Source organism: Perissodus microlepis, chromosome 4 (assembly GCF_051167445.1).
Source record: "Perissodus microlepis isolate ML-2025 ecotype Zambia chromosome 4, ASM5116744v1, whole genome shotgun sequence".
Taxonomy (NCBI): domain Eukaryota; kingdom Metazoa; phylum Chordata; class Actinopteri; order Cichliformes; family Cichlidae; genus Perissodus; species Perissodus microlepis.
In genome coordinates, this window is record NC_140464.1 from 18197545 (window position 1) to 18319532 (window position 121988).

A 121988-nucleotide genomic window follows, 5' to 3' on the forward strand; every position below is an offset into this window, starting at 1 on the left:
CCAGTGGGTCCTCTAAACAAAGGACTCCACTTTTAATGGAGAGTACAAGAGGCTACTGGTGTGTATTGGTAGGGGAAATGATTTGTATTTAAAGAAAAAAATATGAATAAAAAAATATAATAATAAAGCTACAGAAGAATGTTACGCAATCAGTGTAGCCATGGGGTAATTCAGTGAATTAAAGAGATCTCTCACAAGTATTTCTTTTTAAATTACAAATTTATTGCAAATATAGAAATAGATCTTTTGTACAGAAATCGCATAGGGAAATGTTAATATCAGCAACAAATATTTAAAGAAAGCGGAAAGCCAAGATTTGCTGCCATCAGTCAAAAAAATTCCAACGACAGGAAGTGGATCCTGCTGTGGCCATTTTCAACTCTTCATTTTAGACAAAGACCTCCTGATGCTGTCAGCTAGGCAAGACTCACATTTCGACATAAATTTTACACACATTTCCAAACAGGAACTAAAACCATATGATAATTGTGAGAATTTGCCTTAGACCTTGGCCTTACAGAAATCACACAGATGGTGGTCGCGCCTCAGCTCAGTAATTAAACTATATATTACATAGTTGTGACCACAAATACTGATACTTTTAGGGGGCTTTTCATGCTGCTTTACACTTATTTTCAGCTGGTACAACCTGCAAGAAAGCCAAATGCTTCTAATTTTTCTTTTGAGAGTTTAAAAAAATGAATGAAAAATGCTTCTGTAAAAAACAAAAAATATTTTATATACAGTAAATGAAATTAAAACATCTCCATAACAAATGAAAAGCAATGATTTAAGGACTGAAAAATTACTGTACATCAGAAACCTGCACTGTACTTTTCTAAAACATGGCTTTATTGGTCACAGTGTGCATGTGGAATGTGGTATTGGTGCTCAGCAGAATTTCAATAATTGATCAGCAATTTTGATATTGCTAGTCGTCTTTTTCAATAGTAATTTCTATATATGGGCTCTTTCTCATTTCTCTCTTACACTAGATGTTTCGAAATTGTTTTTACTTGACGGCAAATATGAACAATTAATGCTTTTGTTGCTGTAAGGCAAGAATGGCACTATTAGCATTTGAACAGTCCACATTTATTTCTTTTCCTCAGTGATTTGAGGAAGGCCCTTGATTCTGTGGACAACGGGCCATTTTTGCTGTAGAGTTTTCAATCTCTGGCACTGACAAGGCCAATCATTCTGGATTGGGGATTATTATAGCACTGGGCTGTGTGACCCAGCCTCTGCTGTTTGTGAGTACAGAAAACATTTCCACTGATCCTAATGATTGGCTCCAAGTACTGAACAGCATTTGGTCTCACCACATTGCAACCTTTTTTGCAATTTTCACAGCTTTTGGATCAGGGGTTAGAGAAATGGGAGCTCTGAGTTACAGATTACCCTCCAGTACCAATATAGAACTGATCTGATTACAGTGTCATTTCACCCAATTAAAACCAATCTCTATAAATTGGCTGCCCAACATAGCCTGGGCCCTTTTGAAAGGCAGAGGACCCAACTTAGCCCTGGGTTAATGCATTTAATGTTCTCTGTGTAATTGACACAAGCAGCCCTCTTAAAGTTTTGGCAAAGACTGGGCCACAAAATGGGCAATGAATATCTCTGCGTTATCGCTGCAGAAAGTAAACATGGCTATGATTTATGGCTTGCTGCCATGCACAAACCCTATAGCAATAACTAACATAGCAGGAGAGCCACAGTGAGTGTTACTAACATGTTACAGGATGGGTAAGAAAATAAAATGCACCAGAGTCTTTGTGGTTTTCTTTTCTAAGCGTGTGCTCTGTTTTTTAAGTGCTGCAGAAGAACAAGTACAAGAACCTCAGTTTCAGTTTCAGCTCCTATAATGGCACAGCTATGTCTTTTCTTTGATTCAACTTCAGACCACCTGTTTTGCACATTCAAGAAGTTTTCCAGCAGAAGAACTACTTAATTAAATAGTCTATTATTCAAGGATGATGATAAACGGCTGATTTACAACTGGCCGGATACAGGGTGAATTTAATAAACTAGTTGGATAGAAAGCCAGCAGGCTCTCAGACCAGAGCAGGAGGAATGAAAATCATTCATTTGCCTAACAGCAAGGGGGCTGAGGCTGAGGGAGAAGCTGCTGAGGCTGCATTAATTTGCCAGTGAATGCTAACTGAATGATTGAGATTAGGTTAAGAATATCCACAGTGTGCTTGCGTCACTACAAAAAGAAAAAAGAAAAAAAGGAAAACATTTTTTTTTTTTTTGCCATGGCTGACAGACAGAGTATGATCGGGTAACTCTCAAGCTTGAAAGATAGCTTTGCATGGAGAATAAAGAAGAAGAACAGAGAGCAGATGGATGTAAACAACCAGCAGCTTATTATATATTTACCCTCTTTTTATACACCTGTTGCTAAAGATTAGCATATCTGCAGAGGTAACTGTCAGTACACTTTATAATACAACCACCCAAATGAAAACCAGTAGGCAAGAATCAAAAATGTAAGTATAACATCACCATTGTTTTAGAAAAAAAACTAAGGCTAAAACCTAGATGTTCAAATCAAAGGTACTTGACAATATTTGAGCCCCTACAGTTTTTGTTTTCGATGTACGTCCACTCATTGTACACAACAATATATTTTGTCTCTCAAAAAATACAGGGAATCATGCAAATATAACAACTTTTTCTTTTATGTAGTACACTATGTTAAGTTTCCTCTGTTCTTAAACCTTTATAACATAAATCATCGCAAGTACTAAAAGTCAGTCTCTTTGTCCCCAATAATTTCCCAATAACCCCCCTACACCAAGAAAAAACAAACAAACAAACAAAAAAGAAACTAAAAAAGAAAAAGAGACAACTAAACTGAAAAATAGATACACATAGACATATCAATAGATCAGGCTGAGTTATAAAAAACATCCATAGAAGCATTTTTAACCTTACTATATATGTTTTCTTTTATCTAGTGTACAAAATTCACAGATATTTCACAGATTCTATTAGTCCTTTGTCCCTCTTTGGAAACTGGGTCCGATCAGCCCATTTGGGCTTACTGATATAGGATAGAAATAGGATTTTCAAATGCTCTTCTGCTCAGAAACCACATTAGGGGTAACTTGTACATTCAGGTGAAGGATAGTAGTTGTCACTGAATGCTTTCAGCTTACAGATTTTTACAGTTAGATTTTCCAGAGAGCTTGGCAGATGGAAAGGAAGGGCTGGCGGTTCTCAGCCTGTCAGTGCTGTGTGAAGAGTGAGCAAGAAATTAGTCACACAAAGCCAGGTTTCGTTTGTTTTTGCCGAATTCCTTTCACCGTTTTACGAAAATACAATTTCACATTAGGCTAACACACACACACACAATGGCATGCATTCAGAAGCCCTTCTGCGGCTATCATGAGAAGACACACAGGGCAGTTTTTCATTTATCAACTGACTAACTGACTTAGTAGACTATTGGACAGAAGGTCTGAGGATACCAAAAGAAAGGATTTGTCAATGCAGATGCCTGCCTTCCTTGATGCTTTTGAAAGCTGAGAGCTGGTCTTAGCTGCCATCAATTTGGAATATTTAGTAATAACTGTTCCCACAAGAATCCCTGTTATAGATGTGCTATTGTTTGTTCCTGTAGCCATGTTTCCACACATGCCTTCAGCTCTCATCCAGCCTAGTGCCTTATTCTTTCAGGACCGTGTCTATTACCTGCCTTTCAAGAAAATACTCATTTAAGTTTCATCACACTGTGACCCATCCTGACTCATGTGTTTCCTGGTGAGGGAAGGTAAAAGGAGAAGAAAGGGGAGGGATAAAATGCTTAATAAACACACATAATAAACAAGTTGAAAAATTCAGTTTGATGATGGTCTTATGACACCATGTATTATTAAACATATACCTGTATTGCTAAACTTACTCAATATTTATCATTCAGTGTTGTGATTAGGTAATGATTGTTATATCTTGTACATATAGATATCCTCTATATTATTTTACAGTAGGAATGTATAAATGATGATGATTGCCAATTATGACAACCAATAGAGTGCATCAAGGATTAATTGTCTGGGTATAAAATTCATTATTATTATTACCATTGATCATTGAATAGACATGAGACTAAGACATAAAGCATCAGAACTGAACCTAATTCAAGCCTGACTTGGAGAAAGTGTAAATCATAAAAGCCAGACTCTAAGAAAAGGTTCAAACATTAATAGTACACTGCATGGTTTTCTCACGTCTGACTTGCCGGTTGCTTTGAGACAAACAACATCGATGGAACTACAAAAACAACCATCCATCTCCAAGTGAGTCACCCTCCAGGGTTTCAATGAGGACATGGGCAGGGAAGGAAGATATTTTTGCTTCATGTTTTTTTTTCCTTACTCTGTGAGACAAACAAAAAAAGTAAAATCTCATTGCTAATGTTCTGAAAAATATTTAAAGTTTTGTCTCAATTTTGAATGAATAACCTAAAGGACTCTTTGACCAAATGGTTAGTCTCTATTGCATTGAATTAAAATCCTTATATGGATTGAATTTGCTAGACTACCATTCAATGTAGAGATCATGCCACAGTTGCCCCTAAATTAACAGTACTGCCAATCACTAAAATCATTTTTTTATGTTTCTGCAATGGTTAATCCACTAGTATGCAGAAGCTCTTTAAGTGAAATTATATTTTAATGCTTGTATTTTAGCATTTCGTAATTACAATATTGTTGTTATCCATGAATTTTCAAATGTACTGTTTTACAAAAAAGTAGAAAAAACACTAACAAACATTTTCTCTTTTGTTATTGAGACATCAAATTGCTTTACTTTCCTGAAAATGAAAAAATAGTTTTAGTGGTTGATGGTGCACCTGATCAATTTGTAACTTCCTAGAGAAGTCCAGCATGTTGCCTCAAATTTGGACATTTATGATTTGCAAAATAAAGACCAATATATATTTTTAGTTTGAAACAAATTTTGACAGATTTCTAAAATATTTGTTTTCTTGTTTTTATGACAGGTGGTCTAATCAATTTGTTAAGTATCTAATAAGTTTAAAACACCATCTGGTGCGTTTCAAACAAAAATAGACAGCAGACATTTATTTCAGAGGGCAAAAATGGTTGCTCACCTTCTTCTGTTCACAATCATGCTCAATATTATCTGTGGCTGCGTTTTTTTGTGTTTTCTGAAATCTGCTTCCAAGTTTTACTGTCTCACGATTCAAATTTAAATGTTAATTTTAATTATGTGTTTTAACTACATTTTTGGTCAAATGTAGTTTGTATTTTGGCAACAACTTAAAATTAACTGTAATGGGAAAACTCTGCTCAACTATAATAATAACAGTCATTTGAGGTTTACTGAAGCTACTCAGAAATCATTAGAAATGTTCGCACTTCTCTCAAATGCAGTGAAAACTGGGATCTAAGCAAATGTTTCAAAATTGAGCAGAAGAGCACTTGACAACAGAAAGTTTATCTCCTGAAAATCACTGATGTATTATAAGTGTTAAATAAAACAGAAAATGTATAGGGGAAAAGTCAGTGACAACATTAATAAAATCAAATTACTTATATAGTTTTCAGTGCCAAGCCACATAAGTTGAATGCTCAGCTGAGGCCTTTTTATACATCCAAATGCAAATCGGATTGGGTTTTGCCATATTGGGAAAGCTATTCAGCTTGCTTGCAAGCCGCTTTGCAACCTCACAGACTTTCTATCATTGATGTCTGTACTGTTCTGCCATGTTCTCTGGTCTCGCTGCCACCAGCTTTTCATTAATTCATGTGGAAAGGCACGGAAAACCCAGCACATAGCCCTATCACCAAATACAACTTCCTGCACACAATACTAAGAGCTACAGTGGTCCTTTTCACTGAACAGTAATGTCAAATGTTATTTTGTCAGGTAGATTAACACAAATGGCAACTGAAATGAAAACCGTCCTGATATTCCTTAACATATGTTGCTTATGCTTAACCTTGCTGTCTATTTCTGTAAACTTGTTATGGCAGATGAAGAATGCACCAAGTTCTTTCTGTAGGATTAGATACTCTTAGTACATACAAGTAAACAAACTGGTAAAACTAAGTCAGTCACAGTAACATGTTACTTAGAAAAAAGCAGAAAAGACTTCCAGGACTGTATTATATGTTCATCACACGGTGCTTCATTGTAAAAACAAGGCAGATGAGGTGGTGCATCCCCGATACACTGTTGCTAAAAGATTACAGTGGACCCAGACACACACAGCTATGCACTGATCCAACGATTATGACCTCTGAATCTGACTCTATCCAAACATCTTGATAAACAAGAAGAAAAGAGAGGAAGAAGGAAATACAAAGATCAGTGTGGAAATACATTATAGTTTGCATATCATTCCTGTTCAACCTGCAGTTTTTTTAATAGAATCAATCCACTACTAAAAAGCAACATCACAAAGAAAAAAGAACAGAAAAGAAGCAGTGTTGGTACACGGTGCACCCCTCCTCCAAGTTCTGTCTGCAACAAACCTCATTTAATGAAACGGAGCAGGTCGTGTTCGGTACCCTGCTCACATCACACCTACTGTGTACATCATTGAACCTGTGGGAGTAGGGAAGGTGGTGGGAGGCGGACCAAGCGAACACTACTTGCAATATACAAGTGAGCGTAAGAAGAAACAAAATATATACCTGACAGTAAACTTGTCATTAAAACTTACTGAAGGTAGCCGTGAACAAAGATATGGAGCGGTAACCGCTGATTTAGTTTTCACATTTTTAGGGTATTATGTCTCTGATTGTGTATGTTAGCTGATGATATGAAAATTTAACTGTTACACAGCACTTAAGGTAAGCAGGATGCCTTTTTGAGTCCCACGAAACAAAGGTGTCATTATTACAAGCAAGTCATTTCAGTAGAAAATTCAAGAAAAGGCCCGATAATCCTGTTTATGATTAGAGATTATGGGATGGCTGAGTTAGCAAGGGGAGAAAGATACACTGGACATGTTTGACATCTCTACACTTACACATGCCGTTAATAATCTAGTTCAGACTCAGACAACCAGCCACGGGGCGAAATATTGACGAATATTAATTTTAATTAGTTGGGGAATATACAATATAATCGAACAAGGCATGCCAACACCTGCTTACAATGACCACTGTGTACCACACAGCCACACACACACAATCATGAGGCATAGAGTGCAAGCAGACATGCCTGTAACAAGATTTTTTTGTTTGTTTTTGTGGTTTTTTTTGTTTTTTTAATTATCAGTTATATACAACAGTAACATTAATTCCCAGAAAAGAACAGATACATTGGCAGTAATTAGAAGTGTCCTTTCCCTCTCTGCCTCAATGAGTTTTAATGTAAGAGAAAGGATTTGGAATGTACGGTCGTGCTAACACTAAATGATGAAAATAGATTTCCCCATAACCTGCCTGCTTGTAATCTACTTACATTCACTGTGGCTGCGGAAAATGATTTGTAACCTGGGTTGAACCCTTCATTTCTTTTTTTGGCTTCTGCCATATATGGATCACACGTCTTGTGACCCATATAATTAAAGTGATATCTATCGCTTTAATCAACCTATGTGTTACATAGTAAGGTTCCCTCATTGTACACCACATCCTGTAAGTAGTATTTAAGGGAATGTTAATGTGTCCTCTGTATTGCTTCAGACAAAGACCATAATTCAGATCATTGCTCAGCGAAGTACGATTTAGGTCAGTGAGGATATTTTAGGGAACGCGTTCTTTACTCATTAAACTATGCAAGATTGTTACTTGAAAGGATGCGGGTTTTAGATATAACCCTGGGTCAACACACCTGAATCAAATGATTAGTTCATCACCAGGCCTCTGAAGAACTTCAAGACATGTTAAAGCGGTCATTTAGCCATTTAAATCAGCTGTGTTGGATCATCTAAAACCTGCAGGACACCGGCCCTTGAGTGTTCCCGCACCCCTGCTTTAAACGCATCCATGGCACTGTTTCCGGCCAATGTCCCAGTCGATCTTTTTCCTATGAACCCACTTCACTATATTTTATCTTCATATGTTCATTTCTTTACAATGATTCCTTTTTTTTAGTGTGCCAGATGCTTTTTGAAATGCAAATATCTGGGCCTCAAGAAGGATCTAAGAGAATAAAGTCAGAGCCTGAATTTGACATCTCTGTTCACTAATCTGCATGTTGTCAGTTGTGCCACAGCACAGATCACACCCTATCAGATTCACCATTACTTAGAACGTCTAAATAATCCCAGGTGGAATGCTAAAAACGTATGCAGCACCCAATAAAAAAAAAAACTCAAAACATCTTGGATCACACTAAGCAGAAAATGAAGGGTATCAACATTTACTCTGTGACAACCCACAGATGAAAACATGGCACTGTTAAAGATGGTCCTTTGCATCACAAAATGTGATCAGTCAAATAGAGTACTAAATTACACAGTTGGCATTTGCTCCCTGTACTATAAATGAAACCCACAAACACCGAATAAGAACGAACCATAGAAGTTGCTACAATGATGTGTAAAAAAAAAAGACTCAGATCCCAGGCACAGTTTTGCAGTCCTTGCTCTTAAGCGCAATATTTATACACCTAGCATGCCAAAAGGAGAAAAAAAAACCTAAAGGCAAAATTTTGTCCTACATTTTTCTCCCTATGAAGTAAAACTGATTTCTCTGGCCCAGGGGTGCATCAGTAAAAGCAGTATCTGAACTCTATATCCTCCAGTGCTTAACTCTGGCCCCCAGTCACAGCTTTTGCTGTGCTGACACACCCTTCCAGTAATCAAGAATGTCATGCAGGTCCTCGCCTTTAGCAAACTGCACCTTTTTCCGAAGGGCATTTCCAGCGGTCACATAACAGGACTCATCACGTGGGCCTTTCCTGTAGGGACGAAAACGCTCCCAGATCCGCAGTGAGCTCTCTGAGCAGTACTCGGGGCTGGAGGAGTAGCCTGAGTAACTGGAATGATGGCGGGCAGGCGAAAGCTGGGAGTAAGAAGCTGCGTCCCTGCGGGACCGTGTCAGGGGCTTTAAGAATGAAACTCTTTGGGCTGGGGAACCCTGGTGGGAGCCTTCATAGTAGAGAGCGGGGACAGAGTGGCGGTGCTCCGAGCAGTGGTAGTCCTGCTGCACCTCCAACTGCTGCTGCTGCTGCTTCTGCTGCTGTTGATGATGTATCTGTTGCTGCTGATGGTAATGGTGGGATTTTTGGTTGTCCTGATGTTGGGCACCAACACCACCACTGTCGCAACCACCACCACTCCCTCCACCACAGCTCCCACTTCCCACTAAAGGGAGTCTCTCCAGGGGCTCCCCACAGCCCACAGGACTGGCCCGGTCTGGGTACTGCTGCTGCTGTTGATTACAGGCATCTGGGCTCCTTGGCTCAGGGACGTCCAGGCTGTATACCCTGGCTCCTCCGCGCTCCCTGTCTCGACCCATGGAGCCACAAGATGTGGTACTGCACTGTTTCTTGACAGAATTTACAATAACGACAGCTGCATCTGCACTCATTTGCCGCTGAATGGGACGTACAGCGTTGGCCGGAGGAGGGGGCCTGTAGGGGGGAGTGACGACAAATCCCCCACCACTGATTCCAGGGCGCTCAGAGAGAGGGGCATTCAAGGCAGGGAGTGGAGGTGGAGGGGGTACTTTGTTGGGAGCGATGACCTGGCATGTCTCTGTCACCCCTTGAGAGAGTGGGATTAGGCCACGTGTTAGGGAGGACGTACTGGTGGGAGGTGGGGAGGTGGGATTGGAGGAAGAAGGGTTTGTAGAGGCCCCTGAAGCAGCAACTGCAGCTGCATCCAGTTTCAGGGCATCAATGCAATTGTTAATGATCTGATTAACCTTGTCCACCTCCATGGCAATAGTTGAGATCTCAGATGCAGAACCATGCCCATCATCATCCGAGTCATCGCCAATATCAGTTCCATCATCGTCCCTCAAGTCTTCTCCCCTCATCACTCCATGCATACCATCTCCCATCCGCTCCACCCCTGCCCCTCCAGTTCTGATATCCATATAGTTCCCTTTGTTTGTAGCCATGGCCTCCGAAAAGGCAGTGGCCATCTTTTCCACTTGTGGAATAGAAGAAAGTCTTGAGGAAGTGGTGTTGGCTGAGTGGAGCATTCCTGAGCTTGAGGATGTCGACATGGGAAGTTTCCCTCCATGGTGATGCTGATACTGGTGATGTTCTCTGGACTGTTCCTGGAGTTTGTGGACTGCTGATGGATCATTTGCTACTGCTGCTGCCACCTCTGGTCCATAGCGCATTTCTAGTATAGTTTTCTTGACACAGATAGATTTCCTCTTCTCATCATGCATCCGTTTTTTACGAAGACAATAGTAGACAAGGCCTAAAATGATTAGCATGCCAAAAAGGCAGCCCACAATAGTCATTATATAGTGAGTAGTGGTGGAAGGTGTGGGGAGCATATCATCTTGACTTTGCCCCCGAGTGGAAAACTGGAGGCAGGTGTGGTTGTAACGTTGAGAGTTGCGGATGGATACCACACAGAAGGTGTAATTACTGCGTGGTTTTAGTTTGTTAAGGGTGATCATCTCCTTCTTGTTCTTCAAATTCATGACATCAGACACAAATGTGTTGTTGTATTGTGTTAGAATATACATTTTACTGAAGGGCTTTGGAATCTTCACAAGGAGAGATGCTGATGACAAAGAGACATGATGGAGCTTTATGCTGGGACTGAAGCTGTCTTCAGTAGACGAGGAAGAGGTTGTAGGCTGGTGGTATGGTCCTATACCACCAAACATCTCTGGTCCGATCCCAGAAGGACCATCTAAATCTGGCGGTAGAGAGGTCATTCCTGGAATCATTACACCGTCTCGGCAGTGATGGTACAAAATGTTTTTAGCATTCCGACCAGAATGTCCAGCTGCAATAGGACTCAGTAAAGGATAGCCAAACATCTCCCGTGGCGTCTCGCATAGGAGGCGGTCATAAGTATGTGAGACATTGTTGAAGAACTCCAACCAGGTTAGAAAACTATAAAGATCGCAGCCACAATGGAATGGATTTGCTGCCAGTTCACAAACCATAAGCCGACTAAGAACTGTGAAAGTAGATGGGTCAATGCGGGCAAGTTTGTTGGATGACAGGTCAATGCTGCTCAGGCTCGGGCACTCCCAGAATGCATTGCTGGCAACAACCTCAATCAGGTTGTGCTGCAGGAACAGGCACTGCATACGGCCGAGCCCTCTCAGCATACCCTCAGTCAAGTTTGTCAGTTTGTTGTAACCCAACTGAAGAACCTGAGAAAAACAAGAGCATTTTTAAAATGATATATTTTTACATTGGGGTCCCAAACAAATTACCAAATAACTCTGATGCTGTAGCATATTCTACAATTTGCATAACAATTCTAAAATATTTCTGTAATAACTAAGCCACCAGAATATATGCTTTAATAAAAATGATATTTTAAATGGGTTTTTTTTGTGTTTTTTTTTTTTGCTAAAATACAATCATAGCTGTTTACTTGGAATTTTCAAATTTATTTTACAAACTTACAAAAATGCAGAAGAAAGAATAAAACACATTATTATCTTTTTTTGACCAAGATATGAAATTACAGTTATTTACTTGCTTTCCTAAATAGAAAAATTAGTTTCAGCAGTTGAATATTGTTCTTGAATAAGAACAAAGACCAGAGCTCAATTTTGGGCATCAAAACATGAGGTAAGAGTAAGAGTATAATTTGTAAAAAAAATTCCTTAAAATCATTAAAAAAAATGAGTACTAAATATAGTCTGCTTGAATAAGGTACAACAAACAATTAATACAACCTAAATCCTATGCATGCACTGGTCAATTTGAAAATGTTAAGGTCAAATTAAGATCTAATGCACAGGTGTCAAACCTCGAAGGCCAGTGTTCTGAAACTTTTACATGTGTCCCTGCAACACACCTGATAGAATTTAGTAGGTCATTAGCAAGACTATACAGAACTTGCCTGCATGCTGAGGTAACAATTTAGCCATTTGATTCATGTTACAGAAGCTCAAGAGTGTTGCAATAAAAGTAGATTTTAGAAGTACATTTTTTTTTAAACTTACACTTTTATTTAAATGTACTTAAATAGGGTTACGGTTAGGGGTTGATACCTCAGCATGCAGTCAAGTCTTTTAGCAAGACAGTCAAGTCAAGTCTTTTAGCAAGACTTGACTGCATGCTGAGGACCTACAAATTTTATTCAGGTGTGTTGTAGCAGGGACACATGTAAAACTTTCAGAATACAGGATCTCGCGGACTGGAGTTCGACACCCGTGATCTAATGCATCGTGTGCATTTTAACACCCATCTTCTTGTTACCTGTAAATTGGCCTGTCCTGCAAAGGCTCCATCCTCAATGTAGTTGATTTCATTCTTGGTGAGGTTGAGGTCAGTCAAGTTGGTAAATCGATACATGGAACTGAAGAGCACGGCTTTCAGCTTGTTCTCATTCAATCTCAAGTCATGCACTGTGTTGTTGATGTGCTGGGGGATAGTCTCATATGGAGGCTGATTCTGGCTACATATAGCTAGCCACACATAGCCTTTGTCCCCCTCAATGAGCCAGCAGTCCCCATTAGCCGTGTTAGGGAAATAAGAGAAAAATAGGAGGGAGGGAAGAATAAGAAGGAAAGCGGAGGTGGTAGAAGCACCCTGCATTATTCCAATATAAATCAAAGGGAAAAAAATGAAACTATAATCAGGGAAATAGAGGGAAATGGGAAAGAAAGGTGTGTTTACAGGTAAAGGAAAGCAACAAAAGCTGCTGGTAGGGTTTCCAAAGAGGAGATGGGTCTGGGTTGGGAGCGGTAAAAGGGGTGAAGCCTTCACGATACCAGTCTCTGCTTCATGGGGATTAGCAGGGGACCCATGTTATGTCATATTTTGTTGGATAAAAGTTTGAGGTAACACAGTTTGTCTTCAGTTTTAGTTGTGACAGACCCAAATTGATAAACCTTTGGAATGATCAGTGGGATCTGTAAATGAGAAGAGAAAAAGGAGAAACATTAGAAAAGGAACATTTCTGAATGATAGACATGATGAAAACAAAACTATTTGGTTTTGGTTTATTTTGGATTTTTTTTAAAACAAATGTTGTTTGGAAGGGTTGTCAAAGAATACATGCTTAACAAAGAATGAAGGCTTTATTTGTGGACTTTAAAAGATTGAACTGAATTCAAACTTCACTAAATTCCTAATGTGGGCATCACAAAATCAGTCGGCTTTCAACTGGGCTTGTTCCAAGTTTTTTTTCTTGTGCTGGCTTTTCTTTCTTATATATATATATATATTATATATTCATGCTGCACTCAAATGATGTTCTCTTAGCCAACTGCCTCTGCACTTAGTCATTACCTGCTTCTCCCCTCCCCAATTCATGAGGCTATGAGGTCATCAAGCTATGGCTGATACCTACACTATGTGAACCTGCCAGTCTTTGTTGAGTCCTGAGAGGCCCTGTTTCAAACATGAAGTACAGCATTAATCATCCAAATGCTGACAGCACATTGTCTTCACAGACATTACTTGTTATGACACTATCCTGCCAAAACCTAAGCTCTCTAACCCATCTGCATGTCATTTGAATAGCAGTCAAGCGTTTACATAAGGAGAGGATTAGCCGCCTGTTGCATCATGACAGACATTGTCCTCTTGCCGGCTCAGCAGCTGGGAAAAACATACTTACAATTACACATACGTTGCATATGCACACTAAAATGGACACATGTTCTCAGAGAAAAGTGTGGATGAGTACATGTGCACCCTGAAGCACATAGACGCCCTCATATAACAGCTCGCATGTATGCACACAGGATATCTAAAGGCAAACAAGTCAGGACAGATTCTGTACAGCGTTGAACGGTACAGTTTGTCTTTGTACATGCCATTCTCTCTAAAAATCCTCTCACATTCCTTTAGTTTCATATTCTCTTGATTCCCATCATCGTTTCATGAAAACAACAAGGAAAATCTCTCCCTGCTCCTCTGAGAAACCGACCAAATTTATTTCTTGTGCTCTAAATTCTGCTTCTTTCTAAATCTGGCAAAGAATTGAACTCATTACAATTTATTCTGGTCCATGCTCCCCAGAGGTGTGAGCAGAATCAGGTCCATCTTCTCTTTTAATCTACTTATTACTGCAGAGAATGGTAACCCTGCAGTTCTTTGCATAATACTGCATGTATCTGATGACCTCGGGCACCTGTTAGGTATCTGGTCTTAAGATTTTAGGGAGACACGGCACAAAGAAGACATTAAACATGTACTGGATAATGGATAAGACAAATAGATATGAAGACTAAATGTATGTTGTCTGTTTACAATTAATGCATTAGTTCTGAATACTCAATTTATCAAATGTATACACAAGATTGTTGGTGAGGAGATTCAAATAAGTGCTTAACTTTCTGGCAAACTACAGAACAGTAAACATAACAAGAATATTACATTATTTTACTTGAACAGTGACTGAATGTGCAACATTTTTATGCCAGACTGGTCCAAAAGTCAGTTGTGAGAAACACCCAGGTATAAATAAATGCTCCTAAACGTAATTGATAATGTAAATTAATAATCTCTTTTTTTATGTTTGATGATATTATTCCCGATGGCGGTTCAGTGCTTAGCACTGTCACGTCACTGCTCGATGGTACTAGGTTTGAACTGGCTGGGTTCTTGCTGTGTGGATTTTCTCCGTGTAACTGCATGAAGTTCTCTCCAGGTAGTCTGGCTTCCTCTCACAATCCAAAGGCATGCATGTTAAGTTAAATGGTAATTCAAAATTGCATAGGTAACCTGTTCAGAGTGTACCCCACCTCTCACCCTATGACAGCTGGAATAGGCTCAGACCCCCTACGACCCTGAACTGGATAAAAGGAATAAAATGAATGGATGGATAGATGGAACCTTAAATCACTGAATGGGTCATTTACACTCACACCTACACATAACATTTGTATACCTTATAAGCAATATATTGCAGTCTTCTTTTCATCTCTTTACATTCTGTCTAGTGGCACAAATATATTCTCTGTTGAACTCCTCATGAGCGCGCACTGGGACACTCCCTTGCAACTGAGTGTCTTGCTCTTCGTCTGAGGTTTATCCCCTCCACAGGAGACGTGATCTCATTTGGTGCTCCACATACTGAAACCCAGAGGGTTCATACAAGAGAGGCAGGAAACACAGTATGTCTGCATGTGTGTGGTATGGGATATGATTACATAATTAGGAATACGGGACACGCAGAACACCTGTCTCAAAGGGAAAATGCATGACTCATATCATCGATCCATTTGTAACTATAAAAATGTAGGACACGGGATTCAACTTTTTTTTCTGCCAGTATTGCACACTGATGTTGTACATTGTAAACTTTGCTTCCGCGACAAATATAAGAGCATACTTTTTAGATTTTGGTCTATATTAAGCATGCATTTTATTACAGACCAAATTCAAATGAAGCTCAGCAGAGGGGTTTGTTACTTTGATAAGCTATACACATTACACCGCACAGTATTAATAGCACTGGAAACTGACAGAATCAGTTTCTTGCTTCTTTTCATGAAAGCTATCTTTGACCTGCATATGTGCTCTTAGTAGGTCATGGCATCAGAAAAGTTCAAAGCTAGAAACTAAAAAGTGAACAGGTAGCTGTAAGCTTTTACCTCAAATATGTCTGGAAGCACAAACACCTCAGCCATAAACTGCTTAAATAAAAAGGAATAAAACATTATTTAGGTTCTGCACAATTAAAGCAATCCAAGATTTTAAACAAAGCAAATCTGAGCAATGTGTGAGCTGAACTTAGACACTTTAGATTTAGACTAAAAATATGGATAAAGTGGCTACCTTAGCTTAAAGAATTCTAACACTATTAAACACAACTAAATGCTGTCTTTACTAAATATTGCATGCTGTGTAATCACATTTACTGGGAGGTATCCTCTTTAAGACAATGTAATTTTCTCTGAAAATTTGCTGAACTCTCAGAAGTATCAATCATGCATCGTTTCAAGTGAAAAACCTGGATTTAGAAAAGCTCATATTTAACCATACACTCTCAGAAATAGGGGTACGAGAGAAGAACATTTTTGTACCTATAGGTACATTTTTTTTAAATGTTCCCTTAAAAGTACAATACTGGTCTTTAAAAGTCCAGAAATGCCCCTTTAAAGGTTCAATTTGAAATAAAGTACAAATCTGTACCATTTTGACCTGTACTGCAGTGACAGTGGCAGAATGTGGTAATGGGTCAGCATGGGAAAATCTGGATGGGCCTGGTTAATTGTAAAATTCATATGAGATGTGAGTGTGCTCATAAAAGCTACATGTTATAATCAAATCTGTTGGTCCTCTCCTCTGTACGTAAATTATCCTATGATGCAAAGAATATCTGTAACCTACCTTTGTGTAAGTTATGTTAAATTATATTTAAAAAAAAACACACACAATGACATGCAGGCACAACCAAATGATGTTAAAAAAAACTGGTCCATTTCCATTTTATTAAGTTCCAGTTATAATTTTTAATGTTTTAAATCTTTCAAAAACGTGAAATCATTTTACTGTTATGTTTGGCCATTTACTTTTTTGCTTTTACTACATCCTAGAATTGTTCATTAATTGTGAGGTTTTTATGGAATTTGCAACATCAAGTTAAACCGAGGTTCTTTGGAAGTTAAAATGTCAAGCAGATTTTTATGTTACAGTGACTACATTTTGTAAGTTACAAATATAGTTCGCCAAGACAGCATAACGGTTTCTAAACAACTGCGCATTAATACCACAATGTTGTATTTTCATGTGTCAAGTTCGCAACGCGCATTAATCCCAAAGGCTGAAAAGCCAGCAGCGATGAGTGCTCCGCCTCCACGCTGACTAGCGTTGATGCAGAAAATGACTCTCAGAGGGTTATCGACGGAGGAGCTCCTTAAAAAGTTGATGGAAGAAGGCATTGATGTGTCAGACGACGAGGCGCAAAGATTTAGAGGTAAGTCGGGTGTGATTTTGTGTTTTTATAAAAATTACAACGTGTAATTTTACAGTAGAGTTAGCAAAAGTCCGAAGAGCTAGATTTAACATGGGTGAAAGCTAGCAGTCAGCTAAGTTTTAAACAAAGAAAGGTACAAATGTGGACTATTTAGACTGTTGGTGGAATGTTCAACGTCTGTCTGCCCGCCGTATTCGAGTGTTTTATCAATAGTGACTAACTGTGTACAAATATGTAAAAAAATCAATAATTTCTCAAAACATGCTAGTATGTAAATATAGCTATTAACAAAATCGTTTTCTAAGCAAAATTTATCGCATCTAACTTGTTTCCCGCTCAAAGGGATTTTAAACAATGGAAGGTACACATTTGTACCATTCCACCTACTTAGTGGGATTTTCGAATATGAGAGCTGTAAGCTCTGCGCAGGGACACTGTCTGCAACACAAGAATTGTTAAGATGATTGGGGAAACAGCTAATGATTTTTTTGTCTCTAAATCTGATTATTATTTTCTGTACTAACTGATTAATCAATCTGTTTATTATCTTTAGAATTTTTGTTCAAGGGTTAAAGCACTTTACATTTATCTCCAGTCTGTGTCTTTAACCCTTTAAGACCTACCATAGAACCAAGTCCGCCAGAGCTTATATTATATTTTTACATGTTGTAGTGCTATTTTTGGGAGCATTTCAAGTTGCTGTACATTAATATAACCATTACAGCCTAAATTTTAATAATATGTATGCATTAAGTGCATAGTAATTACATAAATTGCAAAAGAGTGCAATAAACTACAAAAAAATTGAAAATCGTTTTGGTTTTTTTAACATATATTTCTAGTTAGAGAAATTTAAGAGGCTTATCCCTCAAAACTGTAAATACAAAAAAGTTGCACAAACTAGTTTCCCACCACAGGAAATTTATTTTGAGTGTCTTCATAGTTTTATTTTTGAAATACGCCAATTTTTATATACTGCAGGAAAAACGAAAATAAATATTATAGTGCAAATTTACAAAAAAGCAGCATATGCGTCAAAATAAACTATTTCCAGCAGTGCAATATGAGTCCTAATCATCCCAGAAACGACACAGAAAGTCATAAAGTCAAACATAACTTTTAAAAACACCAGTATAGGCTCATGAGGCCCTGATGGTAAAAAAAACCTACATTTCCGCGAAAATGACGTCACTTCCGGTTTCGGGCAGGTCATGGCGGACATGTGATAGTTCGTGCTGACTCTATTCCAAGTAACAAGTGTTATGAACAGCTGATCGGATCGGCAAAGCGTGTTTCTGGAATATTATGTTTTTGTTCCTGCAAGCGCTTTTTATGCAGTTTTTGCAAAGCTTTATGTGGAAGGAAACTGTGACCAAGCACAAGCTGATGGCATAAGATGTAAGTACAACTTCTCCGGTTTCATATGCAAAAAAAATTATTGCGCTAGCTTACGTGGTTGCAGAGCTACCGGGATTTAAACGTAGTTGCGCAAAACGGAGCGTGCCCGCTCCGACCGGTTTTAAAGGGTTAAACATATCAAAAGTTTAAATCCTCAATGTAAAATGTCATTCTTTTGTCTATTCTGCTCTTTTCATTTCCAGTTGTGTGATGAGGTTGATTTAATGCATCCCTGCCAAGACAACATCTATCGCCGCTTTAGCGAAAACTTCACTGCTGTTCTTCAAAATGTTCTTCAAATGACCAAGGATTTGCCACTGAAGAAAGTCTACATGGAAGCAAGAGAGAATGCACTGGCTGAAGACATTACAGGTGCTAATTTGACCTCATACAAATAGTAAATTTTGTGACAATTCATTTGCTCTCTCTTCCAAAAATAATTGATGTACCATAGTGCCATGTCAAGAGCATGTTAATGGGAATTTGCATGCTATCAAAATCTAATGAAGTGCATTTGCATCTGTATGACCTAGGAATTGACGTCAAGGGGGCACTTCTCCTCTTGCCATCCATCTTCAAGGAGAAGATAGAAGATTTCATCATCCTTGGAGAGGTAAATGCATGATGCAATGCATAGCCTTTGGCCACAAGTTTCATTCTCGGTGTTTTGTTGGCATGGAGCTGAATTCAGCAGCGGTTCAGCATCACAGCTAAGCTAATGTAGGGCAAACACTGCTGTTAATCCACAGTGCTGCTGTGCTCTTGGGTTTTGTCTGGTGTTTATATAGATAGATAGACCTTTATTGTCCCCTTAGGGAAATTCTTCTTCACAGGCACTGTCACTGTCAGGGGTGATTGCTTTTGCCCTTGAATATTATGTCAAACTTTAGCAGCTTATCAAACACTACAACAGTCATTGGTCAAGAAGCTTTTTGTTTGGAGTAGGGGCCATGTTTACAGGTTATCAGAATAGACAGTTTTGTTTTGCAGCAAAAAAAGAAGGTAATTTGAGGAATCTGTTGAAAATCCACTTGGCACATATTGCTTAAATATACTGTATACTAATGTTTTTCTTCCTCTTCTGCAGAATACTCCCACGAGTCCATACCCAACCATTCGAATGAAGGATAAGAGTTGGACAACTGCCCTCTCAAGACAGTGTCGCTGTGTTGTGACAGTTGAAGGAGTGGATGTTTGCTCGTGCCGCTCGCTGGATGAGGCCTACATCTCAGCATTCTCCACCTTCTTCATGTTCAACATGACCTACACTGCATACTTTAAGAAAACACTTGTCTTTCTTCTGAACTGCATTGTCAACATAGGAGACCAGGGAGACAAACCCCTGCCAGTAAGTGTCACCAGGGTACTTAACCAACTCTATTAAATATGCCCCCACCCAAGTGTCACTACCTTATTCACTACCCAAGGCTGATTTTGATGTATAGTCCTCTTCGCCCTTTGTGGTGTATGAGATATGAAAGCAAGCATCAATATTTCAAAAATATAGCGAGTAAATGCAAAAACTTTGTAAACATCACTGCAACTCTTAGCAATCGTCATCAAATGAAACAGTGCTGGGAGTTTTCTTCAGATAGGTTGCTTGTTGACTTTGAACATTCACTCAGCACAAGTGTCAGTGTGCCATTTTCATCTCTGCCAGGTGACTTACAGAATGCTCTGGAAATGAACAAAAGTTTTACAAATGTGCATTTTCAGGATAAAGTGCTTCAGCGTGTGTCTGCTATATCTGTCAGCAGTGTCAAATATGAACTTGAGGATGTTTTTGTAGTTGGCCATGTACACACTGAAGCCATACCTATATTCTTTAAAATCAAGTATATTTTGAATGTTGATACTTGTTGGGTATTGTGTGGGAAACTGTTACTTCCTTGCACTTATGAATGTCATTGCCATGCTTACCAAGTGGCAGTTGACAATGACTGGATCCTGTTCAATCCAGGAAATGAATTAGACTTTCAAGCTCTAGACACCTATTTAGTTGATGATAGGCTGTTTGTGTCCTTGAGGTATTCTGTGTGACGTGATTGCAAGAATATTTTCCACTTTGTCTACATTTATGACATATATATATTCTGGCTTGTTGAAGTAGAGCAAAACATTTGTGTGGACAGTTTTTTAAATACATGCCATCTCTGTGATCCGTCAAAACATTGTGTTCAGGTTTTTAATGTCTTTATGTGACTGTTTACTTTTTTAAATGAATGTATTTTTCATGACATGTCCTATGGCAATATACGAATGTAATCAAGGATGTATTCCTGTGGTTGCTTAAATGCTTTGATGTGATTCTATTATCGAAAATAAATGGTTAAATAACTAAATATTTTGGACTATTGGGGGTACATTTTTGTCTCTTTAGGTACGAAATAGGTTGTCGCTGGGGGGGTACCCTCATAGGTACCCTATTGTACCCTTTTCAAGGGAACATTTCTGTACTATAGTTTGAAGGTACATTTATGTCTTAGGAAAGTACATGATTGTACTTCAGATGGTACAACTTCATAAGGTACAAAAATGTACCAAGCCTAAAGGGTACAAAAATCTCCCTCAAAAAGGAACACCACCAGCGACAAGCATTTGTACCCTTTTTGGTACACTTTGGTACCCCTATTTCTGAGAGTGTAGTCTGAAAACAAAAACAAAAGAAACATTTCAACTTCATAGAATTTCTAAAACATTAAGGTTATAATGAGCTCGAACCCTTATAATGTTATACACTAAAAGGATAGAGTTCATAGAAAAAAGTGCTTGTATGAATGGGTGAATGAGGCAAATTGTATAAAGTGCTTTGAGTGCTCAGACAGAGTAGAAAAGTGCTATATAGGAACCGTTCCATTTACTATTCCATTACCATTTATCTCAGTGGCAGGTGTCACCAGGACAAAATTTTGCCGTAATCAGACGCACACACATGCACACATGAACGACGTTAAGATGCTGTTGCCACACTGCTGCAGCCGGTGATAAATGGAAGGATTGGGTAAGCTTTTATTCTTTTATGCTTTCGTTTAAACCTTTGTGACAGACAAAGTGTCCATAACACAAAACCAGAATCCATCAAACAAACAAAATAAACTCCAACTCCAAACTCATTAATTGTTGTTGCTCTTTTGGGGAATTTCATATTTAGTTGTCTGTGAAGGTTCTCAGTCATCCAGGTCATCGTAGTCAAAGGAGCTTGCAAAGAAAAGCGTCTGGACTTCTTTAAGTTACTTGAAGACGTTTCACCTCTCATCCGAGAAGCTTCTTCAGTTCTAAGGTCAAATGGTGGAGAGTCCCAGATATAAACCTAGTGGGAGTATCCCCCCACAGAGGGACAAAAGGACCCCCTGATGATCCTCTAATCGCCTGAGCCAAGGTGTGAAACTGGGTGTGGGTCCCAATCAGCCAGAGTTTCGGGTGTGTTCATTGTGAAACCTGGCCCCACCTTATCATGCGAATTCCTGAGGTCAGATGGCCCAGGATGTGAGTGGGCGTTAAGGCGTCTGGGAAGGGATCTCAAAACTGGATTATAGATGGCAGAGAGTTGGTGTCGTAAACCCCCGCCTCTGTTCAAAGATGGTCGCTCACAGTGGACATAGATGGCTTCTTTCACTCCTCTTTCAAACCATCTGTCCTCTCTGTCCAAAATGTGAACATTGGCATCCTCGAAAGAGTGTCCTTTATCCTTAAGATGCAGATGGACAGCTGAGTCTTGTCCTGTGGAGGTGGCTCTTCTGTGTTGTGCCATGCGCTTGTGAAGTGGCTGTTTGGTCTCTCCAATGTAGAGGTCTGGGCATTCCTCGCTGCACTGTACAGCATACACCACATTGTTAAGTCTATGTTTTGGCGTTTTGTCTTTCGGGTGAACCAGTTTTTGTCTGAGCGTGTTGCTGGGTCTGAAATGCACCGGGATGTCATGCTTGGAGAAAACTCTCCTAAGTTTTTCTGAGAGACCAAACAGCCACTTCACAAGCGCATGAAGTGCTGCACATCATAATGATGTAACTCTCCTGCCTCAATTCTAATAACACCCAGTGAACATTGGCTTTGACAGGTGTTAGACTTGGAGAGGGTCCATGTCTATTCTGCGCTATCACCGACATTACTCGTGGACACAGGTCACCGTCATTCCAAACGTAAATATATTTGCTGGGACTCGTTGTGCTTCTGGCTGTATATGCTGCTGTCATTTTCAATTGTGTCACCTGTGAATTATACGCGCTCATTGAGTTGACGTGTTAAAACAAAGAGACATTTATTCGTAACAAAGTGCTGGGCAAATCTGAACTCCACATCGTGCTCACCGTCTATGTGTAATTAGCATTTGATTTATGCAGTCAGCTGCTCATTACACAATCAGCAAATGAACCTGTGACCTCTAGTTGCTTTCTGAGAGCTAAGAAGAGCGCTACAGATTTAACTGGGACCAAATATGAAATTGGGGCGATGGTGACTCAGCCTGAGCGGCTATCACTGCGATGTCTTGTCGGGAGGATGATTCAAATAAGGTCTGACACTCATTGGACAAAAATCTGTTGAAGTTGTAGCAGTTGCTAATCTGTGCCAATACACCATGCTCTATTATTTTGGCAGGTACTAAAAATTCAGGCTCCCAGCAGCTTATTTTCTAAGCCTTTCTGACTGACTGTCTTTGGTTTATACAAACTATGATTATCTACACCAAACACAGCTATTCTCACAGTGGTGTTTGATGAGATCACAGTGAAGACCATAAGCAGAATAGATCCTACTACACTGTAAAATGTAATTTTCCGTTACATGTTTGTTTGTTTTTTTTTATCCTCTATGATGAAAACCTTTTGTGAAGGCATGATGGGCTTGGTAGTTTTAACAAACACTGGTTTGAGTAATTCTGCCATGAGTCAGACAACATTAAATAACCATAAACTAAAGTGATGTGATCTGAACTATCAACTCAAGTGGTGCTTTTAAGCAAAGGAACCCAAAAAGATTTTTTAAAAATTAACTGCACTGAATAGTCATGCAAATTCTTTAGCATGGACAAAGTTATCTACACCGATCTATTCTTATTCCAGTGTTGTAACTGTTATGCAAAGATAGTCAATAGGTCATTTAGCAGATGACTCAATTCCTTTTTTATATATCAGAAGAAGAATACTGTCAATTAGCTTTATGTAAACCACACACACACATATCCACAAACTTTGACCTTCATTTTATTGAGTTAATCCCTGTTATTCAGAATCTCTTACAACAACATGATCACGCAAACTCCTTTTCAGCCCTTCGGGTGCAGATTTAGTGGCAAGTGCCAAAAACTACAGTACCTCAACTGCTCCCTTGAGTCTGGCTCCAAAAGTAAGTTAATTTCTGTTCATCCCCAATGTTAAAATTCCAAACTGTACAGGATTTCATAGCTTATTTTCTCTGCAAACTGCACAGTGGTGATCATTTGTATACATCTCTTTAAGGTTTAGAGTTTGCATGATAGGGACATTGCAATAAGATGCCTATACTGGCGGTAGTCGATCTGTTGTTGGTGCCTTTTGGCACATCTGCAATGCAATTTTCAAATTTGCTACCAATAATATGACTTGAGGAGTGGCATATGTGCTAATAGATGCTCAGGAAGTTTATGCTACAGTTTTGAGGAGTGAAATATTTAAGCAAGCATTGTCTGTGCAATACATGCAATCAGTGCAGCTTGGTAAACACGCTTCCTAATGTGGTCACACCTAGTTACAAAAAGTTAAGATGGCAATGGAAATTGCTGAAAGTGTGTGTGTGTGTGTGTGTGTGTGTGTGTTAGTCCCAAACGTCCTACATTTGCAAACTGTTTATCATAATCTACTCTCTAGATTCTTTGTAGTCCTCCTTGCGTTTGTCGTTCTCAGTTTAGTTTTATAGATCTTTTTTAGTTTTCTGTTGCTTCTCTTACTCAGCTTCCTTCTGTCTTTCAACTCCTCTAATCCCCTGCAAGCTTTTGTATTTGTTCTTGTCTCACAATTTCCTTCAATTTTTTTTTCTGTCCTCACTTCTCCCTGTATCAGTCTTCTTCTCTGATGCTACGATTCCCTCTCGTCCAGGCCTGCTCCCTGGAGTACAGTCAGTGCAGTGTAGAAAGGTTGAGGCTGTGAGCAAAACTCTTTCCTCTCCACTTCACACGGGGCTTATGGATGAGACAAACACAACTACAGACGGAGCAGGCTCCTCAGAGAGCTTCCGAGTGTGTATGCGGAACAGATGATTTCTCAGTGGTCATAACAGGAACCTACTAAAAGCAGTATTACTACTTCGTTAAATACAGCTGAAGCAAAATGTTGCCTGTTCATGGGTTTTAAAGCTGGATGGATTATTGTTTAGATAATCTCCCATGCTTTGAGAAGCTATTTGTTGCTCAAGCAGGACAGAAAAATGTAGAAAGATATAAATAAATTTGAAAGGCAGAAAAAAGAATAGAGAAAAGACAGCCAACACAGGACCTATGAGAAGGTGTGTTTGATCTGTGGTTCTTCCACAAACTTCCTATTCACCACCAAAAAGAACAATGACAATGTCGTGGATGTTGAAACACCCCTGATGATCATGATTCAGATACAAAAAACCCAACATTTGAGAGTAAGGCAGCAGCACGTGCACAAAGAAAGAAATGAAAGTAATAGCGGGAAGGAGTGTTTCGAACTACCTCTCTCAGGTTTGATCGATAATTCATATTTTATCATTGTGCACTCCTTGAGATCTGTCCAACTTCTCTCTCTTCTTTTTTTAAAGTGCCTCACTCTTCTTTGTCCTTTCTGACCTTCTCTATGTTTTTGTGTCTATATCTGTTTGCCAGTGTGTGATGTTTAGACCGTTGTCATCTGTGGCTTCTCATGCATGACATCATATCCATTTCTTGGATGCCTCAAAGGGAAGAAGAAGTGATGCAGTGGAGCGTGACAGACGGGCCCAAAGGTCTAGGGCTAAATGGAGCAGAGCACCTACGGCCTCCAACTGACCGCTACATCACTACTACTAACATGCTTTCTTTTCTGCGCCCCAAATGACCGGACTGAGGGCCAGGAGACACGGCTCTGTGGAGTAACATGGGCCTGTAAGGTAATGAAGTGATCAGGGATTTTCTAGTAGTATGATAAGGCTAGATTCCACACAAGGTCTGGGTTAAATTTAGAGATGAAATTGAAGCACGCTGATAGAAAACATGGAAAGAAGAGCGATTTCACCCTTACATACTATAAGGTCAAATTTGACCCATTTTGCAGTAGCAAATATATTCTAAATATCATTCATTTAGCCTGGAGTTTGATCAGTTTTAATACTAAAGTGAACCAAAATACTTATACTAGGAGGTACAGGTGCTAGAAATGTAAGGTGTTATGGATCAAATTAGATTGTTATCTGTTCAGATGAGTTTTAGCTCTGAAATATAAATTAATAATTATTCCTCCATTTCCTAATGTCAGACAAGCTATTCATACTGTTATTTTCACTTTATGTAAATGACTTGCCCAATGTGTGCACAAATGTGGACACGATTATGTATGCTGATGATACGGTAATTTTTACACAAGCCAAAACTGCTGTTGATGCAGCCCATCAGCTTTCATTGGCATTACATGATTTACAAAAATGGCTGAATGATTCATACCTGTGCCTTAATGTTAAAAAGACCGTATCAGTGTTTTTAGTAAACCTAAAACAACCGTGGCTGCAGTAAAAGTTTGCTTGGGTGCACAAGAACTAATTAATGTTGAGGAATTTAAGTATTTGGGAGTGCTACTAGACTCAAAATGATCCTTTAAAAAACACGTTAAAAAAGTAGTGAAAACTTTAAATGTTAATATACAGAACTTTAGACATATCCGCACATCATTAACAGACACAGCAGCCATTACATTCCTGCACTCTATGATGCTGGCTCATATTGAATACTGCATTACAAGTTGGTCCTATACGAGCTTTGCTGCTATTGGGCCAATTGAAGTATGCTACAAAAGAGCATTGAAAGTATTAGATAAAAAACCTTTTTCATATCACCATTGTCAAATTTTAGATAAATACAAGTTTCTAAATTTTACTAATTTTAAATTATTTAAATCTGCCTGTCTAATGGTCTGGCGCCTCCACCAGTGAGTGATTTTATTAAACAAAAGTCTAGCAGTGTTGCCGGGTCTCGACTGGCTCGAGCCACTGTTAGAGGTGATTATGATTTGGCATTTAGACGGACCACCTTTTCACAGAATGCTCTGCCATATCAAGGAGTGAGCTTCTGGAATAGTCTTCCACTGTCAGTGAGGGAAAGTACAAGTCTCCCCATCTTTAAGAGTCACTTAAAAGGGCGGCTGAGGGACACACAAACATGTGATCATGTTTAATAATCACGATTTATATTGGACGTGAAAAAGAGTTAGTGTATTACAAAAAGGGAAACAACTATTAGTGTAATGGGTCAGTGCAATATCTGGACATTCAGGGCATGTGCAATACTGGGGTTTGTGCAATATAATTGATGTGTTTCCGTTATTGTTATCTATATTGTCCTGTGTGTCCACTCTTCTTGTCATTGTTTGTTCTAGTATAATGTGATCACTATTTTTGTCCTTGTCACATGACCTGTAAATAGTGTCTCTGTATGTTTTTACTAACTTGTGTTTAACACCAACTTGCCAGAGGGTCTGCAGATGGAAATTAGCCCAAGGTTATAATCTGGCATATTTACATTTGTTAAAATGTTCATTAATATGTATAATATGCAACAGATAAGTGTAAAGACAATGGAGAAAATCAAATCGTGGAGATAATTCCGTTCACTGAAACTTCAGAGATTGCAACCTAAGCAACAACAGTGTACAGGAAACGATAAAAATGTTCTCTATAATATCTACGTATGTATGCGTCAGCAAAAGTGGATTATAGTACGTAAAGGTCTATTAAGGGTTCCTGCCAGCTCTCAAGCCTCTTAAATGTTAGGGGAAAATTGCAAATTGTACAAACAACATTGAAGTGTGTTATTGAGAAACACCCACATGTAGAAAATAAGCATTCCTTAATGGACTAGAGATCCACCGATAACAGAATACATATCATCAGCTACTCTTTCTAGTCCTCCATTGCCTCAGAGGCTCCATCTGCCTCATGTCTAAAATGTTCAGACACGAGCAGCCTGTGAGAAATGTTCTGATATAAGGTCACAGAAATAGTCACAGGATCAAAATAAAACATTCAGTATGTATCTACAGCAACCAAAGCAAAGACACTGTAACCAAAGACACGATTTATTTTAGATATCCAAAAATAGCTCATCTATACTATATGTACCAATCGTTGCAATTTATGCGGTTGAACTGAGTAAACACTCTTATAGATAATTTTAAAAGACAGCTCAAATGACTAATTAACTTATATAGACAATGACCTGACATATTTTTTTCGGAAATTTGGAGAAGGACCTTGAAAGAAATTAATGAGTAGGAGTCAAAATTTTCTAAAGCTCTGGATCAACACACACATACCAAAATCAGCTGCCTGGTAAAGAGGGTGGCACTCAAATTACAGCTCAAGATATCTGATTGTGGCTAATGAAAATGACTGTGCGGTGTATAAATAAAATAAAACTGCAATTAGAAAGGATTTATTTCACTCAGGAAGGATAGGTAATTTCAATCTTGTCTGTGGTGATGACTAATTTTATTCCGATACAAGTTCAAATTGTGTGTGACTTCCTCTTTCCTGGTATTAATGATGTAAAAAAAAAAATCCATCTGTTTTATATTAGTTTGTTGGCTCTCTCATGATTTAAACAAAACATCATCCACTGGTCTGTCACTACTGGTGACAAGAATGGCAATTACTGCATTACCTCCCATTGGGTCATCCACAGATGGGGTAGGCTAACATTTCATTATTCAGTTTAACCTCCTAAGACCCGAACTCTTCCATGGCATGTGTTTTTAATTTCTCTTTGATATTTGGGCTGATTGGGACCCGATAAATGTAAAAACAAAGAATTACCAGATTTCTTTTTTTTTTTTACCTGATTTTTGTTTCTAAGAAAAATGAGAGCCACATATGAGGATATTCGTTTAAAATTTCGGTAGAACAGTGGCAGTATAATGTCCTCGTAAGTGGATATCAGGCCCTTGTAGAGCAAAATTAAGTATTTTGGTCTAAATAACCCAAAATGTAATGTCCACATATGTGGACACCAGGTCCTAGGAGGTTAAATAAGAGGAGCATGTGTGATACAAGGCCGGGGTTATAGTGGTATATACAGGTGGGGAAACCCTAACATTAGGTGTCAGTGCTGCCTGGGAAAAATAATTACTTAGAAATACATCACATAATCATTTTATTCTGAGCTCTGGCAGATTTTTCCTCGTGTACAAACTGCAATGAGCTGTATTATATTTAATGGATTTAGTCAGCTAAATTCTTTAAGATAAAAGATGATGTTACATGAACTATATGGCTGATTTCCAATCACTCGACAAAATGAAACTAGAATAAAAGGTAGACTTCACTGAGTGCCACCCACTGTACTGGTATGCTGAAATGCAGTAGGATAGAAAAAAAACAAAAATTTGTCATCACTGGCATAGTTTTAACACATTGTTTAGCTAGTTGTAGCAGGATGGTAGTTTGAAATTAGCATAGATTAAACGACTCACAAATTTACCTAACGTGCAGCTCAAATATTCATATAATTCCAATTTCAGCAGTATCAGCACTGATCAAAAAATTGTTTCTAAGTCAGAAATCAGAAATCTTTGTGTAAATATATAAAAGATAGTTTTGCAATTTCACCTGCAAAGTCAGGCTGTCATACATGGAGCTAATTACGGTTTTATTCTTTCTTTTGCCACATCCAGGATGTAATGTAGAAAAAAAAAAAACAAAGTTGCAGTTTGAAAGCGAATGAATATCAAAATGACTGAGTTCTGTAATGTGTTCTGCAGCATCTCAGACATCGGGATCTAACCTGTGATTGATGCAGTGAATGAGGATCAGGTAATGTCTGTTCTTTTCACGTAGGACTGTGGCCCCTGTTTATCAGCCCATAACAGCAGCTGCACCATCACTTGCATAGTCAACAAACCACAAGCGCAATTTCTTCAAAGATAAACTTTCTAACTGTAGGATGTTGCCCACAGCTGCCCTGGTGCATAGATGCAATTTAACAAGTTGAAAGAAAGAGCTGGAGAACTCAGCTTTGTGGCAAATTCTGATGTCAATGATCAGTCAAGTGTTTGGCACACAGTAGGAATATTTCCAGGATTCTTTGTGAAACTCTCCCGATGCTCTGAATCCACTTCATTTCAGTTTTATTTAGTTAATGATGGTTTTTACTCTGAAACAGTGGTGCTTAGCAACTTAATGAAAAGTTAAAATGGAACGGGATCCAGTCACCGTCCCCCGAAGCAGTGTAATCTCTGTTGTCACGCATCGCAAGTGCTGAAATTAAAAGCCAGTTTCTAATTTTATTGTTGTTTGTGCTGTAAACCGTTTCAAGTTGCCGCACTAAAAAGTTGGGAAAACATTTTTATATCGCCATTGGGGATGAAAAATAATTAAGGAACATGGAGACCAGGAGAAGGGGGGAAGCTCCCCTCAAGATCTCCTGGGAAATCACATCCTGGTAACATCCATCTCTTTGTCTCCATATAGATCCAATATCTCATTAAAAAAACTGCAAAATGAAAGAGAACATAATGTACAAGATTTAAATTTAACCTGCTGATCAATGCTTACCTTTGAAAATAATCCTGCATCCTCCTCTTATGTCTCTTTCTTAAATCTTTTGCCATCTATCAAAACCACACATTAATGTTTTATTCTCGCTCCCTGGGAAATACAGCAGACACATTTTGTGACAAACTGTAGAGAAACACTTTGTATTTTTCGTAATATTTGTTTGTTCAGAAATTATGTCATAATTTAAAAAATGCTCCTCTTTTCATGCTTGCTCCTGTTCTGCAGCTTCCTCTGTGCTTAAGTACCCCAACCTCAACTTTACATCAGCACAATGAACGCTTCACAGGGAAGAGCAAGGAAACAGGAAATGTTGAAGATGTAAGTGGACCGTGGAACGTTATTATTTTCTTATTACTGAGGAAGTATTTCTATATTACTGGAAGCAACTCCAAGCTGTGGCACATGAAAAATTAACTCATTGAACAGTAATATGCATTTACTTGCCCATCAGAATGAATCACAGAGTTCAGGTACCTTCAATTGTTCATTAATTGAAGGTACCTGAACTCTGTTCCCAATTAATCTGATTTACTTTAACCCTGATACAAGGATACCATTCATACAGCAGATTTGACCAGATAATATCCATAACTTACCCTAATGCTGGCAATGATCAAAACTAACTTGAACGTCTTTCCACGGCCACATAATTTTAGGTCATTAATTATATGGTTTGCTAAACATGATTAAATGTATCCCTTCAGAAAGATAAAGTAGCTAAAATAGTTGTTTATGCTTCATTATTTTCCTTTTAATAACAACCAAAAAGAAACAGTGAACACAAATCAATCACAAAATGTACCAGCTGCCAAGAGCTTTCTCCTTTCACTTACAGATATCAGCCATCATATGCCAACATTTTAAAGCGTTTACCTCTGACATTAACACGCATGTGGACAGCTCTAAATATGGGTGTGAAAACACTTCTGAGAACGGATTTTTCATACGACATTCAGCAGTGGTCTGGTAATGTTAGCAATGGCTAAGTCACTGTGTCTTGGGCCAAAGCAAAGACGACTCTTGTTTGGTGTAAGCAGAAGTACATACTCAGCATCGTGCAGATGACATACCATTCAATTCCAGTGACAAAGACAATAGGCAAAATGGATTTGTGTGAATGGAGTAGGCATAGAGCATGCTGTGTGATTTCCATCTAGGCCAAAGAGCTTTGAATTTTTTATACCTCTTGCAATTTGTGGCAGAACAGGCATGAAAAGTGTATTTTTCTCACCAGCGGGTTGACAATAACATGTTTGGTGTTCGCATACAAAACGCATGGACATGAGGTATGGAGGTATGAAGTCAGCTCTTGTGACTGGATTACCCAAGACAGATCTCAATGCCGGTAAGATCATAGCCTTAGTCTGCTGATTTTGGAAGTCTTTCATTTACAGAGACTTTATAGATTCAGATTTATCAGCGTCATCTCAAAAGAAGAAACGCCTCAAATTTACTATAAGAAAAACACAAACACACGTGCATGCGTAAACAGCAGGGGATGTGTGAGTTAAATTACAGTTTCTAACTTACCACAGGTGAGAAACACATTACACCATCAACATATCTGATATTCTATAGCCATTGCCGCAAGTGCTGCCATGGCAACACTGTATGAACGCTCAAACTGCTAAAGTACATTGGCTTTTTGATCACAGAGGAGCACAAGAACTAGCAATACGCCAAGCATGTCAGAGTAGAGGCAGAGAGACAAAGACTCAGATATAGGAGCCAGACAGAAATATATGAAGTTCAAACTCAAAGCCTTTTATTAGAAGAAGATGAGTAATAGAAATGACGAGAATGAAATGGAGACCACAGGAAAGACTTATTTATGTATAGAAAAAAGGGGAATTGATAATAAGCGCTGGGCAACGAGTGGGTGGATAGCGATTTACAGGTTATGATGTAACAATCAATAAACTGAATGAATGAATTATGGTGCTACCAGTGAATCAGCAGTAACGTGCATGCTGTGCTAGGCCGGCTGGATGGATGGATGGAGTGAGGGAGACTAGTTTTCCATAAATCTAGGATTAAAATCTAGGACTCTAGGAAGTGTTATTAAGCCATAAAGTTACACTGCACTGTTTGTACATCAAATTGAGTCGATGGGTATACAGGAAAAATGTTTTACTGGAAATGTTTGACTAGAACACCCCATGAGGATACGCTTGTCATAGGTTTCAAAAGTCTTTTCCCCAACAGTCTACACTATTGGTATGGCTAATGGATCGCAACTCTAACTTGGAATGTTGAGATCTATGTGCATCCCTGTAGGTAAAACCATAATTCTGCAGATGGCAGATCTAAGTTTTATTTTTCATGAAAAATAAAGCTTGCTTTTTAACGACATCTCCTTTCCTAATGTGCCACTTTACGTTATGTGTTGATTTAATAAGGTCTGTCGGCTGAAAATGTTGCACTTACAAATAGAGTTTCGGAAAATTGGATGCCCTTAGCGAGCAATGAAACACGAAGTGACACACTCTGGTGTCTGTTAATGTGATATGTGAGATAAGAGGCACAAACAAATTTTATCCCCAGTGACTCTCTCCGATCACTCTGGCATAGTTTAGTCAGGGACAGGATTATGTGAAGGAACGAAACACAGCCTGCGAATGGTTAAAAGTTATAGATAGAGCGGAAAAGGCTTCGGTCTGAAATAATCCATGCAACATCAAGGATTCTGCTGGGAACACTAATCTCCAGGAATAATAAGCACATTAGCTGTGGTAAGCAGAAATCAGACATTGCTGCAAACAGATAACGAATCTTAACAAAATCAACAATATTAAAAAACCACAACACAATAAGGAAGAAGAGGTTGGGCTGATGCAGGTGTCGGTATGAGACAAATGAATGAGAAATGACCCAAAAACCTAACCCAAAATTACTCTAAATTCAATTACAGGTACACGGAAGCATCCTTTAACAGTCATACAGCTTATTATATCCAGTGCTGCTTGGGCAATTACTACTTTATAAATTGTCAAACCACATTTACTTGCTGCTATGTGAATATTACTGCAAAAACAAGGAAGTAAGCAACAGACTACCACAGTATACTCATTAATGTGTAAACATAAAAGGAGAAGCATGGCTGGTGGAGTTAAAACGCGAACGCGTTCACAATCCTGATCAAAATAGGAAAAGAAAGAAAAAGAGCAATGCAAATAAAATAAGAGCGAATAGCCATGTTTTACAGAATAACGGAGCTTGACAGTGCTCTACAAAAATATACATGTGTTACTTTTAAGAGCAATAACAGACTGGTGAGATGTTATGAAGCCTCTCCAATGAAGCCTTCATTTTTATGTTTAACTGTTGTTTTAAATAATTTATTTTTCAATACCACAGCAGTTAAATATCTAATGGCACAGTGGAGGGGCAAAATGGCTTTACCGTAAGTCACTGTATGAGTTTTAAGGCTGCCTGAGGGACACTGAGAACACAAAGCAGTTATTTTCATCAAATATTGTATTTGACATTGCTGTGAACAGCACTTTGTTCCATTTGTCTCCATTAATGGTAAACTTGACAGGCTCAGTAACAACAAAGTTTTAGCAGTTTTGGTTTTACAGAAAAAAAGAGAAAAAATAATGCCCCATTTTCTCACTTTAATCTCTTGAGGAGCTGGCTTCGTTACTGAGATAAAAGGAGACTAGAGGGATAGCAGTTTCACATCTCTATGGCAAATACAAGGATACTGATTGCAGTGGTTAGCCCATAAAATTCACTTATTAATTAATTACTAGTGAGCAAGAGCCGTCATTTGTCCTTCTGGCCCATATGGAAGAATAAAAGGAAGTTTAATATTTGCATCTACAATTTCTAGATACTTCAATAATCTCTTCCATACACTTCAGCACTTTAAGTTTTCCTACAGAAAATTAAAGCAGATAGAAAACATATATAAATAAATGTGTTAAAACATGTTACAATTGTCTTGTCAGAACCACGGACATGCAGATGAGCATCTCTGATTACCTAACACATATAACCTTGAAGCAGATGGGCTACAGCAGCAGAAGATTGCACTGGGTGCTGCTCCTGTCAGCTTAGAACATGAAACCGAGGCTACAATTCATCACTTTGGACAATAGAAAATTGGAAAAACATTGTCTGGTCTGATGAGTCTCAATTTCCGCTGTGACATTTGGAAGACAGGGTCAGATTTTGATGCAAACAGCACAAAAGCATGGTTCCATCCTGCTTTGTATCAGCGATTCAAGTTGGTGGTGGCATAATGGCACGGGGGATATTTTGGCACACACTGGGCCCCTTTGTACCACTCAGTATTTTTTGTAATGCCGTAGCCTACCTGAGTGCTGTTGCTGACTGTGCTCATCCCTTTATAACTTAGAATATCTGTCATCTATAAAACAAATCATTTAGGTGTCCCGTATAAACAATTATAAACCTCCTTGGTCATTTGTGTAACTTGAGGAAAATGTTGTTTTAGAGATTGTTTCAATGGTGTTACTATAAAATGGAGAGAAAAATGTTTTGTCAAGAATGGGAATATAATAAAATAATACTAGATGAGGAAACAAATAAGCACATTTCACAAGCTGTCACTGTGTTCCTTCCAGAAGTTCTGAATTTGGTAAATATTAAGAGCGTTACGGGACAGCCCAGTACTTCACTCACACTATTATACACTTCCACTACTCTGGATTCAAAACCAGGAAACAAAAAACATTCTCTCCAATATGAGCCAAATTTCATTGCTGGTGAGCAAACAAATATTTTGAAACATTTATTTTACTGCTTTAACTTGCCAACCGTTACTCTACCGAGTACTAGAGGTGAACAATATATTATTCCCTGTGTATATCGATTCATTTCATCAGCAGTGAGTCAGCAGTGAATCCAGGCAATGAGTCGTAGTTAATAATAACGGAGATGGCAATGACTGTCTCGGGGCCCCAGATGGATGGCTTCTCTTACAGCCTGAGGGACAGCATTGTATATACAGACTGCAGCATGGTCACTAAAATCCATGGTTATAACACTGGTTAGAAGAACTGAAGTGCACACACTAACACGTGACTTTATTTCAGATACTCACATTTTTACCAGCCTCAAAAGCATAGTTAGTATGATAGTAAGGTCTTTACCTGATAATATAAAGCGCCTGGAGGCAACTGTTGCTGTGATTTATCGCAATATAAATACAACTGAACTGAGCATCTGAGTCTGTGTATGCGTGTATACCACAAAGGCAGTTTTGAGGACTTTGATCAGCCAGATTGCCACAGACTCAAAACCACACAAGTTACAGCAGCAACAACTTTACAGTAGTGCAGTCGAGATCAAAATTAAGGTTCAGTTCACAAGATTTTTTAAAGCCAAACTGAAGAATACTGAGTAAACAATGCTGGAAGAAGACATTCATCCTGTTCATATTTCTCGGCAAATCTGGCCCCTAAACCCTGACGTCCTGTTCAGTAATAATGTGGTAATAGTGGGATAACAAAATGGAAACAGAAAGGTAATAATATGAAAATTTGCACATTATTACTACTTAGTTACCAAAGTAATACACAAGTAATATAAGTGTAGCAACAATGGTTACAGCTGAGTAATATTATACTGAAATTCATTTAATTGTACCAAAAACACAGGGTAATAATATGGAAACAAGGCTATGTTAATGAAGAAAACCAATTATTAATAGTAGTATAATCCCTTGACAACAATATGATAAACTGCTAGCAAGAAGAAGATAATGTCTGAATTTTCTTTTTTCTTAACTTGCAAATTTCCATATTAATATCTTTGTTTCCACCTTGTCACCCCATTATTACCACATTATTACCGAGCTGTAATAGAAAGTTGTACGTGTTTGTGCCTCTGCTAACATTCCTACTTCCCAGTTCAGACATTTTATTTTTGCAAGTGGCCTTCCTCCTACATATCATTACTGGAATGCGTGCTGAAGTGTATACATGGGTCACGTAGTATAGGAATAAGTGGCAGCGATGATGATTTAGTTGGAGGGCTTGATAAACCTAATGCGAGGGGCTATATTTTACAGAAATAGCGTAATTAATGTATGACAGTGTATAAATAATTAATATATTTAAATGTTCTGATCCTGTCGTTTCCTTCGTGACAGGGAGCAGGCGTGCTTTTCTCAAAGCAAACCGTTATATGCTTCAACAAGATTAAATTGGCAGCATTGCAACCAAAGCAGAGTGTGTATGTATGTGGGGGTGTGTTTACATTGCTTTTATTTTATTTTCCACGTGCAAACGCTTTTATTGTACGATTGGATAATTATAGCGCGTTTCCCTCGACTAGGGAGCCACGATTACAGTATATGTGTCCATGTATATATGTGCAATTTTACATGCACAGATTGTGAACGAGCCTGTATTCTCACATGAATCCAAATTGCAATTGTTGTGTTTGGGGGTGATACTAACAAACCTTCTGCACTGCTAAACTAGGCCACTGCCTTGCTGCTGGCAAAAGAGAGAGAGCGCGGCAGAGAACAAGCAGACAGAATCAGATGGAGGGAAGAAAAATGAGGTAATGAAGAAATTACATAATAGTGTTAAATACCACGGAGGTGCACTTCATGTCACTGCGAACCATAAATTGCTAGTATTATCACATCACGTCAGACAAAAAAAAAGCAGGTAGGCCAGAAACATTCACTGTATAACATTTGGCTTTGCCGAGAAGAAAACAATGACATATGAGTGGTACTATCTTTGTGCTTGTAAGCTGCTCAAAGTTAAGACCATCGGCTCAGTGTCTAAGAATCTGAAATGTAATGATCTTAATTCAAAGAGGCCTAAAAGACTATAATGCTCATCCACGGTATATTGTTTCATCTTAGTAGTGCAGATTGAACTTAAAGTCTTCTTCATCATGTGAACCCAAGTACCAATTAAAAGAATTGTGCTCTGAGACTGTGGACTTACAAGCCGAACAAAAAAAACTCTCACGACATATTCTCATACAAAACTTTTGGTTCCTGCTGCAATGTTAGAGTAGCACAGATGGTACGCAAAAAATGTCCATTATTGGCTTTGATGGGGCTTCAGTCCCTGACAGCGCTTCCTGTCAGCCTTGTTGATAACAAGGACAGCAGAGGGAGAACCTAATCCTTAATATTTTAGTATTTGCTTTGGTTGCACTCATGAAACACCAAATTTCCTAATGTAGTATTACTAGGTACCACTGTGAGATACCCGGTGGGATGCTAATGACTCATGTTTGTTGGATGGTAGCAGGTTGTTTTCTTTTTCACTGCTGAATGATAAATGGTGGTGGTAGACAAATATGAATCAGCAGTATATAAAAAAAAAAGTGACTTACTGTAAAGAAAGTAGGTTAGACATAGATAGAAGACACGCAGGCATAAGGAGCCAGTAGATTCAAACCCAGAACTTTCATGCTGGGAGGTAAGAGTCCTAGCTGCTGCTCCACCATGCTGTCAAGATGCAATAATAACTATTCTCAGAAGTATTTACTGATAGGAAAGGAGGCAGAGATGTGACAGATGTTGCAAGACATGCAGAAAGGAAAAAAAAGTGGAGGCATGGGAAAGAGAAGATGCATGAGAGCAGAGGAACAGGGTTGATAGAGAGAACAAAGAGCACCAGATTTAAAATGAACTGAGACAGATCACGTTATGAAACTCTCCCTGGCCAGTTAAATCTCAGCAACAAGGAATGTGTCACAGAGAAAGAGAGAGACGAAGAATTACAATGTGTTCAAAAACATGGACACTGAAAAAGAACCCCCTTTTCTGGGGTCAAGAACATCAAGCAAGAGACTGAGATAATAAAAGAGAAATAGAAAAAAGATCACATTAGAGGAAAAAAAGAAAGATATACAAGCAACAGACACCAGAGTAGAACGAGTGGTGAGGTTATTACACAATTACGTCAAAAGAAAGAGACATAAGAGGAACTTTTTATTTACTTACAAAAAACTGCTCTTTCATAAATTGAATCTTGGTTTACACAAACCGAGGGGGCAAAGGAGACAAGGAAAGAGCTACAGAAAGCCAAAGTAATGAAAAACAAATGGTTGAATGGGTCGACTCGGCTTGAAAAGATAAAGGCATGCCAAAGCACACACTTGATTCACCATGAAAGCTTCTTTTAACTGGCTTTTGTGTTCACCTAAAGGTGGGAGGATGCAATGTGTGAAATGAGACACAAACAACACTTAGATATAAGGCAGTAGGATAGTTCTAACTACAACGAGTACTGTGGTGTGTTAACACGAACACAAAAAGATTTGAAGACAGTACACACTTCAACACCCTCTGCCAGGTAATTAACTGGCACTTTGTGCTCCAGCAGAGTACAGAAGCACTGCATAACAACTGGTCTATTTGCACACAACATCACAATTATTTTAGAAAAACCTAAAATTGCCAGCGTTAATATTATTAGCCCCCTGAAAATCTGACCTTTATATTGAACCGCAGCACAAACCACTTCTCTGCAATGACGTGCTTTAATTTTGAAAGCTCAAAGCTTGTAAAATCAAGTTAGAATTGAGGGTTATCTTCTAATTTCAACACAGTGGAGATGGAAATATATAAAGTTATAACAGCACCGTCTCTACAGTGAAACACAGTAGTGGGAGTATCATACTCTGGGGATGCTTTAGAGCATCTGGAACTGGGAATCTTGTCAAGATGGAAGGAACCATGAAGAAAGAAGGATATGTGAAGATTTTGAAAGACAGCAACAGCTTTGTCTCCCAACACAACAACAATCCAAAACATGGTGAAGAACTACTTCCAATGTAGTTTTTGATTTTTTGTGAACTACTTTATTTTTTCTGTGCAAAGTAAAATAATGTAAGCATCCAAATGACCACTAGGATCTTTGGAAAAGCTGTGTTAAAAACTCCTTATTCTGTTTCACAGCACTTGGGAAATACATATTTTTTCAAGTGAAATTTTCATGAGGTTCAATAATGAGGGACAGTGATGACAGTAAAAGTCAACCCAGTGTTGATGGGGGTGGTCGAAGGTGCAGATGAAGCACCCTAATGGGATGCAAGTGCTGCAAGAAAAAAAATCCTACGCCATATGCTAAAACTGTTATTGAGAGGCAAGCTGTGAAGTTTAATAGTCACCCATTTCCTCCATTTCTTTTATATCTTCTTCCTTCTTTTTGTGCCATGGGAGCCTATGACAGCTCCTAGAAGTGTAAAGTAAGGAGTCGTGAAACTGACAGAAAGTAGCTGCCTTATTATCGAGTACCTGGGTGCCACTAATGTCTTAAGAGGTGCTTTTATGACACTGACTTTTGAATCATTTGCTTGATTTAAAAAATAACAAAGACATGATTTGGACTTCTTGGATACTCAATAACTTAATACTCATACTTAATAACCCTGCAATACAATATATATTATACAGTTGGTACAATGGGTACCCCTTTGACATGTTACCAATTTCATCTTTCAAGTGAGGAATCTTTTCCGAAACCAGATGCCCCACTTGCTATTTCTCCTGCTGTCTCTCCTTATGTCCCTGAATCACAACCCCCTACAGTGAAATGCATTATCTCACACTAGGGCTTTTAACTAACTGTGACTCCCTCCAATCAGCATTTTTTTTAACGCTACAAGATTTGTCAACTACAATTGCAGTGCTGAGAAGACTGGACAGGAAAGAGACTACGATTAAATGTACTTGAGCCTCTGCATGCATCAGTGCTCTTTAAGCACCTGTTGCCCCTCCCTCTCCCAACAAGTAGCACCGCTTCATTTGCTCTTCCATGTTACGAGCTGAACATTTTTATGCATTCAACGTGGACAGCCTTAGCTTCAACCAGACAGTACTTGACAGTTTTAATCATGTCTTTATTCAGCGCATGTCAAGAAAACGCCTGAATTCTTTCGTTCACGCTTAGATTGAGAACACAAAGTGCCTAGCCCTGAGGTGTTTGCCATTTTTCAAAATTCCCTAACACACATACATCATATGGTCACACCCAGAAACTCTCCCTAATCCCATATTTGGTGTCACTTTTTGCTGCTAAGTTAATTACAGGTAATTACAATGAACCAATTTTGTATCTTAAATATTAATGCAGAGGAAATTTGATCCCAGGGTAGGAAATGAGTTTAGGGAAGGGTGCTAGATAGATAGATAGATAGATAGATAGATAGATAGATAGATAGATAGATAGATAGATAGATAGATAGATAGATAGATAGATCATCAAATAGTCACCTACATTTACTATAATGTTTATTTCTAAATACACAGCCCTTACATGTCTTTCCATGTCTCACAGATATCTTTTACACTTAAATCAACTGCTATCGACTTCTGTACAACACAAACACCGCCGCAAGCAAAAAAGTAGCAATGGGTGTTAAATGAAAACTAAAAAAGATGAAGGGTTGTATTTAATTTATAGATGTAACAAGGGTTGATTTACTTAAATTAAGTTTTTTTTTTAATTATATAAGGCTATAATATTATATAGGTAAATATCCTATATAATATTATAGCCTACGTTTTGAGAGAGAATACAGTCAGATAATGCCTGCGATTAATATATTTACTACAAAATGTGCAGCAGGCAGAGACAGAGAGCTGAGCTTTCTTGTGGCACCTCCTGACAGGTTCATTGGCTGGGGCATCACCTGCTGCCAAGTTAAAAGGGCATGGTGGAAGCACATCCAAATAGTCAAGAAACATATTCTTTTTTCAAACTATTAGTCTCTGTGCTTCTGGTGTAAGGATCCCTTTGGTAATATAACATAGCCAATATATGTGCAAAATAGCAATGCTGAGAGTACAAGAAAATCTGGTTTCTGCCTTCCGTGTCATTCACCTCAAATAGCTGGTGACCTTCACTCAGTGTTTGCCTCTTAAGCATTAATATTTGTAAAAAGAAACATAAGTGTATAGATCTGAGTGTTGTCATCATGCTCTAAACAGGCTCCCACTTGTGCGGTGAAAAAAACTTAAAAAGAACATTTTCACACATTTTTTTTTAACATACTTGACTGCCTTGACTAGAGACAATATTGGGTCAAGTACAGCGGTTTTAAATATGTATGTAAAAAAAGGAGGTTTCTATAAGTAAAAGTATAACCCTTAAGGAATTTGGAGGGTAAAAAGCGATCAAATCAAATGCACTTGATCATCAACAAGTGTGACCCCTATAAAAGCAGACGTTTTTAGCAGTTTGCTGGTCTTGAGCATTAAGATGTGTGATCTGAGAGAAGCAACTGTTGCCTGCCATCAGTCCTGGAAGGGTTATAAGGCCATTTCCAAACAATTTAAGCTCCATCATTCAACAGTTAGAGAAATTAAGTTTCCATTACTGTGAGTGGAAAACATTCACAGTTACCATTCTTCCCAGGAGTGGATGTTCCAGCAAATTCACACCAACATCAGACCCTGCAGAGCTAAGAGAGACAGCAAAGAATAACCTGAGAGCTATATCTTAGAGTTCATGACAGTACAACAGAAAAGAATGGATTGTTTGTGAGGGTTGCCTCTTCTCTCTAAAAAAAGAACATGGCACCACGGCTAAGATTTCCAAAGCTGCATAAGAACAAACTACAAGACTTCTAGAAGAATTTCCTTGGGACAACACATTTGCAAAGAAGTGTGGATCAACAAAATGAAAAAGCTGATAAAATCATATAGAAAAAAAATTACTTGATGCTAAAGGTTGTACTACAAGTTATTAAGTCAGTGGTTGTACTTCGTTCTTCACAGGACTCTTTAACTCTAGAATAAAACAAAAAATATGCACACACATAAACTTAGGTCTAACATTTCAGAGTTCCCTGTTAGTGTTTGCCTTTCTTGCTCTAAACCCGTGTTTTACCACTAGTGTCGCAACCAAGCTTAATGGCTGAGACATCGCCAACATTTGTAAATCAACATATTATGAATTCTACTAAGCCAAAACATCCAGTAACCTAACTACCGATTTTTCAGCCTATTATTTATGCATTAAGTAGTAATTAATTTAGTGATTTACTTAATGAGAAATAAGACTTATTGAGAAACAGATGCAGAATTTTGTTTTTTGTGTTTTTTTCAAATGAAGTTGGCGTTTAGTTGCACTCCACACCATGAGTGTCTTGGTTTAACAACCATTAGAGGCTCTGCACCAGCCTTAACACTTAGCTGCAGAGGCAGTAGATATTCCAGCTTGTAATAAATCAAGCGTTATAGTCAGTAATGGGGGTGGTTCAGCTCTTCACTGCAGCAGTTTTTATTTTTATTTTTTTTTCTTTATAAATGTCTTTCTTGAAATGAACAATCGTCCCCATAAAGTAAATGACTTGCTGGATTTGTAGACAATGCTGCCCTGCTGACTGTTTCTTTCATACCCTGTGTTTAACTCAAATATGAACTATGACGTGCAGCTTTGCAGAGGAAGAAGAAGGTGGATGCTGTAGCATGTAAGCATGTAAAGCCTGGTTTTGTTTGTTTGCTGTAATTATTGTGATGTCTCTGTTTTCTTGTAGAGAATGTCACAAGACTTGGCTTTAATCAAGTCTAATGTGGTTCTGTAATTACAGCTCAAGCCTGACACATATTTGCGTTACATCAAAATAAATATTTTGTGCACAAAAAAATCCACCTCCTCACACGCCGTGCATGCAGAAATACGTGCACACAGATACAACTGGAATTTAAATAGAAGAGTATGCTTCGGGGATCAAACAGTAACACCAGATGTGAGTGGATGTGATAATGAACACACGGCTGCTTAGCTGGAAACATTCAGTTCACAAGATCAGATGAGATTCCAAGCTGTCAAAAGAATGTGAGCCAAATATGTTTAAAAAAAAAAAAGAAGCATATACATAGCATTAGAAGCAGATTTGATATGAGCGATATGAGCGATGGATGCTTAGCAGATCTGATACATCCAAATTTGACAAATCCATGAAAATGTGGCTGTGCATTCAAAAAAACTGAGGGATTTTCACAGAAACATGAAATGATAATCCATCTTCTCCTGTTTATCCAATTCAGGGTCACAGAGGTGGATGGAGGGGTGCAAGGTTCTTCCCGGAATGTTAGTCAGTCTGTCAGAGAAACACACAACGATTCACATCTACAGCCAATTTAGAATCACCAGTTAAGCTAACATGCATGTCTTTGGACTGTGGAAGAAAACCAGAGTACCCAGCATGAACCCACACTGACACAGGAAGAACATGCAAACTCCACATGGAAAAGTCTCAGCCTGGATTTGAACCAAGAATGTTTCTGCTGCAAAGCGACAATCACCACACCCCTGTGCTGCTTTTCCTCTCATATTCCAGTTTATTTCTTAACACTTGAATTTTTGTAACATCTGTAAAATAAGGCTAACCTAATTTTGGTCAACCAATTATAAGAAAACGTACAATAGCGTTTTTTTTTTTTTTGCTTTGCATGCACCCAGCTTGCAAGTATCAAGTTCTGAGTTAAGTGGTACAGATTCTTTTGATTCTTGATTTCTATCTCTCACTCCATCATGTTTTTACTCACTCCTCCCTTCTAGCTGTCACACGGCTTTGCACTATTTTGCATTCACTTGCTACTGAATTTCTCTTCCATTCCCACCATACTTACAATTTGCCTGTTACTTCCACACTTTCTTCTCACAATATCTCTGTCTTTAATCTTTACTAAAAGGGTGTTTGTAGAATCTTTTAATCACAAGAAAAAAAAACGCTATAGCAACAACATACATCTAATTATCTAATACCACACATTTGGAGCTTATAAGCTGTTAAATATTTTGAAAGGTACGTTTTTATGATACATACAGGCTTGGACTGCCCATTGGGAGCACTGGTTGTGGCTCTTGTTTTTAGCCTGCTGTGAATAGCCCTACTTGGCAAATAGGGACACTTATGGATCTCGCTGTAAAAAAAAACGCTAAGAAGAAAGGCAGGGAAAGCCAGAGGGAGAGACTGAAAAAAATAAAAGCTTTATTTGTATTTGTTATGCGTCATTATTTATGAGTCCTTACTAAGATAACATGACAATGCAGTTTAAAAATAATCTTTTTTTCCACAGCAGGTCTTGGATTACTCATTTACACCCTGCCTGAGTCAGGTGGTTGTTGTGTTTGTGTCGCTCCGCACATGTCTTTCAACAGAAAAGTTGCCTTCTGGTGAACAAAGTATGCAACACTGATAGACATAATGATTAACTTTTTTCCTGTTTGTCCTTTAGTTAAATTTTTTTTCATTTACTGGCTGTTATAAATGCTTATATAGATATATTAGAAAATATTTAACATCGGTGAGGCCGATGTATTGGCTGGGATCCAACAGAAATTAAGAAATATATATAAAACATTTATATTATATGCATAATAAATGTATAATATAATACAACATATAACTAAAGCCCATTAAGACAGCAAACAGATAAAAATTGTAATAAAAATATTATTATATAACAACATCGCCTTAAATTTAACTTTCCAAAACTGCCACTGAAAAGATTAAAGGGGTTTATATTTCTTTGCAATTGTCTTTTATCTTTCAGAAGACTTATCAGTCTCAGAAAAAAGGAGGAAGGTGAAAGAAAGCACGAGAAGAGATGTAACTGTACCGTATCCGAGTTGTGTACACCCACTCATTTAAAGTGGATGGAAGGCAGTTGAAAACCTGCCGTGTATCAGTAAGGTGATGAGGTCAAAAGTATACCGTAGGTGGGGGAGGAGGCAGAATTGAAGCTCTGAACGAAGTGTTGGATGAAGGGGAAAAAAACAACAAGAAGAAGGAAAAAGGAATTGAAAGCAAATAGGGCGATATAGCTTGTGATACAAAGGGGGGACAACTGCCAGAAGATAGAAAGAACGTGAGAAAGTGATAAAGCGAGGGAGAAACACAGAGGCAACAGGACTGACAGGGAGAGCAAGATGATACAGAAGAATGGTGAGGAAAGTAAATAGCTGTTTTGGGGTTCGTTTTTTTTTTTTAGATGACATTCTAAGACAGATAACAAAAACAAGCCTCATTATAACTTCTATTGTCCCTAGGCTGCTTTAGAAATGTTCGAAGCCATCATTATTGGTTTTCGTGCTTTTCCCTGTCTCTGCCAACCTCTCTCTCACCTTTCTGACAGCACGGTGAGGGTAAGACTATATTCCAATAATTATGCTGGCTTTTTCTTCTTTCTTTCTCTTTTCTAGCTGTCACCCTCCAGTAAGCCCCAGCAGGAGATCAGATTTTTAAAAAGCCCAAGTGGCTCTACCTATCTCTGAGTGTTAATCATGTCCAGCAATGGCTGATGGTGGACTGATTTACACAGTAACGGATGCAAGTAAACACACATCTATATATATTTATAGTTTGTTTTTTGTCCTCGTTCTGTCGTGGGCATCATTATTTCTTTATATGTGTACGTGGGCATATCCTCAACATATGGTGTGTGATCATACAGAAACAGAAGCTGGTTGGAAGAACAATGGCTTTGGTTGTTAGAACAATGGTTTCATAGACTGCTGGCTGCTACACTGCATTCTCACTTTTCTGTAAGCCAAGCATGTCTCACTTTCATACACATAAATAGAAGTGAATATCACAACTTTAGCAAAAGTGCACAGTAATGATAAGAAGCTCATTTGGACACATTCATCTTGGTGAATAATTTCATATTTCAGATATATGTGTGCCTATAGGTTTTTCTCAGCGTTCCCTAAACTAGAATTCATGTAAGTTATGGCATAGCGGGTAAATGAGGCCTAATATAGCATGAAGGTATAATTACCCTGAAGGTGGAGAACTTACTGGCTTGATTGCCACTTGGAAGGGCTGTAATTTGTGTTACAAATCACAACCAACTCCCATTCATTGCCATGCATAGCAGTGAAAACACTAAAAGTCAGTCAGTATGGTTTCAGAGAACAGGTGGTGTAACTCTGCCATGAATATGACAAACTGAATAATGACTCCAAAATAAACATTCCCAAGGAGGAAAATGAACATTTAGAGCAACACTCAGGTGTGTCAGTCAGTAGGGATGGGTATCGAAACCCGGTTCTCGTTGAGAACCGGTTCCCACTGTTTCAATTCCTTGGAATTGTTTGCCATTTTTGCAAACGATTCACTTATCGATTTCAGTCGCCCCGAATGACGTCACCACATTGCGGAGCGTCATTTACCTGGCAGGAAACACAGCGCCTAAGCAGCTCAAACGCTCAAAAGTTTGATTATACTTTACGAGAACGGATGACAACAGGGCAACTTGCAATACTTGCAAAGTGGATATTTCATTTAAGGGAGGAAACACTACGAATATGCAAAAGCATTTGCTCACAAAACACGCGATAACCTTAAATGAATGTTGTGTTTTTAATTCCGCTCCGGACTCGTGAATCTCAACCCAGCAGCAGCGGTAACGTTTGCACGTCCTCTCCCGTTAATGCGGCAGGTAAATAATCAACTAACAGTGCATATTATGTTAGCGCGATCTGCCTTATTACAAAACCTGCCATTACTGTGCGCTGCATTTAGGTGACCATGATGAGAGAGACAGACAGAGTCTGGCTGGCTCAGATGCTGGCAGTTCTCGCTGCAGTCTACCGGTAGCGTCTCCTTTCAGGCCAGGATAGACGAATGTCATCGAGCAGTGACTAAGTTTGTGGTCAAAGGCTTGCACCCATTTGCCACAGCAGATGCCCCCGATTTTCGGTAAGTGAATGTGTTTAATTGTAGGCAGGGACATTACTGGATATTCTTGTGTAATTGCTACAGAATAATTTATGTTATACTTTGTTATTGCTACAGAAGAATATTTATTTTATTATTTTACATTTACAATTTATTTTCCTGGGGACCCTGTGACACCCCATTGAAGAGCCGTAGGCTGTGGATCTCTTAAGATCTCACTGTTGGGTTTGTAAGGCCATGTTACTCCTAAATTTCTATCTTGTTCAAGGAGAAGATATAAAACAAAGTTCTAAGCTATTCGACCTTAGTGTTCTCCTTTTTTAAAAAGAATCAATAAGAGAATCGATAAAGAATCGAATCGTTAAACAGAATCGAAAATGGAATCGGAATCGTGAAAATCTTATCAATACCCATCCCTATCAGTCAGTGATTGCTCTCTCACGACCCACTGTGCATTTTAAAAATATATAATGCATCCTACTGGCCAACGTACAATCGCTGGAGAACAAGCTCGATGACCTAAGAACAAGAGTCACCTTCCAACGTGACATTGGGAACTGCAACATTCTGTGCTTCACGGAGACATGGCTGACCCCCACCGTGCCAGACCAGCCGTAACTCCGTCGGATTCATTCTTTGTGCTCTGCGTGGACAGAACGGCAGAGTCAAACAAAACCAAAGGTGGAGGAGTATATTTCATGGTAAACAGAAAGTGGTGTGATGCCAGGAGCATTTCTACTCTTTCCAGAGGCTGCTCGCCACATCTGGAATTCCTGAGCATTAAGTGCTGCCTTTTCTATCTGAGATCACCTCAGTCATCGCCACGGTGGTCTACATCCCACCCCAAGCGGACACAGGTATGGCTTTGTCCGAACTACATGATATGCTGAGTTCGTTTCAAAACAAGGACCCGGGCGCAGCCCTCATTGTAGCAGGAGACTTTAATAAAGCGAACCTCAGACAAGTCATGCCGAACTTCTACCAGCATGTCTTGTGTCCGACGAGGGGGGATCAAATTTTGGACCACTGCTACACGCCATACAAGCAGGGCTACAAAGCTGTCTCACGCCCGGCTTTTGGGAAGTCTGACCACAACGCCATCTTCCTCATTCCCCAGTATAAACAAAACATACGGAGGGAAGAAGTAACCACAAGGGAGGTGAAATGTTGGTCTGCCCAATCAGAAGCTACGCTTCAGGACGCACTCAACGACGTAGACTGGGACATGTTCAGAGCATGCGCAGTTGACATCAACGAGTTTACAGAAGTAGCAGTATGCTTCGTCAATATGCTAGTGGAGGAGATTATCCCCACTGCGAGAGTCACCAGATTCCCAAACCAGAAACCGTGGGTGGACAGATCGGCTCCAACACCATTGTGAAGTTTGCTGACGACACAGTGGTGTTGGGTGCCATTTCCAACAACGATGAGGAGGCCTACATGGATGAAGTGAAGAATCTGGCATCATGGTGCCAGGACAACCATTTCCAGCTGAACGTTGGCAAGACCAAGGAGCTGGTGGTGGACTTCAGAAGGAGTCAGCACAGAGACTACAAGCCCATTATCATCAATGGAGCTCCAGTGGAGAGGGTGCAGTCCTTCAAGTATCTCGGTGTCCACATCTCCTCAGACCTGACATGGTCTGCCCACATTCAGGTCCAGACCAAAAAGGCTAGGCAGCGCCTGTACCACCTACGACAACTGAGGAAGTTCAGGGTCTCTCCAGAGATCCTCAGGATTTTCTATACAGGTGCTGTGGAGAGCATCCTCACCCAGAACATCACATCCTGGTTTGAGAACAGCTGTGTTAAAGACCAAAAAGCTCTTCAGAGAGTGATCCGTACAGCAGAATGCTGCTGCAGGATTGCTCTCCCCCCACTTCAGGACACCTACACCAGGAGATGCTGGACTAGAGCAGCGCAGATACTGAAGGACGCGTCCCATCCTGGCAACAAACTGTTCCAACTTCTGCAATCCAGTAGAAGGTCCTGCATCATCCGGGCAAGGACAGAGAGACTCAAGAGGAGCTTCTATCCCCAAGCCACACACACACACACACACAAACACACACACACACACACCCGCCCTCTCAAATCATCCATAAGTGACTGAGACAGGACTCTCTTCTAGACACTCTAAACCCACCGGTACAATGTACATTTCAAATCCCTTTAATTTTACATATGTTCATATTGTCTATTTTGTAAAATGTTCATATTGTCTATTCTTATTTAATTCACTAAATATGCAGAATTCACCTGCTTGCTGCATACATGCCACTACTGCACATTCACCTGCTGGAAGCACCCATCGGAAGAGGATTCACTGTGATCATAAAGGGAAGGACATGGTCGGCAACTTAAGCAGGCTGTGGCATTTAAACAATCCACAGTTGGTACTATATTTATTATATATATATTGGGCCTTAAGTGACAGTGAGCCTATGTGTGAGCTGGATTGTCTTTGAAACAACCTTTACAGCTATTTACCAACTCATACAGTATCTGCTAGGTGGCTAACAGATCACTCCTATTCTGGGCTACCTAGATAGTATAACCCTGACATGCTTCCCAGGTTTAAAATAACGCGGGGCTAAGTCTCAGACGACATACTGTTCCTCATTTGCTGCTCTAGTTTCATCTTCTTAGCACTGTGTGTGTGCGCAGCGATAGGTGTATGTGTGTGTGCATCTTAATTGAGACTTCGCCACACACAAATGATGACCCAGTAAAAACTTCCTGTGACTAAAAATGACGGTATACCCAAATTTTTTTAGTGACACATTTGCTTACTGGAGGAGAAGGCTGCAGCACAGAGTGACATGAGAAACGGCACAGAAAAAAAAGGCTGAATAAAACACACCATTGCTTAGGAGATAAACTCCGACTCACTATGCTGTGTCTTAGTTCAGTTATTCCTGGAAGTTGCTACTTTTTGGGCAGTACTGAGCACATTAGTGCACCACTCCTTCATGAATTATTTGTTATAAAATTTTCATTCAGAGTATGTTAACAAGCTCATACAGTTCTCTTAGTGCAAGCAGGAGACTTGGTTGGTGTTTATTTCTTAAAAAATAACTGAATCAAAACAATAGAGGAAAACCCCAGAATCTACCGGGCCAGATAAAAATAGAATGTGTAGCAATACATCATTTAAGCTTCATATGCATGTCATTCACAGCAACAGTCATCACAAGACCCTATCATATAGGAGAGACTCTCTCAGCAATCAGACAATCCACTTGGCAACAGTGGGGAGGAAGAACCCCTGTTTAATAAGAAGAGATATCTTGCAGAGAATAAAAAAAGGGACATAAAAGGACCAAGAACAGCAAACGGAATAAAACCCTACAGAAAACTACAGGACTGGATGAGAAGTGATAACTTCATAACATAATGTTCCAGGTCAGCCTGAGACTAGAGCATGGTAACTAATGGCTAACTCATTACTAGCTTTATCACAAAACAAAGTTTTAAACCTCATCATAAAAGCAGAGATGACTTGTATATCTGGCTGTTCAGTGAGGGCTGATGCAGTACCCAGTACTCACTGTAAAACACATTCTTATTTTAAGATAGAAATAAAGGTTGTAGAGAGGCAACAGAACAAGCTCAATTAGCTTGCAAGAGCTATGGCTTGTTCACAGTCATCATTATGCAAATTTCAAAGCTACTACAACTGCTATTACTTATCCATGCAATCAGTATCCAGGGGCTCCTCTAATCAGCCACCTAGAAAAAACAGAATAATCCCGAGAAGGAGGAGAAGGCTATTAGAAGAAGATAGCAAAGGGCTTCCAGGTGGTCCCATTTAGTAGTGTAAGTAACAAATTGCAGTTACCAGTATAACCGGAGGTCAAGATGAGGTCTTAAAGTCCAAGAAATCTTTCAGAGCAAACTGCTTGCTCTCAAAAACCAATGGCGTAAAAAAAGGGAAATCTGTGGACAGCGCTGGGTTCAAGAACCTTGTAAAAGCTGGTCTGAACCATCCCGCAACTGCTCGTGAAAACCTTTTTATCAGTGTTCTGTATGAACGAGGAGTCATAGTGGACATAGTGTATATGGTGATTCACTTATCTCCAAGGGCACACCCACATCCATCCCACCACGTCCCTCTTACGCTGACAGGAGTGAACATTAAAGATCGCAAAGACCTTACAATATCAAAGCACCCATAAAACATACATGGTACACAGTAAAAACACACTCACACACACAGACACACAAATACAGTACTTTTTTAAGCTGTATCTACCCATGAAAAAAAATGTAGCCAAAGAAAACCCCAAGCTGGTTACGGATGTATGAAATCTCCATGGGATGGTTCTCTGAATGATGTGAGTGATATTTTCTTTGATGATATTTCTCTTTCTTCCTCTGCCTCAAACTCTCATTGTCATTTATCATACCCTTTTTGCTGAACGGCTGTTGTTGCTACTGGATAAAGTTTTTTCAAGCATACTGATCTGATTATAGTTGCTTCAAGATAGGTCAGCTTATGCAACATGTATGGCTCACTGCATATGGAGGATGTCTCTTCTACATTTTCTCCTACTGTGTCTTCCCACTCTCTAGGTTTGGTGGTCATACCTCTGGGAAATCATAAGCCTAAACTATGTTTGTTATTTTGCAGGCATTATTTTATAGAACAATACTTTATACATCCATCCATCCATTCTGAATTCTCTTTTCCCTCTTCCACCTATTTTGTAAATATTAATAATCATCTGTTTGGTGTCTGTGCTCAACTGTTAGACACTAAATTAATCTTGCTTGGTTATGAGAAACAGCAACCCCCTGCAGAGGTTACTGCAGGGGTTGCATAATTACTAGGAGTTCTTAGAAGAGCATCCATTATATTGTGCATGCAAAAAAAAAAAAAAGATTACACAATAATATACAATAGTATACAACCAAAAGCCATTTTTCTCGTATCCTGCAGAGATTAGGAACATTTCTCCTCGACTGGTGGAGTGCACCACCATAATGTGAATGTCAGCATAGATTAGCATAAATGAAATAAGGCTCATGTAAACTCATTCTCTCCTTCCAGATAAATACTCATAGCCTTGCCCTTGCTTTCTCAAATTTAAACGTTCTCCATTTCGATGCAACAGAAAAAAATATACTATAAGCCATAATGTCTATTTAAGGTTTGTCTTCTCCCATAATCTGTATGTCTCCTATTAGATCGTCTTCATTTAAAGATTGGCCCCTCTATCAAAATGTCTCATGTCTTCTCTTCTTCTAATGGAGCAATATGTGAGCATATGCAACTGATACATGAGCCATTTTTGCAATGGCAGAGTTTACCTCATATGTTGTCAGAGAACACAAAGTACAGTTTTATGCGTGCACGTGCCTGTGTTTTCAGTGATGGATGCGCTGTAACACTACAGATTGTTGGCATGGCTATTGCTAGCGCTAGAGCTAGTGCTAGGTTCAGACAACACATCTATCGACACAAAAGCTGAAGACAGTCAGTATGAACATTTGCAGGAGTTTTAGGAACCAATTAGTAAAGATTCTCAGAAGGTCACTCATGCCGGCAGCTAATTAAAAAGTATATTTATTTTGTCAGTCTAAGCACCTACATGTATCTATAAACTGATGATAACAAGGAATTATTACCAAAAGAGCAAGACAATGAACCAGCAAAAGTCCTTGCAAAGCTGTATTACATTAGTTTATAAAACACAACTCAATTTTCATAGGAAACGTATGGCTCAAAAAGAAATGTGCTGATCTATTGGTGCATTCCTACTGAAAATGATTACTAGAAACACTTCACTGATTTAACAGTTATTGCAAGTAAAAAGAAAATAGTGTGTAAATAAATACGTCTAAAAAGACTATCACTGTATAAAACTCTCACAACTCATTGAATGTCAGTTTATACTAGACAGACAGACAGACAGACAGACAGACAGATAGATAGATAGATAGATAGATAGATGACAAAAATAAAACATTTCTTCACAATCGACTGTCTCCTGCACAGATGCAAAAAATGTTCAAAACTAAAATTGCATTTACAGCAATAATTGCAATTTCTACTCAGTTCTTTTTCTGTCACTGGCACTCTTACAGGCACAAGGTACTGATAATTACTTCAAGGCTTCAGCTTCATTAGCCAGCAGACCTGGCACCCAGTTTAACACTTCAAAGAGCTGAGCTGAGAGAAAGAATGAAGGATGTTGGCAGCCATAAAAATATGAGGTACTGTTAAAAAGTTTATCCTTTGCAAGAGAGAGATAGGACGAGTGAGAGAAGAACTTACATCGGGACGAGTCATGACTTGATATGTGAATTTTCTTTCCTTTTTTCACTTTATCAGGTTTGATCCCTCTCTTTAATTTGTTGTGGACTAGATTCTGTGTTGCTAGGCACACCTGTGTTAACTGCCTGTTCTGTTTTTGAGTGCACTGATGCAGGCATAAATGAGTTACATGAGGGAATGAAATAACACAGAAATATCTATGCATGCACAGACAAAGCAAGGCAAACAGCTCATGAGCAATGCTGATCATCATTTAGCCTTTTTTCTGCGTGCCATATATATTAAAAATATACAGGAAGCAACCTAAAGAGAGTAGTATTATTGAATGGTAGATGCAGTACACTGAGAGTATACTGTCTACTACACTACTACACAAGAAAAGAGTAGAAGAGGCCAGGACACAGTGAAAGGACTATAACTCCTACCAACTTATACATTTCTTTGTTTTATGTTATATGTAAATTTGGCAGGTTATATTAAACACGGCCAGTGTTTCAAATAATTTGGAACTTGGAAACTAAACTATGTTCTGCTTTCTAAGTATATATCAAAGTTCTCACATTACAGTCTATTTAAGCTGTATTTTAATCATACAAATAACCAAAGGTGCAGAAAGGAGAGACACTATAACATAATTTGGTGGCAGCACAATAACATTTACATAATTACATTTCCTGACAGCAGATGTTTTCCACTTGTGTCACCTTATTAACACATTTTCCACACGTACCACTATACAATTTCCATGTAAATACAGCGAAAAGTCTGTGCACCGTTACATCACACAATAAACAGTTAAGAAGTGTGATATTTACTAAAAAGAGAGTCCTGTAATAATATTTATTGAGCCGTATGTTTGCTCTATCCATTCTCATGTACTGGATTAGAATCTGGATTGAGAATGTGCAGATGGATGGACAGAAGAAGAAGCTACTAATCAAAAAATATTAAATATGCTTCCTTGTCAGTTTAGAATGTGCTTTTCGAACACACAACACAAGCAAAGGCGTATCTCCTCACTGGTGCTACACATCTGCTAGTTGTTATATCAAGTAAAAACAACCAGGCCGGTCAATAAAAACAACATTCACATTTCTCAGTACGAAATGATATAATTAATATTTACGCTGTTTTATAATTCACATAGCCCACTGTTATACTGCATAGACTGATGCCTGCTTAACCCAAATTAGTCAGCATAGCAATTACTAATAACAATTACATGCTTCTGGTTATTGCATACACAAACTGTGCACCACTCCACTGTTAAAAGGTGATGCACAGACTATTGAGGCATATGCAGGCAGCTTTTCAGCTGCAGAGATTTTAATTTAATCCATCATTTCTGGAAATACTTTTGGCAAACGTAGCTAAATGTTAGTAACATTTTCTAGCTTCGCAAGCTGTCTTGAAAAACTGCTTGTGCCTTTATAAGAACAAGGTTGAGGTAAGTGTTGGATAAATACAATACTCGTATATGAGGACTTCTTGGAGCCATTTGTGTAAATTTTGTCTCAGTTCAATTCAATTCAATTCAATTTGATCAAGCACATAGCAACAGTGGGAAGGAAAAACTCCCTTTTAACAGGAAGAAACCTCAGGCAGAACCAGAAAAAAAAACAAAGAGTTACTTTCAGCTGGTCCCTTGTCACAAGTGGTTATGTCGCATGTTTAATTTGGCAGAGCTTTGCACAGGATGCCTTTCCAGACGCAAACCAGGCTAGAATCAAACCAGCAGCCTTTCACAGACCAAGCTAATGCATTTCTCACTACACTATGGAAGTAACACATCGAAATGTAAAAAATAAAAAGAGGCCAAAAATATTTCACTGTGCAGCATAGCCTTGCAGGTCAGTGTATGCAGATAAGCAAATGCATCACTTAACACCCTTGACCACATTCGGTGTGTTGCATGTATTCATAGCAAAGTGTTGGTGGGCAAAAGTTGAAAAAGCTCAGAACTCATCAGTAAAACCTGTCACACACTCGATGAGACTCAAACTGCGAGGTAATTTAATGCTTCATTCCTTCAGCCCTTCACTGACAGCACCCATATACATGGACAAGATTCCAGACAGCACTGACACACATACACACACACACACACACCCCAAATGTCTTTCAATTTATCAGTTTCAAACTGCTCTACACCCACAGATACACAATAACACATTCACACATGGCTTAGTTTTCTCACGCGCACATAGCCAGACACAAACATACACAAAGTCTCAGGCTGCCACCCGATCGATAATCCCATTATAGCTGAAAAGGCTCTTTTATTTGTTCTGATTGAGTTTAGGGGGAGGAAAAGGCATGGCTCATAATTAAAGCAGGATTTGCTAGATTGATGGTTAAATGGGGTGAAAGCGGAATTTAAACAGACAATTGCTGTCGCACATGTGAAAACGGTATGATAAAATATCCCTTCCCCAAAGACAAAGGCTCAAATTTGCCGTCCATCCGACTTCGCGAGCTGCATGTTTACTCCTTCTCAAAGTGGCAAAGGTGTCGGTGTGAGTACAACGGAGCGGGTGAGGGTCACACCTCTTTCAGTGAAAACGAGGACTTGAACAAGAGTCACTATGTTGTATTTGCCTCCAAATAGAGTTTATGCAAATGCTCTTGGCCACAGTCCATCATAAGAGCCGTGAAAAGCATGGAGAGCTTACACATTTGTTCACAAATATGTCTGCAGGTGTGAACATGCCAAATCCCTGTTTATTAGGATATTCTCACACTATGTAAACATGCAGAAAAATAAAGTAAATGCCCCAAACACATTATATAAGAACTAATTTGCTCATACAGGGCAACTCTTAGAAAAATATGGTATAGTGTGCCCTTGTGAATCTGCTCCCTTTGGCTTTAACAACACCTTCATTAGTGGCAATTACTGCCCATGTATTACTGTTTTACTGCCCATGGAGTAAACAATAAAAACAGTGAAAACAGACCAACAATATCAGTAAAAGTTAAAATACTTCAGGGACTTTAATTGCTTTCATAGTCAACTTACTTGGCAAAGAATTATTGCATTGCAAGCACAAAAATTTGCACTGTGCTGTAAGATAAACAGTAGAAGCCGCAAATGTTAAATCTTTTGAATATGAATCACTTCACCGATGTATTCCTAAGTGGCAGGTTCCTTGTAATCATTAGATTAGAGTTCAGACTGAACTCATTATTTTGGGCTAAAACTACTGCGAATAATCAAATGTCATATTAATGTGAAGCTGCGATATCCTGCAAAGCCCTTCACCCTTGACTATGTCTTTAAAACTTCAATCACTAGCACCTCCAACCGAGAAGACTTTACCATGAAGTTCCCAAGTTTCATACATTTTTTTTGTTTTACAGAAATTTGATGTTTCTCAATATTAACACAAAGTTGAAAGGCTTCGGAATGTAAGAAAGTCAGCTACCATGTGGCCAAATAAGTTAGTCATCAAAAGCAAGGAAACAAAAAGGAAAATCACTGGTTGCACAATGTATTTGAACCTCAAAACATTTGATCCTCTTTGATTTAAAGCCTACAGACAAAAATGATATACCTGAACACACAGAAATAATATTCTTCTGTTCCCGTCAAAGTGAGTATTCCCTAGTTTAGCAGAAACTAGAAACGTCTGTAGGCATTTTGCATGAATTTCAAACAGTCTGTGATGCTGGTTTGGTGATAGTTTTCATCTATAATCCCTGTGTTTCTTCCAGAGATTTCCCCATTTAAAACCCTCCCACAAGCTGGCTTTCAAATCTGGTCTTTGTCTATGTCAATCCTTGGTGGGTTTGATAGTGTTTTTAGAAGAACTTTTAGTGGTGAAGCTATAAACAAATTCTTTTTTTTGGAGTCATAGTTCAGATGAATTTCTATCAACATGAGGCTTCAAAAGCACAAAACACACATGTGTTCTATATTTTGTCAGCACATATAAACACATCTCTTTTAAAAATTGCCTTAAAAATCAAGCCAGTTCACTTTCTCCAATATTAATGTGCACATTATGAATTATAACCATGAGTGGCATTTCAGATGAGCACTGAGGATACAGGTCGTCAAACAAATCAGTGGGAAAACCAAAGAAGACAAAAGTCCTCTGTAACTGTAAAAAGCAACAATTTTAGGCATAATTTATTGGAGTACCTCACCTTTGTAGGTTTTCAAAAGGAATTAAATGTTGACTTATGCAAATATGACAATTAAATGGTATGACGCTATATGGAAAAACCTGAAATGTTAATGATTTAGATCTTTGACTTGCAGGCATAAATCTTCCACAGTTTCACGGCAAGTAGGTCAGGAACTGAATTTGGCCTTGATATTTATGATTAGCACTTCCCCTTTAAATAGAGATTTTTATGCAAAAAGGGCACATTTCATCCTGCAAGCCAATTAGGTCGTTAAATATTCAAGTAAGGCAGCAATGCTTGTCACTGTGTCCTGGGCAGCGCTATCAGTTATATTTTGCACCCACTGTGGTTGATTTTTTTAAATCGAACACAAACAAATGTTTATTTATTTATTAATTTTAGGTGTGGCTTTCTTAAGATAAATATCCTCTTTTTTTACATTAAAATCTTAAGGGTTGTTTCTGGGTTTTCCTTTTTGTTTTAATCAATGAGCTCTTTTGCAATTTTTAAAAACATAACGGAAAATCTGTATTAAGGTAACACTAGGAATGATGTCTTTCTCAGATTAAACATTTTCAACTTTATTTGACTGATTCTTGATTGATTTGCAGATTTTTTGCAGTCCCTGCATACATCATTATTTTTTATTTAAGCGAGAAGTACCTGCTGCTGTGAATAAAGGGTTTCCTTGTGATGAGACAGCACTTCTAGCTCCAGCAGAGAGGCTTGAGCTCATAGTGACTGGTAGCGCACATAAAGGCACATATAAATGCACTGCAGTCATGCTGAGAGCACGTGTATGCTGGAATCTATGTGGATGACACACAATCTTTGCTTGAAACCATGTCTGTCTTTGAGGAATAGGGGTCAACATTTGCAAATCCCACTGCACAAAAAAGGAATAAACTACCACTGTTTTTCTAGCAGCTATTGCTTTTCATTAATAATTCTTACAGGGTAGGTGACACTAGTATGCTGGTACTCAGAAAAAAGGGGTAACGTCTTTTGGGACACATTAGTACCATCCACCTCTTGAACAAATCTCTACTTCTGGGCCTCTAAGATATTAAACTTAGGGACAAATAGATATTTAATGAGTGAACTGAATGTACTAAATGAACAGTCTGTGGAAACCAAAACAAATATTGGTATGAAAAAGTCAAAATCATTATACTGCTAAAGGCCAGATTTACTAAGTTGCCCCAATTACAATAATGTGCCAACGGTAATGGCAAGTTCTGCGCGTATCTACTAACAATGTGTTAATTCCTAAACAATAGTGACCAGCAAGTTATTTCTGCCTAAGGACACCTTGTGGGTATCAATGTGACACCTGTCTAACAGAATTGCAGCATTTGACGCACTGAGAGGAGAACAGGTTGGGGCATTGTCACATTAATTTGATTATGCAATTCCTGCCAGAGCACAGGGATGCCAAAGAAGTCCAATGTTGTTTGAGCTTGTAAGCCATACAGTCAGAACATGTTATTTAAAGCAATCACTTAATGGGGGACAATGAATGCAACACTTCCCCCAGTTACTAACCCTTTCCATGAGACTATACTTATATCACTGGACTATTGCTAAAAGTGAACACCAAAATTCAGAACAATCTGTGGCCCTCGAATACGAATTCCCAGGCAGAAAGCTAAAGAAGAGTTATACATTGAACCCCTTCAAGAAACATTATCTTAAAATCCGCAGCTGCACTACGCCTTTTTACTGTGGAACTGGTGCTTATTTTAAATAGTTAGAAAATTAGGAAAAAACTAAACAGGCCTTTGTCTCCAAAGCCTTTTGGAAATACTTCAACATCAAGAAATGACGGTCTAACCATAAACAAACACAAAGGTCATGTTAAGAAAGTTAGAAGGAGAACAAAAGCCTCAAGGCATTCATTTTTATCAGTGATTATGCAACTGGTGACAAACACTGTTGGGCTGGTAAAAAAAGACCCAATAAAGACAGAGAACCTACTCTGTCTTATAATTTAATACTTACAGTATGTGGCCCACACACACATTATTATTATGATCTGATTTTATCTTCCGTTGTTTTATGGATCCAAAGTCTCATTTTTATGTTAAACCCACTACATACGATGAGGCTGTAGCTCAAAGGGGAACTGGCAGGTTCACAACTGTAACTACAAACCTCCCCTTCTCTATCACAGTCAGGACAAATCACACAGCACTTTTCGTTTCACATAAAAGTCGAGGTCTTAAATCACTGTTGTATAAGGTAAGCATATCGCAGCTAATAACAACAGTCAAAACTTCACATAGCACATAATTCTAAAAGAGAGAGCTACGTTTCAGGTGTATTTCCTGTCATCCTTGCTCCTGCATGGCCAATCAGTGTTTATGCAATAAGAGGAAGATAACATCCAATAACTACATCTCTGCTCGCCATGGTCAGTCTACATTATTCCAACACTTAGCTCTGATTAGTCGTAGGTCTATCCAAGGCACTTTAGTCTGTATTCATTGGTAATGCCCATTAGAAACTAAAACCTGATCTAAGAGGTTCAGACGCTCATCCATCTGCCATTGCCAAGCTATAAGGACTTTAAGCAGCAAAGAAAGGAAGAAAAAAGAAAGATCAATCCTAAACATCTGGCAGTCATTATGAGGAAAACTAAAGTCAAACTGAAGGACATTAATTGTGTTGAAATGCTCAGGTTTCAGTTCTTTATTTTACAGATGCTTTGTGGGATGCAGTCTGTTAGCATCAGACAGTCACAAATAAAACAGAACTGAACGGCCTGTATTTACATATATCTTGTTATAAGTAAACACATCCCTCCTCTAATCCCCCGTTGCTCATGAGAAATAACATTTTGGCAAAAAAAGCCCAGAAAGTGTGACCATACACTGAAGCTGTTCCAGAAATGGTTGAAAGAACAAACACTGCATTTCTGGCTGATTTCCAGGAGCATACACTCAGCTCACTTTTTAACTACTTGAAGCTTAGAAGAAGGTACGCGACATCTACGCGCACACTTTGAGCAGAAATTGTCGCCTCTCATAATTACACATGTGAAAACATTGTTTGATTTGATTTTCTTTGGTTTGCTTCCAAAAACAAAAACTCAATTCTTTTAACAATGATGTATAACTGCTGTTTTCTTTTGTCTTTTCTTTTCTTTTTTTTTTGCGGCACTGTTGTCAGAAGCGCCAAGTCTCTTCCTGACAATAGTAATTAACTTAATGACATATGAGCACCATAAAATGGCGCGGATATGTCACTTCATGAATAGAAAGGTGGTTGAACTGAGCGCCGTTACTCTGCATTACATCTGTCTCAAGAGTCTCAGGAATTTCACTAACATTAACACAGTCGGGAAGGGGTGATCGGAAAAGAAATAATTACAACAATTACTTCTTTGACTTTATCTGTGCCTGACATGTACATACACACAGTACACTCACGTATGCACATGCAGAATATAATAACTGTGGTAAGTGAAACACTGCCAACGTTAATTACAGTGTTGCCAGTAAAATAAGTGCAATAAAAGTGGAAAAAGATGGCATAATATATGCTTGTTAAGACACTAAAGAATGCTTTCGCTCTAATGCCAAGTTGTATGCCACACACAAACACACACACACGCACAGAAACACATAACTGGGCAGAAGCTTGTGACAGGTTGGTTTTATTTCTTAAGATTGTAGCATGTATGTAATTCACTATGTAGGCACGTTTTCATATACATGTGACAAATGGTTTGAAAAATGAAAAGCAACGTCATCTTTATGATGTCTTTCTCTGCCTGAACACACTATGCTTTAGATAGATTTTTATCACCTACCTGTTTCCAATATTTGTTGTCCACTCTTTAAGTGTTTATTTCAACACAAAGATGGAAAGCTCCTCTTCTTGATTTGCATTTATGAAGATCTTCTTACGCGCTTTGCTCTTCGTCCTGCGGATCCTCAGCGGTTCTGCCAGGATTATTCTAGAGAAGACTCTTGACCTGGAGCTGCATTCAAAAGAAATACAAATAAAAAAACTGGAGTTAAACACGACTATCATCTCTAAGAGCATTTTACAATAAAAAAAACCCTCTCATTGCAAAAATTCTTTACCTTTTTATAGCCATTTTTAAATCATGTTCCTTAACAGGTGAATTAAAAGCAGAGTGCATTGCTGTTACTTCATTAAATTCATTGTGCACTGTCACTACTTCATTAATTTACTAATGATGTTTATTACCATTTATTCATTATGCTAAGTAAAGATGAATGCTGATATGAATCACAATAAACTGCACAGGATTAAACAGATTGAAATGGCGTTATAAAGAAATATCTTCTGGTAAACTATATCCATCCTTAAAAAGGAAGATTGGAAAAATATACATAAACACTGGATCACTCAGCGCTGATGGATTTTAAAATACATTTTAAAAGAAAGGGGTTGGCAATGCTGATGATTAGACTTGTGAAACTCAAGTGAGACAGATAGAATAAGGTCATCTATCCATCCACCCATTTTCCACCATGTATCTGGGTGTGGTTTGTGATGTCAGCAGACCGCCCTCTCCCTGACCACACTAGACCAAGACAGTGTGTCCTGGGTTTGCCCCGGGCCTCCTCCCATCATGATATGCCGAAAGCACATCACCATTTATAGAAAGTTCATCCATGATTTCAGTCTTTTAGTCACTACCCAAAGCTGAGGTGGGTGTCGAAGGTGAGGGTAGGAATGCAGACTGACCAGTAAACAAACATCTTCACTTTTATGCTGCACTTTCTATTCACCACAACATATCAGTCTCTCAATTTCACTTCTCACTCTACCCTTACTTGTGAACAAGTTGCATAAACTCCTAAATTTGCAGCAGTAGGGCCCCCATTTTCCAGCTGAAAACCATTTCCTCAGACTTGGAGAGGGTAATTCTCATCCCAGTTGATTCACACTAAGTTGAAAAATGAAGCCAACAGAATCACATCTACACATAGCAGAGATGTGTACCTGCTACCCTTGTACATGTACTTGGGCAAACTCCCAAACTCCCTCAAATATCCTTGAGATGATAAAGAACTGGTCCAGTGTTCCACAACCCTCAGGTTTCACTGTTATTGTCCAAGTGCAGGCCTGGCAGGACAATGGCAAGAAGGTGTGGCTGTGTGGTGCTCATTTCGTTGCATAGACTCAAACAACATACAGGACCAGTTCCCAAATCCAAAGGCACATGGAAAAAAAAATGTCAAACTCTCATCGTCCAGGGAAATCCCCAACACACAGAAACAGAGCTAGGGGCAATCCCAGATTGCAGTAGAGTCCAGCTCCTTTCTAGGAGACTTGTTCCAGAACATAAGCCATGTGTTGAAGTGAGCCAGACTATATCTAGCCAGAGAGGTGGCATTCCATATAGCAGGAGCCAGTTTTTACATCCAGGGATTGGAACGCCAGACAACTGCTCATTTCACATTGCTCAAACCCCTATGACATATGGTGGGCCCATTGGAAGACTATGCACTGCTGAGCACGGCTAAGTCCTAGGCGTCAAGTGCCTGCTCTCAAGCCCCTACCCCAGGTATGAGTCAAGGGTGTGAGCCCTGTTAACCCTGTCCTTGGCAGGGTAACTTAGTCCCCTAGTCTTGCCGTCTTAGTCTGACAAGTTTGCCTTGGGAGATCTTCCCAGGGGCAAAATGTCATGAACAAAATAGTAGCTCCTGGGATCACTCAAGCACACAAACCCTTCCATCATGAGACTATGAAAAAAGAGACCAACAGAGGAGGAATCTATGTCACTGCTCTATATATTGCTTTTTCTCTCCTCACTCTCATTCTTTCACTATTTGTCTTCCTCTCCCTCTTTCTCTCCTATTGACCTTTGCTCGCTATTTCAGCTGCTGTGGTTTACTCTAATTAGCATCACCAGGGCAGACAACTAGAGTGACAATGATGATGGCAATAATAGCTGATGGCTACTAGGTGGCAGATGGCTCCATCTGTAAGTATTACTATATATATAATGAGATGCTACCTATCTTCTGTTTCAGTCACAGTGCAGGACACCTGTCACAACATACCTCCAGTCATCAATACACAACACCTATCTATGAACAATTTGTGCAAATAACTGTCAGAGAAACTGACATACTTCTTTTCCTCTCTCCGAGGCCTCTCTCTTTGCTTCTGTGCCTTTCTTTATCGCTCTCCTTCACTCTCGCTCTCTCTCCCTTCGGCGCTGTCACCCTTTCCCTGACAAACACAACCACAGACATCCACACAGACAGTCTAAATCAGTTAGGGAGAGTCTGTGCTAGCTGCCCCACAGTGAGCAGAGCAGGACATCTCATTTTTAGCAATAATACTCGACTGATCCTGTTTCTCCTTTTCAACTTGAATAGAGAAATATCACCAGATTAGACATGAACATTACTGGGCACAGTAAGTAGGGATGGGCATGAGATAAGGCAGGAGCTCATGCCTCATGAAAATGCATGCATGCTGAGGACAACACATCCTATTAGCTCTCACTCTGCACATGATATACTTGCAAGGGACATGAGTGCAGTCACAGAGCAACAAACACATAAACACACAGACAACATTTTGACTTTAACAACTGGTGCAAATTTCTGAAGAGCAAGTCAGGAGTGATTGAGGACAGAAATTATCATTATTTAAGGATAATTAACAAGGAATTCCTAAACTATGGTGTGTCAAAGACTTTACAGAAGATAATGAGCTGGACTGGAAAGAAAAAGCTATGTTAATTAAGCAGCTCAGTGATGCAAACCTTTAAACTTAGTTGTATTTTATTGTTAGTTACTCTGTTTGTGTGCAGAGTACGGAGTCAATTCAATTCCTTCATTACTTTTTCATTATCTTCATTTATCTAAACTAATGTAAGCACAAAAAGAGTGACAAATATTATGAAAGCAAGCGATCTCCTTCTGTTTCGCAGATTATGTTTTGAGATGCTGCAACAGTAGACTCACATTATCAGATTCTGATTTGTCTGTCACTAAGTAGCATTTCTATGAAAAGTGTTATTTATTTGATGTGCTAAAAAAAAATAAGGCCCAAAAAACACACTGGAAATGATGTCGTGTTGTGTTTGCAATACTAAAACACAGATTCCAACATTTTCCAAGTGGTACGCCAGATTTCTGCTTTCATGTCAAATATTATCCATATGTACTAAACCACTTCTGTTTTATAAACAACAACTTTTTCTAGTGAAACGCCCTCTAGTGACACTTTCAGGTTACTGTCCAAGTTGTCAGAGACTACTAGCCATAAATGCCTGAAACTCTGAGTTTGTCTCTATGTTTGTAGAGGCAGAAATTGGTAGATGTTTACAATGTTTCTTTTTTCCCCCCCAGAGAATAACACTTTTCAGTTGTGCTTTCATTGAACAGCCTTCCATGTTGCAGTCAGTAACAACTTTAACTGTTAACCACAAAGCAAAGCATGAAGTAAAGCAAAGACACTTACAGATAAAGAAAGTTTCCACAGGACTCAATGCAATACTGTAAACAAGTAAATCTACCCTTACTGCTTCCATAGCAATTAAGAGCGTGAGCGGCAACCAGGCGCTGCTAATCAAATGGATTGAATAATTGATCATGAGCAACTGTGAGCACCTCTATAAAAGCAGAAGGCTTAGCAGGACGCTCATCTGGAGCACTGAGCTGTGTTTTAGCACAATGCCAAGAAGGAAAGACATCAGGACTTAGACTTAGGGCATCAGCGGTCTTAGAGAAGCAAACGCTGCTTGTAATCTCGGAACCAATAAACAAATTTTCAAATAATTTTAAGTTTATCATTCTAGGGCAAGAAAGGAAAAGATTCAAGACGGTCTTTGAAACGTCCACGAAAATTTGCTCCAAAGTCAGGCCTTGCCATGCTCAAAGAAACAGCAAAAACTAAATTAAAATCCAAGAGCTACATCTTAGTTAGTTAGTTGGTTAGCATATTAAACGTCCACAGCAGTAAAATTATAAAAGGACTGAAGAAATATGGCTTGTTTGTCAGGGTTGCCGGGTGAAAGCCTGTTTTCTTTAAAAAGAACATGGCAGCACAAATTAAGTTTGCAAAGTTGCATCTGAGCAAACCAAAACTTCTTTGGAAAGCTGAGACCAAAGTGGATATGTTTGGCCTTAATGCAATGTTTTTCAGGTTTCACTATTTAGAACTTCACTGATTGCAATATCTCTCAAAATGTTTTCCAACATATCAGGTTTATTGCACACGTTTTGATGCATAAACTGCAAATAAACATAGCACTATCTTGCCCTTGGTTTTCATCCAGGAAACACCTCAGCTGTGAGCGGGGAACCACTGTTCACAGCGACACATCTCAGTGGTGCAACCTGCTCAGCCAGCCAGTGAAATGTGGCCTTGTGGTGATGCTGGTGACTTTTCCATCTTTGGCCTGTGGTGATAACTCTGTGTGTACTTTGATTGATCAACAGTGTAGTTTTTATTAGAAATGTAATTATCAGTAAATGTAGTAAAAGTGAGTTTACCTATTGGTAGTGTTACTAAACCATTATAACTGAATGGGCGAAGTCTGACGCCTTCAAGTTCAAAATTCTTATAAAATAAGCAAAGACATTTAACCCAAATCCATTATTTTCATGTGAACAACAAATGATGTAATAGAGTTAGTGTAAACTAAGCATGTACTTGTCTCTCAGCATCTGTTATATATTTTGATGTATTTTCATTTATTAATTTACTTCAACAGGTTTGTACTGTCAATATGCTTACAGACTAAATCTGGAGTATATTTTCTTTAGTGATTTGAGCCCGTTCCAAATGTTGTAAACAACTGGTGGTATTACCTTTGGTTCAGTTTTCAGCTTTTTTGTCTGTGTTGTGTGTACTTAAGCCAAAAATGTGCCAAAACAACAGACACAGCGTTTCTATTTGCTACAAGCTGCTGGAGTTGCACAGTCGCCTCAGTATTGGAGTTTTCCTTCACAATGTGGATTGGATAGTCATGTGACAATAAACATGGTAGTACGTTTTAAAGGCACAGTACATAAAGTACAGGGTGGCTTGGTGGGTGCAGCGTATTAATGACTTTAAAAACAAAAAAAATGAAACAATTAATTAATTCATTGCCCAGCTCTAATACTTAATACACATTACTGTGTCAAAAAAAATAATTTATACAGTTCAGCGAGCTAGACACAAGGCCAGAAAGAGAATTGGAGCTATTTGGCTAAGATTACTGCAGAGTTGACTCTTTTCCTTACATACCAGTGTCTCTTCTTGTCAGGCTTTCTCTCGCTCTCCCACCCATAATCACATCAAAGAAAAGCAGCTGCTGACACACTGAGAAGGTTGGAAATGAAGCCGTCCAAAGCACAGATGTAAACTAAACTATATTCATAGCTGTGTGCAGTCAGCATTTTTATAGCTCCCACTGCCTCTCATGGGTCCATGGGTGGGTTACACAAATGGGTTACAGAATCTGTGGGAGGCTATGTCTCTGTGTTTGCCCATGTGTTACTCAGTTCTTTGCATTAACAGTAATTAACCAGCAAGTAGACAAAGAGTATAACAATGATGACGGGAAAGGACTGATGAGGTGCCGGGGGATAAGAAGAGGGGGAAAAAGGAGTTTAGAAGAGGTTAGGAGAATGAGACACAAACGGTAGAGAACGGTGGGGGGGGAAGAGTAGTGATCAAAGGTATGTGGTTGTTCTGGGTAAGTGCAGGTGCAATATAAATACATTATATCGTGTGTTGTTGTGTCAAGATCATTTGAAATTGTTCTGTGTGTAAGAGATGGCAAATTAAATCACTTACGGTTGTCAAAGCAACTTTTTCGTGTTTTGGTTTTTTGGTTTGTTTTTATTTTTTAAAGTTGGACTAGAACAAAATCATTTTATCTATCCATTTATTTCTTGTTTTTATTGTTTCTTGTTTGGTTTTCACCACAGAATTGCACGCTCATTTGAATGAGCTCAGGTGTCAGACTCATCCAATGCAGAATTTTCCATTTCCACCTGTGGCGCTTTCATGGAATGCTTTTGCTCATTGTCTGCATTATACTGTGAAGCTCTATCAAATATATCTACTGTAATTGGTTCAATCTGAGGAGAAAGAATCCATACAAATTGTAGAATTTATCCTAGTTCTAGTTGTCTTCTTTTCAAATCATTTATAAATACCAGAGGCCCAGTGTCACTGGAAACCAAGCATGCCGTGCACTTTTTTTCTCAGATCTTACCGTTATGTTACATATATCTGCACACCCACATTTTGGTTCATCTTTGCATCATCTGTTGAAAGAATATGGTTTCAGAGCTGGGGGGGGGGGGGGGCACAGGAAGGACCCTGCAATTATCTATGACTGTTTCTTCACTGAACACTCAGGCCTTTTGTGTTCCTGAGATCACCAGTGCTTTCTTTCTCAGAATGTAAGAACTGGCCACATTTAATGTTCCCAATGTTCTCTCTATGATGGTTTACATTGTGTTGCAGTCTGAGTATGTTTCACTTGCATTAAGAGCTCCTTGCTTCCAAATTATACCCCTTGACTCATCTCCAATTGAGTTTGCTTGTAATGAAAATAAAATTGCCATTGACATCTCCAGACCTTTTAACCACTTCATTAATTAAGAAACAACAAAAGAATTTCCCACATCTCTCCATGAAACAGCTTTCGAGTGAATTAGTCAGTTACATTTGATGTGAATTTATGCTGTAAGTCTGCTCTTCAATTGCTCTTCGAATGTATCTTGACTATTTTATTTAAAATCTGTTGAATTAAAATAGATTTGAATCCTTTTTTAATAAATTTTTGGGGTCTAACTTGCTCGTCACTATTACGTGAGCATAAAGAAACTGTAAAGTGTTAACCAACCATAGCTGCTCCGAAGACTTCAAATAAAGTTTCATCCATGAACTCTACAAAGGATTTAATGCTGGTTTCATTAATCTTATGAGTCAGCCGTTACAGTGAGTTATTTCTGTAAATGTCACAATACTTTGGTTTGTCTAAATTCAGACAAAAGTGTCGACCTCTCTATCACCATCTTAGCATAAAGACATGTCTTAATTAACTCGACACAGCGTCTTGATGATGTGAGATATGCCAGATTATGATCTATGTAATTTTTTTGGTGGTTGCAAGCAATAAAAGAATGTCTAATTATGCTTGAAATTCATCCAAGTACTTTGCTGCATTTAAATGTGTAACATAGCCACCGAGCAGATAAATGAGAATACAATATTTTTATACAGAAATAAATACAGTATGAGAGAGGTATGTGGTCTTCTGCTGCTGCTGCATGTGCTTCAAGGATCATTGTGCTTTCAGAGGTGCTCTTCCGCATGCCTTGGTTGTGATAAGTGGTTATTTGAATTATTTTTCCCTTCCTATCAGCTTGAAGCAGTCTGGCCATTCTACTCTGACCTTTTGCAGCAACCAGGCATTTTCTGGCAAAAGAACTGCTGCTTACAGCATAGTATTTCTTTTTTTGACATTCTCTGGTTTTGTGGGAAAATCCCAGCTCAGTTTGAACTTCAGTAGGTCATCTTGATTGTGTCTACATGCCACTACCCTAAGCTGCTGTCGTGTCATTGGCTGATTACATATTTATATTAATGAGCCGTTGGACAGGTGTGCCTAATGAAGTGGAAGCTGAATATGAAAACAACTATTTGACCTAAAAGTATCAAAATCTTCACTCTGCCAGTATTTAGGTCGTTTGCTGTTTGATGATAATAAGCACCCTGCAAGGCAAGAAATTGAGGCTGTAAACAAAGACTGGGTTCAGCATCGAATGACTTACAACAAAGGTCATAAACACTGGGTGGGAAGCAGGTGAGCTAACTGAGCTGAAGGTGTGAAGGAGGCCACATCTGGTAAATGTGTCACAAATGGTTAGATAATGATGTGAACGTCAGGCATAACTTTCAGCCACTTGTTTCAAGATTAATTATCCCACAGTGTATATACAACTTTTTAATGCAAAGTAAAAGGGGAAAAAAGAAAAAAGAGAAATAAAACATGCATGAGTACTACATAGTATTTTTGCTGTAAGAACAGAATTATCAAAGAACATTTAATTTAATCATAACTACAAAAGCCCAGTAAATGAATACTGTTCCCACATCTTCCTAGACTACACCACGAATGGGACTGACTGAGAATGAGAAAAGACTGAAACTAAGCTTCAAACAAACACTGTCTATCCTCATGTCCCACCCATCTGTGTGTTTGTCTGTCTTTCCTTCAAGGCACATGTGTCCTTAGTACTGCTGGGCAAAATCTGCCACAAAGGCCTCTGACTGCAGAGCTAAAGGCAGGGGAGACAGAGAAAAATGAGAGAAAAGGAAAGACAAAGTGATGAAAGGATGACAAGGAGTGACATACTGTGTCAAAAGATTGAATAAAGCCTTGATATCAGAAAACACACTACTTCATTCTTTGCATGCCAATTACACACTCAGTACTTTTCATACCTATTGAGATGTGTTGGATATTTTGCATGAGTGTTTTATTTCCCCTTCTGAGAATCTTGGGAAATCTAATATGCTGTATGTCATCCATGTCTATCAGCAGCATATATGTATATGTGTACTGTATATAGTTTGTCTGTAAAGCATTAGGAGTGTTGATCTATGATATACTGAGGTCATAATTATAATTATTGTAAAAATAAATCAATTTATATATTTTTTTAAAAAGCACTCATTAAACCTGTCTAAGTGTGGAAGAATGACTAAACTTATCCACCTGACTAGCCTTCACCCTTTTCCTGAGGCCTTTTCCTGAGCTAGCCTCTAGCCTGCTATCCTGCTGCTTTTTCCTATTCCTCCTCCTGGCCAACCACCTGCCAATCTGCTACACCAATGCCTCAAGTCTGCTACCCATGAATTTCCTACCTATATTCAGCATTAGACAAATCCTGATAGCTGCCTTTCTGGGAAACTAAGAAAACTCATAAGAGGGCCAGAAAAAAGCAATACTCCTTATTGGCTACTAGATCTACCCCTTGGAATCTCTCTAAATTCCACTTAGGCTTTGCAACAATATGCAAGATATGTCCTATGCACATGCTTTTTCTGTCCGAAGCTATTCACAATAAAACCCCTAAACATATACACAATACAATTACTCATCTTTGAGTAGTAGAGGTTACTCTTATTGATAATAAATAGTTGCAGAAGCATGTGGAATCAATTTACAGCAAAATGTAGCAGTTTAATAAAATCTCTTTTTGTTTTTGGTCCTTATAGTAAGTTTTTAATCTAATAAAATTGTAGATAATATTTAATATACTGCATTTATTCTCTAAGAAAAAAATCTGTAATATTTCTATTATTAGCATAAAGAGAGGGCACTGCTGTTGGGGCTACATAAATGAATCTGAATTGAATTAAACTTAACTGATTTAAAACTGAAGTCCAGCAATATGCATTTCTAAAGATACATTTTCATTGTCGATAGAAAGCATGACATTGAGTGCTAGTTTTTCAAATCTGATTTGACAATAGCTTTAAAAAGGAAGAAGAAATTAACGGATCTGTGTTTGACAAGAGAAAGCAGGTGAACTGATAAATAGAGAATAGTTAAAAATGTAGGAAGAAAGAAAACCTTTTTTTTAAAAAAAAAACTTTTAAACTAACTTAGTAGTATAATGTCAGCACATTTTTGCACCTGCATACAATAAATCAGATTTTTCATTACACATTGAGCAGTGTTGCAACCAAGCAGAAGTGCATTTCTCTATTTACTTTATATAGGAATCAGTTCTTTACACTACTCATTACATTACTTTGCAGCATTAGGATCAGCTAACATGACCTACATTTCAACACAAATCTACTTTTAAGGAGTGTGTACAATCCACCAACAGCAAAACTGCTGAAAACCTGCCCAAAGAGCACCTGACATAAAAATGTGTTAACCGCAGCTCTGCTGTACAAACTGAAATCGTATGTATCACATTTCTTTGGCCAGTGCTTGTATTGAGTTGATATTTTGTTTGCGACAGAGGATAGCTATTCCTGGTCACGTTCTTGTTTTTCATGCAACAATCAGACAAAGCGATGTGCATATGTCTACTCCTGAGCATATTTTGCTTGTTTTGCCATTTCTGTCATAGCTGATGTGCAGACTAATGTTTGGCAGTTGTTGAAAAGCAGCATTTGATGGCTAATGGCAGTATAGAAGAAACAAAGACAACTGAAAAATGTAACCTGGATTTCTGATGGGCCGGTGTCTTTCTAACAAAAACTAATGTAAAGCATTTGAAATTATTATGTTTTTCACTCTCTCTTAGAAACTCTGTTAGACCATGAATGGCAGCATGGCAGGCCACTCTTTGGCTATAGCTATTTACTATGTTGCTTGCATTGGTTTAAATTACTCTAACATTAGAACTGGTAGATTCAAAAGAGATGAGTTTAAAAAGGAATCTTAAAGAAATGTTTTGTGTTTAACCAGGACTTGACTGAGGCCACTGCACAGATTGAGAAAACCACAATGAACATCTGTCTCCAGAGATGCGCCAGGCAATGACTTTTCTGATGTTGGCATCATCATCAAGGGTATAGTAGTTCTTCAAGATCTGGATAACGTGACCTTTGCAGTAGCCATGCTGTTTGGACCTTTTTTATTCCTTCAACATGAGTTACCCATCACAACTCTGCTACACTTTTGAGGTGATTCAAAGGGTGGTAATGGAGTTGGATGCCACTCAGCTCTCAAGAAAAGCTCACAACTAAGACAAAACTGCTCCTGCAACGAAAGCTCACTGTTATGCATGTGAGGTGATCAGCTCTAGGTGAGAGGACATTTAAATCTCACACTTGTTCTGTTGCATTTTTGAAGCTCAATTCCAGGAACAGATCGCAGGGTTCATTTTTACATACTCTGCAACTGCCATGAGGACAAGCTGTTTTTTTTGTTGTTGTTTGTTTTTCCTTTTGCTCTGTACAAGTTCTCTGTTTGTCTGTTTGGCAGCATTTTTAAATTTCTCTTTGTATTTTTTCTTTCTTTTACTAGTGAAGAGATGTAGCGTGAACAGTTATACAGTCTAAATATCCCATATGGGTCGTGTGAAATGGTATTTTCAGTTTCATTCAGTTGAAGTAAAGAACGTTGAATATTTCTAAGTGTGCTGTTTTGAACCAAGATGTCACAGTATGATCAGTGCTGTAATTTTTGACAGTCACTGTATCAATGTTATTTTTGCGTCTCTTGAATAAAGGTTTTGACCTGCAAGTGCTAATTTCTTTAGTTATTGGGGTAAAATGGGTAATGTTAATAGGAAGGTGTTTGCCAATTTAATGTTAATGGAAACTAACATTACCTCAAATTGTTTAGTTATAATTGTTGTTTAACTGAATCTTGACGTCAGAGGCCTTAAATAGAATGTTTTGTATTGTTCTTTCCCAACATTTTTCAAAAGAAACAGTCTAATTTCTTTGCTGTGATTGATTCCAGAGAACACGGAAGAACTGACATTATTTAACTGTTGATTTATATAGATTCAGTAGAGGAGTAATGTCAGTTTAATTCTTTACCTACTATCAATGCAGTGAAATTAGACATTTTGTTTTGAAAGGTTACTGGTGGATGCCAGCAACCATCTTGGAAGAGAACAATACAATCTGTTATAAGGCCTCCATTTGAAAATTGTGTATTTGATACTAGAATATAATAGCAAAATGTAATTTGAAGATAACATGTAGTATTTAAGTGACCAAGTAGTATTGGGTAAAAGTTATTGAATGGTGTTGGGATAAAGTGAGAAAATTGTGAAGGATTAAAATATTCCAAGAGCTCAAATTACTTCATAAAACATGTTTAAGTCACATTTTATCAACACAAATTGCACAGGTTTATTGAACATGAATAAATTGTGTTAATTTAACTCAATTGTTTAAGTTGCTGCCAAAGCAAAACATCTGTGTGCAACAAATGTCCACCATTGAATTAAGTAAATCCAACAACATATTTTTTTCAGTGTGGTTGCGATATATATTATGTAATATAATACTAAAAGACAAGGCTTTCAGACATATACACTGACTCACTCACTCTCTCAGGCAACTCTAACAAACTGCAGGAACAGATAGGTAGTCATTGTCATCATCAGCTCAAGCAGCTAGTGGATTTCCATCTGAATAAAAACAAAAAATTTAGATTTTAAGAAAAAAATCTATTTATGCTTCAGATCTTTGATATCCAAATCATGAAAGTTTGCCTACTACTTCATAACTTTTATTATGTAAGCTGTTTAGAAAAGTATGAGACTGTATAAACGACATGACTGTGCCATGCATATAAACCATGGCACAGTACAGTGTCACATATACAACACACACACACACACACACATCTAAGCCTTTGTTGCCTGGCTGGTGGATTAAGTGTGAGCATTTGTGAAATGATTTGAAACCCTAGGAGAGCAAAGAGGATGCATATGCATTGTGTTTATGTGATGTGCATTTGGCTTAGCTTTGTGCACATTTTACAGCCTATGTCTGCTTGTATTCAGGGCCTGCAGTGAGTCTGTGTGGGTTTCTGTGACTACAGACCAGCAAAACAAAACAGTGTTAGACTCTGGAAAATGAAAAAGAAGAACAAACTTTCCCTGGCTTGTTTTAACTGAGGATGTACCGCAATCAATATTATTATTGACTAAAGGAAAGGTAGTGTTTGACTATTGATTACTTATTTCTGCATTAGTCCACAGCTGAAGACTCTCAGCCAGAAAACATAACTGTAAATCTGAAAGCATGTGAACATGAGTCTTTTTTATGAATGAAGGCACAAAGATATACAGAGTTGTTGTTTTTTTCATGTCTGGAAATCTGTAAGCTAAAAGCTAAAAGCAGCCACAAGTACCTACAGGTTTTTGCAGGCTGCAGGTTAGTGGGGGATGATCTAATCTCTAATCCGCTGGAACAATTTAGAAGTGGCCTTCCCAGAATCATCAAAGGGTGATCCGTCCAAACAGAGCTTTTCGTGTTTCAGTATTTTTTTCATAAAATACAGTCACTTTGGAAGTTTTCCACAGCTTCCGACTCATCCGAAAATCAATTTAATTTGTTGTTTTTCTCACTAATCCACAAATAGTGTCCACAATGAAAATGTAAAAGCCAAGTTTTTCATGTAAATGTATTTTTTTGAAAAATGTAAAAATCTCAGACTCTACCTTCATGGAAATGATTATCATTAGCCACAACTACCAGGAAAGGATTCGCTTCTGCTGGAGTTTTACTCCTGTTAAAAGCCAGTTTCTCCTTCCCACCTCTGCAAAGTGCTAGCTCATATGGGGTCTTTTGATTATTGGGTATTTCTCCAGAATACTGTAGCTTATTTACCTTACAGTAGAAAGGGCTTTGAGGTGACTGTTGTTGTGATTTGGAGCTGCATAATCAAACCTGAATTCACCCTTCTGTCTAAGCCCAGTGGAAGCGCATTAAGTGAGGAGCAAGACCAAATGCATTCTCATCTTTTTCTTTGACATTTTCCACAGACTGCCAGTGCTGAGCTTTACTGCAACTTTTGTGCCATCTGAACTAGAGAACATTTGTCAAAAACATCCTGAACTAAGGCAAGTGCCACATTGTGTCTGCTAACAGACTGTTTTTAAATCCATCAACATAGTAGTTCCTCAAAACATTGCCTATTTGCCAGATCGGGTTGATTTAAATTTCTTCCTCATCCCCAAAATAAATTTCATTTTGAACGGTTGTCATTTTGACATAGTGGAGGAAATCCAGTGCATGTCACAAATGGAAATCTGAAAGAACAGCAGCAATCCAAAGCACAGCAGAATTGCTGGGAACAGTTTATAATTACACAAGGACGCTACTTTAAAAGGGGATATCAGCCAAATTTAAATCATATAGGATTTTTCCTTTAAAAGTACAGTATCTGAACTCTATTGCTGTCCTCATATTCAGGCCCTTCATTGAGTAATTGGTTAACGTCTGGCATCAATGACAACCTCATGTCTCAGGAATTACCCTAGAAGCTTAGCAAATGTTGCTCTCAGCAGTTTCTTCAAAACATCTTGACATTTCAAACTCATCTGGGCTGAATAGGGAACATCTATTTTCAGGTCTTTCAAGAGATGCTCTGCTGCATTCAGGCATGGGTGAATGCAGTAGAGCATGAAGTCACTTCTGTGTTTTTTTAGTGGTATGCTTCAGATTCATGTCTTGTTTAAATGTATCCTATCACCTAGAGATCCTGAGGATTCTGTAAAATCTTTTCTTGACGCTGTTAGTGGAGTAATGCCCAGAACTCATGATCTGTGACCATACAGTTTAATTTTCACTTTATTAGATCAGTGCATATTCAGTCTTGTTCGCTTTGTGGCAAGCTCCCAAAGGGTTATCACATTTCATTTAGACCTTAGGCCTCATTCACACTGGCCTAAAAATCGACCAACAACCTCCTGTCAGTCACTTAAAGAAAATGTGTGTTCCCTGCCTGGTTGGCATGTGGTTGCTGGAGGTTGCTTGAGTAAAATCAGTTGCGTACGGGCTGCACCCAAAACTTGGTGTGAGTCTTCTGGTCAAAATCAGACTTCTGTGTTCCCTCATAGCTGGCATGGAGTTTAGATGAAAGACAACTGCTTGTCCACAAACACTTATCAATGCTCACCAAGCAGAAGTGAAATGTCAAAAAGAGCAACTGTTGCATCGACTTATGCTTGGCCCTTCATGTTCTGGGTCTCCCAAACCTTATTGCCACATCTAAAGAGCATTTCTCTCAATGATGAAACTGTCTATCTAGCGAAACCTCCATGCCATCTGGCCACTGCACTCTGTGATGTGTAGTTGCAGGATTAATGCCGTTCAGTCAAAACTCAAAATGATCTTGGAAGGTGAACTGTGACAAACCTGTGGGCTGCGTCCTGTTTTGTTTGATCAAACTTGCCTGTATGTTCATGGAAGCTTGATAGGGGTTCTCTGCCACTGTGTTTATATAGGTTTCCTCTTTTTTCATGACCATCCAGGAAGCTTAGGCACTGAAATTTTGTTTTAGATATAGCTAAGTATTTCTTTTCTTTTCTGAGTGGGGATTTATGATTCTTGTCTTGGCCCTAGAGACCCTGACGTCTACTTGCTACATTTTATATATATTTTGTTACACATTTTGCTACAGTTTGCTATACAGTTTATATATTATATATATTATGTATAATAATTTTTTTAATATTATTCTCGTTCCATAATCTTGTTCCAGATTTCTGGATTGGGTTGTCCCCCCTAGACTTTTAGGTGAGGGGTTGTAAGAGTAATGCAAACCAGAAACAGAGATAATTCATCTTCATCCTTTACTTTGAATGCCTGACCCTGCAACCAAATAAGTTTCAAAAATGCAGCTTTCACTTTGAAAGTGAAAGTCTCCATTGCACCAACCACATTTTCACTACTGCTCGGGAAGTACCTTACTAATGTTTGCAAATAGAACAGCATCTTTAATGCAAAAAAAGATGTTTCCCCAGCAAGGTCTCCTACTGATCGCAAGGCCCATGAAACTGAGATCTTATGCAGATAAGGTTCAGTGAATTCAGTTAGGAACAGGTGTACTCCAATTAGTTTGTAGAAGCAGCAAAGCATACACATTTATAGCATATCTGTATTTAAAAAAAAATGCTTTTTGCTTTTTTAATGTCTTTAGACTGAAGGGCAAAAAGAATTCAAGTCTAAATCATGACAAAATATAGAAGACCCAAACGTGTTTTAAAACTTTATAAAAGCATTGCAAATTTACTGATTTGTCAGTGCTTGGCTTTTTCCATTAAATCAGCCATGAGGCCTCCAGCGTCTGTCTTCACCTTTTTCCCACAACAAAATGCAGCTTCAGTGAATCATAAAGCCCAATAAATGCCTCTTTTCTTTAGAAAATTGCTTAATAACAAAAATGCTCAACAGATGAAACAATTGCCACTGTATTCTGGTGTTCAGTGCTCTCTGGATGCCGTTTTGTTTTCAGTACCAGAATGCTCTTAACTTTTGCGTATGTAAGAGGAAAACAAATAACACATTTCACAAACTGGGTTTTAGACCAACTCTGTGGCCAAGACATTGCAACAGTCAGCTTCTGTAGGCAAAAATCACACTAATTAGAATGCAAACAGATGCTTCAGTAGAACATGCCACCAAATACTCATCCAAATCAACAGTGCCTAGGCATGCACACAGGCACACACACACACAAGCAGGCTGACTAGAGATACAGTCTCTCTGTGAAACTGCAGTTGCAGAATGGGTGACAGAGCTAAAATATTTATACCCAGATCTTAGCAGTCAGTACTAACAGAGGAGGGAAGACGGGGGAAAGATGGATGAAGACAGGGAAAGAGGAAGATATCCAAGAGAGGCAGGCTACAAGAAAAGGGGCGATGGAAAGTGTCACTGTCTGTGGGTAAGAGGAAAAGCAGAGTGATAACAACAGAGAGAGAGAGAGAGAGAGAGAGAGAGATGAGTGTGCAGCACAGATGCCAAATGAATCTAGGGCAGTTCAGAAAAACAAGGCATTATTCCAAAATCCACTTGCTATGTGTGTGCAAGTATGTGCATGTAACTGTATTTCATTATTTGTGTGTATAATCTACAAGAAAATATGCTAAGCATCCATTTAAAGTGAAAGCAGCATACCAGAGGTTAAATATCAAGCAGAAATACCACAAGTTTCTCTTGCGATTAATCTCTGTGCTTTTATTCATCACCCTTGAACAATTGCACTGCTCTACACATCCCTCCCACTCTACTTTCTGCCTCCCCTTCTCACACACACACACACACTTCCACAGCAGGCAAGCGAGTTTTTTTCCCGCTCCTTCATGAAACTCAAACGCCGAGGGATTTTGTATATATGAGCATGGGTGTGAGTTAAAAGGGGTGGGGGGAGGGTTGGCACAAACCAAAGATGATGGCAGATGGCGTCCTTACTTAACACACATACAGTACACACAAACACTGAACACTAAGCAGATACAGTACATCTTCATGCCATGAAAAAAAGAGCACATGCATAACATTCATGGATCATAATAAGCGTCCATCCAGACATGCAAAAGTTTCATCAACTTTCTGTTGAGGTCTGTGCAGATATGGTGGAAAATTTAAAAAGAATCACCAATCACAGCATTTAAAATAGCTCCAATATACTTTTTTTTCTCTGACACTGATTTTGATTGACACTTACAAGGTAAACAGTTTCATATTGTGTGCGCTTAACATATGAGTAGGTCCATTTTCTAAGACTCTAAAAATATTGCTCTTATGATTCACATCAGTAACAGCTGCATATTGGATGAGTCATGTCAAAACGCCTTCATCCTCTGGAGATTATTAAATTTAGAAAGCCTCCAAACACTTCATAAAGTTTAAACTAGTTGAACTAATTTCCATTCACTTTTGAAACACTGTGGACTTATTGGTCCAGATCACCACCTTACAGTAAATACACAGATCTGGAACCTTGACTCACATATGATGATATGTTTTTTTTTCCCTCTCTCTGACCATTTCAGTCAGACAACTCACATTTGGAGTACTTACGTAAGGCAGAGAATAGAGTTCTGACCTCATCACTCCTGGCAGAAAACACTTGCGTAGAGGTATTGGGGAATGATGGGTAAAAATACCTCCAGTCAGTCTGCAGGTCTGCAGGTGGGTGACGTGGTAGTTGAAGCTGAGCAGGGGAAATGTGCACTGGCAGAGTGCAGGGAGAGACGGGAAAATTTGCAGCTTGAATAGCTTCGAAGCACGCATTTGGTGCACGATGTCAAGAAGAAGGTTTATCGTGTGTGCGTGTGCAGCAGTGCAGCTCTGCTGATTGCTTGAACTTTGCCCCTTTAAATGCATTACCATTGCAATGCTGAAAATTTTTCTCACAGTGTAGCCAATTTGAGATGTTCAATTCTGAAGCGAGGCGTGACCGTCCATACACACATCAAAACACTCGCGCACGTGTTGCTTGAGTTTGTCACCAACACCCTCCATCAGACAGACACGCATCAGTGCACCCTCCTCTTTGTGTGCGACAGCCATTCTCCGTCAGAATCATTTTTTCAGTGTCAGGTCATATTGCACCACTTTGTCACTCCAATTACAGTCATAAAGCTCAGAGTTGCAAATCTATTAATGCGAGAGCCGAAATCAGACTGGCCCTGAAATAAAGGCTCATGTGAGTTTACTGAGCAGATGTGGAGCTGAGTCCTTACTTAAAAGTGCTTGTCAATTCCCACACTGTTTAAAGCCCACTGGCTTTCAGCGGATCTGCATGTGGCTATGAAAGTAATGAGAAAAGAACGCCTATGCCTCTAGCTGATTCAGCTAAAATGACTTCAGCATTGTTTTTAAAGTCACACTGTAGCTGAGTTCAGGTAGCGCGTAACGGGTCTGTGCCACTCGGCAGCAGACTTTACACTCAGCACTGGGTTGAAAATACTTGGTGACAAGGATTTCTGCAGATTTTCCATCAACTCTTTCCTGAATTTATGGTTAGCTTGACAGGTATGAGATGTGCTTGAACCCTCCTGTGAGAGTTCCTGTCATTCAGCGGGTTAGGTGGTGTTGAAGAGCTGGTTCACCAGCTTCTCATTCCTCCCTATTTTTTCCTTTTCTTCTTGCCCTCACTCCTCATACTGTAACATTCTTATTTCCCATCTCTACCTGTTACATGCATTGCTTTCTATCATTTCTCCCACTCCCTGGCACCGTTCTGTGTAAACCCTCTGTATTCCTTTCACGTCTCATCCTCCGACACAGGGAAACACAGATTTCCCCCCTATCAACACATTCCCGCCTAGTTGAAGTACAGCTAATGAAACTGACTCTAAATCGCTCAAATCTGTCACTGGATGTTGCATTTCTGAAACCCCGTCACAGATTCACTGTCTACTATGTGTCTCAGTTTCTTGCCCAAGGGGACCTCCCACAGGTTCTTGGCAGTGAAGGAGTGACAGTTGTTGTGAAACATGACTGTTGTATTGATTGCACACAGCACCGCAACAGCTGGTAGGCTGAAAAGGGAGCACAGTGTGCTGTGGCCAAGAATTTTGATGTGGAGGAGTAAGCAAGTGTGGATGTTTCCCTGGGGTTATCCCTCTCAGGATCTTTGCATAATTTTTTCTGGTGGATCCAGACATTGATTTGAAGGGGCGTGGCTGGGAAAAAAAGAAGCTACGAGAGGTAAATCTGGTGGGGAGTGACAATTGTGGGCCAGTGAGCTGAGAAACCTGATTTCCAGGAATATAAACTTTAGGTAAGTCCATTATGAGCACAGTGCTCAAAATGAACTGGCCCATAATGGACTGCAACTTAGTAAATCAACCCTGCATTTAGGACGGCACGATACTGACATTTACATCTTTATTTACTGTAAAAGTTTACAGAGGTCTACAATTTACAGTGTGGCAGATTTTTCATAGCCTCTATCTTCAGATAGAGAAAGTATGAATAGGAAAGGAAAAAAATCATTTTTATATTATTATAATAGTTTATCAGTTAAAAAGCTAGTTGAAGACCTCGTTGTAAATATACAGTACTGTGCAAAAGTCTTGATCCATCTCACCTTTTTATTTCTTTTTTGCTTCCAAGAGGCCAGACTTTTGTTGTAATTTTTAGATGGTCTTGAGGTACCCAGGCTTTCTGAAGGTCTTTCAAAGTTTGGTCCCCTGCAAGTTTCTTAACACTGACCTATGAATAGAAAAGGTACCTAACTCAAAAGATTAATTACTGCTGTGTCTACACATACCAGAAAACATTTAAATGCATTTTAAATTGTATCTTTGGGGCACTTATTACTAACTAGCTGAATCCATAAAAATACCAATGATACCAAGGTTTGACAGGGATAAAATAATATTACTTCACCAACCAAGGGGATCCCCAAAGAGGTATTATCCAAAAACCTTGCATTTTTCAGAATGGTGTGCAGTGTGCCCTTGGGAAAAAAACTGAAGAAACTGGACAAATGAAAGAGAAAAGAAAAAGACACAAGCCTAAAAATGTATCTACAGCAGATGAACAGTATCTGACAAGCCATCTCTTTAAGAAATAAAAACAAATCCTGCAAAGACCTCACACACGACCAAAGATGGTGCATCTGGCCCTTCAGTTGATTCATGCACTGTTCACTGAAGTGTCATCAAAAACTCAGGGGAATAGTGGCTGTCAACAAGTCATTATTAAGGAAAGGAAGCAGGGAAAAAAGGCTGAGATACGCTAAACTACACAAGAACCTGACTGAAATGGATGGATGGATCCAAATTAATTTATTTCCTAACTCAAATCATCAGCAGTATGTATAGAAGAGGGCAGGAGAACGGTACCAAAGTGAATATCTACAGCCATCTGAAAGACATGGTGGAGTCATGGTTTGGTGCATTTCAGCCAGCACTGTTGGGGATCCTCGTGAAAGTCAATGGAAGTATGAACCACAGAAAGGTATCATCAGGTGCTGATCCGCCATGCAGTACAAATTGGGAACAACTTTCAGTCCTGTGTTTTAAATCCTACATTTCTTGTATACTGTTATCAATAAGTCTGAATTTGTATCTACAGCTTGGAGTCGAGAGTTGCAAAATGGCAACATCTCAACAAAGTCGGCTGTGAGATGTAGCAGTACTGATTTAGTAGCAAGGCAGCTAAGCAGTCAGTCACGCTCCCAGCCATCTGGGTTTATATCCCATCAGTAATCAGAAGTGCACACTATACATGTCGTCACATATGTACAACATTTTTCATGCATTTAATCTCCACATTAGTTTGTGCTATTATACTGGCCATATGGAATAGAAAGAGAAAAAAGAATGTCCTTTCTCTCTGATAGCAAATATTATGTTTTACATCTAGACTTTACGAAAACAATTTGCAAAAAAATATATAAAATCTCACTCATTCATCTCCTTCACCAAACCACCATCGTTTGACCTGGATCCTAGGACAAGATGCCTAAATTAGGCTAGCTGAGCTCTAACTATCTTGGTCTCTAAGTGCTCTGAGGTTAAGACCATAAAATAGCACTAATGGCTCAAGTCATTAACTTTTCAATAACTACTGAAGCTCCCACCCATCTGGCACCAGTCCAGTCCTCCACTCACCTATCTTTCTTTCCTTCGTTTTATGCACAGTGAACTCTACAGTGTCAATTTATAGTGTTTTCATTCATTAAAAACTAAAATAAAACTAAAATCAAAGTTTTTGCTAGTATTATATTTGTCAGCTCTTGAGATCTAACCTAACAGTCAGCACCACAGATTTTTTACGAGTAACACAGTTCTAGCACCCTGATGAAGTGAAGATTATATTGCAGCAAGCCAAAGGCTTTTGGTTGGTAGGTGGTCATTATTTAGGTCTCCCAGGCACACCTCCCCTACTGATTTTCTCTCCCCCTTCTTCCTTGGTGCACCACTGATTTGTGATTGCAATTGATTGGAGACTGCTCATCATTCCTCCAGGGGCAACAAAAGGAATCGTGGGACAAATGAATGCAGCAGGTGGAGAGAAAATTAAGAAATGTGTGGAAGGCAAACTGATACTATTAAGGGAAGATATGGGGCTCTCTATAGTTTGACATGTAGCTCTTATGTATTTTTTATTTATGCAAGTAGGTGACGACAGTGATTGACGGAGCCAGGGTAAAAAAGGCCAGTAAAGGCTTTCACTTTAGTGAAAGCTAATTTACTATATGGCATACGAAGGAACCCGCCTGCTTAGGAAACTGACATGTGACAAATGAAAGGAAAATAATCACAATAACAAAATTATAGCAGGATTCTGGACCCTGATTCTGATAAATAATAGGGTTGGGAGAAAAAAAAGATTCAGTATTGTATTGCGATATTTTGTGAGACAATATTGTATTGATAAAGAGACACTAAATATGTGTGTTTTGTTAAAATGTTAAAATTCTCTGGGAATAGTAGAAACAAGAGGCCTTATCTCACTTGATAGGAAGCAACCTTTCTGCAAACAGTCGCAGTCTGACTTGGACAGTCACCAATAGAGAGGCTGCAGAAGGTTTGCAAGTTCTATCTAATTTATAAATGCAGACAGATTGCCAACATGTTGATATCAGTCTGAGTCTTTATGAATAAGCATAGCTCGTGGGGACTTGACTTAGCTGACTGCTAGCTGGTTGTATTCTGGATATATTCATATGGAACAGGGCAAGGTTGCTGAGTACAGATGTAATAGTTAAATGTGATTTTCTGTCCATGTAGACAGAAACACGCAATGTTCACTGATTCATCAGTTAACTGCTATATTATCAGAAATATATTGCATATATTTGTGAACTTCACCCTATATAATGGCATACTGATGACTACTGACTTCGGTATTACGGCAATAATTGATGAAGTGAGATAACTTTGGATAAAACAGATAATGTCAGAGTTAAACTTTAAGGATAATTTGCAGTTGAAAAAGGTGATAATTCACAATATATGTTATTGCAATTGTCACAAAATGTAAAATAAAAAATCATGAGTGAAGTATCGTGATAATAATCGTATCTTGGGATATCTGATGATTCCCACCTCTCATATGTAATACATATATAATAAAATATAATAATGTATTCCCCAGTTTTGTGTTTTGGTGATGGTGTCGAGCGTCATCGTTAGGCTATTTGTTAATTATGTGCAAGTAATTATGATTTAGGTGTAGCAAAAGCTGCAGTTAATGAGTCATAGTATTTTCATAGTCATCATACCATTCAGCGAACCACTGTGCCCTATGGATGGAGACCATTCTAGTCAGGATGTAGAAAAACAGGATGTCAGAGCAAGCCTCCACAAATTTGCAGCGACGCATTCATCTAAGTGGACGAGTGGACCAAAACCATCAGCAAAATAACCCCACAGGCATAACAGAGCCAACGGGGGTCTCCTCACTGCCGGGTCAACCGTTTATGTTTTTTCTTTTAATTTGTCACCTGTCCAAGCCTGTCACTATAAGGAGAAACCAATGGCACCATTTCAGGAAGCATCCTTATTTGTTGATTATATGCATTCCCTCTTTCATTTTCTAAGTGAACACAAGTCCTTCCTTTGTTATACTGTGTATTTACATCATGTATGCAGATCCTTTTCAAAGACACACATGCACGCGTACACACACACACACACGCACGCACGCATGCACACACGCACCACAGCTTGGACACCCACTACTGCATCAGTGTCTCCAGACACTGTCAATTAATTAGGGCTGCAACGATATGTCGACATAATCGATGACATCGACTATAAAATTTCATCGATGCAGGATTTTATTGTATAGATGTGTTTCTCCTGTAAAAAGGCTTGAGCACCTCTCAGATGGCTGAAGTCACAACAGGGAGCATCTTTAGCATGGTTATCAGCAAGCGTCACTCCAGAGCACGTCCACTGCAATCGTGAATTCATGAACTGAATCATCTGGAAACTTCGGAAACTTTGTTAATTTGGATTGGAAACTAAAAAAAATTTGATTTAATTGGAAGCTTGTTTTGAACGTAGGGACAGAAGTCTTTTTCCAGTTCCTATTTGCACATTATTATTTGTTTAAATACTACTAGCGCTATAATTTGTATTGCCTAATACCTAATTCATATGTTTCCTGGGTCATTATTTTAATTTGCTGTGGGATAAGACAAAAGGGTGATATTCGCAGGTGGGCAGACTTGAGCAGGTGAGGTACTGGAGCCTAGAACAGGACGTTTCTCCACAGGACACGGAGATAATTAGAGTTATTGAAATAATCCCTGACTAATCGACTAATGAGCGAAAAATTGTTTGTTAGTCGACTACCCAAAAAAATCGTTAGTTGCAGCCCTACAATTAATATAATCAAGTTAGTGATTACAACAAAAAAGGAAAGTGTTGTTCACATTTGCTAACTGTTATCTCGTGCCTAGCAGCCTAAAAATGTGTGGGCAAAAGAATCTGTGCGGTCCATCGGTCAGTAGTTGGACACTGTTGCTGCTGCCGGCAGACTATCTCTCTCTCTCTCTCTCTCTCTGTCTCTCCCTCAATCGCTAACTCACACACGCGCGAGCACAGTGAAACTAAAGGCAGCTTAAGCCAAAGCCCTGACTGCAGGTAGAAGAACAGAGAGGTGTCTGTAGCGCAACAGAGTAGCTGGTCCATCCATTCACCCTCCAAAAAAAAAGAAAAAAGAAAAACCCACAAGCTAGAGCACACGCGCGCGCGCACGCACAGTCAGTTTTATGCCCTGAGCGATTCCCTCCCTCGACACTAAATCCCCTCGCGCACATCTGTCCATGGCGCGTACTCTGCCCGGCCATCCTATCTCCGCAGAATCCAGCATAAATACCAGCCAAGCTTCATGTGACACTAAATCTACCGCCACAGATTTTAATCACTTCTAAAGCCAGTCGCGCAGGAATACCACCTTATGAACGACAACTGTACCAAAAAGAAAAGAAAAAAAAAACCCGAAGAAAATGCGCGCTAATAACCAGCAATAAAATTCTCCTGATTGCACGTACATATTTCTAAAACCTAACTTTGCTCCTCATCGCGGATAATTCAAACCACAAACAGGGAAAAGCGTGCTTCCATGACCTCATGAAATCTGCCATATGGGGCTTCTGTTGCACCAAGAGGACTCAACCTAGCAAAGCGTTGGGAGTCTATGGTGCAGGTGCGTCCTCCCGTTGCCGTCGCGTGCATATATTTTATCATACCAGGATGGGTTAAAATAAATAAATAATTAAAAAATATAAAAGATGAAAAGGGGCAATTTTTGTACAGTACCTTCACTCATTTTTCCTCCAAATCGTGCGTCGAGGGAGCAAAAAGGGAGCTTTTTTTTCCATCCAACGTCGCAGGCTCAGCACCACGGCGGGAGTGGATAAGTGAGAGAGAGAGAGAGAGAGAGGGGGAGAGATAGAGAGGGAGGGAGGATGCATAGCCTAGACCTCTGCGTAGACTAATATAGTCCAACTGCAGTGGGCATCTACAACTGGCTTCATTTTCACTACAGTATAACCTACCTGCGGATTGGGTCACCACTTAACCTCTTTTAATTGCTGGTGTATGGTGTTTAATATTCATAAAATCTTCAAGTCATCACACCTAGGATTATCCAGCGTTGATTGCCATAACTCTGCATGCACACACAGGAGGCTGACACAGACATGCAGTCACTGCATCAGTGATTCCTTCCACCTCACATTCAAGACGTGAATAGGCGCACAAGCAATCTGACTGCCCTCGTAAAACTTGATTGAACAGATGCAAAAAAAAAAAAGAAGGAAAAAAAAAAAAGAAATCAATGAAGAGAAAGACCTTTTAATAAGTACAGTTTCTTGAAAGATGTTAATTATTTACTCCTTCCAAAAACACAATAATGCTAAAAGCAGCATCTGACCCCAAGTACAATTCAATAATTTGCAGCATTTTTTTTCTAGGTTATGGTGAGGGGACAATAAAAAATGCATTGTTGTGTTCAAATGAGAGCCTACGTTTTTGACAGTTCCTCCTCCTCCTCTTCCTTCTCTTCCCTCTCATTTTAACCGCAAACACATTTGAAGCTCTAAGATGGAGTAGGATGGGAGCGATGAATTTTCCCAGCAGTTTGTGAATCAGGCTATTGCAGGAAAAATCTAGAGGTATGAGAAACCCCTGAGGATGTTCTGCCTGTGTGGACAGTGGGGAGGATGATTCTGTTTTTTTCACGGCAAGAAATATGTTGAAGGTGTAATCATACTCAATTAACACTCTTCCCCTCCTCATTTCACACTTGCATTTTTTTCCATCACAAAAGCCAGCACGCCCATACACATGCAAACACACGTTTACCTCAGTTTATTAACTCACACTCTCTCAATCTCTGTCTTTTTTTCTCTGTCAGCAGAGGACTATTAGCTCAAGAGAGTGCTGTGGCATTGAGACTTATTAATTTTTATTCATATCAGTAGGTCCACTGTTGAGCCAACACCAATGGTTTGTCGTAGCATGATGCGCAACAAATTTAATTTCACTGCATCTGCCTTCATATGTGGTGACCTCTTTAAATGTTTATGCTTGCATGCACAATAGGCTGTGTTGTACTGTCTAAGCTAAAATGGACCTGTTCCAAAAATAATGGGGATTTCTTGCATCAAAAATCATCATGTGAAAGGTTTTTGTTTTTGTTTTGTTTTCCAATATCCACACACATAAATCAGATATATGGTGACCCTGGTGAAATTCAATTCAATTCAATTTTATTTATATAAAACCAAATCACAACAAGAGTTTCCTTTACATTGCAAGGTAAAGAAGGTAAAGAAAGAAAACAGACAAAACCCCAACTATCATATGACCCCTCTGAGCAAGCACTTGCTCATAGAAAAACTCCCTTTTAACAGGAAGAAACCTAAAGCAGAACCAGGCTCAGGGAGGGGGCGGCCCCGTCAGGGTGCAACTTAAGAGGCTTTTGTGACATTTCTTCTACTTCTACTGTGTTTTATTCAGTTTCCAGTGTATTCTGTGTGCTTTTGCAGCATTTTTCTGTTTGCTGGTGTTTTCTTAAGTTGTAGTGTGCTTGATCTCTCTTACTCATCCCTTTTTTCCACACAAGTATCTAAGGAAATTCTCTAATATTCTTCTGTCGCCTGCATTTGTTCAGTTCTGGTCTACTATTAGCCAAGAATTTAGAACAGGAGTCAAAAAGTGTTTGTTGACCTACCTTCTTAGGTTATTAAGGTTTTTTTTTTTTTATCTGTATCTACACATATCCAATAAAGATCCTCGAGCAAACTGGGTGAGCTGTAGACTAGAATTAAACTGATGGAAAACCATGACTGAGGATAAATTTGACCAATATTGATGACAAAGTTATCGAAATGAAGTTATTTGCTTAAGTTAAAAAGTATTTACGTCACCGGTTTATGGAGTAACGTCATGTAATCATGAAAAAAAAAAAGATGGGCCTAAAAAATCTACAGGAGTTTGTCTACCCGACATATTTGAACAGACTGGTTAGCCATTTAAAAGTTCACATGAAGCTAAAAAGATAGGTCATCTCTCAAAAGCATAATTTTGTCAGACTAGAAAATGTCGAGCTTCAGGCTAGTGCTTTTGCTCTCATGGGACCCAAAACCCTAACCCCTAACCCCCTAACCCTGCTCGCATTCATAACTAACCTCAACCAGCTGTCTAGTCATAAACACTTCTTTCCTAAATTCACTCTCACTTTGATGCATGCAAACGTTTTCCTAGCAGCCAAACAATTAATGACTCCCCTTTTATTACCGAATTACTGTCAGGACCTTTAATTCCCGATACTTCTTGTGATCACTATGTTGGAAAGAAATGGGGATGTTATTATATCACTAATAAGGTTCTGGGATTATGACACTGGCTACTCCAATAATGAATCAGTTGAAATCTTTCCAGATGGATGCATCCATTTTCTGCTTGCTTTATTTATGTGTGTTTGGTGTTGCCTTGATTTTTGCAGGCTTTTATTTTGGAAAGTCAACAACTGAATGTGTTTTTTGTTCCCAGCAATCATTTATATATCAACATGGTTAACTTTGAAACATTGTCAGCAAGCATTATCTTCAGTTTAAGTATATTTTCTTATTTTTACTGCTATGCTAAATAGAGGATCATCTCTTTCATATGGTTATTTGCACCTTCTGCTGTTTTTTTCCTTCAATATGATAATGTTTAACACTACAATTTATCCATGGCTTTGTCTGTAATTGTGCTTGCTGGGTGATAAATGGCTCGTGCACTTACCTCCACCTGAATGGAATAATTTTATTGGCATTAAGGGCAGGTCTGATGCGAATGTAATCGTATGCCAGGTTTCTGTGCTGATGAGGTGACTCATTGTGTATACATCATAGTGTTTTCACACATTACATCAGGTTTTCTCAATAGGCAATCAAGATCATTAGACTGCCCTTCATTTTATGTTGTTATGACAGATCCGTGCTAATGTGCAACATAGGATTGACTGGCCAGTAGTTCCCACTATACATATCATGGAACAGAAATAGAAGATCAGGCCAGTATATCACATTGTAATATGGCCTTTCCACCTATGTCCTTATTCTTAAATTAAAGGGAGTGCCATAAAACCCAACGCAACTCAAGAGTTGGGCCAATTCGAGCTGCCAGGGGCGAGTGGTGGGGCACACCCTAAACAGGTCGCCAGTCTGTTGCAGGGCTAACAGCTCTAACTGCATTGCTTTGGGAAGTAGCCAGAGTACCTGGAGAGATTCCTGGTGGATTCTAACCTATACGAGCGAACTATACAATCTGTAAAAAAAATAATTTTAAAAAAGTGTGCTGTACATGTTCAGTAAACCTACTTAAAGAATCAAGTAAGTCAGCAGAAGTAACCAAGGTTATTTACAAGGATTGTTGGAGTTTTCCTTTGATACTCTTTGTAGGAGCTTCAGTAAATGCCCACAAAAGGGCTGAATGATGTCTGCTGGAGCCTTGTCATTCATTCACTTACAAAGGCCAGCATTTCAAAGCTAGGCCTATAAATAGGGTTATTCCGAGATTTATGAAATGATAGATATAATTACAGGTATTCAGTGCATGCTCTACAAACAGAGTATGCAGGAGGCATGACACATGAGGTTTTGTACTATATAAATAAATATTGAAAGTTCTTTGGACAGTAAAACGATTAACCACCTTCTTTGTGGAGACCTTTAAAAGTCAGCAACAGCGATGTGAGAAAATTAGGACACCCTATGAAAGCCTGTATATTCTAAAATATATTTGGACATATGGATATTTAATATAAATTTCAATGGGAGGGATCCAAATAATATAATTAAACAACTGAAAAATAAGAAAAACCTTTTTTAAAACTTTATGTGAAACGTAATTTAAAAAGAATGCAAATTCGGGTGAGGAATAAATTAGGACACCCTACATGTCATCCCACTTAAAACGGTTAAAATCACACACAGTTGTATCATGTCAGGTGCACATGATTAGTACATTGTTACCCAGCATTTTAAAGGAGACTTGCCCTATTTTAAACCTCAGATTTAGTTTGGTGTGCTCCTGACTGTTGAAGTGTTGAAGTGAGCGCCATGGTGAGATCTAAAGAGCTGTCTGATGCCCTCAGAAAGAAGATTGTGGCTGCTTATGAGTCTGGTAAGAGATTCAAAAAGATCTCAAAGGAATTTGACATCAGCCATTCCACCATCTCGAAAATTGTTTACAACTGGTGGACATTCAAAACAACTGCCACCACGCCCAGGTCTGGCCGTCCAAGCATATTCACCCCCAGAGCAGACCATAAATTGCTCAAAGAAGTCATCAAAAATCCTAAAATGTCATCACAGGAACTACAGCTGGCTCTGGCTACTGTCGATGTTAAAGTGCATGACTCTACTATCAGAGACTACACAAGTTTGACTTTTATGGGAGGTGTGCAAGGAGAAAATATTTGCTCTCTGAGAGAAACATTAAGGCCAGACTGAAGTTTGCCAGAGCGAACGTAGACCAAGACCATGACTTCTGGAATAATGTTCTTTGGACAGATGAATCTAAAACGGAATTATTTGGACACCAAAACAGTAGACATGTTTGGCGTAAACCAAATACAGCCTTCCAAGAAAAGAACCTCATACAAACTGTGAAGCATGGCCGTGTCAGTATCCTAGTTTGGGGATACTTTGCTGCAGCAGCACCTGGCCAGCTCACCATCATAGAATCCATCATGAATCTGAAACAATGAGCCAAAGCATACCAGCAAATCCACCAAGAACTGGCTAAAAACTAAGTAGAGAGTCCTGGAATAGCCAAGTGAAAGCCCTGATCTTAATCCCACTGAGATGCTGTGGGGTGACTTGACAGACTGTACATGCAAGAAAACCCTCAAACATCTGGTAAAAGGTTACAAAAGGTGTCTAACTGAAGTTATATCAGCCAAAGGGGGCAACACTAGTTATTAAGGGGTAGGGTGTCCTAACTTTTTCCTCCATTAAAATACACATTTTTGTTCATATCTTTTTTTTGATGTGTATTTTTTTTTTGTTTAATTGAAATTAAGTCACTTTCTTTTCCAGTAATACATGAAAACATGACTAGATATTGATATTTGAACATTTATTAATACAGAGCCGATTATTTTATGGGGTGTCCAAATTTTCTCAAATGACTGTAAGTGTGTCAACACCAAGTGAATTTAAACCTACAGCTCAGGGACCAGATCAGGGTTACAATCTTTATTTGGCAAGAGTCTTTATCCAGGTGATTGGTCCAACGAGTCGGGCCAGAACTGAACAGGGGATAGACGAATCAAAAAGACAAGCAAACCCTTTATTAACAACACAAAGAAACACAAGGCCGAGACTGTTGCAGCTGTGCAAAGATGAACTTGCAGAGGAAAGGGAAAAGTGAGATTAAATACACTGTAGAGGGAGGGTATACAAGAAACAAATGATAAAAGGGCACCGATGGTACAAAAAGCAAAGGAAAGCATGAAAACAAGAATTAAAAAAACATGGACCAGGAGAAGAAATGAAGAATATCATGTATAACATGACCATTTGATGATAAACTATACCCATGTTTGCTTGTTGCTTTGTTTTTTCTGAATTTTTACCAGTAGATTATATTATTTTAATATATTCAATTTTGTATGACTTTCTCAGTCCGTTTGTTCAATTCCACCTATGTATTTCTATTAATGGAATTATTTAGTCAGTTAATACTTGCCATAGGTCCTAAGTTAAAGCATCACATATGTCATACCAGGGGCGCGGGACAGAAGAAAGTCTCCTTTGCTGCATTCATCATCTGAATGGGCAACTTCTGATAATTTGAATTCATCAAGTGTTGGAGGTGGATATACCTGAGACAGCTGGGGCATGCTCTGCTTATGCAACACATGAAAAGAACAGCTGATACTGCTCCACTATCACAATGCTCCACCTGCTGATGTGACTGTCCAGTGCTTGGCTGGAAAATCCACTCGCAAAACCTTTGCTCTCCCTGTCACATGCCATAGCACAAGGCAAATGCTGTGCTCTAAGTGCCTGCAGTGTGTATTTAGCTTTAGTTGTTTCCATCCAAACATAGCAGAGTGTTTAGCGTGCATTGCCATCAATAAGTCAGACTTGTTCCCAGTGGCTGCTGGTCCCTGTCTGGGCTGCCCTTTGTCACTGACTTTGTTCATCATATTTCTAAGTACAGCTAAGTATGGAGGTTGAGCTGCAGCAGGTTAGGTGGTCTCAGGATCTGGTCTCTGCTTTTCTCAGATGATGTGGTTCTGTTGACCTCCAGCTTTCACTGGGGCAGTTAGTTGCTGCCCCAAGTGTAGGTGTTCGAGCATCTTGGGGTCTTGTTACCACTTAGGTGGTTTGGACAGGTGAGGTATTTTGAGCATGTAAATGAGGTCTATTGGCAGACCCAGGATACGCCGGAGTGATTACACGTCCGGATGGCTTCGTTGTGTGTTTAGTTTTATTATTTTTGTAATTGAGTCAAAATAGCCCATTATAGTTGCATCGTGTAAATACGATACAAATGAGGTTTAACTGAACTTACCAAAAACTGACACCAGAGTCAAAGGATGGTGAATAAGCTTTTAAGTCATAAAAATTGATTACAATGTAATAATGTAATCTTTAAGCTTTAACATTGCATAGCTAATAATGCTTTGAGAAGAAATAAACCTTGTTATAGATATTATTCTGCTATTAAATGCTTTTTTAGAGTACCCAGGAACCTCAGTTATAGTCCATGTATGTTAAATATGTTGGCAGAATGAGAGTTTATACACTTGTGAATGTGTTCTTTCACATTTTACATTTCCTTATCTAATTCATGTGTTTGTTGTTTGGGGGTCTACTTTGTTTTGCATTTGTATTAGTTTAGTAATGAAAAAAAATAACATAGAGCTTTAGCTGCACTTAGATATCCATGTCCCTCTCAGTCATGTTCCTATTATAGTGGATTAAAGAGGATTACATGCCATTGAAATGTCTGTTAAATAAAACATGCAGTAGGAAAAGTTTAGCACTGTCACATTAGCTGTCTCAGTTTGAACCCCTGCTCCGGCCACCTTTCTGGCACTTATGACCTTTGGCTGATGCCTACATGTTTTGACAAACTCTGACACACACCCAGCAGTTCAGATTGCGGGATTGTTTACCAGACGTGGTATCTCAGCTGACTGGCCTCACGACTCGAGAGCTGCAAGTGTGTTTCCATGGTAACCATGTATAGTATTGAGAAGAGCAGCAAAGAGAGTGGAAGAGAAGCAGAGAAAGAGAGAGAATGAAGCAAACCCTGGGAACCATGTCTTGTTATAATTATCCTTATTTTGTCAGTTATTCCAGCTGTGTGTTAAACATGATGCAGGATTGTCGTTTGCGGCATAAAAAAAATTAAAAAATAAACAAATAGGCTTCTACTAATTTGTTAATAAGCATTTGCAGTAACTGAGTTAGTGAGTTCCAGCTGAAGCTGGAGCGTAAAATAAAAGCTTTTGGAATGAACGCCTAAAAACTGCAGGAAACATGACATACTGAGTTTTAGATGCTACAGAAATTTAGAAAAAATTTAAATTGGAACACCTGTTTAATGTCACAGTAATAGATATTTAAGCAGTTAGGTGCATTTGCAAAATGTGGAACTAACTTATCTTACATTTATGACAGTTATATTGTCTTAAAACCTTATAAAGCATAGTAGTCTGCCATTTTGATATAATTCGCAGTGACTGAATCTGAATTCTCCTAGGATGATCTCTGAGCTGCAATATTTTTAGTAACATAAAGAGAGAAAAAAACCCTATTTGTATTTCTCAGTTGTGGTGCAGGCTTGTGGAAAAACTGACATAATTAATATTACATTAATTCAGTGTTTATCACATAGAAATGTTTATGCAGAGGGAAGAGGGGTTTAGAGTGTGAATGCGGGCCGTGTCATCAGTGGCCTCGTGCCTGGACAGAGATGAGGGCAGCATCACTAGATTCAAATGGGATCCAATCAGCAGTCAAGCAGACAGAACGCAGAGTTCCAGCTGATCCTGACTGACGCTATGCATCATTAAACAGGAATCAGAAACAGGCATTTGAATGCATAAATTTTCAATGATATAGTCAAACAAGCATGCAAACAACATCACGCCAACAATTTTGAATATCAGCAGGCAAAATAAATATTTTTTTCTCTACGCATATTCACGTTGCGCCCCAAATATGATGCTCATTCAACCACCTTGTATGTCTGTGTAATATATGTGGATAGTTTAAATTGACAAATCATACACAAAAGGCCTGAAACCTAAACACTAAACTTGGCATACAAGGGAATTAGCACAGCTCACCTTCCGTTTCCCTGCTGTAACGCTACTACTGCACTGTTTATTTTCCAGTATTAGTACAATGCAGGTTAATACTCAATACCAGCAGACATATCTGCACGTGTACACACACAAACAGATAGATAGTAACTTGGTAACAGATGGTAACATCTAGTGGCAGTTGACAAAACTGCATCACTCAGTGTGTCACATGCTCAGTATGTAGCTTTCAGTAACTGATACAGTCCATTGAAGACTTTACAGAAAACACTGGTAGCAGCAGTGTTATTAACTGTTAACCCCTTCATATCAAACACCACCAATCTGTTTATGGTTAGTGTTAAGTTAGCAGCCATTACTTTATTTAAGAGAATTAAGCTATGTAAGGTAGACTTTCAAAATATCATCACCACTACTTTGCTTTGACTAACAGATGGTGTCAGAATGGCACAGATACTTGGTTTTTTTCTGCTTTATCTTTATTTATATTAATAATATCATTATCATATAACATGGACTCCTAGACATATCATCATTTTATTTTTATACCATTTTAATTAGACGCTTCAGAATGAAATGTTGGATTTCATGTTACACATATGATTTAAATTAAACAATGTCTTCTTGGTCGGAGTCAGGAAGCACAAAAGCTGCAATCTCATAATGTGGTTGAACACTGCAGCCTTCAGGAAGACATTTGTATTGCATATGCATTACAGTAAACTTGATGATATCTGTATACTGTAAAAGTTTTAGTCTACAAGTGCAGGTTATAATCAGATATTAGATGTCCTGGGAACCCAGATTATCCAAGAGTGAATCCCGAGTGTTGTAATTTACCACAAAAAGTAAGGTATGTTGTTGTAAATCTCCAATGCAAGGAATATCATCAGCACTTTATTTTTTCCAATTATGATAAAAGGCAAACAGCAACGAATGCAATCATCTACAATAAATGTGAATCCCAAATAAATAACTGACGATCTGGGTAACATGGCCCTAATGTTACAAATTAATGGTTATTCTCCCTAAAGAAAGGAAGCACTAATGATGAACCAAGGATGTGATACCTTATCTATCCTAAGGAAACTGAAGGGTAGTAAAAGTTACTTTCTTTCAGGGTTTTGTTACATGCATGTTCTGATAAATGACAGACAATACAGCAAACCATATTAAACACGATTTATCCCTGCACTCCTTTAATTTCTTTTTTTTTATTTCTTAATTCAAGTTTAATAGTTTGTTTCTGTCCTGTGAGTGATTTTTCTGAAATAGTGTGCAAGCTAAATGCTGATGTAAATCACAAAGTATGCTTGGCTTTGTACATCCCTCGAATTTGTCTTGTAAAGTTTAAGCTACGTCAAAGTGTCTCATATGCCACGTAAATAAAATGCAAATAACACAAGAAAGAATAAACTGAGAAGCACACGTTTTTATTTGTAGGAGGTTTTGTTTTTTCAAGCCTGACTCTCTGAGGGTGTGAGTAGCAAGATGTTTGCGAAAGCTCCCAGACCCAAGCAAATTAGGTACAGAGATGGTCTGTTTAGTCAGTGAGTTAGTCAGTGAGTGAGAAAATCAGTATGGCTGTCAGACTTATGGTATTCTACTGCTACGTTAGCTACATTTCAAATTTATACAGCATAATAATAATAACAGGCCTAACTGATGGTGTTAACATGACATATACTGTTGTAATATAGCACAGCTAGTACAGTAACATACAGCTAATAAAACTTAAACACACCTAGAAATAATTGCTTGTGAAAGAGCATTACTTTAGCAGTCACTGCATTCAGGTTTAATTAAAAATATATGTTTCTTTAGCAGTTAAAATAGCACGCTAGGGCCCTAAAAGACACAATGATACAGATCAATATGCTAAGCTTATAAGCTAATATGCTATGCTACCGTTAACTTTCTAGACACAATAAAATGGAATTAAGAAAAAGCACGGATAATAACTCGATACATATAGCGTTGTCTGTTTTAGCGTTGCTCACTTCATTAGGATTAGTGGTCCTTCTTCCCTTCATTGTTTTGGTTCTCAGGCTTGTCGAAATCTTCGGTGACCGAACCCACATCTTTTTCCTGAAATACATTGATTTGTTAGAAACAGCTGGGCTAAGAGCTGCACTGACTGAGATTAAAAGTGACAGGACTCGATGTTTTTCTCAAGACTTACCTCAGCCGCATCTTTTCCAATAGAGCATGTCAGCCATTTAATGTATTCCTCTCGCACCTGGTAAAGACAGTTTCAGTACAGTATAATAGTTTAGCTCCATACTGAAGAGTCCATGTAAAGCTTTACAACCATAATCATTGTTACTCTGTGAACATTGTACTTCTTAAAATTTTGTAAAACACAGTAAAGGAGAAACCAGCAAAGATCATTTTTTTAGCGAATAACCACAAACTTACTTTATGCTCCCTTCATTGTGTTACTATTGGCCTAGTGTGAGCATTTAAATGAGAGGTTGTGAAAGAGCAAAATGTAATAAGAGCATAGCCAAGCTAAGGTCTACCTCCTTGTTTAGCAGACAGTGTACGATGTACAGGAATGTGCCCTGCTGGGAGTTGAGGATGATGAAGAGGACCTGGAAGAAAAGGTTTGACTGGTACAGGCCCAGAATCCATGTACAGCCCAGTATGACAAACTGTGCCACGATTTTGAAAATAATCAACCTGAAAAACAAAGAGCACAATATATTTTTTAACATTATTTGTGTTTACACTCAGCTGAGTCGAGAAAAGCTGTCCTTATTTTCTGTGTTTCATCTTATTTCAGCTCATTTATCCAAAGCCATCCTTCACCTTAACATTACAATGAGTTCCACTATAAAGACATGTACGTAAGTCACAAATTGTGCATTAGCACTTACATGCAGGTGCCACTTTCATTGTCACCTTAGTGAAAACAGTACATGAATGTTCAAACCTGGTGTCTTTGGATTGAGAAACATCACTCTTCATGTTGGCCAAAGTGGGTCTCAGACTCCAGAGAGTAGCAAGGAACAATAACCAGTTGATCTTTGAAAAATAAACAAACAGCAATATTTGCTAGGTGTACAAAGTAAAAAGAAGCCTGCCACAGACTTGATAACACAGACTTTTAATTATAGATTATTGCTTCAGTTCCATTACAATTAGTTGTCAATCCAACTTGGCACGGCAGTGCTTTAAATATAATGTTATACCCAATCCTGCATTTCATGGGCCAAATACAAACCATTTGTCCAACAGAAGTTAAATGTCCAAGGCCTAACATGACAGCTAACTACAGTCATGTCTCTAAATAAATGACATATACACATGAGGATTTTAAACACTCAATATACAGTTGCAAATACTCAATGTACTCACTGCTAGGACAGCAATAATAGGTCCCGTTAAAGCCCAGTTGAAATGTCGCTTTGTAGAGAGAAAGCAACTGCAAAAGAATCACGTAAACAAGTAAATAAATAATAAATCAAGCAAACCTGTTCTAGAAAAATATTGATCACATGGGAAAATGGGAAAATAATTATGTGTTACGCACACATTTGAGGAGGTAACACCATATCCATCAGAGTAAATTAGTGCAGAAACACCCACTATTACAAATGGAACACCATAGCCAACAAGGTAGAGAATTGGCCTGGGGAGGCCATCGCGTCGGATGACTTGCACCTTGGAGAGCCTCCGTACCAATAAGTGGAGCTGTAGTGCCTCCAGCAACATCCACACAAAACTGGCAACAATTAAGAAGTGGAGAAGGCCTGCCATGACAGTGCAGGCCAGCTGTAGAGACAGATAAATACATCTAAGCTTTATGGAAAATTGGAACACAATAGAGAATCTTTTGATAATTCTTGCAGTTTAGCCACATTGTACCTTATTATCAGTGTATTTGTCATTCCACAACAAGAGCAGTTGTGAAAAAAACAGGTTGAGGCAGAGGTGGAGACGGGCGGTGTTGTTAATTTTGGGATTCCAGCTGCACAGAAGGAAGGTAAAGATGGCCAAAGCCAAGAAGAATAGTCCAATAATCACACATATCCGGTTCAGCCACTCTAAAAAAGGATTTGATGGTGTAGGCTGAAAATGAGACATATGTAGATTGTGATTAAAATGACCTTACAGCATATTTTTCTTAGTATGCAAGTAACTATTCAGGTCCCTTCACAGTTGGCTTTGGGACAAACCGCTGACAACCCTTTAGCTCCCAGACACATAGATTTACTAGACCACAAGTACTTCTGGAAAGAATGTTATAAACTGGCTAAATCAACCTGTACCAAGCATTTATACACTAGCTAAGGAGACTGTTTGTGGCCAAGGGAGGTTCCACAAAGTACCGTATTCAATTTCTAAAATTTTTATAACAGTTTTTGGGTTTACAAGAATTTTTCTCTACGTATTGCCATTCTGAGTCACTCAGTGTTTGCTAATAGAAAAAAAAGAGTTATTTTATCAAATTAAATTACTTCTACAACACAATGAAGTGAAGAAAAGACAAAGTCTGTGCATCCACCACTCAAAATCAAATTAATAATAAGTTCATCAAAAAAGAAGAAGAAAAAATTATATACCTCCCCAATCTGCATGATCAGGGCGAATGTAGAAAGGTGAGAACAGCTGCAGATTGTATAGTTTTCATTAGAGAATGCAACCCAGCAGCCTTCCTCTGACCAGCTCATAGACTTTCCTTCTACAGTTTCTGTGGTTTTCCAGTAAACACAACTGACTGTTCCTGTTTCTGGTACTTCCTGAAAAAGCAAAGAAGAAACATTAAAAGTCTGTATCCCTCTGCATTAATAGATGTAGAGTTGAGATTCTGCAGCTGTACCTTCCTATGGTAGATAGTAAAGTTGACAGGCTCTGTGAGGTTAGTGTTATTAACTGGTATTATGGCTGTGATAACATCCGAACACATATCTGTCTTTTTCTCTGTTTGGAAATACTGATGACTGAGAAGACTCTCCATCCCATTCAGTGTCATAAAAGCAGCTGTTGCAGATCCTGGGAGTTTTCGCATCACAAAAGAAATTGAAAACCATTCCTTAAATAAAAACAGTTTGGATTTGTCAGTATATTTAATTTTTTAAATACTCTCTCACCATTGTTAGCATGAGCTATAGCCTGCAAGTTGAAGTCCATGGTATTTCCATTAGCAGAGAGGGAGGTATTCCAGTTATCCTTACTCCCTGGACCAATGGCCAGCAGGCTCAGATCTTACAAATAGATAACAATCAGTCAATTCATACCAACAGTAATTTTAAATACAGTCAAGCTACAAAATATTAGAATTTAACTTACCCACTGTCGAAGAGTGCACTTCCTTTTTGGTTTGGTTTTCGGTATGTGGAGTCATTGCAACAACGATATGCTCTGAAAGGTCAAGAATTGCGTTGCCCGTCGCCTGATCTCCTTCACTACTCACCTTGCTTTGTGTGGCTCGTGGTCCAACACCGGACACGACCTGCAAAAATGTAAATCATTTTAATCAGTGAAACACGTAAATGTAAATACAGACATGGAATATGGTATGTTTTCTTTGGCTGGACATTAAGTACCATAGATGCAGCAAAGCTGTTGGCTACCGTCTGCAAACACATTATGAAGAAAAGAGAGAAAGGCGTTAGATAAAATGTACTGTGGTTTACTCAGTACATCACATAACATATTATTTTTAGTTACAAATGTCTGAACAAACAAAGCACACTCTGGCTTACAAGCATCACTTTTGAACTACATACCGCTTCTGGTATGAAGGCACCTGTATTGTTTTTCAGGTCATCTTGCATATTGCTGATGAACGATATTTCTTTTGTCAGACCCTGCATTCAATGTGCAGTATTAGTATTCATTTATTACAAAGCACTGTCTGGTAATTATCATGGTTTAATTTCCTGTTGCTTTATTTGAATGGAGCTAAACATCGGTTGAAACATTGTTATGCATTGGTGACAAAAAAATAAGGCACCTTTAAAAGGTAAATATTTCGATGGGTCTCACCTCTTTGACTGGAACTTTATTTAGAGCATCTTCAACGCCTGTCAGTAAATTAAAAATGTGAACATCAAATGCTCCCTCAAACCAAATAAATAACCTTAAAACAATTCAAAATTACGGTTGAAACTGACTCACTTTGACAATATGTGACATTCAATATCCAGGCAACGATTCCAGTTGTGGGGAACAATCCATCGGGGCAGGAACAGTAAAAGGTACCCGGTACATTAGTGCACACAGTCATTTTACCACATATACCGGGTGTCTCAGTGCATTCGTCAATATCTGCAGTATAGAGAGCACACACACACACACACACACACATGCAAGGCAATCTGTTTTTATTGATCATTTGATCAAACTGCTGCATTTAATCATATTTGAGCTGCTATATGTCAAAACACCAAACAAGAGCACAAACCTCTGCATGGGTTATCATAGCTGGCTATGAAGGCTGGGTTGTTAATCCGATAACCAGGGATACAGGTGCACAAGTAAGATCCAATTGTATTTGAGCAGTTACAATCTGGTCCGCAGATGTCTATACATGTACTACACACTGGTAGGATACACTCATTAATATCTGTTGAAGTACATGAATTAAAAAAAATATGTTATCAACAAAAGAAGCCATATATTCTTTTCTGAGAAACAAGAATTACATCAGCGGATGCCTGGACGCGTTTCTATGACAACAATAAACACATATTTGGAGGAATCTTGGCTAGTCTGTCCGATTAGGTAATAATGGAAAGGAGGCTATTCTGTTAGTTTCAAATCTAACGAGAACAGGTTGTGCAGCTAAATTGTGCTAGCAATGCCAAATCTGGACAGTATGTTTTCATGTTTTATCCACCGATAATAGATTAAATTTAATCTTTGCATAGTTTCCACATTTTGTGACAATGTGTTTCGTCTTTCCTTTTTAAAAAAAGTCTGTATGATTTTAGCCAAGCCATGACATTGCCAGTGCTTCATTGAACACTTTGATAATTCATCATTAATTCATCCTTCTGACACTAAAACAGCAATGACCCTGTGATTTAATGTATTTTGTCAGCCTAGGCCTTTCTTTACTCAGTATAACAATCTTGTGACATTGTAGTGGTCACATAAATACTTGAAATAGCAGAGAAACTCAGAGACAGAGAGAGAGAGAGCAAACACAAGTGACTTCAAATGTAAATAAATCAATTTTCACATACCAATACAGACGTTGGTCTCACTGGGTTGCTTAGTTTTATCCATTGGTTCAAAACCCACCTTACAGCTACAGGAGTAATTTCCAGGCAGGTTTTGGCAGATAGAATATGGACCACATATCGTTGAGTTGTAACACTCATCAATATCTGAAGTTAGAAAGTTACAGCTAGTTAGTTAATTATTTGTTGATTCTTATCACACTGCATTTTAAAGTTGTAAAAGTACAAAACACCCTTTCACAGAAACTCATACAACTCTTAATATACTATGCATACAAATATTCTGTAGTCACACTCAGTAATTAACAGTAATATGAACAGTCCAATGAAGTTCACTTGATAGAATATTGTAACGTGCAATACAGACCTTGGCAAATAGGGGACATCCTATAATCAGCCCTAAAGCCTTCAGAGCAGTTGCACACAAAACTTCCTATGGTGTTGTAGCAGGTCCCGTATGGCCCACAGACACCACTAAGACATTCATCAATATCTACACAAAGAACAATTAAAAAGTGAATATAAAACAAACTAAACAGGATTATTTCTGTGTTTGTTTGTTTGTTTGATTTGTACCTTCACAGCCAGGGGCCAGTTTACTTCTTAGTATTGGCTTTGGTAGTTGAAATCCTTCCCAACATTTACAACTGTATGACCCAACTGTATTGTAACAGTTGGTATTATGACCACAAATTCCTTTAGTCCTTGTGCACTCATCGATATCTGGTAAGATGATATACAATCAGCAAATTGCAAACTTTAAAAACATATTAGTCCAGATGATGCACTTGCTTCTGAGTGTCTGTTTATAAATAACAGCTTTTACAATTACTGGTGTAAACATTATAGGTCTAGATTACTGTAACGATCTTGAAAATTATGTATTTTCATATTGATCATAATATAAAAATATATAAATATTGCTGTTTTGAAAATAACATCTTGTTTTTAATGTACTATAATTTCTTACCAATACAGCCATATGATGTTGAAGTAGGCAGGTAGTCTGGAGGCATTTCATATCCATCATTGCAAATGCATCCCCCATCTGCTGTGCAATTACCCAATGGTCCACAAGACGTTGCAGTACACTTACTATGATCTAAATAGATATAAAATCATGGTACATGTTCATATTATGAATAACATAATATTCCCAATAAATAATGTATTGTTTATTTTATATATTAGGATAAATAATAATATTATATATATTATTTATATTAAGAAAAAATTCATGAATGCAGCATGCATTGCTCATAAAAATTAATGAGTATGATATAGTAACAGACATGTTACTTGCTTGTGCGAAGCACAAAACAGTTCATAGCTGGCAAGTTGTTTCACATCTTTACTAGTTTTCAAAATACTGCGGCCTAATCAAATTCTTTTTAAGAATGCAAATGATGTTTTTCCCCATACAGCACCAATACAAACACCTACATCAAAGAATACGTTTGTTTTAATCTAATATTTGATTTTTGTGTTCTATTCTGTCTAACTTGTTTGTTTTTTTTATTGTTATTTTAGTATTATATTTGTTTAAAAAAAAATATTGTGTAACTGCGTCTCAGTGGAAAGATGCATATTACTTTGTCAATGTAGTTTACTCCCAGACTCTTTTAGGTTATATCCATCACAAAATATTTTTTGTGAGTGAAGAAATTCATCAACACAAGGCATACACTCACAAGACAAAGATAATAAGTAATTGAATCAGTATTTGAAAATGCTTAAATGTTTTTGGATCATCAAACAAGTTAATAAAAGTTATTTTAACACAGATTAATAAAATATAATATTCTGAAATGATCAGTTAATTTATTAAGAGAAAAAAGTAATCCACACCTACCTGGCCCTATTTGAAGCATTTCCTCCCTTTATTAAGTCATGAATTCACAGGTATTAACAGTTAACCGGATCTTTTGTAAAAGCTAAGTTCAGTTCCATTAGCCATGCCCGGATCCAATTACTGCCAAAACTCTTGAACCGTAAAATCACTTGTCTTACAAAGTGAAATGGGCTAAAAACTCTCTAAAAGCTACACATCATGCAGCTAAGAAACAATGTAATTGACATGTATCAGTCTGGAAAGGTTTACAAAGACATTTCTAAGACTTTGGAACTTAAGTGACAGCCATTATCTAGAAACCTTCCCTGGAAAAATCCAGGGTGCCAAAATTACTCCAAGAGAGCATCAACAGCTCATCATGGGGTTCACAAGTGAAAACACAACAACATCTAAAGACCTGCACAACACACTTGTTTCAGTTAAGGTCCCAGTCATGATCCAACAATAAGAATGAGACTGAGCAAAAATGTGAGAGTTTCAAAGAGAAAAACCACTGCTGAGCAAAACAGAAAGGCTGGTCTTACATTTGTTAAAAACATTTTTGATTAACCTTCGAAGTCTTTGAGGAAATATTCTGTTGACTGATGAGACAAATGTTGAACGTTTTGTAAGGTTTGAGGCTTATTCTAGCATAAAACTAACACAGAATTCAGAAAATGTGATCCTAGTTTGAGTCAAATACGGTGGTGGTAGTGTGGTGGTCCGGGGCTGCTTTGCAGCTTCAGGGTGGCTTGCTGTAATTAATAAAACCATGAATTGTGCTCTAGACCAAAAAGTTTGAAGGAGAACATATGACCATCATTTTGTGCTGCTATCTCACTTGAGTTGCAGCAGGACAATAATCCAAAAAACACCACCAAAATCACCTCTGAATGGCTCAAAACATACCAAAACTAATGGAGTGAGCGAATCGAAGTCCAGAATCAGACTGAGATGCTTTTGGTGACCTAAACAGGTTTTAGCTGAAAACCATCTACAGTGTAGCTGAATTAAAACTTGCAGTTCTTGCTGCCAAAGGGGGCAAAACCAGTTATTACATTTAGGAGGCATTGGCTTTTTTACACACGGCCATGCTGGTTTCGACAGCATTTTTTTGTAATTCAAATCATCAGTTAAAGACATATTTTTATATACTCAGGTTAAGAGCTGACTGGGAAAAACAAGTAGACCTATCAAAACACTACAGAAATATTTTATTTAAAGTCAATAATATCATATTGAACTTTTTTCCGTATATAATTAATTACTAAAATAATGAAATCATAATAATATAATCAATAATGAATTGTATTGTTTAAATATTTCATACATATTTTTTGAAATGTGATTTTCACTGTCTATCTAAAATTACAATTTTCTATTTAAATAACTTAATTTTCAAATTAAAATCAACAGCACTTACATAAATTAAATGAAAGAAGTCCACATGAGCTAGTTTGATATCTTCAGGTGATAAATTTGGAAGTAGTCTCACATCATTTGAAAGAATACAGTTTTCTTACCCAGAAAAAGGCGCAGTTTATTATGACACATGAAGTTTGCAAATCTGCAAGATCATTTCTGAAATTTGCACGTGTACACATCATCCTATAATGTCTTTTAAACTGTGTTTGGCACGCACAGAAAATAATGCAAATTCAATGTCATCCTACCAGAACATGCATCAGTTATCAGTGTCAGCTTCCTCCAGGACGTGTTACAGTTTGTTTGTTTTTTGAAATAAAAACAGCAAGACATTTCTATTAGTTTAAGTATAGAAAATTTGTTGTTACAATATTTTATATTAAATTAAAACATCTTCACAAAGTAATTAACTGGTTAATTTACTATTTAAATTCTTCTCCAACAAAAAATACTACTACATTTCATATAACATAAGTTCACATAGGTTTCACATTTCAAAGATAGTTTCAAAAAATCTTGAGCATGTCTTGAATGATACAGCTCATATTTACATTATCTAGTATAGCATAAAGGTTTTATATGTCTACACATTTTACATTGAATGTGCAACACATAAACAAAACATAGTCTCAGTCATTAAACACTGTAAACTTTGCCAGTGTTCTCGTGGAGAGGCTGTAACGTTTTAATAAAATTGTTGTATGATTTTAGAGCTCAGTAAGGTGACTGTTACTGTTACTCAAAAAAAAAAACTATTATATTAGATGATACTTTTCTTAGTGGTAATGCACTACATTACTTGATTACTAACTGAAGAAAATCTTTTCTTTTTAACACACCAGGTCAAAATGTTATTATGTTAATGCTTTTCAGATGCATTTTGGGCTTATATTATTATTATTATTATTATTATTATTATTATTATTATTATTATTATTATTATTATAAAGACAATTTCCATTATTTTCCTATCAAATGCACTAATGGCAGTTCTGGTATTACATAAAGTTTAAAAATGTTTCTTAATTGTCCAAATGAGAATTGATGTTTTGAAACTTTTATTTCGTATTTTGTGTATTTTGTAAGTAACGTTTGCTTGTAAGATGTTGCCTGTAAAATACAAATTTAAACACATCATGTACATTTCACACAATTCTTTAAACCAATAAAACTTCAAATTAAAATTATACACACAAAAAATGTCTCTACTCACAAGTTACATATGCCATGTCGGGAGCTGGGAGGGGATCCTCTGGTTTATACACATAGAATTCTCCTGGACAGAGGGCCACGCTCACTAAAAAACTCTTTCCATTACACCCTTTTGCAGTCCCATTTGTCGGATACAGAGACAAATTAGTTGGTAAGGGAAATGGTATAAAAATGGGGATAAGTGTAGCATCAGTTTGGACTGTTACACAGGATGTAACAACTGTGTCTCCACCGATCCCCGTAAAGCGCAACCATTTGCCAAGAAAATCTGTATCATTTTGGGAATAACCAGTAAAAGGGGTAGATGCAAAGGCTCGGTTCCGCCATGGTTCATTTATCTCAGTGTATCTATCACAAGAACCTGCAAATAACAAGCAAGCATTGGTATCATAGTAGTTATTTTACACGTTTTTGGAGGATTTGCTGTGGGTTTTTTAGTTAATGCTGTAGCAGAAAATCTTACATACCAGGAGGAAAATCACAAGAGACAGGTATGATAAACAAACCTATCAAAGGGAAAAATACTGGTGAATGAACTAGTTTTCATTGCTTTAAAAGGTGATTTTCAACAGCTAAAACCAAAAACTAAAACTTTTGCGATTAAAGTATTGTAAACATTGACTGAAATTTACACATATCTTTGTGAAATGCTACCTAAAGTCATAGTAACTGTTTATAATTTACCATTATTTGATTAGAAATATGTGTCTTTGAATCCAGAATCTAAACTAAAAATTTGTTCCATCTTAATAATCTAGTTTTCTCATTAAAATTAGCACTGACATCAATTTAATACCTTTTAAATTATAAATTATTTTCTCTGTCAAATTCACTTACCCAGAAAAAGTGACAAGACACAGTCCATAGTGACAAGTCAAGTCAAGTCTCCAGATCTGTTCTGAATGTTCACATTGTAAAACAACACCCTGTCAACAACACCCAAATATTGCTTTTAAAAGCATTATGTGAATGCAAAAAGCAATGCAAATTCACCAACTTGTGTTGACTATGTTAAGGACCTAGGAAAGATACACACACTGTTGACTGCAGGATTTTTATGTTATGTCTTTTTCATGTTTGTGAAAAAGTGTTTTCAGGTTTGTGAAGCATTTATTCTTTTCTTTAGTTCCTTTCTCAGATCTCAAAGACAATGAACACAGTTATACTTAAAATTCCCAAAACTAATCCTGTAAAATCTGCACCAAATCAATTTAGAGACTAAGGACTTTTAAAGCACACTTCAAAATTGATCAAATAGCTATTTTATTTGTGAAATTAAAAAATAGGGGCTGTCCTGCTTGTCCTACTTTTTTTTTCTGTAGGCCATCTCGTATTTCTGATCTATTGAATATTTGTCCTTTCACACACAAAAAAAAAACATTTCAAGCTTTCAGTCAAAACCTGCATCAGAGCTCACTCCTACTTCGAAACGAACCGTTTCAGTGTTTTGTGCATGCTAATTCATATGTACACGATCAGTGCCTGCATTTTCTTTACATTACCAACTACTCCTCCTTCAGCCTGCCCTCCACCAGTGCCCTACTGTGTGCTCTCATCAAGCTGCAGTAATCATGGCACCTGCATGAAAAATGTAGCCATACTGTGCTTCACGGGGGCTGTATTTCAGGCCTGTAAAAAGGGCAAGACTCCTTCCTTTCCTCGTGCCAAAAAGGCACCCATGAGTAAAACTTATTATGGGACACTGATAATTAGTGACCAACTTTCTTCCTCCTAAATTCTAAATTAAAGTAAATAATGTATTTACTTTAAAGTCATTTAAACGGTGACAAAAAAAAACAGAACTTTGGATGTCAGGTGACTTTATTGAGTCAAATTAAGCAGTATGTAAATCCCACAACCAACCACTTTAATAGCATTAACAGCAGTTTATTGCGTCTTGTAAAACTGTGCATTACAAGCCACTTGTACAATAGTTGACTCCAACCACTGAATCAATCATTGGTCAATTGCTGATCAATCGTCATTAAGCAACTTTAAATAAGCAAAACTAAAACTTAAATAAGCAAATGTTTGCTTAACAACTAGATTTATTAAAGAAAAAATGCTGTCCAAACCCTCCTGACCCTGTGTGGAAAAAGTTATTGTCCTCTAGCCCTAATAACTGGTTGTGAAACCCAAGATCTGATGTATGATTTGGGCGCACCGGCCATAACCTTTTCAAACTAAAGTTGAACATTTGGGAGAAACACTTGGGACATTTAATCAGCAAGTAGTAGTTTAAAACACTTTCTAAATAAGGAAAAGCGCAAGTATTACATAAAATGCACTAATTTTTCATGACAGAACGAACTTATAAGGTTGATTCACAGTACAAATTCAAATATTTGACAAGAAAGTAAACAGTTGCCAGCAGAAAAGTATATAAATCTTCCATTTGCATCTTTCCCTTCACTTATTCATCAACATCAGCCTCTGTGCTCTTGAGGGATGTCCAAGTCCTCGGACGCTGATGGTGCATTTTTCTGTCAAAAAGTAGTGCAGATACTTTAGAAAAACTAAAAAAATTGTTACAAAGGGTTTAAATTTATTACAAGCAAAGCAACACTTTATGCAGTCACATTTACAACACAGGTTAGCTTTTAAATTTAAAAAGTCTTATTGGTCAAGTGACTGCTATGCAAAACTTACCACTGAGCCGCCTTCTCTGGTCTTGTTGAAAGAACAGGTCAGCCATTTGACATACTCATCTCTAATCTAGAATATGAAATAAATGCACATTTTGAAAAATAAATGAAGTAACTCTCACTATAAAACTCATAAAAAATACTACCAATATGTTTTAACTAGAGATGATGTTAAATCACAGAGCAGGTCATTATTAAACAGGTGTTTAATGTGGTGCATTCCCTATAGATAGATCCATAAAGCCACAGAGCCATTGCTAGTGGGGCAGAGATTAGCTTTTATTTGATTGATTGATTGATTGATTGATTGGTAATTTATTTCAACATGTGAACAATATACAAGTACATTTAAAAAAGAAAATAAGAGAGAAAAAAAATACTATACAAATTACATACAAAAAAACATTCTGATTAATTTACATGTTGAAAGGGAGTGGGAAGAAGTATACACTTATTTAATCCCACCCCTTTGCCATAAATTATCAGTTAATATTTAGTCAGCTTCCTTACTGATATAATTTGTAATAAAAATAGTGAACAGATTTATGATATACTATATATACTATAATATCACATCATGAGTTTTTTGTTTGTTTGTTTGTTTTTAAATAGAGACATTCACTTAATTTAAATATTTTCCTTTTCTTTATAGTTCGAGAAGATCATATTTTTATAACTCTTTTTGAACAGTTTTATGTTTGGACATTGCTTTAATTCCATATTCAGACTATTCCATAGTTTCACTCCATGAACAGAAACACAAAAGCCTTTTCTTGTAGTACGTACCTTCATTGTTTTGAAGTTACAAAAACCCCTTAAATTATAACTTCCTTCTTTCAAAAAAAACATACTCTGAATATTACCTGGCAGTTCTTTATTTTTTGCTTTGAATAGAATTTGTGCTGTTTGGAATTTCACTATATCATCAATTTTCAATATTTCAGACTGCAAAAATAGTGAGTTTGTATGTTCCCTATAACCTGCATTGTGGATGATTCGAATTGCTTTTTTTTGAAGAGTAAAAAGTGAATGTAATGTGGTTTTATAGTTATTGCCCCAGACCTCTGCACAATAGCTTAAGTATGGTGAAACCAGTGAACAGTATAGAATATGAAGTGATGTTCTGTCGAATACCTGTTTTGCCTTGTTTAGTACTGCAATGCTTCGTGATACTTTGGAATGAATATATCTTACGTGAGCTCTCCAGTTAAGTTTTTCATCTATAGTTTAATTACATTTTAACTTAATTTTTTTTTCTCTTATAAAGAATACATCTATTCGCTTCCGCTTATCCTTTTCAGGGTCGCGGGGTGCGCTGGAGACTATCCCAGCTGTCGTAGGGCGAGAGGCAGGGTACACCCTGGACAGGTCGCAGGCTGTCGCAGGGCTAACACAAAGAGACAGACAACCATTCACACTCACATTCACTCCCGCATTCACACCTATGGGCAATTTAGATTACTCAATTAACCTATTCCCACTAAGTGCATGTCTTTGGATGGTGGGAGGAAGTACCCGGAGAGAACCCACACAAACAGGGGTAGAACATGCAAACTCCACACAGAAAGACCCCAGCCTGATGGTAGAATTGAACTCAGGACCTTCTTGCTGTGCAGCATTCTTATAAAGAATGAATTATAAAAAGTTTGACATACAGTATGTAAGAAAAATGTTAAGAAACACTGGTATAACGAGTCTACCTCCTTGTTGAGGACACAGTGGACAATGTAGAGAAAAGTACCCTGCTGGGAGTTCAGAACTATAAAAGCAACCTGAAAGAACAGGTTTGTCTGGTACAGGCCAAGAATCCAGGTACAGCCAAGTATAACAAACTGGGCCAATATCTTGAACAAAATCAACCTGCAAACAGAACAACAGAAGGTTTTTACAGTTCTTTACAAAACATTGGAGCAGGATGTTAAATAAAAAAACATCAGTATGCTAAATGAATTCATTTCTCTACTGTAACTGCACTTATAGTCAAACAGGAAGACATATTTAGTCTCTAGAGATGAACTGATTGTCTGGCAAGGGAAAGGTATCTCCCGATTCCAGTCTTCTCTGGTCCAGAAGGGGGACTGGCTGGTCGGCGTCTTGCGCATACATTTCATGAGCAAATTGTTACAAACTACTATTTCTACACACTCACAGTGCACAAATAAAAAACGATTTGCTTGCACATGGAAACGCATGCAAATAGTTGTGCGCACACTCACAGGCGCATGCCAACAAGTTGTCAGCATGGAAACTCCCCACCACGAGTGAAGACACAAAGTTCGCCAAAGTAAACAACCACAGAAAATGTTTGTTATGACGAACCTGATCAAACACTTAATTCTGTACTTTTTAAAAATTAGCCAACAAATGAAAAGTGAGTCAAGCTAAACTATTCAGAGCTCAGAACCAACCACAAGTAAGAGAGTCAGGCAAGAGCTGTGAAAGGAAAATTACAGACAGGTGAGAAAAAAGGGAAAAGGGTTGATGTCCTCTCATCTGGGGAATTCATAAGTATACGGGAAAATGATGCAAGTGTCTGATATAAAGGTGGGTATACAGCAGCTCATTTCTATTCAATTATTAACATGCTTGAAAGAGAAAATCCTGTAACTTACTCAGTTTGGAGCAAAAGTTTATTTATCTATTTATTTATTTTATTTTTTTTATTATGCAAATAATATTTTGCATTGAAAAAAGTAGATTTTTCTTTCTATATAATGTCAATTGTAGTTGAAATAGGAAAAAATCTGTGTTGTCATTTAGCAAATAATCAGAATCAGAATGGAAATCGCAATTAGTCTGGAGTCTCTACTGAGTGACATTTTTTTTTAAAAGCTGCACAAAAATCTTAATGATTACTCAGAATTTGAACTTGCTTTTTAAATAAACCTCAAACTTACTTTGTATCTTTGGACTGAGAGATATCACTTTTTATGTTAGCCAAGGTGGGCCGCAGACTCCATAAAGTTGCACCAAACAGGCAGCAATTCATCTGATAAAATAATCAGATTTATAATTTAATTTTGAGACAAATTATCATTTTAAGAAAAAAAATGTAATGTGTAATACAGTTCTAACACAAAAATAGACACACAGCAAGGATCGCTATCACTGGCCCTGTTAAAGCCCATTTGAAGTTTCGTTTTTCTGACAGCCAGCATCTGCAATTCAAACGCACATCAGAGACCATTATCCAGTCTTGTACATTTAGTAATAAAAGGATTTAATGCATAAATCGGTGCATTGCACTGTGTCTGACTTACACATTAGCCTCAGTACGTCCATATCCACCAGAATACATCAGTGCAGAAACACCGACAATCACAAATGGAACACCATAGCCAATCAGATAGAGAAGAGGCCTGGGGAGGCCATCTCTTTGAATGACTTTCACCTGGGAGAGCTTCCGTACTAACAAGTGGAGCTGTAGTGCCTCCAGCAACATCCACACAAAACTGGCAACAATAAAGAAGTGGAGAAGCCCTGCCATGACAGTGCAGGCCAGCTGTAGAGACAGATAAATACGTTTAAGCTTTATGGACAATGGGAACACAATAAAGAAATCCTTTAATAATTCTTGTAGTTTAGCCACATTGTACCTTATTATCAGTGTATTTGTCATTCCACAACAAGAGCAGTTGTGAAAAAAACAGGTTGAGGCAGAGGTGGAGACGGGCTGTGTTGTTAATTTTGGGATTCCAGCTGCACAGAAGGAAGGTAAAGGTGGCCAAAGCCAAGAAGAATAGTCCAATAATCACACATATCCGGTTCAGCCACTCTAAGAAGTCATTCTGTGGCACAGGCTGAAAATGAGATACATGGATACTGATGAAAATGGATGTAAATTTGGCTATAACTGTGCTTGACTTATTGGCTTATTGAAATGCTTTAAAGCTGACAAATGTCTAAGATCCAGGTGATCCATTTCAGACTTATTCCAAGTTAAAGATTTTTTAAGAGCAATTTTTGTTGAGATATCATCTGAATTTCAGGAGCGGGACCACTCCTCCTTCACGCCCCCTCTGGCCTCAGGCTATAAAAGCCCCCCTTCTCCAATACCTGCTGTTCTCATTTTCATGCCCCCCCTCCTTTTTTCTTTCCTCTCTTCTCCTGTCCTCTCCTCTCTTCCTTTCCTCCCTTTATTTATCGTTAGTACAGTGGGTTCTGCCCGGCCCGAGAGCCATTGCCAGACCCCTTCAAGGCCTTCCCCAAACTGCAGCACTAATCACACTCCTTCATCCCTCATTGCTCATCGTTACCAAGGGAGTGGTCCCTGCTAGTGTCTCTTTCTAATTCTGCATATGCCAAGAAGTGTGGGATAAACTGTCTAAAACTGGGTACGTAAAGTGTACTATACTTGTTGACAAAGCAGTTTGACAGAATACCGAATTAAAGTTCTACAGAAATTTTCACTGATTACAAAAAAAAAATTTCTTCCACTTAAAATGTAAAAAGGGATTTAACCGCTTATATACACTGCATGTTTCCATTTGTCAAATTGTAAGTAATAAGACTTCAACCTTACCAACATGTAACTGACATACCTCCCCAATCTGCATTATGAGAGCAAAGGTAGAAAGGTGTGAGCAGCTACAAACAGTGTAGTTTTTGTGAGAGTATGCAACCCAGCAACCCTCTTCTGACCAACGCATCGTCTCTCCATTTTGTCCACCTTCGGCTTCTCCGGCTTCCCAGTACACACAAGTGACCATTCCATTTTCTGGTACTTCCTAAAAAAAAATAAAATAAGCAAAGGCAAGAATAAAAAGTCTGATTCTTTTTCAATACATTCAGTGGTGTGAAAAGTGTTTGCCCCCTTCCTGATTTCCTGGTGTCTTGCATATTAAACACAAATGTTAATATTGGACAAAGAGAGAAAGACATCATACCATGATCTAAAGAAACAACGGAGAAACAAAGTCACTGATAGCTATGAGTCTGGAAAGCTTCCTGGCTTCCTCCTGGAGTGACTGGGCTACCAAAATTACTCCAAGAGCTCATTCACAACTCATCCAGGACGTCACAAAAGAACCCAGAACAACATTAAAGAACTGCAAGCTTCACAAGTCTCAGTTAAGGTCAGAGTTCATGCTTCAAGAATAAGAAAGAGACTCAGCAAAAATGTCATCCACAGAAGAGTTCAAGAAGTAAAACAGTTCTGACCAAAAGGCTCATCTCACCTTTGCCAAAAGCCCATTTTGATGATCTTGAAGACTTTTTGGAAAATATTTTGTGTACTAATGAGATTTGAGTTCCATTACATCTGGGGTTGTTGTGGTGCCTTAGGATCTGAAAAACCATGAATTCTGCTGTTTACCAAAATATCCTGAAGGAGAATATCGTCCATCTGTTCAAGACCTCACTCTGAGGCACGCTGATGATGATTCAAAATTATCCAAAACACATCAGCAAGTCCACCTCCAGCTTAAGAAAAACTAAATTAAGACTTTGGAGTGGCCAAGTCAAATTCCTGACCTTAATCTGATTGAGACGCTGTCGATCAAAAACCCTGTGGCTGAATTAAAACAATTCTGCAAAGACGAGTGGTCCAAAATTCCTCCACGGAGCTGTAAAAGACTCATTGCCACGTATTGCAACACTTGACTACAGTTGTTGCTGTTAAGGGTGACCCAGCCAGTTATTAGGGTTAGAGGGCAATTACTTTTTTTTTCCTTAATGACAAACACCTACACTTAGACACTGCATTTTGAGTTTACTTGCATTATCTTTGTCTATTATTTATATTTGTTTGATGATCTGAAACATTTAAGTGACAAACATACTAAAAATCCAGGAAAACAGGAAGGGGGCAAACACTTTCACAACACTCTATATGTACAATCTTGATGCTACACCTTGTGTTGAATTGTAAAGTTGACAGGCTCTGTCAGGTTGGTGGTGTTTATGCCTGGTATTATGGCAGTTAAAACATCTGAGTACATCTCTGTCATATTCTTGGTTTTGAAGTATTGATGACTGAGAATGCTGTCCATCCCATCTAGCGTCAGAAAGGCGGCTGATATAGAACCTGGAAGTGGTCACATCACAAAAAATCCCAACAGCAACAAACACATTCATCTTGATGCACCTGTGTCAGTCAACATTTAAAAAAAAGCTCTTACCATTGTTGGCCCTAGCTAGATCCTCCAAGTTGATTTTCATTTCATATTCCTTGGCAGAGAGGGATGAACTCTTGCTATCATGGCTCAATGAACCAATGGCCACTAGACTCAAATCTTGAACACAGATATGCATTCATTATGTTTGTATTTACTAAGAACTCAAATTTGACCTATTAGCGTAAAGTTGAGCTTGGTCTTACCCACTGTTGAAGTGTGCACTTCCTTTTTTATTTTCGTCTCAGTCGACGGAGTCATTGCAACAACGAGCTGCTCTGAGAGGCCAAGAATAACACTACCAGTCTCCCCGTCTCCTTCACTGCTCACCTTGCTTGTGCTGGTAAGTGTTCCAACACCTGAAACCATCTACAGAAGACTTGAGTTATTGTAATGAACAAATAAACAAGCAAATGAAATGAATGAACTGGAAATATAAAGCTATGACTCTGTTTGCTTTTCAGTACCATAGATGTAGAAAAGCAGTTTGCAACTGTCTGCAAAGATGTCAAGAACGGAGAAAATTGTGTTAGATAAAAAATAACTGCCGTGTTTTCTGTGCATCACGTTACATCCTATTTGTTGTGTAGCATTTACAAGTTAAAGTTTTTAACTACGTACCACATCTGGTAAAAGGACACCTGTATTGTTCTTCAGGTCTTCACCCAAGTTTTCAAGGAAAGCTCTCTCTTTTGTCTTATCCTGAAATTAATGTTTGGGTTTAGTTTATATTTGCTACACGATGGCATCTTTAAAAAACGGGGATTTAAGTTTTGTATAACTGTCTAATTACAGTCGAATGTTTTACTGTGAAAAAGTGATCTTTATCAAAGAACTAACTTACTTACAATCAAAATCATGAAACATAACGGGTTATTAATGAACTTTGTTATGCGTTAAAAAGTTAGCCAGTTAGCCTCTAAAACATAAAGCACCACGAGTCTTACCTTATGGGGTTTGATTTCATCTAGAATGTCTTCAAGGCCTGTCAGTAAATTAAAAAAATACATTTAAATTCTAAACACTTGAAAATGTAAAATGTCTTTGAAGTCAGCTTTGCTCACTTTTACAAAAAGTGATGCCCGCCTTCCAAATTACACCAGTTGATGGGTAGAATCCATCAGGGCAGGAACAATAGAAGGTGCCTGGTGCATTAGTACACACAGTTTGGTTACCACACAGTCCAGGGGTTTCACTGCACTCATCTATATCTAAAGCGGTGAGAGAAACACAAGGGGCTGTTTTTCTTGCTTGTTTGTTTTTTGGAAATTATATATTTATTTGCTTTTGGAAACAAAAGAGCATAGGAATAGCACATACCATTGCATGGGTTAGCAATGCTGGCTATAACATGTGGATTGTCCACTCGATAACCAGTAAGGCAGGTACAGTTGTAAGATCCAATTGAATTTGTGCAGTTACAGTTTGCTCCACAGATGTTCAACACATGGTCAGCACACTCATCAATATCTGTAAAACACATTTAATCAAATTCAAGCTGCAGGTCAAAAAATACTACGGCAGGTTGTGAGACTGAACCTGTTTCTTTTGTATATATTCTGCATTTTTTCATATTAAACTGCAGTCTCTTTGCCTATATCTACAGTTTTCAGCTAATGCCTTTGTAAATATGTCGTAAATACCAGTGCATATGTTGGTCTTGCTGGGTTCTTTGGATTGATCAGTTGGTGCGTAACCTGGTATACACCCACAGGTATAAGCTCCAGGTGTGTTTGTGCAGATAGAATCAGGGCCACAGATAGATGAGGTTAGACACTCATCATTATCTGAAAAGAAGACAGTTAATGTAAACAAATTCAATTTATGTTCTTTGTGTACTGAAAATTACACTTAATATGCTTTTCTAATTGTGTTAATCACTCAAAGAACTTTATGCTACAAGCTATATTCGCTCAAACACACAAAAGGATTTTCCTACCAAACACATGACATAAATAATAATAATACAGACCTTGGCAAACAGGGGTTGCATCTGATTGAATGTGAAAGCCTTCATTGCAGTTGCACACATAACTTCCAATTGTATTGGTGCAGGACCCATATTGCCCGCAGATATTGGCAAGACATTCATCAATATCTAAACATACCACAGTTACCAAGTTAAAATCTGCATTAAAAATAGATTTTGTTATTTTGTGTTTTTATTGGTACCTGTGCATCCATTGGACGTTCCAGGTGGCAGTGTTGGATCTGTTACACTGAAACCATTCAAACAGATGCATATATATGACCCAACGGTGTTCTTACAATTTGAGTTAGGACCACAAATCCCTGTAGTCCTCTGGCACTCATCAATATCTGACAAAAAGAATAATAACAAACCAGCTGCAAACTTTAACAGTATTGACATTTAGTGAAGTTTATTTTCTTTTGTTTTTAGTTATTTATTATTACTTTAGTTTGTTTGTGAAGTTTATTTATAACAAACATTAGTGTAAATCTTTGTATTATTATCATTCAGCATGGTCCCTATCTCCAAGAGAGAGGCCAGCCATCCTTTGGAGAAGGCTCATTTCTGCCACTTGTATCCACATTCTCAATTTTGTGGTCTCTACCCAGAGCTCTTTGATCAGCTTGATGGCCCCCCTTACCTACGGTGTCCTGGTAATGCTGTGAAAGTTCTGCCAGAGGTGGGAGTTGAAGATCTCTTTGATAGTGGCCTCTCCCAGACTTTCCCAGAGCACCCTAAATATGCATTTACGCGTACCAGGTCTGTCCAGTATTCTCCTCGACCACCTAACCCAACTCAAGACCAGGTGGTGATCAGTGAAAGGCTCGGTCTCTTTATCCGAGTGCTCAGAACATACGGCTGCAGATCCAATGATACAATTACAAAATTGACCATCGACCTGTGACCTGGGGTGTTCTTTGTGCCATGTGCACTTATGGACATCCTTATGTTCTAACATGGTGTTCGTTATGGACAAACAGTGGTAGGCACAAAAGTCCAATAACAAAACACCACTCAGGTTTAGATCAGGCATGCGGTTCAGGCCCTTCCAGGTCTCACTGTCATTGCCCATGTGAGCATTGAATTATAAGACCATTTGCAAACAATTTGAAGGCTGTTTGAAGGACGTTTGGGAGAACAGCAAAGTCAAGGATTTAAATATGTTTTCCATCCAAGTCTATGCCTATGGATGTCTCATCTATAAAAGATGGAGATAAGGATATGACAACATATCCTCAGCCGAATCCTCATTAACCTTTCCAAATACTATAGGACATATTTTATTGACCCTAATCCAGGGGATGATGTTACAAGAAAGATTAGTCTCTGCTGTTTGCAAATGCAATCTCACACTGTCAACTTTGTTACTAAAGAAGTTAGTTTGCTTCATCGCATGGCATGCTGGTAAACTGACCAGCACATTCCACACATTTTTGAGAATTTCAAATATTCCTACCTGTGATCCCACTTAAAGTCTTAAAAAGAATGAGTAAAGGAATAAATCTTTATTATGTAATATTCTCTTTTTTTTCCTCATAATTTAAAATGTTAACCTTTTTTTTCCCAACTTAGGGTAGAAAGTTTTATCTATAAAGGGACTCTGATTTGTGAGTAGCAGCTTTTGCATTGTCCTTTTGAAAGATCAAATGATTTTTTTAACCTGGTAAGGCCCAGATCATTTTTTAGGCATAAGACATCAGGATCAAAAGATGATGCACTTTGTTTTACACATTATTTTCATAAGAATAAACAAGAAATATAGAATAGTTACTTATTTTTAATTTCACGTACTTACCAACACAACCAAATGAAGCCGGAGTAGGAAGGTGGCTTTGGGGGATTTTATAACCATCCTCACAATTGCAGCCTCCATCTGGCATACACTTGGCCAATGGTCCACAAGAGTCTGGCTTACAGTCATAATGATCTAAATACATATACAATTGTGAAACACAATCATAACATAAATGACTATCAACAAAAAAACATTTCAATTTAGCGAGTTTTGCCTTTGAAATTAGGGTTTAGATATTTAGTGACATAGTTTTACAGTCGTAAAAGGTTAAAAAAACATAAGAGTTTAACTGAACACCATCATATTTTAGAGTATTAGAGTGTGTGTGTGTGTGGGGGGGGGGGGGGGTGGGGGGGGGGAGGGGTGATTTAATCACTTCAGTTTTTTTGCCTCACTTGTTTGATCACACCAATGTGCACTCCTCTCTCCTAGTCTGCAAGTCATGTGACCAGCCAACTGAGCCTAGGCCTGGAGACCATGCCAGTTAAAGTACTTTCAGCACTGCAGATAACTAACTTCAACAATTTAGAATTGATATTGATTGATTGATAATACTTTATTTATCCTGAGGGAAATTGTTTCACAGGCTGCCAGATGATCCGGCGCCATCATGAGCACCCCTTCTGACCATACATAGAATACACAAGCAAAACATTGGGAAGAAAGATCAGAGAGGTCAAGAGTTAGCCCATATAAACAGCAGCCTGGTCCTGGTACGGTGTTGGACAGGTCCGCCTGTCTACTTCGGGTGGGAGTAAGCATTCGGAGGCATTGGGAGGGGGGAGGGAGTGTTCAACTTGAGAGCGAGAGTCCTTTCACCCGGTCAAGCAAAAGTCAACATTCCTCCACCTGACATAGGTGACCTTAAGGGATAGGAGCAGACAGTCATAATACAGTCCTTTTATCAGGGAGAATTGTTGTTCTGGCCAGTCTTGGCCTTGGATAGCTGCATGAAGGACATGGTTGTTTGGGTTCGAACGAACAACTGCATTCCAGTTTCACAGTTGGTCTAAATGTCCATCACTGGTCATCAAGTCTCTCAATTCCAGATCTTGGGGAAGCCATGAGCTTCCCCAAGATCTTATCAATATTGTGTTCAATAAACACAGTCTGAGTACTCACAGCTTGCCCATCGTCAGTCATGTTGGCTAGCCTTGTGGGGTTTTGAACAGCTGTAATCGCTTTCTTTGTTCTTCAATAAGCCAGGTCCGAGCCAGCTCCAAACAGCGAGAACTCTGTTATCATTGTTCCACATCTTGTTCAATGCCCCCCATTGAGAGTGTCGCCAGGCACACGACACAACTGACCATCAAGCAGTGTCAATTTCATTAAGGGACTAGTTGATCAAATCCAGAACAAGACTGAGAGACTCTCTGAGGGTTAGAGTTAGACAAGACTAGAAAAGAACAGAAGCCAAGCAGGGAAAGATAAGGGAGGGAGAGGGGAAAAAGATGCATCCACCTCTACCAAGAGAAGAATGAATGAATGAATGAATGATTTCTGAATATTTGAAAAAGGGATTCAAGCTAAGATTTCTATTTTAGCAGTAAAAATGAACAGAAGCATGGTAACAAGAATTATTTCCACTACTCACAGGTCGCATATCCTTGCTGGTAATATGGGTAACTCATTGGTTGATACACGTAGAATCCTCCAGGACAGAGAGCTATATTCACTACAGCGGACATGTCAGTACACCAAGAATAGAAGCCATATGCAGTTACTGTTGTTGGTGTCGGAGACTCAGTGGTTGGATAAGGTGATGAAATAAAAAAAGCACCATATGTGCCACCACAATAATGGGGTACACAATTAATAATAACTCTGTCTCCACCAATCCCTGTAAAGCGCCACCATTTGTTAAGAAGCTGCTGGTCATTGACAAGAGTGGCACCAAAATAAGTAGCGTCAAATCCCCGATTGCGCCACGACTGAGTTATATTGGTGTATCCATCACAAGAACCTGCACAATGCAAATCAAATATGTACAATAATTATCACACATAATTTATCACTTTATGGTGATTTTAAATCACATATATTGGCTATTTATTTGTTCATACCAGGAGGAAACGCAGTAATAACAGGTATCACAAGCAAACCTGAAACAAAGAAGATAAGAAGTTATAGAAATGTTTAATTAATCTTAAAAATTACTGTTAAATTGTTATACTATTGAAAAGTAATCATTCACGTTACCATCTCTATAATGTCACATACCAACTTCATTTTTACACTTGAATCAAACTGAGGAATGCCTCCAAGACTGTATATTTTTTCTTTTTTAGTAGAATACATTAAGGAACATGACAAAGGATATATTAATGTAGTGCACACGGCATGGAAAAATGTGCTGTGTTTGCAAGTTTAAGTATGCTCTCCAGGTGACAAAATAAATGCTAATCAAAACAGTCATAAAAATAACTACAACAATCCTCATCCACCTATATGGACTGAGTCTTATATAGTGCTTTTCTACTCTACCTGACAACTTAAAGCACTTTATACAACTTGCCTCATTTGCACATTCACACCTATTCATAAAAAAACAAGCATTTTGTTGATGTGTTATTGCTTTATATGTAACATACACACACATGAATACATGGTGGTTCCTCACTTGTTTCTACACATCCTAATCAATGTCCCCTCATCTTGGGTTCACAGTGTGTCTTCTTTCAAAACTTGGCAAAGTAATGAAACAGCACAATAACTTGTACTTCCATAAAATTGTTTGATCTTGGAATCTGCAGTTGTTGAGAAATGATCCATAAAGCTTCTGGAATGAGCTTCCCAAAGCCCTGACCTCAAGTCTACTAAAAATATGTGGAAAATATGTGGACTATGCTTTAAAGCCGGGTCCATGCAAATGCAAAAGAGTGGTCAAATATTTGCTATAATAAATTTTTTTGAGGGTTACCAAAAGCGTATGTTCAGATGTATTTTTCTTTAGGACTGCCAACAGAACATTTATCAAAGGCAACATACAATTTCAATCAAAAAGAGCTTTTTTCATTAAAAAACAAAACTAGATTTTTTTCTGCTTTCAGGTTCTATTTTGAATTGAATGAAAACAGAAAATTACATACCAAGTAGAAGTGACAAAGCAAAGTAATTCATCATCATATGAAACATCGTGTGTCAATGACATCTGCTCGTCAGTCCTGACTACTTGTAGCACACACTGTGAAATTTGAGTTGCTTCCCAAAAAAGTTAATCCTGCCTTAAACATGCAAAGAGATAATGCAAATACAAATTGAAGATGATAAAAAAATACAGTCACTGTGCACCATTTGTAGCAGACATGTTCTAGGATTGCAATTAAAGTAGCCCATTATTTAATCA

At 38.3% G+C, this 121988-nt stretch overlaps 4 protein-coding genes across 6 annotated transcripts; 1 reads left to right on the plus strand and 3 right to left on the minus strand.

The window, feature by feature from the left end:
- Positions 1–200: 200 nt before the first annotated feature.
- elfn2b (extracellular leucine-rich repeat and fibronectin type III domain containing 2b) lies at positions 201–86053 on the minus strand. 2 transcript variants are annotated; one of them, XM_084926253.1, is made up of 5 exons: positions 85936–86053; positions 63318–63418; positions 61017–61187; positions 12346–13001; positions 201–11285 (listed from the first exon to the last, which is right to left on the minus strand). In XM_084926253.1, exons 4-5 carry the CDS (start codon positions 12682–12684, stop codon positions 8757–8759), a joined length of 2868 nt encoding a protein of 955 aa, XP_084782379.1. In that variant the 5' UTR covers positions 12685–13001; positions 61017–61187; positions 63318–63418; positions 85936–86053; the 3' UTR covers positions 201–8756. The 2 variants fall into 2 exon arrangements, with proteins under 2 accessions (XP_084782379.1, XP_084782378.1); XM_084926252.1 differs by lacking the exon at positions 63318–63418.
- On the plus strand, positions 16142–20690 carry LOC146388759 (uncharacterized). Of its 2 annotated transcripts, XM_084926255.1 has the most exons (4): positions 16142–17017; positions 18619–18787; positions 18949–19028; positions 19503–20690. In XM_084926255.1, the coding sequence occupies exons 1-4, from the start codon at positions 16985–16987 to the stop codon at positions 19797–19799; spliced, it is 579 nt and encodes a 192-aa protein (XP_084782381.1). In that variant the 5' UTR covers positions 16142–16984; the 3' UTR covers positions 19800–20690. The 2 variants fall into 2 exon arrangements, with proteins under 2 accessions (XP_084782381.1, XP_084782380.1); XM_084926254.1 differs by lacking the exon at positions 16142–17017 and having other exon boundaries at positions 18119–18787.
- A 9641-nt stretch (positions 86054–95694) lies between the features above and the next one.
- Positions 95695–107026, minus strand: LOC146388760 (adhesion G protein-coupled receptor E3-like). The gene is made up of 23 exons (XM_084926256.1): positions 106955–107026; positions 106585–106623; positions 106119–106478; positions 102620–102751; positions 102226–102372; positions 102017–102142; positions 101653–101796; positions 100869–101030; positions 100583–100732; positions 100451–100488; positions 100192–100272; positions 100009–100038; positions 99752–99914; positions 99553–99666; positions 99282–99454; positions 99025–99201; positions 98327–98530; positions 97992–98233; positions 97817–97883; positions 97392–97483; positions 96979–97138; positions 96639–96695; positions 95695–96544 (listed from the first exon to the last, which is right to left on the minus strand). The coding sequence occupies exons 1-23, from the start codon at positions 106980–106982 to the stop codon at positions 96467–96469; spliced, it is 2964 nt and encodes a 987-aa protein (XP_084782382.1). The 5' UTR covers positions 106983–107026; the 3' UTR covers positions 95695–96466.
- A 1517-nt stretch (positions 107027–108543) lies between these two features.
- On the minus strand, positions 108544–120330 carry LOC146388761 (adhesion G protein-coupled receptor E1-like). The gene is made up of 21 exons (XM_084924856.1): positions 120237–120330; positions 118643–118774; positions 117048–117194; positions 116848–116973; positions 116519–116662; positions 116196–116345; positions 115940–116086; positions 115814–115860; positions 115497–115571; positions 115343–115372; positions 115082–115244; positions 114882–114995; positions 114615–114787; positions 113304–113489; positions 112359–112562; positions 112023–112264; positions 111854–111920; positions 111660–111751; positions 110463–110622; positions 108767–108832; positions 108544–108600 (listed from the first exon to the last, which is right to left on the minus strand). The coding sequence occupies exons 1-21, from the start codon at positions 120328–120330 to the stop codon at positions 108544–108546; spliced, it is 2616 nt and encodes an 871-aa protein (XP_084780982.1).
- Positions 120331–121988: the final 1658 nt, after the last annotated feature.

What these genes read in the sequence shown, in the direction of transcription:
- LOC146388759 (XM_084926254.1), top strand. Translation starts at nt 18,580, where the DNA reads ATGTCATTCTTTTGTCTATTCTGCTCTTTTCATTTCCAGTTGTGTGAT. An exon ending in ACTGGCTGAAGACATTACAG is followed by an intron (nt 18,788 to 18,948) that starts GTGCTAATTTGA and finishes TGTATGACCTAG; the next exon opens with GAATTGACGTCAAGGGGGCA. An exon ending in ATTTCATCATCCTTGGAGAG is followed by an intron (nt 19,029 to 19,502) that starts GTAAATGCATGA and finishes CCTCTTCTGCAG; the next exon opens with AATACTCCCACGAGTCCATA.
- elfn2b (XM_084926252.1), bottom strand. Translation starts at nt 12,684, where the DNA reads ATGCAGGGTGCTTCTACCACCTCCGCTTTCCTTCTTATTCTTCCCTCC. An exon ending in CAGGACAGGCCAATTTACAG is followed by an intron (nt 11,286 to 12,345) that starts GTAACAAGAAGA and finishes TGTTTTTCTCAG; the next exon opens with GTTCTTCAGTTGGGTTACAA.
- LOC146388761 (XM_084924856.1), bottom strand. Translation starts at nt 120,330, where the DNA reads ATGTCCGCTGTAGTGAATATAGCTCTCTGTCCTGGAGGATTCTACGTG. An exon ending in GTGTCCTTTTACCAGATGTG is followed by an intron (nt 115,373 to 115,496) that starts GTACGTAGTTAA and finishes ACATCTTTGCAG; the next exon opens with ACAGTTGCAAACTGCTTTTC. An exon ending in CAGTGATAGCGATCCTTGCT is followed by an intron (nt 111,752 to 111,853) that starts GTGTGTCTATTT and finishes TTATTTTATCAG; the next exon opens with ATGAATTGCTGCCTGTTTGG.
- LOC146388760 (XM_084926256.1), bottom strand. Translation starts at nt 106,982, where the DNA reads ATGGACTGTGTCTTGTCACTTTTTCTGG. An exon ending in CGACATGGCATATGTAACTT is followed by an intron (nt 102,752 to 106,118) that starts GTGAGTAGAGAC and finishes ATATCTATTTAG; the next exon opens with ATCATAGTAAGTGTACTGCA. An exon ending in ACAAATACACTGATAATAAG is followed by an intron (nt 98,234 to 98,326) that starts GTACAATGTGGC and finishes CTGTCTCTACAG; the next exon opens with CTGGCCTGCACTGTCATGGC.